This window comes from Melanerpes formicivorus, unplaced genomic scaffold, assembly GCF_026170545.1.
Source record: "Melanerpes formicivorus ecotype bairdi unplaced genomic scaffold, bMelFor1.0.p_v2 SCAF_19, whole genome shotgun sequence".
NCBI classification, from domain to species: Eukaryota; Metazoa; Chordata; class Aves; order Piciformes; family Picidae; genus Melanerpes; species Melanerpes formicivorus.
In genome coordinates this window covers 14,199,085-14,320,980 of record NW_027142371.1, presented here as the reverse complement: position 1 = coordinate 14,320,980, position 121,896 = coordinate 14,199,085, and the positions used below count along the sequence as shown (strand labels likewise).

Genomic DNA, 121,896 nt, shown 5'->3' with positions numbered 1-121,896 from the left:
TCAGGGAGGTGGAGGTGCCTCAGGAAGTCCTGGTGCTGGAAGAACCAAGCTGGAAGAGGGAGGTTTGCTCAGCTCTGTGCTGGGGGAGGAGGCTAGGGAGAGAGCTCAGGCTGCCAGGAGGCACCAGGCAATTAAACCCTCTGTGCACAGGAGTAGCCTTGGTGCACAGCACCTTCCCCTGGCCCCAGGCCAGGGCACCCCCTGAGGATCTCATTCTCACTGCTGGGCAGCTGCAGAGTGGAGCTGAGGCTGCTCCATGGGGTTTGGCTGAAAGCCTACCAAGGATCCAGGCTGGCTCTGGCTGTGCAGGGAAGAGCTGCTCCCTGGAGCCCAGCACACAAACTGCATTGATCTGCTCAGCCCCTGGGCTGCTCTTTGGGGGCAGCTGTTTGGTTGCTTCGAGATTCTTAAGCCACCCACCCCTTGGCATCTTTCTCCAGAGCAAGGCCTCACTGGGAAGCCTGGAACCCATCCATTCCTCAGGGCAAGAGAAGGGACAGGCTTGGAAGCCAGCAGTGACTCTCCAAGGTGAGAACTCTCCTTGCCTGCCTCCCTTGTCCTCTCTGTTGAATTCTGACAGGATTCAAAAGGATTCTTTGCCTTTTTTTCCCTTCCCCCCTCCCCCCCAAAACATCAAATTCTGATAGAAATGGAGCAGGGTGGGGATGGGTTTATTTCTCTGCTCTTTTCACACCAATATCCACACATTGCTGACCAGATGCTCCCAGAAGGAGAGATATACCAGAAACACAAACCAACAAATGAAAAAACCAAAGGGGAAGAGGGGAGAGAGAAGAGGGAGGAAGGGAAGGGGAAGAGGGGAGAGAGAAGAGGGAGGAAGGGAAGGGGAAGAGGGGAGAGAGAAGAGGGAGGAAGGGAAGGGGAAGAGGGGAGAGAGAAGAGGGAGGAAGGGAAGGGGAAGAGGGGAGAGAGAAGAGGGAGGAAGGGAAGGGGAAGAGGGGAGAGAGAAGAGGGAGGAAGGGAAGGGGAAGAGGGGAGAGAGAAGAGGGAGGAAGGGAAGGGGAAGAGGGGAGAGAGAAGAGGGAGGAAGGGAAGGGGAAGAGGGGAGAGAGAAGAGGGAGGAAGGGAAGGGGAAGAGGGGAGAGAGAAGAGGGAGGAAGGGAAGGGGAAGAGGGGAGAGAGAAGAGGGAGGAAGGGAAGGGGAAGAGGGGAGAGAGAAGAGGGAGGAAGGGAAGGGGAAGAGGGGAGAGAGAAGAGGGAGGAAGGGAAGGGGAAGAGGGGAGAGAGAAGAGGGAGGAAGGGAAGGGGAAGAGGGGAGAGAGAAGAGGGAGGAAGGGAAGGGGAAGAGGGGAGAGAGAAGAGGGAGGAAGGGAAGGGGAAGAGGGGAGAGAGAAGAGGGAGGAAGGGAAGGGGAAGAGGGGAGAGAGAAGAGGGAGGAAGGGAAGGGGAAGAGGGGAGAGAGAAGAGGGAGGAAGGGAAGGGGAAGAGGGGAGAGAGAAGAGGGAGGAAGGGAAGGGGAAGAGGGGAGAGAGAAGAGGGAGGAAGGGAAGGGGAAGAGGGGAGAGAGAAGAGGGAGGAAGGGAAGGGGAAGAGGATTTGGAGCTGCTTCCAAGCCCTTGCTGAAGTTTCAGGCTCTGAAGGCTTGCTGGGCCAGGACCCCCCCGCTCATTGCTCAGCCTTGCCCTACTGCCCCTGTCAGGAGCAGCTCTGCAGGGCCAGGGGAGAAACCAAACATCCTGCAGAGACCTGAGGTCAGGCCCAGGCAGTCTCAGCTGAAGCTTTCCAGGCTGGCTTTGACCCTCTCCATCTCATGCAGGAAGCTGTAGAACTGGGGCAAAGTTAACTCTGCAGGGCAAGAGAGGCAGCAAAGGTTGGAGGCTACACTTCCAACGCTGGAAAAGCTGCCCCAGAGCAGCCTGAGCTGGGCAGGAGCAGGCAGCTCTGGGCAACTGATTCTCCACACTGGCTGGGGCTGGGCTGGGGTTCTGCCTCCTGACAGCTACCAGCACTTGGGAGTTGTTTCCTTTCCCTCAGCCCTTGCTGCTCTGCTGCTTTTCACAGCTCCATGGCAGCTCTGTGTTTGCTTAGGGAAGGCTGTGAAGGCTGCCCAGCATTCCTGCCTCCTTCCAGAGCAACTGCAGCAGGCAGAGCCCAGGGCAGGAGCAGCTCCAGCACCCACCAGCACTGCCCTGGCAGCGACTGCCCCCTCCCTGGGTCTGCAGCCAGAGCCTCCCCCACCTGTGGCAGAGCCTGGGGGCTGCCCCCTGGGCACCCTCCCACCTGTGGCAGAGCCTGGGGGCTGCCCCCTGGGCACCCTCCCACCTGTGGCACAGCCTGGGGGCTGCCCCCTGGGCACCCTCCCACCTGTGGCACAGCCTGGGGGCTGCCCCCTGGGCACCCTCCCACCTGTGGCAGAGCCTTGGGGCTGCCCCCCCCAGGCACCCTCCCACCTGTGGCACAGCCTGGGGGCTGCCCCCCTGGGCACCCTCCCACCTCTGGCACAGCCTTGGGGCTGCCCCCTGGGCACCCTCCCACCTCTGGCACAGCCTTGGGGCTGCCCCCTGCTCCTTTCCCAGGCCCAGTCACTCACCTATGTAAAGGTTTTCTGTTTGGTTCCCTTTTTTAATCACCAGCTTCAGCTTAAGGGGAGGCAAAAGCAGAGGAGATTTAGTTCAGAGGGACCTGAGGTGCAGGAGTTTCAGCCAGCAGGGTGCTGCAAGCACACACATCTCTGCCAGGCTTTTGGGGGGGGTCCCTGGCCTTAGGCAGTGGGAGGATCCTCACCAATGATCACCTTTCCCCTCCCTCCCCAGCACAGTCTGGCTTTTGCTAAGCTGAGCTTTGTGAGCAGCTTTGCAGAGTGGGCTGTGCTCTGTGATGCATGAGCAGAGGGCTGGAGCACCTCTGCTGTGAGGCCAGGCTCAGAGCTGGGCTTGTGCAGCCTGCAGAGGCCTCAGAGCAGCCTCCCAGGATTTGGAAGAGGCTCCAGGGGAGCTGGAGAGGGACTTCATACACAGGCAGGGAGTGACAGGACAAGGGCTGATGGCTTCAGACTGCAAGAAGCTGGCTGTAGATGAGGCAGGAGGAAGAAATCCATCCCCATGCAGGGCTGCAGAGCTCCTGCCAGCTCTCCCTTCCCTTCCCTTGCCCTCCTGCCAGCTCTCCCTGCCCTTCCCTTCCCCTTGCCCTCCTGCCAGCTCTCCCTGCCCTTCCCCTTGCCCTCCTGCCAGCTCTCCCTTCCCTTCCCCTTGCCCTCCTGCCAGCTCTCCCTTCCCTTCCCCTTGCCCTCCTGCCAGCTCTCCCTTCCCTTCCCCTTGCCCTCCTGCCAGCTCTCCCTTCCCTTCCCCTTGCCCTCCTGCCAGCTCTCCCTTCCCTTCCCTTGCCCTCCTGCCAGCTCTCCCTGCCCTTCCCTTCCCCTTGCCCTCCTGCCAGCTCTCCCTTCCCTTCCCCTTGCCCTCCTGCCAGCTCTCCCTGCCCTTCCCCTTGCCCTCCTGCCAGCTCTCCCTGCCCTTCCCCTTGCCCTCCTGCCAGCTCTCCCTTCCCTTCCCCTTGCCCTCCTGCCAGCTCTCCCTTCCCTTCCCTTGCCCTCCTGCCAGCTCTCCCTGCCCTTCCCTTCCCCTTGCCCTCCTGCCAGCTCTCCCTGCCCTTCCCCTTGCCCTCCTGCCAGCTCTCCCTTCCCTTCCCTTGCCCTCCTGCCAGCTCTCCCTGCCCTTCCCTTGCCCTCCTGCCAGCTCTCCCTGCCCTTCCCCTTGCCCTCCTGCCAGCTCTCCCTGCCCTTCCCCTTGCCCTCCTGCCAGCTCTCCCTGCCCTTCCCCTTGCCCTCCTGCCAGCTCTCCCTGCCCTTCCCCTTGCCCTCCTGCCAGCTCTCCCTTCCCTTCCCTTGCCCTCCTGCCAGCTCTCCCTGCCCTTCCCTTGCCCTCCTGCCAGCTCTCCCTGCCCTTCCCTTGCCCTCCTGCCAGCTTTCCCTGCCCTTCCCCTTGCCCTCCTGCCAGCTCTCCCTGCCCTTCCCCTTGCCCTCCTGCCAGCTCTCCCTGCCCTTCCCCTTGCCCTCCTGCCAGCTCTCCCTGCCCTTCCCCTTGCCCTCCTGCCAGCTCTCCCTGCCCTTCCCCTTGCCCTCCTGCCAGCTCTCCCTGCCCTTCCCCTTGCCCTCCTGCCAGCTCTCCCTGCCCTTCCCCTTGCCCTCCTGCCAGCTCTCCCTGCCCTTCCCCTTGCCCTCCTGCCAGCTCTCCCTGCCCTTCCCCTTGCCCTCCTGCCAGCTCTCCCTGCCCTTCCCCTTGCCCTCCTGCCAGCTCTCCCTGCCCTTCCCCTTGCCCTCCTGCCAGCTCTCCCTGCCCTTCCCCTTGCCCTCCTGCCAGCTCTCCCTGCCCTTCCCCTTGCCCTCCTGCCAGCTCTCCCTGCCCTTCCCCTTGCCCTCCTGCCAGCTCTCCCTGCCCTTCCCCTTGCCCTCCTGCCAGCTCTCCCTGCCCTTCCCCTTGCCCTCCTGCCAGCTCTCCCTGCCCTTCCCCTTGCCCTCCTGCCAGCTCTCCCTGCCCTTCCCCTTGCCCTCCTGCCAGCTCTCCCTGCCCTTCCCCTTGCCCTCCTGCCAGCTCTCCCTGCCCTTCCCCTTGCCCTCCTGCCAGCTCTCCCTGCCCTTCCCCTTGCCCTCCTGCCAGCTCTCCCTGCCCTTCCCCTTGCCCTCCTGCCAGCTCTCCCTGCCCTTCCCCTTGCCCTCCTGCCAGCTCTCCCTGCCCTTCCCCTTGCCCTCCTGCCAGCTCTCCCTGCCCTTCCCCTTGCCCTCCTGCCAGCTCTCCCTGCCCTTCCCCTTGCCCTCCTGCCAGCTCTCCCTGCCCTTCCCCTTGCCCTCCTGCCAGCTCTCCCTGCCCTTCCCCTTGCCCTCCTGCCAGCTCTCCCTGCCCTTCCCCTTGCCCTCCTGCCAGCTCTCCCTGCCCTTCCCCTTGCCCTCCTGCCAGCTCTCCCTGCCCTTCCCCTTGCCCTCCTGCCAGCTCTCCCTGCCCTTCCCTTGCCCTCCTGCCAGCTCTCCCTGCCCTTCCCTTCCCTTGCCCTCCTGCCAGCTCTCCCTGCCCTTCCCTTCCCTTGCCCTCCTGCCAGCTCTCCCTTCCCTTCCCTTCCCTTGCCCTCCTGCCAGCTCTCCCTTCCCTTCCCTTCCCTTGCCCTCCTGCCAGCTCTCCCTGCCCTTCCCCTTGCCCTCCTGCCAGCTCTCCCTGCCCTTCCCCTTGCCCTCCTGCCAGCTCTCCCTTCCCTTCCCCTTGCCCTCCTGCCAGCTCTCCCTGCCCTTCCCCTTGCCCTCCTGCCAGCTCTCCCTGCCCTTCCCCTTGCCCTCCTGCCAGCTCTCCCTGCCCTTCCCTTGCCCTCCTGCCAGCTCTCCCTGCCCTTCCCTTGCCCTCCTGCCAGCTCTCCCTTCCCTTCCCTTCCCTTCCCTTGCCCTCCTGCCAGCTCTCCCTTCCCTTCCCTTCCCTTGCCCTCCTGCCAGCTCTCCCTTCCCTTCCCTTCCCTTGCCCTCCTGCCAGCTCTCCCTTCCCTTCCCTTCCCTTGCCCTCCTGCCAGCTCTCCCTTCCCTTCCCTTGCCCTCCTGCCAGCTCTCCCTGCCCTTCCCCTTGCCCTCCTGCCAGCTCTCCCTGCCCTTCCCCTTGCCCTCCTGCCAGCTCTCCCTGCCCTTCCCCTTGCCCTCCTGCCAGCTCTCCCTGCCCTTCCCCTTGCCCCCCTGCCCTTCCCCTTGCCCTCCTGCTCCTCTCCCTTCCAGCACTGCCCACTTGCAGCCTGCAGCCTCTCCTGCAGGAGATTTTTACCTGTAAGAAGATGCTTCCCACTTTTTCCAGCTCACTGCTGCCAGCAGTCACTGGGAGGCAGAGAGAAGAGGAGGGGAGAGAATCTCTTTGGTTACACCACCCAAGACCAAGTGGCTGAGCTGAGCTCAGAGCCCTCCCAGCCTGCTGGGTGTGTGGCTGGGCTCTCTTACCTCCAAACTTCCACTCCATGTCTATCAGCTGGTTGATCATCAGTGTCTGACCCACAGCCAGGCGTGTCAGGGTGGGGGAATTCACCTTCCACTGCAAGGGACACAGCAGCACTCGGTGCTGGGAGGCCTCTCAGGGAGGCAGAGCCACAGTGTGGCAGCAGCCCAAAGCAGAGCAAAACCTGATGTGCCTGGCAGGGCTCTCAAAGCCCTGCTAAGGTTTCCAGCTGCCTTCTCACTCCTGTAAGTGAAACTCACTGTTTTGGCTGCAGCACAGGCTGGCTGTAACAGTAGCTGCCCCCAACAGGCCTTGTGGGGGTGTAGCTGCATGGCCCCAGGGCTCAGGGGCAGGAAAACAGGGGCCAAGGAGGCCAAGGGCATCCTGGCCTGCAGCAGGAGCAGGGAGCTCATCCTGCCCTGTGCTCAGCACTGCTCAGCCCACACCTGCAGTCCTGTGGCCAGCTCTGGGCTCCTCAGGTTAGGAAAGAGGTTGAGCTGCTGGAAGGTGTCCAGAGAAGGGCAACAAAGCTGGGGAGGGGTCTGGGGCACAGCCCTGGGAGGAGAGGCTGAGGGAGCTGGGGTTGCTTAGCCTGGAGAAGAGGAGGCTCAGGGGAGACCTCATTGCTCTCTGCAACTCCCTGCAGGGAGGTTGGAGCCAGGTGGGGGTTGGTCTCTTCTCCCAGGCACCCAGCACCAGAACAAGAGGACACAGTCTCAAGCTGTGCCAGGGGAGGTTCAGGCTGGAGGTCAGGAAAAATTCTTCCCAGCAAGAGAGATTGGCCCTGGGGATGTGCTGCCCAGGGAGGTGGTGGAGTCCCCAGCCCTGGAGGTGTTTAGGAAGAGCCTGGCTGAGGCCCTTGGGGCCATGGCTGAGCTGATCAGAGGGTGCTGGGGGAGAGGTTGGACTTGGTGGTCTCTGAGGTCTTTCCCAACCTGGTTCATCCTATTCCACTCCACTCTGTCAGGCAGGGGAAAGGCAGCCAGGGCTGCAGGAATGCCTAAGCCCAGGAGGCAGAGGCCAGGGCAGGCTGGGGGCAGCACTGAACTCCTCCTGGGATGGTTGGGGATCTGCAGGTTGGAAGCCCTGAGCTGGTTGGCAAAGCAAGGCCCAAAGTGGGGGGGGGCAGCAGGGGGGCAGCAGCTCCCACCCCCCAGAGTCACTCTCTGAGCTTGGCCAGGAGGGGGAGGAAGGAAGGAGAGCTCCTACCTGCTGGGCAAAGGCAGAGGCTTTCTCCTCGCTGAGGCCTGGGGGAGACAGCAGAGGTCACTGCCTGTGCTGGGGAGTGAGGAGCTCTGCTCCCAGCAGCGCAGGTGACCTACCCAGGGCAATAAAATCTGCTCTGACTTGCTCAGGAGACAAATTCCTCTTCAGGGCACCTGGATAAACAAGGGAGGGAGGGGAGGGGAGAGAGGAGAGGGTAGGGGAGAAGGGGGGGAGGGGATGAGGAGGAGAGAAGGAAGGGGGGGAGAGAGGGAGGGAAAGGAGGGAAGGAAGGGGGAGGGAGAGGGGAAGGGTTGGAGGGGAAGGGTTGGGGGGGAGGGAGGGAGAGGGGAAGGGATCGGGGGGAAGGGAGGGAGAGGGGAAGGGATCGGGGGGAGGGAGGGAGAGGGGAAGGGAGGGAGAGGGGAAGGGACGGGGGGAGGGAGGGAGAGGGGAAGGGAGGGAGAGGGGAAGGGACGGGGGGGAGGGAGAGGGGAAGGGAGGGAGAGGGGAAGGGACGGGAGGGAGGGAGAGGGGAAGGGACGGGGGGGAGGGAGAGGGGAAGGGACGGGGGGGAGGGAGAGGGGAAGGGACGGGGGGGAGGGAGAGGGGAAGGGACGGGGGGGAGGGAGAGGGGAAGGGACGGGGGGGGAGGGAGAGGGGAAGGGACGGGGGGGGAGGGAGAGGGGAAGGGACGGGGGGGGAGGGAGAGGGGAAGGGACGGGGGGGGAGGGAGAGGGGAAGGGACGGGGGGGGAGGGAGAGGGGAAGGGACGGGGGGGAGGGAGAGGGGAAGGGACGGGGGGGGAGGGAGAGGGGAAGGGACGGGGGGGGAGGGAGAGGGGAAGGGGGGGGAAGGGAGGGAGAGGGGAAGGGGGGGGGAAGGGAGGGAGAGGGGAAGGGGGGGGAAGGGAGGGAGAGGGGAAGGGGGGGGAAGGGAGGGAGAGGGGAAGGGGGGGGGAAGGGAGGGAGAGGGGAAGGGGGGGGAAGGGAGGGAGAGGGGAAGGGGGGGGAAGGGAGGGAGAGGGGAAGGGGGGGGAAGGGAGGGAGAGGGGAAGGGGGGGGAAGGGAGGGAGAGGGGAAGGGGGGGGAAGGGAGGGAGAGGGGAAGGGGGGGGAAGGGAGGGAGAGGGGAAGGGGGGGGGAAGGGAGGGAGAGGGGAAGGGGGGGGGAAGGGAGGGAGAGGGGAAGGGGGGGGAAGGGAGGGAGAGGGGAAGGGACGGAGGGAGAGGGGAAGGGACGGGGGGAAGGGAGGGAGAGGGGAAGGGGGGGGAGGGGAGGGAGAGGGGAAGGGACGGGGGGGAGGGGAGGGAGAGGGGAAGGGACGGGGGGGGGAGAGGGGAAGGGAGGGGGGGAAGGGAGGGAGAGGGGAAGGGAGGGGGGGAAGGGAGGGAGAGGGGAAGGGAGGGGGGGAAGGGAGGGAGAGGGGAAGGGAGGGGGGGAAGGGAGGGAGAGGGGAAGGGAGGGGGGGGAAGGGAGGGAGAGGGGAAGGGAGGGGGGGGAAGGGAGGGAGAGGGGAAGGGAGGGGGGGGAAGGGAGGGAGAGGGGAAGGGAGGGGGGGGAAGGGAGGGAGAGGGGAAGGGGGGGGAAGGGAGGGAGAGGGGAAGGGACGGAGGGAGAGGGGAAGGGACGGGGGGAAGGGAGGGAGAGGGGAAGGGGGGGGAGGGGAGGGAGAGGGGAAGGGACGGGGGGGAGGGGAGGGAGAGGGGAAGGGAGGGAGAGGGGAAGGGAGGGGGGGAAGGGAGGGAGAGGGGAAGGGAGGGGGGGAAGGGAGGGAGAGGGGAAGGGAGGGGGGGGAAGGGAGGGAGAGGGGAAGGGAGGGGGGGGAAGGGAGGGAGAGGGGAAGGGAGGGAGAGGGGAAGGGAGGGAGAGGGGAAGGGAGGGAGAGGGGAAGGGATCGGGGGAAGGGAGGGAGAGGGGAAGGGATCGGGGGAAGGGAGGGAGAGGGGAAGGGAGGGAGAGGGGAAGGGAGGGGGGGAGGGGAGGGAGAGGGGAAGGGAGGGGGGGAGGGGAGGGAGAGGGGAAGGGAGGGGGGGAAGGGAGGGGGGGAAGGGAGGGAGAGGGGAAGGGAGGGGGGGGGAAGGGAGGGGGGGGGAAGGGAGGGAGAGGGGAAGGGAGGGAGAGGGGAAGGGAGGGAGAGGGGAAGGGGGGGGAAGGGAGGGAGAGGGGAAGGGACGGAGGGAGAGGGGAAGGGACGGGGGGAAGGGAGGGAGAGGGGAAGGGAGGGAGAGGGGAAGGGAGGGAGAGGGGAAGGGAGGGAGAGGGGAAGGGATCGGGGGAAGGGAGGGAGAGGGGAAGGGATCGGGGGAAGGGGAAGGGACGGGGGGAAGGGAGGGAGAGGGGAAGGGACGGGGGGGAGGGAGAGGGGAAGGGAGGGGGGGAGGGGAGGGAGAGGGGAAGGGAGGGGGGGAGGGGAGGGAGAGGGGAAGGGAGGGGGGGAGGGGAGGGAGAGGGGAAGGGAGGGGGGGAAGGGAGGGAGAGGGGAAGGGAGGGGGGGAAGGGAGGGAGAGGGGAAGGGAGGGGGGGGGAAAGGGGGGGGGGAAGGGAGGGAGAGGGGAAGGGAGGGGGGGGAAGGGAGGGGGAGGGGAAGGGAGGGGGGGGGGAAGGGAGGGAGAGGGGAAGGGACGGGGGGGAGGGAGAGGGGAAGGGACGGGGGGAAGGGAGGGAGAGGGGAAGGGACGGGGGGAAGGGACGGGGGAAATGGAGGGAGAGGGGAAGGGACAGGGGGGGAGGGAGAGGGGAAGGGACAGGGGGGGAGGGAGAGGGGAAGGGAGGGGGGGGGAGGGAGAGGGGAAGGGGGGGGAGGGAGAGGGGAAGGGGGGGGAGGGAGAGGGGAAGGGGGGGGAGGGAGAGGGGAAGGGGGGGGGAAGGGAGGGAGAGGGGAAGGGGGGGGAAGGGAGGGAGGGGGGAAGGGAGGGAGGGGGGAAGGGAGGGAGAGGGGAAGGGAGGGGGGGGGAAGGGAGGGAGAGGGGAAGGGACGGGGGGGAAGGGAGGGAGAGGGGAAGGGAGGGAGGGGGGAAGGGAGGGAGGGGGGAAGGGAGGGAGAGGGGAAGGGAGGGAGAGGGGAAGGGAGGGAGAGGGGAAGGGAGGGAGAGGGGGGAGGGGAGAGTTGAGCAGAGCAGAGACAAAATAATCACTTCCCCCCCGAGTGGCAGGGATCTCTGGCAGGGATCTCTGGCAGGGATCTCTCCCTGGGTCAGATACAGCAGGGCTGAGCCAGGCTCTGCTCCTGGCCTGGGGCTGGGGACCAGCCGCAGCTCCTGGGGCCGGGGAGCGGCAGCGCTGCCTCCTGCCTGCTGCTGCCTGCCGAGCCGGGGCCGGGGCGCGGGGGGCAGCAGCGATCCCCTCGCAGTAGCCATGGGAACGGCAGCCGCGGCGCTGGTCTGGAGTGGCTGCAGCCCCTCCTCGGGCAGCCTCGGCTCGTTAAAGGAGAACTGCTGAGGCTCCTCCTTTGCCCTACCTGCTGCGGGTGGGATTGGGGCTGTGAACCTCTGCCCCTGCCGGGCCCTGCCGCCTTTGTCCTGCGGCTCAGGCAGCTTTACAAGGGCTCTGCTCCCCGGGCCTGGAATCCCAGACCTCCAAAGGCACTGCCAGGCCCACCACGTGGCTGCCAGGCTGGGCAGCACAGAGGGGAAGGGATCTGCTCCATCCCCTCCCCAGGCATCCCAGGAGTCAGCAAGGGGTTGGAGCCAGGACAGAAGCAGGCATGAGGCAAAAGGATCTGCTGGGATCTGCTCCATCCCCTCCCCAGGCATCCCAGAAGTCAGCAAGGGGTTGGAGCCAGGACTTGAGCAGGCATGAGGTGAAAGGATCTGCTGGGATCTGCTCCATCCCCTCCCTAGCATCCCAGGAGTCAGCAAGGGGTTTGAGCCAGGCCATCAGCAGGCATGAGGCAAAAGGATCTGCTGGGATCTGCTCCATTCCCTCCCTAGCGTCCCAGAAGTCACCAAAGGGCTGGAGCCAGGCCATGGGCAGGCAGAAGGGGACTGAGTGCACCCAGGGAGGAATCAGGAAGGGAGGGAATGCTGATTCCATGGGGAGTAGCCCCAGGACAGTTGCAGGAAAGGAAATTATTGAGAGAAGACAAAAAGCACTGAAGGAGGTCAATGAAACTGTGGCCTGAGAGCGGGAAAGGGCCTGCCCAGTGCTGTGAGGAGAGCCACAGGCAGCCCAGGCCTGAGGGGTGGTCACAGAGGGGCACTGCAGGAGCATCACTGGAGGTGGCTGATGCTGCATCATCATCATCATCATCATCATGATGCCAAACAGCAGCTGAGGCATCTCACGAACTGCTGGAGTCTGGGGGATTCAAGGGGGATCCCCCTGCCCCTCTTGGCCAGTGATGAAGGAGGAGCTGCTGCTGGACACCAAAGTGCAAGCCCAAAGGTCTGCTGCTGCTCCTGGCCTAGAGCCACAGCCCTGCCAGCCCACCCCTGAGGGGTGTGCACTGCCTCCCCTGCCTCAGACACTGCTTGCCCTGGCTGGGGTTGCACCAGCAGGTCCCTGGGAGGGAAGTTCCCAGGCTCAGTGCCACCACAGGGCCGTGCTGGTCTGGCTTGGACTCAGATTATCTCTGGAGGTCCCTTCCAGCCCCCAGCACTCTGTGGCTCTCACAAGTGAACCCCAGCCCTGCCCCAGAGTCCTGCTTGTGTTTGATGCAGGCTGAAGTGAAATCACTGTGTGTGTGCAGGCAGGGGTGTCGAGAACACCAAACCCCAGCCACCAACACAGGGAGGGGTTCAACGGGAGAGGTTTTGCTTCTGAAGTGCTGAAGCCAGCAGTTAGCTCCCACCAGCACTCAGAGTGCCCCCCCCCCCCCCCCCGAGCACTGCAGCGCTGGAGAGGGCCTCCAGCAGCAGGCAGGAGAGGAGGAACGCTCTGGCCTCGGGGCAGCACATGCAAATGGCTCACTTACCGCTGGGTACCAGCAGAATGCTCTTGACGATGCTCTTCAGGGGGCCCAGGCTGATTTTATTCACGGTGGCAAAGTCTGAGAGCTGAGTCAGGAACCTTTCCACCTGTGGGAGGGAAAGAGCAGCCTCAGGATCCTCCCTCTGCAGGCCTCCCTCCCGGGAAGCTGCACTCCCAGCCTCCTTGCTGGGGCTCTGCACAGCTCTTACCTCCTTGGGCTCCGTGAGGAAGCGGAAGAGCACTTCAGTCAGGTCTGAGAATTGCTGTGGAGAGAGACAGGACAGCTGTGGGCTCCAGCAGCAGCACTCTGCATCCCTCAGCACCTCACCACCCCCCTCCTGAGGCAGCTCTCCCCTCCTGCTCCCACCTTGTAGCTGTGGGCTCCAGCAGCAGCACTCTGCATCCCTCAGCACCTCACCACCCCCCTCCTGAGGCAGCTCTCCCCTCCTGATCCCACCTTGTAGCTGTGGGCTCCAGCAGCAGCACTCTGCACTGCTCAGCACCTCACCACCACCCTCCTGAGGCAGCTCTCCCCTCCTGGTCCCACCTTGTGCATTGTCCTCGGCACTGTGAGGTGCTCATGGACAGGATTTGGCCATGGATGCTTTTCAGAGACCCTCCAAGGGGTCTGTGCAACTGGGAGCTGGCACTGCAGAGAGCTTTTGTGACTTGTGGCTAATGGGAAGCTGCTGTTCTCTCCCCTGCCATCCCAAAGCTGGGAGTGGGACGAGATGGGAAACATCCACTGCCGTGTTTCACAACCCCCAGGAGCTAACCAGGCCAGCTCAGAGAAGGCAAACAACCAGTTAAAGGCTGCTTGCTGCCTTCAGCTCCTGAGCATGCAGCTGGCAGGGCTGGAGACCTGCAGGGCAGAGCATCACCGCTCTCCCTGGCACCAGCACTGGCTGTGACCTTCTGGGTACAGCTGGCACCTCTGCTGCTGCAGGGGCTCAGCCCTTCCTACCCTTGGCATCAGCTGTGTGATGGTGATGGCACTGGGATACCACCCTCCATGGCACTGGGTTGTCACCCTCCATGGCACTGGGCTGTCACCCACCATGGCACTGGGTCGTCACCCTCCATGGCACTGGGCTGTCACCCATGGTTCTGGCAAGCTGAACTGAAAATGCCTCAGCTCTTTCACTACCCTCATCCCGAGGTGGACCAGCCTCTGACGTGCTGCCAGCCTGGAGGCTGCTGCGTGCTGCCCAGCAGGGTGCTTGGGTGGCAATCCCAACCCACACATCATGCAGACCCCCTGGGCAAGACCGAAGCTCAACAGACCCCTACAGTCCACACCAGCCCCTCCATCACCCCCAGTGCCTTGCAGCCTGAAAGCCAGGCTCCTACCTGGCCAGGCGTGGGGCTGTGCCACGGAGCATGGGGCAGCGCTCTGCCACCCTCCTGGAGCGGGCTGAGACCGGGCAAGGACCCTGGCACCGGGGCCTGGGGGCCCAATGGAGTCTTGCCCTGGGGCTGCGGGGACTGGAAGCCACACCGGTCCCGGTTCCGAGGCTGTTCCGGGTGCATAGGGACTGGAGGCCACACCGGTCCCGGAACTGCGTTCCCAGCACCCCGGGTGTCGGCTGGCCCCGGAGCCGTCGGTGCCGCGGGCTGCCGGTGCGGGGCTGCCCCCCGCCGCCGTGCCCCGTCCTGCCCTCCCCCCGGTGCCCACCTGGGCGCTGAGCTGGTTGAGGTTGTGCATGTCGCCGCTCACCGCCTCCGGCACCGGGTCTCGGGTGAAGTTGAGCAGCCCCATGGCGGCTCCGGCGGCTCCGGCTCCGGCTCCGGCTCCGCCCGCCCGGGCTGGCCCCGGCGCCTCCGCCCTGCCTCAGCCTCAGCCTGAGCATTGGCCGCAGCACTTTCCGCACCGCTGCGGGCTCCCGGAGAGCGCCCGGGGGGGGCTCCAGCGCCCCCCCACCCTGCCTGCCCTGCTCCGTCCAGGGACAGCCTGGCCCATGGCGGCTCCTGAGGCGGTTCCCTGCACCACAGCCCTGCCGTGGTGGTGCCCCAGCCCCTCCTTGGCACCGGGAGGGAGGCTGGTGGGCAGCAGGGTGGGTGGGCAGCAAGATAGGTGGCCAGTGGGATGAGTGGGCAGGACGATAGGTGAGCAGGGTGGGTGGGCAACAGGATAGGTGGCCAGGAGGATAGGTGGGCAGCAGGATGGGTAGCCAGGAGGATAGGTGGGCAGTGGGATGGGTGGCCAGGAGGATAGGTGGGCAGTGGGATGGGTGGCCAGGAGGATAGGTGGGCAGCGGGATGGGTAGTCAGGAGGATAGGTGGGCAGTGGGATGGGTGGCCAGGAGGATAGGTGGGCAGTGGGATGGGTGGGCAGCGGGATGGGTAGCCAGGGGGATAGGTGGGCAGTGGGATGGGTGGGCAGCGGGATGGGTAGCCAGGAGGATAGGTGGGCAGCGGGTTGGGTGGGCAGGAGGATAGGTGGGCAGCAGGGTAGGTGGGCAGCGGGATGGGTAGCCAGGAGGATAGGTGGGCAGTGGGATGCGTGGCCTGCTTGGTTGCCCACCCCAGCGCTCACGGTGGTGCCCCAAGCCCATGCAGTCCATGAGCTGCACCTCCACGGGCGGGGGGGCGGGGGGGATCGTGTCTGGTTCACCTCCCAGCAGCACTTTGTGCACCATTAATGAGTTGCTTTCGAGAACAATCGCTTTTGGTGGGAAGATTTAGGGCCAGCCTTTAGCTTTCCTACCCCCAACATCCGAGCTACACCGCACGTGTATGGCTGGGTGTTTGCTCTTCCCTCCCCCACGCTCCCCATCCTAGGGATATTAAGCTGTAATTAGTGCTTAATTTCAGGCACCTGATCACCTCTGTGGAAAGGCAAACAACTGATGGCTGCTGAGTGTGGCTCCTCATCCACAGGCAGGAAGGGGCAGAGCTGTGTGGATCTCAAACATCCATCGTGGGGTGGAGGCCTGGCTGGGAGCTGAATGCTGTAAGTTGGGGTTTTTTCTTGTACAGAAGCCTCAAGTAAATTGTTTTAAAGCCATGGTTATAGGGCTAATGTGTTTCCCCCCCTTCCCCCCGCTGAAAATTCCCCTTGGGACCCAACATTCGGTGCAGTTTTCTCTCTCCAGCTGGCACTCCCAGCGCTGCCTACTGAGGAGCCTGGCACAGGCTCATGGGGATGGGTGGCCTGGGGCAGAGCTTTCCAGAGCAGAGCAGCCGACGTCCCACGGCTGGGCTCCCAGGGGTGGAGGGATGCCCTGTAAGGAGGGCGAAGAGGCAGCTCAGCCTGGACAGGAAGCGTTTGGATGCTAGAGTCGGGGCCTCTCACAGGGACGCTTCAAGCTGGTTCTTGGGCAGGAGGTCTGCTTGGTTCAGGGAGGTGTAAGGAGGGGCAGGTGAGTTGGAAAATCGCCTTCTGCCCCCCCTCCTGTGCGTCTCCTTTCTGTTTGTGCTCGGGAGAAAAGCCTCGATCCAGGGAAGTGTTCAAACTGGCTGTGTTCCCGGAGAGGACAATGGAGCTCATCCCATCCCCAGAGCCTCCCTTGCCTTAAGCTGCTCTTTCACAGCTTTCCAAGAGCTTTCCAATAACTTCTCCAGCAGTTCGGTTGGGTCATTTCCGCCCCCATCAGTGTCCCTGCCTCTGATCCGTTTTAGCTGGGAAGGTGCTCGCTGGCTGCCGGGGCGGCCAGGGGGATGAAAAGCCTTTGTGGAAGGTAAAACTCCGCAGCAGCCCACGAGGCTTCTGCTTTCTTCCTGACACTTTGAGTTGCAAATGAGAGCGCAGGACGTTTTCTGGCGCCTGCCATTGTGAGGGTATCCCCGCAGTGGTTTATGAACTGGGAGTTAAGCGGCGAAGTACCGCTAATGACGAGGAGTTAAGGGATATTTACTGGTGGTCTGGCTGGAAACTGCATTCCAGCTGCTTTCTCTGCTCGCTCTGCCTCCTAAGCCCAGCTGGGAGATTTGTCTCTTTCGCGGTCCCGGGGTGGAAGTCGTAGCCCGGCCGAACGGGGTCGTCGAGGTGAAACGTTGAAACGTTAGGAGACCTGAAAACAAAGGGCAGGTTTCCCACCTTGGAAGCTTCTCAGCTTCGGGGGTGGAATGGCCACGTCGGGGTGTTGGAAGCCGCAAGGACATTGCTGGGCTCTGCAAACCACTTAATCTTCTCTAAAGCCCCCTCGGGGAGATGGATAACACCCTGGGCGGGGGGGGGGGGGTTGCCACGGTGGTGTGCGAGCACCTCGTTCCTCTCTGGCTTTCAAACGTTGTGTGCAGCCTCGTGTAAACGTTGCTAAGTGTAGATTGCTAATTGCAGTTAATTGCTGCTCGTTGCCATCCCCACCACAGCTCATTCACCTGTTCTGCCGCGGCTGGAAAACCTGAGCCGAGGCAAGAGGCAATTTTCTGCCTGGTTTGTGTGCTGGGATTAGCCCTGCAGGAGCAGCCCCTGCCTGATCCTCTCTTCCCTGTGTCTTTTCTAGGGTGATGCTTTTGGGAGCTGATGGAGGCTGGGCTCGGGGCACACACATCTGGCTTGTGTGAGCACGCAGGAGCTTCAGCAGGAGGGAGAAGCCAAGGTGGTGAAACAATTTCCCAGGCAGCAAACCACATTCTTGGGGCAAGTTGAGTGACAGGATCCAAGGAGAAGAGTTTCCAGCTGAGGAACCTGCTCCTAACAGCCTGGCCAAGCAACCTCCAGGAAATTCAGCAGTGCCATCATCTCCTGCTGGGGCTGCAGTGTGGCATCCAGTGGCACAAGCCCTGCTCTGGGCAGGCTGCCTTCTGCCAGGACCCAGCTTGGCAAAGGATTTACTCAAATAAAAGAGCAAGTTGCAGGGTGATGATCCTGGGTGAGGTACTGGAATGCCAGGCACAGGATGGTCCCCAGCACCCTGGGCAGAGCCCCCAGGGCTGGTACCTTGTGTCCCTTCCAGCCATCATCCCCTGTGGGTGCCTCTACCAGGCCATTCTCATGCAGAACGTGTCTGATGGACTCATCAGAGCTGAGGACAGCAGTTCCTGGTGGCAGCTGTGTGCACCAAGCCTGGAGGGAAGAGCAGCAGCAAGGCAGGGTGGGGGGTGTCACACGGAGGGAAAGAGGGTGTTCCAAATGGTGCACTCCAAAGTGAGCCAGAGGAGCCATGTGCCCTGCTTCAGATGTGGTGTTCAGCTTCCTTCCACCTATCAAACATGCACAAGGGCAGTGCCACCTGGGGAAGGGTCCTTACTGCACCAGATCCTGGCGGGAGGAGTGTCACTGCTCTGCTCTCTGATGCCATTTGCCACCCAAAGCTCTGCATTGCTCTGAAGGCAGCCTTGCAGCACCTTCCTGAGGTGGGGGAGCTTTGCCTGCTCCTGTTGGCCTGAGAGAGGCCTGGGGAAGGTAGGAGTGGGTGAAGGAGCTGGGGGGCAAAGGTCTCTCACCCTGGCTGGTGCTGAACCCTCCTGGGCTTGGCTGGACTCTGGAGAACATTCCTCTGCACTGAGGGATCTGCAGCTCCTCCTGGCTTGCTGCTGTCCAGATGAAACCTGTGAAGGGTTCATTCTGTTCCTGAGGGTGGCTGCTAGAAATGAGACCTTTGAGACCAGGATTTCAGTTTCTCCTGCAGTTTAATGTCCCTTCCTTCCCCCCACCGTGCTCTGCACCGTTCACTCCTGGGCAAACCACAAGGGTTGTGTGCACAGGGGTGGTGGCAGAGGTGGCAGCAGCACTGCTGGGCTCTGCTCCTGCTTTGTGGCTGCAGACAGAGCCCTTCCCTTGCCCAGGAGCAGGGCTGATAATCCCTTCCCTGCAAGGCAAGGAGCAGCTCTGGCCCTTGGAGGGGCTCTGCTGGCAGCAGCCCCCAGGGAGCATCAGGACTCTCCTGATGAAAGTCCCTGTGCTGAGGAGGAAGCTGAGGTTGGGGGGGAGGCTGGGGTTTGAGGTGGGGACTCATCACTTCAGCTTAGGCTGTAGCAGGCATATCCTGTTTTCTAGGGAAAAAAGAGGGGTTTGTGGGCAGCTTTGTTGCAGAGGCATTGAAGAGCTCTCTTTGTGTGCCTGGGTGTTTGAAGTTCACAGGCTGGTGGCTGTGGAGCTTCTCCATGTCCTGGTGGCACGGCTGACACTTGCTTGTGACCTTATTGTCATTAGAGGTTTGTAGCATCTGGGCCTGGCCAGCCCACAGGAAGGGCTCCAAACCTCCCAACCACCCTGTAAAGGGCGAGCCCTCCAGATGGGGAAAGCCAGCTCAGCTGCAGGGGAGGCTGGAGCCTGTGTTCCCACATGTGGCAGCAGGATGAGGCCTTCTGACCTTGCTGTCAGCAGTCAGAGGCTTGCTCCTGTGCTGCTGGCGGTCCTGGCGCTGCCCTGGCTGTCTCAGCCCTGCCCTAGGCTCGGGAGAGATGCCAGGAACAGGAGAGCTTCTCCAGGGAGCAGTGGTGAGGAGCTGCCATGGAGCTGGTGGAGAGGCAGGATCCAGGCCAGGAAGCTGCTTGTGGAAGAGGAGGAGATGCTCCAATGGGATCCAGCAAGGAAGAATGGCAGGCAGTGGAAGTGGTGGCTGCTGAGGGAAGGAGCTGCTGTGCTGTGTGTGTTCACCAACACAGGCAAGCCAGAGCCTGACTGTGGCAGGAGCATTGTCACCAGCCTGGGCAGAAGGAAAAGTTCCTCCTGCTTCCTGCCCCAGGGGGGCTGGAGGAGCTTGTCCAGGGTGAGGTAATGGTCCTGGTGCTTCTCCTTAACCTGCTGGGAGACTGAACAAGCACTTAGCTGCTACTGAGGTCTGGGGATCTGGGACCTGCAGATCCAGGGGTGAGAAGGCTGCAGGCAGTGAGACATCTTGGCTCAGCTGCTTTATCTGGCCAGGATCTCCTGCTGCTTGTGGAACTGGGAGCAGGGCCTGACTCAAACACTTGGGTTGCAAAGCAAGAGGCAGGAAGTGATGGGAGCCTCAGGGGAGGGAACAGGGCTGGCTTACCTGGCCAGGGTGCAAAAGGAGGGTTTGGAGAAGAAATCTGAAGTGGGAGAATAGGGTGGACAGAGGAGCTGGATCTGGTGTTGTGACCCTGCAGAGAAGGCAGCAGTTGAGCAGCCTCTGGTGAGGGGGAATCAGGGCTGGGAGTGATGGGCTGTGCATGGAGGGAGCACTGGGGAGCATTCACAGTGCAAGGTGAGGATGAGCTGATGGGAATGGATGCCGCCAGTGCTGACTGCCCCGGTGGTGACAAAGAGTGGCTCCCTCAGCTGGGAGCTCACCATCTCCATGGGCTTGAAAGGCTGGCTGAAGGGGACCAGCCAGGGTGAAAATGGTTCTTGCTGAGAGGATTTTGGGGCAGTTCAGCTGTGCTGCTGGTGGGAGTCACCGTCATGGGGAGGGACATGGGCATGGCACAGTGTGCAGAGAACGTGCAGAGGTTCCCCCAGCCTCTGCTCCCTGCCCTGGCCACACTTCTCAGCTGCTCACAGCATCTCCAGTGATGGTGCAGAGGAACTTTGCCTCCAGGGCCACTTTCCACGCTGGAGAAAGCCTCAGGTCTGGAGGGGAGAGGTGAGTGGTTGGCTTTGGTCCCTGCCTAGTGGGAAGTGCTGAGAGCCTGGCAGTGGGTGCCAGCAATGGCTGGCAGGAGCCTCAATCCCAAATCCTCTTCAGGGGCACCGTTTGCCCCCTGAGGTGCCACATGAACTCTGCTGCCCGTGAAGGGCCAATCCTGCAGCATCTCTCTGGCTGTGTGCAGCAGGGAGGGGGGGATGGGGGGTGTCAGGGCTGGCTCAGGGTCTGCCCAGAGCCGCTTTGTTGGGTGCCAGGCCCCTTCCCGAGCGCCGCTAACGAGCAGGGGAGGGCCGGGCCGGGCAGGGGGCGTTGCGGCGGGCGGGAGATTGATGGCAGGGTCAGCGGGGCCAGCAGCGGCAGGAAGGTTTCTGTAGAAAGAAAGAGGAGCCCACAGATGCTTGAAGCCAGGGCTAATCCCACCCCACCAGTGCCCCGGGAGCCCTCCTGAACGCAGCCCGCCAAAGCCTCTCTGCTTCCCCCAAACTTCAAAAGCAGAGAGGGGAGGAAAATGTGCCGGGCCGGGGTTTAATCCACGGGGGGATTTGTGTGCTGGGTGTTTGTCTGAGCACCACTCTCCCTTGTTTTTCCCCCAAGGCTTATCCAGCTCCAAGCGTCTCAGCTCCTCTTGTTCACTCTCACACGTGCAGCTGCATTTTTCATGCCTGCAGGGCTTGGAGGGGTGGCCCTGGGGGGCTTGCTGGGGACGAGCCTTGGGCTGCTCCAAGCCTTTCCCCTGGCGCTGGGATGCCTTGGAGAACTCATTTGTCCTCCTGGCCTTGAAAGTTCATTTGTGTGAGCCCAGGGTAATCCTGTTCCTCCTTCTCACCGTTACAGACTTTTCTCCTGAATCTAAGAAGTAACAGGGAGGGAGCAGAGAAGATTTTTTGCCCCCACGTGGGCCCTGGATGCTTTGTCTGGGGCAGGAGGTGCAGACTCTTTGCCTCCACCCTGGCACTCTCCTCACAAGGGTTTGGCCTTTGTATGGGAATGAGGAGGAGGGGAACAACCAAAACTGACTATAAAACTTGGGAGGCTTTGTGTGCCCTTGCTGCTCTGGGCTGGAGGGGCACAGCACGGGTGGGGGGCAGAGGGACAGGGGCTCTGCCTGGCCCCAGGGTGCCCCTTCTCCCCCAGGGGTGCCCCGTTTCGCCTATGAGGCTCTAATGCTGTGGGTGCTGAGCTGTGGAGGGGGTCGCTGAGGACCAGGCCCCAGAAGGAATCTGAGCCCCTGGGGGGATGCTGGGCGCTGGGGTAGCACCGGGGTGCTGGCAGGTACCAGGGGCTGTGGAGCCCCAGGAGACCCCCGGGGAGGGCTGTGGGGTGCAGGGTGGGGGACGCAGGGTACCGGGGAGGGCTGTGGGGTACCGAGGGCGATGCGGGACACCAGGCGGTGTGGACGCCCGGCCATGTGGAGCAGGCAGGGAATTCCGAGGCTCCGGGCTCTGTGGGAATGTGTGTGTGGGATACCGAGAGTGCGGGGGAATGCAACACCCCGTGGGCTGTGGGTGCGGGGGGGGGGGCGGGCGAGTGCGGTGCAGCCTCCTGTTTGTCCCCCTCCCTCGGCGTGCGGCGAGGCAGGGGTGGCGGCAGAGGAGGAGGAGGAGGAGGAGGGGCTGCCCAGCACGGGCAGGGTTAAAGCGCCATGTAACCGGAGCGCGGGGTTGTCGGGGGCCGGCCAGGGCGCGGGAGGAGGCGGCGGCGAGCGGCGCGGCCCCGCTGGACGGCGCGTCCCGGCGCAGCACAGGTGAGCGCGGAACGGGAGCACCGTGGGGGAGCGGCGCCGCGGGGGGGACGGGGACGGAACCGCGGCACATCCTCGTGGGCGGCTTTGTTGTGAGCGGTGGCGGGGGGGACAATGGGGCGCGGAAGGACGCGGTACCGGGCGCACCGGGGCGCGGTGGGAGCTCCCCGGCCCATCGGGCGGCTGCGAGATCGGTCGCCGGGAACTCTCGGTGCTCGGCCGCGGGGGCTCGGGGCAGCCACTTGTTGCCGCCGGTTGGTCCTCTGGAGAGAGGTTTGGAGGCACGGTGTGCCCACAGCCCCGGGCCGGGCTCCCTCCGGTCCCGCCCCTCCCGTTGCAACTTTCAGAGTTCCCGCGGAGGTGCCGCGGCCGCGGATCCCAGGGGCACGTCCCGGGGCTGTCACGGCGGAGTCGGGCCGGCTGCCGGGAGCCTCCTCAAGTGCCGGTGGTGCCGGGGCGGGCACGGGAAACGGGGTAGAGGCAGTCCGGGGCCGCGGCGGGAGCACGGCAAACCCGCGGGGTCCCGTCGGTGGAACGGCGTGTGACGGCCCCGGGACGGGGAGGGTCCGAGGAAAGTTCCGGGAGGGTTTGCGGGGGGTTTGGGGTTCTCCTGCCCCTGGGTCGGCGGGCCCCGGCCAGCGCCGCCCCCCGGCAGGGGGGCCCGGAGGGGCTTCCGGGAGCCCGGGATGCGGCGGCAGCGCTGCCGGGGCCGAGCACCTTTGTGTGTGGGGGGCCGGCGGCTCCCGGAGCTGTCAGCGCATCTTGGCTCTTCCTCCCTTCGCAAGCCAACGGCTCCTGGCCGGCGCCTCGGGCGGGCGGTGTTCCCGGGGCTGGGACGGGACAGTGGTAGGTATCGCCCCGGGGTGGGGACTTCGCCGGCATCCCCCTCCTCATCCCGAGCCCGGGGAGAAGTTCCCATGGAGCAGAGGAGAGAGAACAACAGAGGCAGAGAAATGAACTCCGGGGTGGCGCCGGTTTAGAACACAAGTCCGGGGGGCTCGGAGCCACGGGTGGTCACCCGGGTCCAGTGGTGCTGGCAGCTGCTCAGGAAGGGGACAGAGGGAGCAAGGGGGTGAAGCCTGCAGCCCCTGCAGCAGGACTTGGATTTTCTGCCTCTGCCTCCAGTTTCCTAATTATTTTTAATGAAGTGAGGGGGAACTGGAGAGTGGTTTGAGTTGGAAAGGACTGGAAAGACCTAGTTCAACCTCGCTGTCGTGGCAGGGACATCTCTGCTGGATCAGGTTGCTCAAAGCCTCGTCCAAACCTGGCCATGAACACCTCCGGGGATGGGGTGCCCCTGCCTCCAGCTCTGGGGAGGCTTGAGCCGCACCGTATGGGGGTAGATGGGGACAGGGAGGTGTCACTGTCATCATTTTGTGTCCTCTTGTGCAGGAGGAAGATGAAGCAGTAACGGCTCCGGACGGAGGACCTGCCACGGCTGAGCGAGACCCGGCGGTGTGACAGCGGAGCCCCTGCAGCCTCCAGCCCTGCCCGGGGTGCCCGTCCCTGGGTGGGGGGGCTCAGGAGAGCCAGGGTGGCTCATCCCAGTGGGACGAGCTGATGGAGATGAGCATGGTAAAGAGCCTAGGGCCGCTGGGGCAGCAGCTGGCTCCGATGGTGGCTGCCCAGGAGAGCTCTCAGGCCCGGTCTTCCCCGGGAGAGGAGGGGCCGGTTTGCTGTTTTGTTTCTTTTCTTTCAAGCCAGCTTTGCTGAAAGGCAGCGGGGTGGCCACCGAGGGCTGCTGCGGGCTGGCGGGGAGCGGAGCTGGGGCAGGAGAGGAAACAGGGGGAAAATGGAGGGAAGTGCCGGAGCGCAGAGAGGGGCCAGGGACAGGAAACGGGCAGGGGAGGGGAGAGCAGAGCCTGCCCTTCTTAATGAGCATATCTGCCAAACCCGGCTCCCTTTCTTACCGGACTGCCAGCCCAGCAACTCTTTTCTTCCCAGGATTAGAGGGAGCTGTTCGGTTTGGGGAGAGTTAAAGGCCATTTGTGTGCTGAGGATAGCCCAGGGCCAGCCTGGGGCGAGGCGGGGGGAGCAAGCCCCGGCCATTGGGGTCCTTTATGTCTTTTTGTTATTCAAACAGGGCTTGGGTGATGGCTGCCATCCCAGCCATCCCGTAAAACTTCCCTGCAGCCTTTTGATATGCATGCCCCCTGTCTGGAGGCAAAGTCCGGCTGTCTCCCCTGCGATCTCTCCACCTACTGGGGAACCGCACCTGATAAGGGCCAGCCTGTTTCCTCAAGAAGGAAAACCCAACCCAGCCCCAGCCAGGAGCTGCGGAGAGCAGCTCTGGTGCCGGGGAGTGGGCAGCGGGGCTGGAGGGACCCAGCCCTGCCCGGAGCCCTGGCAGGTGAGGCTCTGCCCGGAGAGCTTGGCCGCCCAGGGACTGGGAGGCTCTGGACGCAGCGAACGTCTGTCGTGGTCTTGGACCAGTTTGGCAAAGCTCAGAGGAAGTGGTGTTGCGAAACTCGGGGGGCTTCAGTGTCTGCTCTCATGGGGGTGTCGCTGCCGGGCGCGTCCTGGTCACCAGGCAGTGGCAGGGCTGCCGCCGGTGCCAGCCTCTTGGGGCATCGGGGCAGGAGTCGGCACCGGTTGTGCTCTGGGAGGGAGCTGTCTGGTGGCCAGCTCAGGGCCGTGGCATGGGGCTGGGTGTCTGTAGTGTTTTGGGCCAGGCAGAGCCCATGGTGGTGCTGCTCCTCCTCCCCTGGCACAGGATGGGTGAGGGCAGCCCTCTGCTGCTTACTCTTTCTGCAGTGCTGTGTGCAGGGGTGAGCTGCTGCCGGGGCAGGAGAGGACAGAGGGCTGAGCCTGCCTCCTGAGCAGGAGGTTGGGAGGGTGGTGAGGATGGTGACTCCTTGGGGAGATCCTCAGAGGGATGGTAGGACAGAGGCATGTCCTCAGCAGGCAGGATGGCCTGGGGTGGCTTCCAAAGGGAGGAGGAGGGATGGGAGTTGCCATCCTGCTGCCTCAAGGGAGGCTTTGGGGAGAGTGAGGATTCAGCTCTGCAGTTTGGGTGGTGGTGGGATGGTCCCTGTCCCACTTGCATGGCAGGGGATGCTGCTGGGATGTCCTTGAATGATCTCAGGCTGTGTGTGCACTGCTTGCTCCTGTGTGTGCGTGGCAGGCCCTGCCTGGTGGGATGGGAATGCCCATGAAATGCCCATGCTCACCCCAGTGCCTGCTGCTGGGTCCCATGGACTGGCAGAGCTGTGGTGGGGTCTCCAGCTCTGCCAGGGGCAGTTCAGCTCCTTCCCAGTGAGAACTCTTTTGTTCTGCTTTCAGTGGAACAAAGACCATGTTGGAGCTCCCCGAGTATGTGGCACGGCTGAGCTTGGCACATGGGGCGCTCAATCCTGGCTGTGGGTGCCAGAGAGACCTGGCTGATGTGTCACCCTCCCCTCCACCCCCCCAGCAGGGGCTGGCAGGGACATGCTCACTCTTCACAGTCTCCATCTGCCCCAGCTCCCTGTCCTCATCCTCCTGGCTCACCCTCATGCTCAGAGAGCACTCTGTCCCCTCACACCTTGCTGTGTGGGTTCCCAAGTGATAGGCACAGGGTTTTGGGGGTGAGATTTGCTATTTCCTTTGTGGCAGCATCCCTGCTGGTTCTGCAGCAGGGCAGGAAGGGAGCTGGGGCAGAGCTGACCTGGCTGTGCTGCTCCAGGAGCATGTTGCTGCTTCTGAGAGCACCCAGAGCTGGCATGTGGGACCCTCCTTCTGAGGCAGGGGTGGCCAGGGGCAGCCTGGCATGCCTGGGCAGCTCCCAGGAATTGTTTGCTGGGTCTGGGAGCAGATGTGCTGCAGTGGTGGGATTTCTGCTCACAGCTGTAGGGCTTTACTCAGCTTCAGCCTCCCTCTAGTGCCATTCCTCTCCCATCTTCTCCCATTCCTCTCCTTTTCTCCCCATTCTTTCCCATTCCTTTCCTTTGTACTTCACATTGTTCCCCATTTTCTTCCATTTCCTCCCAGCTTCTTCCATTTTCTCCCTCTTCCTCCCCATTCCCCCCCCATTTCTCTCCATTTTCTCACATTCCTCCCCATTCTTCCCATTCCTCCCTTTTCCTCAGCGGTGTTGTCTGCATGGGGAGGCAGATCCTGCACCCCGAGGGCTCTCCTTGCAGAGGTGAGCACCCAGCACCTGTTTTGCTCCGTGTTTGGGTGTTACCAGGGTTTTAACGCTGCCCTTGGCACCCAAACCATCAACCCCCAGCTGGCCTTTGTCTGTGGAGGTGCTGACAGATGATCCCCGAGCAGGAATCCCAATTGCTGGGGAAGCAGTCGGAGGCGATGCCGAGCGAGAGTGGCAGAGAGGGGGTGCAGGGGGCGTGGGGCTGGAGCCTGGGGGCTCTTTGGGGCTCTGGGGAGGGGGGGGTAGCATTGCTTTGGCTTCCCAGCAGGATCCTGGGTGGGTTAAAGCCCTGCTGCTTGCTGCTTCAGCTGAGTTAGGTGCTCCTGAAATGGCTGTGCTGGCAAGGGGCAAGTTCCAGCACAGATCCCGAGCCCAGCAGCGAGGCAGCTCCACGAGCGGCGTCCCGTCCCGGCTGCCTGTGGGGCAGCCCCGAGCTTCCTCCTCCCAAAACAGGATCCAGGCAGGGAGGGCAGAGGCACCTGGGCACAGGCCAGGCTCGCTCCACCTCTCCTGGGGCAGAGGGGGTGCTGGGTGCAGACCCCTGCCCTGCCCCTTTGCCCTGGAGCTGAGGCCGGGGAGGGGGCAGGAGGAGCTTTCCTCACTGCAGGCGCCAGGACTTTGCCCCCCCACGGCGAGCTGTCTGCTGTGTCCTGCTGCTGCCACAGCCCACCCACCGCTGGGCGTGCTGGCTCTGCTGGGAAGCCTGAGCACACTGAGGCTGGTGCCTGGGGCTGGGGGGGCTGGGAAGTGCAGCTCTCCTCCGGAGCAGGCTCTCCAGCCGTGCCCGGCGCTGCCCCGTCGGAGCCAGCCTGGGCTGGGCAGCGCCCAGGACGGGGGCAGCACCCAGGATGGGGGCAGCACCCAGGACGGGGGCACCAGCCTGGCACAGCCCTGGAGAAAAGCCCCAGAGCTTGCCTAAGAACAAGCAGGTTGTGCCTGGGTCCTCTGTTTGCTGGAGCTGGTGGATCTTCAGGGCCACCACATTCGTGGGGGGGCTTAGTTCAGATGCCTGTTGGTATTCCCAGCACCGCTTCTGACTTGCCTCCAGCCAGACCCCTCTGCTCAGGGCATGAGAAGCTGTGGCAGGCATGCAGAGCTTGCCCTGTGCCCTCTGCCTTCCCAGGGCCTTCCTGCTGGGCTCAATTCCCTTTCCACTCTGGCTTCCACAGGCAGCCATGAAGAACAAGAACCACGGTGGGGAGAAGGCAGAGTGCAGGGCAGAGCTCATCCTTCTCAACGGGGACTGCACCACCACTGCCTCACCTGCTGCCCTGGGCTTGGGGGATGAGAATGGGAAGCCCAATGCTGCAGGTGAGTCTCACCACGCTGTGCCCAGCGTGTGCCATGCTTGGGGGGCATGGAGCCATGGATCTCCACCCCCCTCCCATCCTGTGGGCTTGCTGGGGGCTGCAGCATCGCTCACATCCCTCTGTGACTCCGCTGGGTTGCTGCTTTCTGATGGTATTTCCAGGCCAGGGTGACCCAGAGGGGGGCTGTGGAACCACACTGGGATGCTGGCTCTGCCCCCTCGATGGTTTCACCCCTGAGGAGCTCAGGAGGCAGGGAGCCCTCAGCTTGAGGTGCTGCATCCCAGTTCCTGGCATGCTCTGGTCCTGGTCCCCATGTCCCAGCTCTTGGCTGCATGAGGTCCTGCTGCAGCTGAGCTGCTGACAAGCCCTGATGAGCAAGCCTGTGGTGTCCTTGTGTCTCTGAGCTTCCAGGTGCCCACAGTTGCAGTCAGGTGCCAGCTTTGGGGGGCAGGTGGGTGATGGTGGCTGCCAGTGTTGGCTGTGTGGTGATGGGGAGCCCTTGGGGATGCTGCTTGTGGCCACATTTCTCCCAGGAGGAGGGTTTGGGTCTCACCAAATCACACTGTGCCCCTCGGAGAGCAGTTGCAGGCAGAGCTGTGTGGAGGCTTCTGGAGCCTGACTCTGCCCTGGCCTTGTCCCTGCCCAGAGACTGGAGACCTGGGGCTGCCACCCCTGAAGAACAACAAGAGGCTGAGCAAGGGAGCCCTGCCCAAGGAGGACCTGTCCTGGCCACTCACTCTCACAGGCTCACAGGAGGTAAGTGCTCAGCTGCCTGCTCTCAGAGCTGGCTGCTGGGGACTTGGGGCTGCCTGGGGGTGCCCCAGACTCTTACCCCTTCCCCTCCAGGGCAGCTCAGTGCTGGGGCAGCAGCCTGGTGGCAGCTGCAAGCTTCATCTACTACAGGCAGCCTTTCAATTAGACTCACAGAGCTGTAAGGGCTGGAAGGGAGCTCAAGGCTCAGCCAGTCCCAACCCCCTGCCATGGGCAGGGACACCTCACACCACAGCAGGTTGCTCACAGCCACCTCCAGCCTGGCTGCAAACACCTCCAGGCAGGAGGCTTCCACCACCTCCCTGGGCAGCCTGTGCCAGGCTCTCACCACCCTCATGGGGAACAACTTCTTCCTCTTCAATCTCAATCTCCCCACTTCTAGTTCTGCTCCATCCTCCCAGTCCTATCCCTCCCTGACAACCTCAAAAGTCCTTCCCCAGCTTTCCTGCAGCCCCCTGCAGATCCTGGAAGGCCACAATGAGGTCTCCTCAGAGCCTTCTCCTCTCCAGCCTGCACAACCCCAGCTCCCTCAGTCTGTGCTCACAGCAGAGCAGCTCCAGCCCTCTGCTCCTCCTCCTGGCCCTGCTCTGGGCACCTTCCAGCACCTCCAGATCTTTCCTGTCTTAGGGGCTGCAGAACTGGATGCAGCAATTCCTGCTTTCCATGATGCCAGGAGCAGCAGGGGTGGGGGTGGGTGTTGCAGCAGGGGTGGGGGTGGGTGTTGCAGCAGGGGTGGGGGTGGGTGTTGCAGCAGGGGTGGGGGGGTGTGTTGCAGCAGGGGTGGGGGTGTGTGATGCAGCAGGGGTGTGTGATGCAGCCACACTCCCAACATCTTGCAGCACTCCATCATCTTCCCTGTGCTGAGGTTTTCCTCCCAAGGGCTTGGCCTTGCTGCTGGCCTGAAGCATTTCCCTTCTCCCACTCTCCCAGGGTGGCTGCATCCCATTTTCCCTCTCCCTCCCTGTCCCTCCCTCCCCATCCTTTGTTAGCTAACTCTGACCCAGCTCCAGGAGGATCTGCACAGTTTTCTTGCTTTTCTTTTTCTTCTTCTTTTGCCTTCTGCCTTTTTATTGTTCTGCCTTTGAAATCCCCTCCTCCCCCCTCCCTCCCCAAGGTTGGAGCTCTGCCTGTGAGCAGGCAGCTCCCAAAGGGCAGAGCCACCAACCCAGCTGGGCTGAGCAGGCAGCTCCCAAAGGGCAGAGCCACCAACCCAGCTGGGCTGAGCAGGCAGCTCCCAAAGGGCAGAGCCACCAACCCAGCTGGGCTGAGCAGGCAGCTCCCAAAGGGCAGAGCCACCAACTCAGCTGGGCTGAGCAGGCAGCTCCCAAAGGGCAGAGCCACCAACCCAGCTGGGCTGAGCAGGCAGCTCCCAAAGGGCAGAGCCACCAACCCAGCTGGGCTGAGCAGGCAGCTCCCAAAGGGCAGAGCCACCAACCCAGCTGGGCTGAGCAGGCAGCTCCCAAAGGGCAGAGCCACCAACCCAGCTGGGCTGAGCAGGCAGCTCCCAAAGGGCAGAGCCACCAACCCAGCTGGGCTGAGCAGGCAGCTCCCAAAGGGCAGAGCCACCAACCCAGCTGGGCTGAGCAGGCAGCTCCCAAAGGGCAGAGCCACCAACCCAGCTGGGCTGAGCAGGCAGCTCCCCAAGGGCAGAGCCACCAACCCAGCTGGGCTGAGCAGGCAGCTCCCAAAGGCAGAGCCACCAACCCAGCTGGGCTGAGCAGGCAGCTTCCCCTCACGAGTTTGGGGGTTCAGGGAGGGAGGTTTCACTTGCCAGCATCTCAGCTCCTTTGGCAGCTGCAGGGCTGGCTGCAGGGAGCAGGCCTGGGGCAGGTGGTTGGGAAACTGGGAGGGGGGCTGAAAGAGCAGGGGAGGGGCTGCAGGGACTGGGCTGGGGGAGGTGGAGCAGCCATGGGATGTCTGTGTGAGCACCCAGGGATGTCTGTGTAAGTGCCCATGGAGGTGTGTGAGCACCCATCGTGGGGGGGTGAGCGCCCATGGGGGTGTGTGTGAGCACCCAGGGCTGCAGGAGAGCGCCCATGGGGGTGTGTGTGAGCACCCAGGGCTGCAGGAGAGCGCCCATGGGGGTGTGTGTGAGCAGGGTGCCACCCTCATGGCTCTCCCAGTGTCTGGCTCTTGCACTGGCTGTAGCCATAAGGAGGGGGAGGGTGTTAAGAGGGCCTAGCCCCCGGGGGGTTGTGGCAGCTGCTGGTGGGCTGCAGGGGGCCGCAGTGGTGGTGCCAGGGATGCCTTCCCCGTGCCCAGGGCTCTGGTGCCCAGCTGAAGAAGCAGGAGCTGCCCCTGGCAGGGGGGGTGGTGCCCCTGGCAGGGGGATGGTGCCCCTGCCACGGCCCCACTCTTGTGGTTGCAGGGCCGGCCCCGGGGCAGCGCGGGCTGGGAGAGCAGCCTGCGGCAGAAGCCCCCTGCCCGCCACCTCTTCCAGGCGGGCCAGAGCCAGCCCGAGGGGAAGCTCAAGGAGGATAGCAGCAGCCAGGAGCCTCTCCGGGACCTGCCGACTCCTCTGCGGGTGAGGCTCTGCCTGGGGCTTCCCCAGGGGTCTGGGGACCTGCCCTGCTGCTGTGCCCTGCAGCACGCTGCAGCTTCTCCCTGCCTCAGTGTCCCCTGGGGGGCACAGGGGGCTGTGTGCTGCTGGTTGCCTCTGCTCTGGCTGCTCTGAGCGCCCTGGGGTGAACTGGGGAGAGGAGAAGGGAGGAGAGCAAGTGGGGCACCGTCCCCCAGGGCTCTTGGAAGGCGAAGCAGAGCAGTTCTCCCTCCAGCACCCCAGGCCTGGGCTTGGAGTTCCATTGCCAGCTGAGGCTGTGGCTTCCCCTCTCTGATCCCTGGCTGAGGGGCTGGGGGGTGACGAGGGGCTGGGGGTGATGAGCCCAGGGGTGAGGAGGGGCTGGGGGTGACAAGGGGCTGAAGGGGATGAGCCCAGGTGGGGTGAGGGGCTGGAGGTGATGAGGGGCTGAAGGGGATGACCCAGGGGTGATGAGGGGCTGGGGGTGATAAGGGGCTAAAGGGGATGAGCCCAGGGGTGATAAGGGACTTGGGGTGGCAAGGGGCTGAAGGGGATGAGCCCAGGGGGGGTGAGGGGCTGGGGGTGACAAAGAGCTGGGGGTGGTGAGGAGCTGGGAGTGATGAGGGGCTGAGGGTGATGAGCCAGGGGTGAGGAAGGGCTGAGGGTGACGAGGGGCTGGGGGTCCCTGCCCTGCCCTCCTGCCACGCTCAGGCTCTGCTCTGCGCCCTGCAGGTCTCCCGGCGCCGCTCGGCCGCGCCCACGCCGGCGCCCATCGACCTGACCGAGGAGGACTCTCGGGACTCCTCCCGCAGCAGCAGCACCCTGTCGGGCTCCAGCTCCCAAGAGGGGCACAACGGCGCCCCCGAGCTGGGCACCGAGGAGCAGGAGAGCAGGGATGCGGGCACGGCGCTGGAGTACCAGGTAGAGAGGGGCCGAACTCTCACCCCCGAGCCCCCAGCGAGGAGAGCCTCTGGAGGCAGCTTCTCCTGCTGCCCCTTCCTCCCTGCCTGCCTTCCCCTGCCTGCCCAGGGAGGTCCCCATCCCTCGGGCAGCGGGGTTGGTGCTGCTGTGCCAGGGAGCAGCCCCACCAGCCCCAGGGGAGGCTGCAGGAGCCTCCGGGGGCTCCCCGCGTGCGTGGCACACGCCAGGCTGGTGGCTGCCCGTGCCCGGCCGGGGCAGGCAGTGGCATGTGCAGGAAATGCTTCTGTCTGGGGCTGCTGGAGCTGCTGGGGCTGCTGGGGCTGCCGTGATTCAGTGCCTGCAGGCACCAAGGCAGGGCCTGAGACGTGCAGGAGTTGGGCAACTGGCATCTCGCTGCTCAGTCGGTGCCTGGGCAGGAGGGCTGTGCGGGCAGCGGGGAGGGCTCCTGCCCGGAGGGCCTTGCGGGGCACAGCTCTGTGCTGGCACAGCTCTGTGCTGGCACAGCCCCCTCAGCCTGCCTGCTGGCCCTTGGCATGGTCACACCGACCTTCCCAGCTCTTTTTGCCCTCTTGTTTTTGCTCTGCCCCCTTCCCCACTCTCCCCTGTGCTGGGGGTTGTCCTGGGTAGGTGCCCTCTCCCTGGGGCACGGCCAGGCAAGTTGGGAGCTCCATGAAGGCTGTGCCCAAGGAGCAAGCTCTGCCCAGGGACTGCAGCAGGCAGGACATGCAGTGTCCCCTGCCTTGCTTCGCCTGCCTGGGCCATGCCTCCTGCCACTGAACCAAGTTTTGGGCTCCTCACTCCAAGAAGGACTCTGAGGGGCTGGAGCAGGTTCAGAGGAGGGCAACCAAGCTGGGGAAGGGTCTGGGGAGGAGCAGCTGAGGGAGCTGGGGGTGCTCAGCCTGGAGAAGAGGAGGCTGAGGGGAGACCTTGTGGCTCTCTACAGCTCCCTGAGAGGAGGCTGGAGCCAGGGGGAGCTTGGGCTCTTCTGCCCAGTCTCAGGTGAGAGAATGAGAGGAACTGGCCTGGAATTGCCCCAGGGAGGCTGAGGTTGGAGATGAGGAAAGATTTCTTTGCTGCAAGAGTGGTCAGGGGCTGGCCCAGGCTGCCCAGGCAGGTGGTGGAGTCCCCAGCCCTGGAGGGGTTCAGGAAAGCTGTGGCCATGGCTCCTGGGGCCAGGGTTTGGTGGCTATGGTGGTGCTGAGCTGCTGGCTGGGCTGGATGCTCTCAGAGGCCTTTGCCAGGCCAACAGCTCCCTGCAGAAGTTCTTCCTGACAGATGTGGGTGAGGGCATCAGAAGAGTCCCTGAAACTGCTGCCCACCTGTGCCTTGCCCATTCCCATCACTGGTGGGACTACTGCAGAGCCTCCTGGCTGTCTGTGTGGGCAGGAAAAGGCTCCCCAGTGTCTGCTGGGACCCTAGGAGGGCAGGCAGGAGTGGGCATGCAGAGGGCACCGGTGCCAGGAGGGCTGTGCAGGATGGAGCACGCACCAGGCTCAGAGTGGGGCTGGCAGCATGGAGCAGGGCTGGGAGCCAGCTGCGTTCTGCTGAGGGCAGGGAGCTTGCAGCTTCTGCAGCTGCCTGAGCAGAGGTCCATGGAGGTGGCTGTGCCCCATGGCACAGGCAGGGGGCAGGGACCCCCCCCCCTGCCCCAGGCTCTCCTGGGTGGCTGCTGGGAGGAGGAGGAGGGCTCGGTGCTTTTGGCTGATCTGTGCTGTCCTCTTGCTTGCAGGATGGGAAGGAGTTTGGCATCGGGGAGCTGGTGTGGGGGAAGATCAAAGGCTTCTCCTGGTGGCCTGCGATCGTCGTGTCCCACCGCGCCACCGCCAAGCGCCAGGCGGGCACGGGCATGCGCTGGGTGCAGTGGTTTGGAGATGGCAAGTTCTCTGAGGTGAGCTGCTGCCTGTGCCCCCTGCCCTCCCCGGCTGCCCCCTGCCCTCCCCGGCTGCCACTGCCTGCCCCGGCTGCCCCCCGCCCGCCCCCGCCGCCTGTGCCCTCTGCCCGCCCCTGCTGCCTGCCCCTGCCCGCCCCTGCTGCCCCTGCCCATTGCCCACCCCTGCTGCCTCTGTGCCCCTGCCCTCCCCTGCTGCTTGTGCCCTCTGCATTTCTTGCATCTGAGGCTTGTCCAGGCCTGGCCCAGGCTGCCCAGGGCAGTGGTGGAGTCTCCATCCCTGGAGGGGTTCCCAAGCCCTGGAGCTGTGGTGCTGAGGGCCATGGGCTGGTGGTGCCCTGGCAGTGCTGGGCTGGGGCTTGGACTCCATGCCCTTCAAGGTCCCTTCCAGCCCAAACCATTGGGGTTCCAGGAGGGCAGTGTTGTCACTCCTGCCCTTCTCCCCCTGCCACTTCTCGCTTGCAAAGCTGCCTCTGGGCTTCCTCACCTGGCTGCATGATCCAGACCAAGCCCTGGCAGCGTGGCACAGCCTCGGCCCAGCGCCCCGGGCAGGGCTGGGGGCTGCGGCAGGGACCGCGGTGCCAGGGTGAGCTGTGCCCCCTGCCTGCTGCCAAGCTTCTGCTGCTCTGCCAGGTGTCTGCAGACAAGCTGGTGGGACTGGTGGCCTTCAGGCAGCATTTCAACTCCTCCACCTTTAACAAGCTGGTCTCCTACCGCCGAGCCATCTACCATGCCCTGGAGGTACCCTGGGCAGCGCTGGGGGCGGAGGGAGGAGGTGCCAGGCTCCAGATGGGCAGTGGGGTGCAGAGGAGGGGGCACAGGCTGTGCTCAGAGGGGCTGGTGAAGCTTGAGAGGGGGAAGGAAATGTTTTGCTGGGGCAGGAGGAGGTGCCCCAGCTGGGACACTGGGCACCTGCTCAGCCCTGGAGGCTGTGGAGCTGGGGCAGAGCGTGGGCAGGCGGTGGGGGCTCTGCCCCCCCCAGCACTGCTCTGCTCTGCTCAGGGTGGTTCTGGCCCATGCCAGGGAGTCACCTTGAGAGCCATCAGTGAGGGCCTCCTGCCATGGAATTAATCATTGCCCATCTGCTGGGGCACTGTGGGCAGATGTCTGCAGGAACCCCTCCTTTGCTGGGACTGCTGCCAGCTGCAGCCATGGGGCCAGATTCTGCTGCTGGAGTAACTGCTGCTGCTTCAGGGCCTCACTGCTCCAGAACCCCCTGGGCCCCTCTCCCTCTGGAGGCTCTGACGTGTGGCAGCACCGCAGGGCAGCGTCAGGCTGGCAGGAGGTGTCCTGGGAGGGCGCTGGATGCCCTCTGCCATCTGGGCTGGCACTGAGCACCCCGTGGGGCTGATGCCTCACACTCTGGCTTAGGGAGCTGCAGACTCAGGGGCACATTCTCTGCCTCCTCTCTGCTCCCTCTTTCTTGCCTGGAAGCAGAGTCTGGGGGCACACCCAGTGCAGGAATCCAGCAGCTGCCGCTGTGCTGGGGGTGTTCGGTGGGGAGGGGACCTGGGAGCTGGGGGTGTATGGTGGGGAGGGGACTTGGCAGGCATGTGGGGCACCACAGGCTGCAGCCAGGCTGCTTCTCTGCCCAGGGGCCAGCCCTGAGCCCCCTGGCCCACGCTGCCCCTCCTCTCTCTCGGCAGGTTGCCCGCAGCCGCTCGGGGAAGACCTTTTCAGCCGGCCCTGGGGAGTCCCTGGAGGAGCAGCTGAGGCCCATGGTGGATTGGGCACTCACTGGCTTCAAACCCACGGGAGTCAAGGGGCTGCGGCCCCCCAAAGCCTCAGGTGAGCTGGGGGCCAGCAGCCGGGCACGGGGCTGGCGTGGGCACCCCTGCTGCCCAGCTGCTCTGGTCAGTCCCAGCTGAGCCATGGCTGTGCTGGCCTGGTGCTGAGGTGGCCTTGGGGGGGCTCCTCTCTGGTGCCCCATGCCCCAGCAGAGGAAGGCATCCTCAGGGCCACTGCTCCTGTGACCTGGCTTAGCCTCCAGCCACCTGTGGGGAAGTTGGTTGCCAGGGAGGGCTCTGCTTTTGGCTGGGGTGAGACCTGTCAGGGCTTGGCAGGGGATGACCCCCAGCGCTTCAGGGGGGCTGCTGGGGCTTGGAAGCTTGTCCCCAAGGAGCCACCTTTCCCTTGCAGAGAATGGAGCCCTGAGGAATGGGACAGAGGAGGTGCAGTCCCTGGAGCAGTACCCCCCCACCAAGAGGCTGAAGACCAACCTGTGCAACAACAGCAAGGAGCAGCGGGTGGAGGAGGACCAGACCAGGGGTAAGCGGCAGCAGGAGCTGGGGAGCAGCGTGGCCTGGGCCCTGCATCCTGAACAGCACCTGGAAATCTTCTGGGGAAGGGCTCAGCTCTTCCTGGGGGCCATGAGCTTGGTTTCTGAAGACAAAAAATGCTTCTGTGGTCCTCACTTGTGCCTTGCTCCAGCGACCCCCAACTGCAAGCCCTGGCACCACAAGCTGGGCTCTGTGGAGGGCTCAGCTTGGAGGTGCTCCTCGTGGTGCTGCTTTGAGCTGGAGCCTCCCAACCTCTCCAGCAGTGCAAGGGCAAAGTGTCCAAGGTGTGCCCACGGCTGCTGCCTCGGGGCAGTGCCCAGCAGGGCTGCAGCAGCTTGGTGTCTGGGAGGTGTCTGGGAGGATCCAGCTGATGCTGAACCTCTTGTGCTTTTGTTTTCCAAAGAGCAAATGGTGTCTGAAGTTACCAACAGCAGTGGGAGTCTGGAAGGTAACCATGCTCCTGTCTTCTCTCTCTTGGGTGAAGGTGTGGGCTCCTGGCTCCTTCCTAACCTCATCCCCTGGGGGTGGGGAAAGCAGAGGGTGCAGAGCCCTGGGGCAGGCTGCCCTGAGAGGTTGTGGAGTTTCCTTCTCTGGAGGGATTCCAACCCCACCTGGCTGCTGTGCTGCTGGGCAAGCTGCTGTGGGTGCCCTGCTTTAGCAGGGGGGGTTGGACTGGGTGATCTCCAGGGGTCCTTTCCCACTCCCACCAAGCTGGGATTTGGTGCAGGTGCTGTGGCAGCAGAGTCCTGAGCCTCCCTCTGTGCTGAAGGCTGCTGAGGGATCTGCTGGGCAGCTCCTCCTTGGGGGTCTGCAGCTGCCCACGGAGCTGCCCCAGTTCAGACTGGGCTCCAGGCTGGGTGGTGGTCGTGGTGGGAGGGGCTGCAGGGGGTCTGCTGCCCTGGGTGGGACTGAGCAGAGCTCTCTGTGTCACACAGACAGCTGCTTGTCCTGCGGGAGGAGGAACCCAGCCACCTTCCACCCCCTCTTCGAGGGGGGCCTCTGCCAGACCTGCAGGGTGAGTGCTGGGCTGGGCTGAGTGGGAGCTGGGGCTGGAGGGCAGCAGGAGTGGGACCCATCCCTGCTGCAACCAGCACTGGTGGGACAGGAGGTGACAAGTGCCAGTTCCTGGCTGTGTTCCATCCACCTTGGTGTGTTTCCTGTGCTTGGAGCACTGAGGATGGGCATCCCTGAGCTCTCAGCCTGCACCAGACACTCCAAAGCTGTCTTTGTTCTCTCTTCACCTCTGGGCACCGACCCTGAGCCCTCTGTCCCTCTCCCCACCAGGACAGGTTCCTGGAGCTCTTCTACATGTATGATGAAGATGGCTACCAGTCCTACTGCACTGTCTGCTGTGAGGGCAAGGAGCTGCTGCTCTGCAGCAATGCCAGCTGCTGCAGGTGGGTCCCAGCCTGGCTCCTCCAGCATCACCCCTGGGGAGCCACAGGGGAGCCAGGGTCCTGGGTGAGCCCAGGCAGGTTGCTGTGCCACAGCACTCCCAGTCCAGCCACTCCAAGCCCTGCTCAGCCAGGCTGCAGCTGGATAAGCCCCAGGGAGCTTGGCAGGAGCTTCACCTGCAGCCCTAAAACCCAGGCAGGGGAAAGTGCTGCCAAAGGGGCTGGGGGCTGCGGCGCCTGGCAGGGGGAGGCTCTGGGGTCACGAGGTGGTTGTGGCTTGGGCAGGTGCTTCTGTGTGGAGTGTTTGGAGGTGCTGGTGGGACGAGGGACATCTGCCAAGGCCAAGGAGCAGGAGCCCTGGAACTGCTACATGTGCCAGCCCCAGGGCAGCTACGGCGTGCTGCAGCGGCGGCAGGACTGGAGCGTGCGCCTGCAGGACTTCTTCACCAGCGACAAGGGGCAGGAATATGTAAGGGCTCTGGTGGGCAGGGGGGGCCCAGGGCTCAGAGGTCCTCAGGCCCTCCCCTTGCCCTGACCTCGCTCAGCCACCCTCTGCAGGCTTGTGGCCCCGCTGGCAGCGCTTGGCCAGAGCTGGAACTTCACTGATGTTCTCTCCTTGCAGGCTGCACCCAAAATCTACCCAACGGTTCCACCAGCAAAGAGGAGACCGATTCGAGTGCTCTCCTTGTTTGATGGCATAGCCACAGGTGAGGCACTGGGAGGGCACTGGGAGGGCACCATCCTGCTGGGTTGCAGTGCTGGGTGTTGGGGTTTGATGGCTTCAGAGCTGTCTCTGAAAGCTTGGTGGGGAGAAGGAGATGAAGGGCAGGGGCATCACCCTCAGAAGGGGATGAGAAGCAGAGGGATGGATGCCCATCAGAAGGGCATGAGGGCAGGGTTCCCTTTCCTGCTGGACAGGGCTGTGGAGGAGGGAGGGCTGGAGAAGAGTGGTGGGCTGAAGAGGGGGGATGGTGAGATGGAGAGGGGGATGGTGAGATGGAGAGGGGGATGGTGAGATGGAGAGAGGGATGGTGAGCTGGGGGGGTATGGTGGACTGGAGAGGAGTGGTGGGCTGGAGCGGGATGGTGAGATGGAGAGGGATGGTGGGCTGGAGTGGGATGGTGAGATGGAGAGGGGGATGGTGGGCTGGGGGGCATGAGAACTGCTCACAGAGGTCCCTGCTGTGCTGAGTGCTGTCTCAGGTGGCTGGTCTCACTGAGAAGCAAGAGCCCTGGCAGTGCTGGTAACCTGGCCTCTGCTGAAGAAGTGCCTGAGGGCAAGTGCCTTGGCTCAGTTCATTGAGGTCTGGGTGAGTCCCAGCTGCCTGGGAGCAGACCTGCCCGGAGGGCCAGGCCCAGGAGCCGGCTCACCCGGAGGCCGCCTGTGTGACTGTCCCCACCCAGGAGCCGGGCGAGCGGCCACCGCCGGCGGCGCCGAGGAAGGAGAGCGGGAGGCGAAGGAGCGCGGCGGAAGCTCAGAGCTCTGTCCCTTGGCAGGGTACCTGGTGCTGAAGGACCTGGGCATCCAGGTGGAGAAGTACATTGCCTCGGAGATCTGCGAGGAGCGGCTGGCCGGGGGCTCCGTGCGGCAGGAGGACAACATCACCTTCGTGCGCGACGTCAGGAACATCACCAAGAGAAACGTGAGCTGCCTGCCCCCTGCAGCGCCTGCCCCCTGCCGCGCCTGCTCCCTGCCCCCTGCCCCCCTGCAGCGCCTGCCCCCTGCCCCCCTGCAGCGCCTGCCCCCTGCCCCCCTGCAGCTCCTGCCCCCTGCCCCCCTGCAGCGCCTGCCCCCCTGCAGCGCCTGCCCCCTGCCCCCCTGCAGCGCCTGCCCCCTGCAGCTCCTGCCCCCTGCCCCCCTGCAGTCCCTGCCCCCTGCCCCCCTGCAGCTCCTGCCCCCTGCCCCCCTGCAGCTCCTGCCCCCTGCCCCCCTGCAGCTCCCCCCACCACCAGGGCTGCCCCCTGCCCCCCTGCAGCTCCCCCCACCACCAGGGCTGCCCCCTGCCCACCTGCAGCTCCCCCCACCAGGGCTTCTCCCATGGCCTGAGAGGCATAGAATCAATCACAGAACTGTCAGGGTTGGAAGATACTTCCAAGGCTCATTCAGCTCCAGCCCCCCTGCCATGGGCAGGGACACCTCACACCACAGCAGGTTGCTCACAGCCACCTCCAGCCTGGCTGCAAACACCTCCAGGGCTGAGGCTTCCACCACCTCCCTGGGCAGCCTGTGCCAGGCTCTCACCACCCTCCTGGGGAACAACTTCTTCCTCACATCCAATCCCAATCTCTCCATTTCTAGTTTTGCTCCATCCCCCACCTAGTCCTATCCCTCCCTGACACCCTCAAAAGTCCCTCCCCAGCTTTCTTGTGGCCCCCTTTATATCCTGGAGGGCCCCAAGAAGGTCTTCATCAGAGAGGCTCTGGAGTGGCATCTCCTCACTGGCTCTGTCTGCTGCAGATCGAGGAGTGGGGTCCCTTTGACCTGGTCATCGGTGGAAGCCTCTGTGATGACCTCTCCCTTGTCAATGCAGCCAGGAAGGGGATCTGTGGTAAGGCTCCTGCAGGGCTGGGCTGCTCCGGGCAGGGGCTGGGCTGCTCCGGGCAGGGGCTGGGCTGCTCCAGGCAGGGGCTGGGCTGCTCCAGGCAGGGGCTGGGCTGCTCCAGGCAGGGGCTGGGCTGCTCCAGGCAGGGGCTGGGCTGCTCCAGGCAGGGGCTGGGCTGCTCCAGGCAGGGGCTGGGCTGCTCCAGGCAGGGGCTGGGCTGTGGAGCCACCTTCTAAGTGCAGAGCAGTGGTTCAAGCCTTGCTCAGCACTGGTTGGTGGTGGCTCCCCTCCGAGCTGGCAAAGCCACGGCCGGCGCTGGCAGAGCTCAGGCTCTCTCCATGCCAGTAGTGGTGGGGAGGGCAGCCAGGCCCCCAGACCCATGCCCCCCCTGGGCCACTGCTGGTCCCAAGCCATGGCTCTGGTTTGTGCCTTGCAGAGGGGACTGGGAGGCTCTTCTTTGAGTTCTATCACCTGCTCAACTACGCTCGCCCCAAGGCGGGGGAGGAGCGCCCCTTCTTCTGGATGTTTGAGAACATGGTGGCCATGAGGGTCAACGACAAGAGGGACATCTCCCGCTTCCTGGAGGTAAGGATTGCCCCTGGCAAAGGTCTCAGGGCAGCAGGCACTTGCTCTGGGCTGTGCCAGCCGTGCCAGGGTGCCGCAGCAGGAGCCCCCCGGGTCTCATGGGAGGCTGATGCTCCTGCTCCTGGCTCCCAAGACACCCACGCTGAAGTGTGCTGTGAGTCCCATCAGCTCTGGCCATGGCTGTGGCCTGGAGCCCCACATGGCTGGCTGGCCCATGCTCTGCTGTGGAACAGGGGCTTGTGGGGCTGCATCCTTGGGGGAGGATCAAAAGCAGTGTGGCCAGCAGATGGAGAGAGGGGATCCTGCCCTTCTGCTGAGAGCTCGCCTGCAGTGCTGAGTCCAGCTCGGGAGCCCTCAGCACAGGAAGGACCTGGAGCTGAGGGAGGGAGAGGGTCCAGAGGAGGCCACAAAAATGCTCAGGGTCTGGAGCACCTCTGCTGTGAGGACAGGCTGAGAGAACTGGGGTTGTCCAGCCTGGAGAAGAGAAGGCTCCAGGCAGACCTTAGAGCAGCTTCCCAGTAGCTGAAGGGAGCTATGAGAAGGCTGCAGAGGGACTTCTGACAAGGGCTTGGGGTGACAGGACAAGGAGCAATGCTTTGAAATGAGAGCAGGGTAGATTTAGGGTGGACATTAGGAAGAAGCTCTTAGGGTGCTGGAAGACTGCAACAGGTTGCCCAGGGTGGGGAGCTGAGGTCCCATCCCTGGAGATATTCGAGGTGAAGCTCTGAGCAACCTGCCCTAGTTGGGGATGTCCCTGCTGCGTGCGGTGGGGCTGGACTAAGATGACCTTTGGAGGTCTCTTCCAACCCAGCCCATTCTAGGATTCTATGACTTTCTGAAGGCTTTAGGTCCCAGCAGGGGGAGGCTGAGCCCTCCCTTCCTCTAACTTTGGTTTTGCCCCCTCTGGTGCCCCTCAGTGTAACCCTGTGATGATCGATGCCATCAAGATCTCTGCTGCCCACCGGGCACGCTACTTCTGGGGCAACCTTCCAGGGATGGACAGGTAAGGAGTGCTGCTCTGGGACCCTCTTGCTGTAGCTCTGGTTTGTTTGTGGTGCTCCTGTGGCTCTTTCTTTCCTCCTTTTGGCCCTAAGCCCAGCTCCTGTGTGGTGCTGTAGCTCCTGCATGGTGCTGTCTCCCCTGCAGTGATGTGCAGATGGTAATGAGCTTGTTAATGAGCAATGAGGAGGCTGAAGGAATGGAATGGTGGTGGGGGGAGTGGGTGTAGCAGTGTCCTCTAGCATGGACCTGGAGCCTGTGGAGGGAAGAGTGATGAGGCTTGGGCAGGATGCTGCAGGCTGGGTCTGTCTTGGGCTGCAGCAGGCGCTGGCCTTTGCCCAAGAGCCAGGCTGACGCTGGGGTGCTGCCTGGCAGCCCTGAGCCCCCTGCCAGCGCCAGGAGGAGGTGAACCTGAGCCTTGGCTGGGACACTCAGCCTGGTGTGGCGGCACTGGGAAGCTCACACTGTGGCAGGTGGCTTCTGCTGCCGCAGGGCAAAGCCTGCTCTGAACTTTGACCAACGCTTCCCAGCTCCCTCAACTCTGCAAAACACAGCAGAGGGACCTGGGGTAAAAATCCAGTTTCTAGCAGCCCCCAAGGCCCTCTGGCAGGAGTTTTGGCACAGCTTCACCCACGTGCTCCTCTGCCTCTCCTCCAGGATCTTCGGCTTCCCCCTCCACTACCCCGAGGTCTCCAGCATCGGCCGCGGGGCTCGCCAGAAGCTGCTGGAGAGGTCGTGGAGCGTCCCTGTCATCCGGCACCTCTTCTCCCCACTCAAGGATTACTTTGCCTGTGAATAGCCAGCTGGGTGCCCCTCAGCTCTCTGGTAACCTCCCAGCTCCCACCCAGCTCCTCTGCCCCGGGGGAGAGGGCCGGGCACGGCCGCCGGACTCTGCCACCGCCCCTTTCCTCCCCGGGCACCTGCTGCAGGCGGGCAAGCCTGGCCCCGGGGCAGGGCTGGGGAGGTGTCTTAACCAAAGAACCTGGCAGGGTGGCTTTGATTTCAAGGGACTGAAGGGCAGCCACAGGTAGAAAATGATGGACAGAAAGAGCTTTGATGGCCCAGAGCAGGAGGCTCTGCACAAGTGCCGAGGTGGGGCAGCTCCTCGGAGCATTCCCTGCTCCGTTCTCACCTGGAATCTGCTGGAGCTGGAGCCCCAGCCCTGAGCTGTGGGGTGTGGAGGCAGCTGCCAGCGTGCTGCAGGCAGGCAGAACCCCCCACTCTCCCCCCCCAGATGCTGCTTCTCTCAACCAACCAACCAACCTCTTGAAGCAACTGCCCCCCAGATACAACCCCCCATCCCTAGGCTGCCAGCAGCACAGGTGTCAGGGCCCCTGCTCGGGTTCCTTGCTCTGAGCAGGCAGGGCAGAGAACCCAAATCTGCTTTCTTTTTGTAGGTTTTTAAGAGTCTCTTTGGTTTTGGATAAGCTTTTACTGATGATGTTGTTGTTGTTGTTGCTGCTTTTTAAGGCATTGCATAAGAATGTGGAGATTCCTAGACCTGAATGTAGCTTGAAACTGAACTGTGAGGTGATAGATGTATGTTTTACTTTCCTAGCTAGAACTACAGAAATTATTGGGGGGTTGCTCTTTCTGGCTGTAGTTTACAGATCCTCATGGCTTCCCCCTCCACCCCCCACCCCTCCCCTTTTTTTTTGCTTGGGTTTTTGGTGTTTTTTGTTGTTAACAGCATCTTAAACCTTTTCCCTCGCATTTTAAACCCCCCCTGCTGAGTGCTTGGATATGGGAGCAGGGGGAGGGATTTGAGCTCCAGAAGGGAAAGAGGTCTGGGGAGTGTTCCCCCTCTCCTCCAAGGTGCCTTGGCAGGGCTAGCACAGTGTGGGTCAGTGGTGGTGCCCTCAAACCAGCCCCCAGGCTTCAGGTGCTGTGCCAGGGGCCCCAGGGGTGCTGGCTGCTGTCAGGCAGGGTGGGGGCTCCTGGCAGGGACAAGCTCACCTGACCCTGGCTGTGGGGTCCAGGAGAACAGCTCTGAGCTCACCTAGAACCAATCCTGCTCAGGACTGGGGAGCTGATCCCTCCTTCCCTGCGTGCCCAGCTTCTGGGCATGGCTGTGCCCCCATGCCGGTGCTTGTGTGCCCAGCCCTGGCCCCACAGCAGCCTGAGGGGTTCCTGGGGGCTGTACCCCCAGCCAGGAGCTCCTGTGGGCACAGCTGTGCTTGCTCACCTTTGGCTGCCCTTCTCTGCTCCCTCCCTTTGCTGCAGGGACTCTCTTGCTGTCCATGGAGTCCTGGTCCTTGGCTGGTGCCCCAGGAGCTGTGGGCACAGCCCAGCCCGACCCTCTCTGCAGGTTTCAGTACCCCGTGGCCGTTGTCCCAGGGGGCAGCTCCTGGGGCCTCTTAACTCCAATGCACATTTCAATGCACTGAAGGACTCGTGACCTGCCCCCCTCTGGCCTCCTCCCCTACCTCTGCTCTTCACTGCAGACCTCCTGCTCTGGCAGAGTCCTCGGGTGCCTTCTCCACATGAGTCAGGTCAAGCCCTGTGCCAGCCCTGTGCCAGGCTGGCTCACAGCAGCGGTGGGAAATGAGCTGCTCCCCTGGCTCCTTCTACCTCTTACACATGGGGACCCTCCCCCCTGTACCCCCATCCTGGGCAGCCTCCCCAGAGGAGGGAGCTTCCCAGTTTCCACTCTTTAAGTGTGCAGCTTCCCCCCCCACCCCCTGTGCCCCTCCCCAGACCATCTTCTGGTCTCCAACCCAAGGCTGTGCTTGGGAAGGGGCAGGAACAGGAAGCCCACATGAAACACAGAGGCTTTTGTACCTTGGTGTCCTACCCTGGAGGTTACCTTTAGAGTCTTCCCATGCTCACTTGTGCCCAGTGGGACTTGTACAAGCCACATGCCTTAGAACTCTGGAGAAAGCCAAGTGGCCTCCACATGGCTGCTGCCATCTGAGGGTGGAACCCTCTCACCCACCTTGGCCACCATCCCCTGAGTGGGCAGAGGACAGGGTGGGTTCTGTGGGTGCTGGAGGTGTAGGGGAAGCCTGGCATGGCCCTTGCTGGGTTTGGACCCCTCACCAAGCTCCCATCCTCATCCTCTAGCCCAGCTGTGAGCTTGGCCTTGGGGGGTGTGTGTGAGAGCCTCCTTCTGCTGTGGCACCCTCTGGGTGGTTACCTTTGGCTGCCTTTCCTTTCCCCAATCTGGGCTAACATGTAACTTCCACTCCCAATTTCCTACTCCAGATCTCCCTCATCCTTTCCTATCTGATCAAAAGGAAAAAGAGAAAATAGACAAGGGGAGGAAAAAAAAAAGGCAAAAAGACTGGGGGAAAGTAAACAAAGATAAAAGAGGAAGGAGAATTGTCTTGGCATTAAGCTTCCTTGATAAGAATTGTAGTAGACAAGTCTTCCTTGAACTGTTTTTTCCCCCCACCTCCTGCAAGAGCTGCCTTTCATTCTGTGATTGTGAGGGAGAGAGAGGGAGCTGCCTCTGGAAAAAGCTTTGTGGAAGTCTGGCCTCTCCCTGGTGCTATTTTGGTCATTTATATATATATATGAGGTTAAGGATTTGTGCTGTCCAAGGTCTTGGGGGGATTTTATACAATCTTTTTATACAAAAAATAAAAGCAAAGCAAAGCAAAGGAGTGCTTCACTGGAGGGCTTCTCCCAGGCTTTTGATAGCCCAAGGGTCAAAGCCCTGGGCCTTGGCCTCATGGTGTCTTTACTGGGTTGTGGTGGGGGGAAGGGAAAGGGGAGATCCACATCACCCAGTTACCATCTATCAGTATTTCTGCATGACCAGACTGGCTTGATTTGGTAAATTAGTGTGAAAAGAGGGGAAGTTTTGCAGCCTGAGGAGTTTGGTGACACCAGAGCTGGGCCTGGCTGCCACGGTCCCAGGGAGAGACCAGCACAGAGCCTCGTGGCAGCTGGGGCTGGCCTGGCTGCGCCATGGGCTGGGGCAGGGATGGGTTGGGGCTGGGACAGAGATGGAGCAGGGATGTGACGAGCCTGAGCCAGGCCCGGTGTGGCCTGGTGGCACCTAACTGGGCCAAGGCTGGACTGGGCTGGGGTAGGGACAGGGTCGGGATGGGGCCAGGTCGGGATGGGGCCGTTCAGCCTGATGACAGCGCCAGGCCGGGGCCAGCTATGGGCTTGATTGGATTGGTTGGAGCTAAGGAAGGGCCTGAACAGGTCTGGAAATGGGCGGGGGCCAGAACCAGGCTGGGAACAGAGCAAGGCCAGCCCAGAACCGGGCTCGGAATGGGCCAGGGCTAGGGCCAGAACTGGGCTGGGCGTAAGCCGCAGCCGGGCCAGGTCCACGTGGGTCCTCGAGCCGGAGCCATGACAGGCACGCGGGGCACGTGGGATTCCAGTGATGTGGGCGTGGCCAGCGGCTCTGCCAATCGGAGGCGGCCCCTCGGACGCGATGGGCGGAGACTGTCGCCACAGCAACGCGAAGGGTTAACCGGCCACCCCCGGTAACCGCCCCCTCCCGCCGGCAACCGGCGCGCGGCGCTCGCGGCCGCCGCCGTGACGTCAGCGTGACGCAAGCGCGTAGCGTGCGAGTGACGTGGTCCCGGGCAGGCGGGCGGGGCCGGTTTGAACGCGGAGCAGACGGGGCGAGAGCGGGGCAGGTAACGGGCCGGGCCGGGCCCTGGCGGCGGGGTCGCGGGCGGCGGGCGGGGAGGAGGGCCTGGGCTCGGGGAGCGGCAGGGTGGGGCCGGTCGGGGCCCGGTGGGCTGTGAGGGGACCGGTGTGAGGCCTGCAGGGCCGGGCCGCGCCTGCCCGGGGCGCGGGGGACCGCGGGGCCTTGGCTGAGCGGTGCAAAGTGCTCCCCGGGGTGGGTGGCGGCGGCGGAAAACGCGGCGGCGGCGGCGAAGAAGAAGAAGGAAGGGGAGGGAGGGGGGCGCGGGCCGTGCCCCACCCGCGGCGGGGGCGTGCGGCGCGGCCGGCTCTGCCCGGCGCCGGCGGCGGCAGCTGCACCGGGGCTCTGCGGCCGGGCAGCGAGCGCGGCGGCTCCGCTTTGTGCCGGCGGAGCTGGGCGGGGACCGGCCGCTCGGTATTTCCCCCTGGAGAGATCCCGGGGTGGACCAGGAAGTGCCGGCGCGGTGCGGGGCGGCGGGGGGACGGACGAGGTGCCCGCGGCGATGCCCTCCGCCGCGCCCTCCACGCGGGGCCCTTGCTGTCCGTTGTGCTTCCCGGGGCACCCGAGAGGTGCCCTGTCCAGGGGGGTGCCCGCCGGGGGCAGCGGGCAGCTCGGCCGCGTTTCCCCCGCAGCAGGCTGGGCTCGGCCGTGCTGCGGAGGCCGGGAGGAAGCCGCCGCCGAGCGAGCCAGCGGCTGAGACCGGCGGCAGCGGCCGCGGCGCTCACGGCCCCGGCGCTCACGGCCCCGCTTCTCTCTTGCAGAAAATGGCAGTGAATGTGTACTCGACTTCAGTGACCAGCGACAACCTGAGCCGACATGACATGCTGGCCTGGATCAACGAGTCCCTGCAGCTGACCCTCACCAAGATCGAACAGCTCTGCTCGGGTGAGGGCGCTGGGGGAGCAAGGCAGCTCCCGGTTTGGGGGTGCAGCCCGGCCCTGCCGAGGTGCAGCTGCACCCTGTGACCTGCCTGAGCTGGCCGCCGTGGCTCTGCGGGTGTGAGCAGACCCGAGGGCAGCCTTGTAACCCGGCTAGGGTTGGGGTTGCATTGAAGTGGTTGTTAATGATGTCAGCAGGATGGAGAAGCACCTCCTGACTCATGGCAGCAAGAGGGAAGAGGAGATAATGTGTCAAAAAAGACTCTGGGAGGGAAGCCTTTGGTCTTGGTGAATAGGATGAGTCTTACCAGTGCAGGAACAGCACAGGCAGGGGTGAATTCCTCTGGAAGAGAGGCCCTGGGAGCTGTGGGAGGCTGGGCAGGAGGTGGGAGGGAGGTACCCTGGTGACTCTTGGGCTCCCCCTCAGGGTTTGCAGCCTGTGGGGCTGTGCCACCCCAGCTGAGGCAGGCTGGGGCTGAGCTCAGCACGGCTGGGGCGGAGCTGGAGGCAGAAAAGGGGAAGTGGTCCCCAGATGGAGTCAAGTGTCAGCAGAGGGCTCCCAGGGTGTGTGGGAGGAGGCCTGCAGAGACGAATTGCTGGCAAATAGTCTGTGAAGGGAGAGCTAAAACCCAACCCAAGGCTAGCAGTGCAGCCTGGGGTAGAGGTGGTGATTTGGCTGACTGCAGCAGGCAGGGGAAGGAAGGGGACTTGAAGAGGGGAAGTGCAGCTCATGCAGTGAGCTTAGGGTGAGGGGCAGCTCACAGGTGAGAGATGTGGCAGCTGGAGGTGGAAGAAAGAGAGGGAAGAAGTCTGCAGTGAGTTTGGGGCTGGCAGTGCAACCTGTGGAGGAAACCTTCCTGAAGAGCACTGCAGGGCAGGGGGCTTGCAGCAGACAGCTGGCAGCTGTTTGTGGTGGCTTTTGTCTGCTGAGGTGGTGGAGAGAAGCTGAGGGTGAAGGATTTGAGGCTCTGCAAGCAGAGGAGCAAGGCTGAGGGCTGGCTGCTGGGAGGGAAATGGGTTAGGCAGGCTGTCCTGTGCAGCACTGCTTCACCCTGGGAAGCTGTGCTGGGAGCTGGTGTGTCTGGAATGCTGGCAGAGCCCTGCCTGCAGCCGGCAGGGTAATGAGTGCTGGCTCTGCAGAACTGCAGCTCACCTGTTTGCAGGAGCAGGCTGGGAGCTGTCACTGTGCTATGTGCTGAGTAATGTCCTCCCCTCTGCCTGCAGAGAGGCCCCCACGCCTCTGGGCTCCTGCTGTCACAACTGCCTGCCACCAGGAGCTTCCAAGCCTGCCCTGCCCGCTCTGGGGCTGGCAGTGGTGCCAGCAGCAGGCTGGCGCTCTGTGAATGCACAAAGGCTGACCTGGTTAATCTCTCTTCTTCTTCTCATTCCTCTCTCTCTTCTTCTCCTCCTCCTCCTTCCTCTCTCCTCTTCTTCTCCTCCTCCTCCTTCCTCTCTCCTCTTCTTCTCCTCCTCCTCCTTCCTCTCTCCTCTTCTTCTCCTCCTCCTCCTTCCTCTCTCCTCTTCTTCTTCTTCTCCTCCTTCCTCCCTCCTCTTCTTCTCCTCTTCCTCCTCCTTCCTCTCTCTGGAATCTCTTTAGATCAGGTTCATCACTCTCTGTCCCCCAGGGTTAGCAAACCTGGTCTCTGGCAAGAGGTTTTTTCCTCCCCCTGAGGTGGGCACAGGAGCTGTTCAGGCAGTGATCTGAAAGAGCCATGATTGATTGATTGATTGATTTTTCTTTGCACCAGTGGATGAGCAGCAGCTTTCCCAGCAGGGAGGGGCAGTGGGAGCCCCAAAAGACCTGCAGGGTTACCTTGGCAGGGGATGATCAGGGCAGGCCTTCCTTGCCTGGGGTTGAAACGAATCCACTCAGCACCAGGATCTCTCAGCTCCTGGCCTTCAGGCAGCTGCCAAGGGCCTGTCCTGGAGCTGTGCTGTTTCAGGCTGAGCTTCCCATCTCCCTCTCTGTGTCTAATGAATTGCTGCAGGTGGGGGAGCAGCACTCAGGGCATTGCTCTCCTCTGGGCAGTGGCACATGGCTGCCATCAGCACTGCAGAGGTTAAAACCCTCTGGGTTTGGGGTGGAACCCTCTGGGTTTGGGTGAAACCCCTCTGGTTTTATTGCTGCAGAAGCTGATCTAATGCATTTCTGTATTCTTCTGTCATTGCTTGTCCTCCATGGCTGAGCTGCATCCTTCTGCTCCTCCCTGAGAGCTGACTTGAGGGAGCTGAAGGATGCAGAATTAACCAGGAACTGTTTCACTTCAGGCCTTGACTTTAAATAGACTCCAACCTCATTTGGCCCTCCTGCCTCTGAGGGCACCTTGAGCTGTATGTGTAGGCTGTGTGTGGTGAGTAAATGTGTCACTCTCTTCCTAGTGGGTAAATGTACCTGGGAGTGATGACTGGAGCTGAGTGGAGATAAGAGGTGATTGCCCTCCCCTTGGACCTCAGCTCTGCCCTCCCAGCCAGCAGAAGGCAAAGTCAAATTACTCCTTGGCTCTTTCTTTTTGGAATAGAATGGAATGAACCAGGTTGGGAAAGGCCTTTGAGGTCACCAAGTCCAACCTCTCCCCCAGCACCCTCTGATCAGCTCAGCCATGGCACCAAGGGCCTCAGCCAGGCTCCTCCTAAACACCTCCAGGGCTGGGGACTCCACCACCTCCCTGGGCAGCACATCCCCAGGGCCAATCTCTCTTGCTGGGAAGAATTTCTTCCTAACAGCCAGCCTGAACCTCCCCTGGCACAGCTTGAGACTGTGTCCTATTGTTCTGGTGCTGCTTGCCTGGCAGAAGAGCCCAACCCCCACCTGGCTTCAACCTCCCTTCAGGGAGTTGGAGGGAGCAAGAAGGTCTCCCCTGAGCCTCAGGGAGCTGGAGGGAGCAAGAAGGTCTCCCCTGAGCCTCAGGGAGCTGGAGGGAGCAAGAAGGTCTCCCCTGAGCCTCAGGGAGCTGGAGAGAGCAAGAAGGTCTCCCCTGAGCCTCAGGGAGCTGGAGAGAGCAAGAAGGTCTCCCCTGAGCCTCCTCTCCTCCAGGCTAAGCAACCCCAGCTCCCTCAGCCTCTCCTCCCGGGGCTGTGCCCCAGACCCCTCCCCAGCCTCCTTGCTCTTCTCTGGACAGGTTCTCTTGGCCTGAAGGAGTTAGGGTTGCTCTTGATCATCAAAGTTCAAGCCATGAGACCCCCAAGTGTGGCTCTGCAGCTCCCTTGAGCTCACTGCCAGCTGAGCTGCACCCAGAGAGGAGTCTGAAGGTTTCCTGCTCTGCCGGCGCAGCCCGGAGGGGGTTGGGTAGCTGGGGATGGCCTCAGGTCAGCTTGCTGCCTGAGCAGGGCTGGACTGATCCTGGCATCTGTGTTCTTCTGCTGTTGGCAGGTGCTGCCTACTGCCAGTTTATGGACATGCTCTTCCCAGGCTCTGTGGCCCTCAAGAAGGTGAAGTTCCAGGCCAAGCTGGAGCACGAGTACATCCAGAACTTCAAGGTCCTGCAGGCGGGTTTCAAACGCATGGGTGTCGACAAAGTAAGCTGCCCCCTGAGTGCTGCTGCTCTCTGCTGCTCCTGCTGGAGTGGCTGGAATGTGCTGGGAATGGGGCTGGGACACAGCTGGCAGCAGAGCTTGCTTTTGCCTGGGGGCCTCAAAGCCTTGGGGGCTGGCTTGGGGCCGGGGGTCCTCACTGCGGCCTCAGGCAGCTGAGGTTCAGCTCAACAACCAGCTGAGGGTTTCCATTTCCCCCCTGTGCTGCAACTGCTGAGCTAAACCTCGCCTGAGCCTCCTGCCTGAGCCACCTTTGTCCCACCTGCCTTCCCATTCCCCTCTGGTGGGGTAGTCCTGAGGGTTCCAGTGCAGACTGGCTTAGGTTGGAAGAGAGCTTTAAGCTCGTGGAGTCCAACCTTTGTCCCAGCACTGCCAGGGCACCACTGACCCTCAGCACCACATCTCCAGGGCTTTGCAGCTCCTCCTGGGATCCACTGTGTCATCTGAAGGTGGTGCAAGTGAGATCCATGAGCAGCCTGCCCTGGTGGGAGCAGGTGGCAGCTGTGCTGGTGGCAGGGGGATTGGCTAGGTCTACTGACAGCACCTTGGCTCTGGTGCAGAGCAGTTCTGTGCTGCCTGTGAGGTCTCTCCTCACCCTGGGGGCCAGCAGCCTCAAGCCACCCTGGTTCTGCTTGGGGCAAGCAGCTCCTGTGGTGTCCAGCCCTGGAGAACCACTCTCACATGCTGGTTGACCCCACAATGGTGATGGCTGCTGGCCCCTGCCAGCTCCTGGGCTCTCAGCTCGTGGTCTGCAGACTTCACAGCTCACTGCATCTGTTTGACAACCTTTGGGCTGCAGCTGGAACCTCAAATGGGTTGGGTTGGAAGGGACCTTAAAGCTCAGCCAGCTCCAACCCCCTGCCCTGGGCAGGGACCCCTCCCCCCAGCCCAGGCTGCTCAGGGCCTCATCCAGCCTGGCCTTGAGCACCTCCAGGCAGGTGAAATCCACAGCCTCCCTGGGCAGCCTGTGCCAGGCTCTCCCCACCCTCCCTGCAGAGAATTCCCTCCTCACCTCCAGCCTGTCTCCCCTCTCCCAGCTCCAAGCCATTGCCCCTTGCCCTGGCACTCCCAGCCCTTGTCAGGAGTCCCTCCCCAGCTCTCCTGGAGCCCCTTTCAGCTACTGGGACCCTCCAAGGGTGATGCCCAGCTCTGTGTTCTCCCTCTGTGGGCCTGTCCAGTGGCTCTGGCTCATGAGAGCTGCTGCTGGCTGTGCCAGCTTCAGCTGCCCAGAGAGGTTCTGTGCTGAGCTGGGTGCAGCAGCAGCTTTGCTGCAGAGTTCTCTTTGCAGCTGCAGGTCTGAGTGCCACTCCTGAGCCCAAATCCCACAGTCCAACCCAGAGCTGTGCTCCAGGAGGGTTTGCCTCCACCCTGGCCAAAGAGTTTTTGCACTTCTGAGGTTTAAACCTTGTTATCAAACTGGGAATTAACCTTCCCCCCACTCTGCCCCACCCCTGCTTGTTCTGCCCTTCTTTTCCCCTTGGCTTTCCTCCTGCTCCAGATAATTCCTGTGGACAAGTTAGTGAAAGGGAAGTTTCAGGACAACTTTGAGTTTGTTCAGTGGTTCAAAAAGTTCTTTGATGCCAACTATGATGGGAAGGAGTATGACCCTGTTGCTGCCAGGCAAGGCCAGGAGACAGTGGCACCCAACCTGGTTGCTCCAGTGATGAACAAACCCAAGAAGTCTCTCAGCTCAAACACTGCAGGTAAGAGGGAATGGGGCTGAAGGGTTCTCTGGGGGTGGGGGGAAAGCAGAGAGAGTTGTTAAGGACAGCTGGGCTGCCACACAGTGTTAGAGGTTGGAAGGGACCTCCAGAGAGCACTGAGTCCAGCCCCACCCTGCCCAAGCCTGGAGGATGGAGTTGGAGCACTCTGCTGCTTGTTTTGGAGATGCTGGCCTTCAAAAGCTGAGCCCTGGAAGGCTGGAATGGGTTGGGATGGAAGGGAGCTCCCAAAGGCCACCCAGCCCAACCCCCTGCCCTCAGCAGGGACATCCTCCCCTGCAGCAGCTTGCTCACAGCCTTCTCCAGCCTCACCTTGCACAGCTCCAGCCCTGGGGCCTCAGCTCCCTCCCTGGGCAACCTGCTGCAGGGTTCCAGCAGCCTCCTGGGGCACAACTTGCTCCTCACCTCCAATCTCAATCTGCTCTGCTCTCATTTCAAACCACTGCCCCTGGTGCTGTCCCTGCAGGCCTTTGGGAGCAGTCCCTCTGCAGCCTTCCTGCAGCCCCCTGCAGGTGCTGGGAGGCTGCTCTGAGGTCTGCCTGGAGCCTTCTCTCCTCCAGGCTGAACACCCCCAGCTCCCTCAGCCTGGCCTTGCAGCAGAGCTGCTGCAGCATTTTCATGGCCTCCTTTGGAGCCTCTCCATCAGCTCCAGGTCCTTCCTGTGCTGAGGGCTCCAGAGCTGGCCCCAGCCCTGCAGGTGAGGCCTGAGCAGAGCAGAGGGGCAGGATCCCTCTCTCCACCTCTGGCCACACTGCTTTGGGTGCAGCCCAGGCTGCCCTTGGCCTCCTGAGCTGCAGGCTCCCACTGCTGGCTCCTGCCCAGCCTCTCACCCAGCAGTCAGGTTTAGCTGAGAGGTTCCAGCCCCAGCCTGTGCTCTACAGCAGCTGCTCAGGGGGGAAGTGGAATCCTTCAGCTGATTGCTAGGCTGAGCCTTAGCTGCGTGAGGCTGAGCCTCCCCGAGGCCTTCTCTGCAGGGCTGCTCTCAAGCTCCTCATCCCCCAGCCTGGATTGCTGGCACCCAGTTGTCTGTGAGCTAGAGGGAGGAAAGTCTCTGAGGGTGAAGGTGGCAGAGGTGGGTGGGTGCTGCCCAGCCCAGGAGCCATGGCCATGCCCTGTGCAGGCAGGGAGCCGCTCGGGGGGAGCTCAGCTCTGCGCCGCTCTGGTCGCAGGTGGGCAGCGACCCTCCAGGAGGAGCTTCCTGCAGGGCAGGGGCTGGGAGGTGTGGGGAGAGGAGCTGGGAGGTGTGGGGAGAGGAGCTGGGAGGTGTGGGGAGAGGAGCTAACCCCGAGGTGACCTTGCAGCCCCCCAGAGGCCCATGGTGACGCAGAGGACCGCAGCCACCCCCAAAGCCGGCGTGGTGAAAAAGGCAGCAGGAGACGAGGAGTCAGCAGGGCTGATCGAGCAGGTGGGTCCCAGGCAGCCCCCAGCTGCTCAGCTGTGCCCCACAGGGCTGTCTGCTGAGCTGCTTTTGGGCAGGAGTGCAGCAGGCAGGTGGAAGGAAAGAATCATCATAGGATCAGCAAGGCTGGGAAAGGCCTCAGAGATCATCAAGTCCAAGCTGCCACCCAGCCCCTCCTGACAGCCAGACCATGGCTGCAAGGGCCACATCCAGGCCCCTCTTGAACACCTCCAGGGCTGGGGACTCCACCACCTCCCTGGGCAGCACATCCCCAGGGCCAATCTCTCTTGCTGGGGAGAACTTTCTCCTCACCTCCAGCCTCAACCTCCCCTGGCACAGCTTGAGACTGTGGCCTCTTGTTCTGGTGCTGGGTGCCTGGCAGAAGAGCCCAACCCCCACCTGGCTCCAACCTCCCTGCAGGGAGTTGCAGAGAGCAAGAAGGTCTCCCCTGAGCCTCCTCTTCTCCAGGCTAAGCAACCCCAGCTCCCTCAGCCTCTCCTCCCAGGGCTGTGCCCCAGACCCCTCCCCAGCTTTGTTGCCCTTCCCTGGACACCTTCCAGCAGCTCAATGTCCTCCTTGAGCTGAGGAGCCCAGAGCTGGCCACAGGACTGCAGGTGTGGCCTGAGCAGTGCTGAGCACAGGGCAGGATGAGCTCCCTGCTCCTGCTGGCCACACTGCTCCTGCTGCAGGCCAGGCTGCCCTTGGCCCCCTGGGCACACTGCTGGCTCAGAGGAGGAGCCTGAGTGCAGTAAAGCTCATCAGGAGTCACTTCCTTCGAGGCCTGGCTGAGAAGGGCCTCACTGCTGTGCTGACAGCCACCCCCCCCTGCAGCACACAGAGCTGCAGGCATCCCAGCCCCTCCTGGGCCATGTCACACATAGCTTTGCCTTGAAAATATTCCCACAGCTGTGTGGCAGCTCTCAGCATTCCAAGCCAGCTATGAGCAGCTGCTGCTGCAGCAGAGACAGGGACATGACACAGCTCAGGGCACCACCAGCTTGGAATGTGGCAGCAGAGGGAGCTGCAGGCAGCCTCTGCTTTCCCTGCCCCAGGGAGCCAAGCCCTCAGCAGGCCCAAGTGGAAGTCTGGTGTCCAGACTTCCTTCCCCCTCTCCCAGCCCCCTCCCTTCCCCCATCTGAGCTGCTCCTGGGAGGGTTTGGCATCTCCCCCCTCCTCTGAGCAGCATGTGGGGGCTCTGCTTGGTGGGTCAACTCTTGGTGGTGCCCCTTTGGCAGATCAATGTCTTGAAACTTACTGTTGAAGATCTGGAGAAGGAGAGAGACTTCTACTTTGGCAAGCTGAGGAACATTGAGCTGATCTGCCAGGAGAATGAAGGGGAGAACGACCCAGTGCTGCAGAGGATTGTGGAAATCCTTTATGCCACAGATGTAAGTGAGCTGCTGCCAGGGGGCACGGCCTGCCTGCCCCCTCCCTCTCTAGCTGGAAGCTGCCTGGGCTTTCCAGCCCTCCTCCTGTTTCTGCTTGCTTGGGCTTTCCCCCTTTTGGCTTCATGGCCTTGAGGTTTTTCCATGCTCAGATAATTAAGTTGGAAAAGGTTTCCAAGTCCAACCAGCAGCTCAGCACCCCCCATGGCCACTCAACCCTGCCCCCAGGTGCCATGGCCACAGGTTTCCTGAACACCCCCAGGGATGGGGACTCCACCACCTCCCTGGGCAGCCTGGGCCAGGCCCTCAGCACTCCCTCAGGACAGAAATCTTTCCTAGTGTCCAACCTAAACCTCCCCTGGCACAGCTTCAACCCATTCCTCCTTTCCTCCTTGTCCACTTGGCAGAAGAGACCAACACCAGCCCCTCCCCCCTGCCCCCAGCCTCCTTTCAGGGGGGTGCAGAGAGCAAGGAGGTTCCCTCAGCCTTCTCTGTTCTGCTCAGGCAGCAGGCAAGGCTCAGCCTCTCCTGGGGAGTGAACAGATCAAAGGTGAGGGGAAGAACTCTGCTGGCCAGTGAAGCTGAATGGTCACTTGGGGGAGAGTTCATGGAACCCCTGAGGGGCTCAGGTTGGAAGGGAGCTCAGAGCTCATCTCCTCCAACCCCCCCACCATGGGCAGGAACAACTCATCTGGACTTAGCTGCTCAAGGCCTCATCCAGCCTGGCCTTGAGCACCCTCAGGCAGGAGGCAGCTGCAGCCTGTTCCCCTCTCTCACCACCCTCCTACTGAGTAACTTCCTCAGCTCCAGTCCAGCCCTTCTCTCCCTCAGCTTCAACCCATTCCCCTGTCTCTGGACACCCTCCTGCAAGATCCCTCTGCAGCCTTCCTGCAGGATCCCTTCAGGTCCTGGCAGCAGCTCTGAGCTCCCCCTGGCTCAAACCAACCCCAACTCCCTCAGCCTGTGCTCGAGGCAGAGCTGCTCCAGCCCTGGGTTCAAAGAATAGAACAAACCAGGTTGGGAGAGACCTTTGAGACCATCCAATCCAACCTCTCCCCCAGCACCCTCTGATCAGCTCAGCCATGGCACCAAGGGCCTCAGCCAGGCTCTCCCTAAACACCTCCAGGGCTGGGGACTCCACCACCTCCCTGGGCAGCACATCCCCAGGGCCAATCTCTCTTGCTGGGAAGGATTTCTTCCTCCCCTCCAGCCTGAACCTCCCCTGGCACAGATTGAGGCTGTGTCCTCTTGTTCTGGTGCTGGGTGCCTGAGAGAAGAGCCCAACCCCCACCTGGCTCCAACCTCCCTGCAGGGAGTTGCAGAGAGCAAGAAGGTCTCCCCTGAGCCTCCTCTCCTCCAGGCTAAGCAACCCCAGCTCCCTCAGCCTCTCCTCCCAGGGCTGTGCCCCAGACCCCTCCCCAGCTTTGTTGCCCTTCTCTGGACACCTTCCAGCAGCAGCTCCCAAGCACAGAGAGGGAGAGAGAGCAGCCCCAGGCCCCTGCCTTTGTGCCCTCAGCTTCTCACGCTGGTTTGTTTCGTTTCCTCTCTGCCCTTTCAGGAAGGCTTTGTGATACCTGACGAGGGAGCCCCACAGGAAGAGCAAGAAGAGTATTAACAGACCACCTACTGTCCCAGCAGAGCAGCAGCAGCAACCACCACCTCCACCTCCTCCACCACCACCACCATCAGCGAGAATTCTTTGCCCCCAGATCATGTGCTTAACTGTCAAGTACTCCACTTTTGTTCTTAGAGGACTCCACCGGTTTCTTTTCATGAGCAAACCACCAACCAACACCACGCAGAGGACAGAAAGGAAGACAACAAAGAGAGAAAGCAAAGCCAACACCAAGTACCTCTTCTTAAAGTGCACTTTGCAGAAGCTTCACTTGTGTTTGAGGCAGGAGCTCCTCCTGCTCCCTCTGCAGCAGGGCAGTGCCCACACCTGGGTGGGGAGGGCAAAGGGGGGGTTGGTTAGGTGAGGGAGCAAGCAGGAGGCTGCAGCTTTGCTCGGCTTGGGTTGGGGTTTGGTTTCCTTTGCACCTAACCTTGCTGGTACAACACTTGAGGGGAGGAGGGGGGAAAGAGAGAGAGAGGTTGAGAGCCTTGGGTGGGTTGTGTGTGAGGGGGGAGGAGGAGAGGCTCTGCCTGCCAGGATGGGTTGGTTGCTCCTCTGGAGCTCAGTGGGAAGGTTGGCAGCACAGAGGTGATGCTCAGATGCCTTAAGACACAAAACAAGAGTTCTGTAAACAGACCCCAGGCTGCCCCAGGGCCAAACTGAAGGGCTGTGGTGGGGGGGGGTGTGCTTCACCTTGGGTGGGGGTAGAGGTTTGACTTCACTTCACTGCTGGCTCTCCCTCTCTCTCTCTCTCTCTCTCTTTCTCTCTCTCTGGCTCCCCAAAGGGAGGGGAGGAGGGCAGGGGGGGTGGTGGTGGTGCTGGGGAGGGGGCAAACCCAACTCCACCCCTCTGGAAAGCTGCTGACAAAGTGATGTAGTTCCCCATGGGCTGGGCCTCCGTGGGGCCTGTCAGGAGATGGGAGGGAGCACCCACAGCTGAGACACAAACTCCCTTGGGGGGTGCTGAGAAGCCTTTCCCCTCCCTCCCCTCCTCCTGTGGCGCTGGGGCTGAAGACTTTGCCAAACTGGTACTGTGTTTCCTGAGAGAGAAGCAGCAGCAGCCAAGGGCAGGCAGGTCCCACTGCTGCAGCAGGCTCTCTGCCTTCCTGCCTCCTCTTCCCCTTCTCCTGCTTCTCTTCCCATGCCTTTTCCCTCTTGGCCTCACTTCTTCCCTCTCTCCCATCCCCAGGAGTGCTGCTCAGAGCCAGCAGTTGCAACAGGACTTGTGAGCAGCTGCCTGAGAGTGAAAGTGAGCTGAGCACAGGAGGATGAGCACTGGGCTCTCTTTCCTCTCTCTTTCCTCTCTCTTTCCTCTCTCTTTCCTCTCTCTTTCCTCTCTCTTTCCTCTCTCTTTCCTCTCTCTTTCCTCTCTCTTTCCTCTCTCTTTCCTCTCTCTTTCCTCTCTCTTTCCTCTCTCTTTCCTCTCTCTTTCCTCTCTCTTTCCTCTCTCTTTCCTCTCTCTTTCCTCTCTCTTTCCTCTCTCTTTCCTCTCTCTTTCCTCTCTCTTTCCTCTCTCTTTCCTCTCTCTTTCCTCTCTCTTTCCTCTCTCTTTCCTCTCTCTTTCCTCTCTCTTTCCTCTCTCTTTCCTCTCTCTTTCCTCTCTCTTTCCTCTCTCTTTCCTCTCTCTTTCCTCTCTCTTTCCTCTCTCTTTCCTCTCTCTTTCCTCTCTCTTTCCTCTCTCTTTCCTCTCTCTTTCCTCTCTCTTTCCTCTCTCTTTCCTCTCTCTTTCCTCTCTCTTTCCTCTCTCTTTCCTCTCTCTTTCCTCTCTCTTTCCTCTCTCTTTCCCCCATCTCCCCATCCTCCTCTTGCCAGTTCAGCAGCCTGCTGGGGTTTAAGAGCAGCTCCCAGGCTGCTGGCTCCCAGAGCTGATGGTGTTGCAGCAAACACAGTCCTGAGACTAACTTAAATATTAATATTTAAATACTTTTCCTTCCCTGTCCTTTTTTTTAATTATGATTTTTTTGCTCTCATGCTCCTCCCCCCCTCCCCCCAACCCCTTCCTTACCTCCTCCCTCCTCATCCCTGTTGTGTTTGGCAAGATCCTGCAAGACTCCTGCTTCCCCCCCCTCCTTTTCTCCCTCCCGAGGTTGGAGCAGTCCCTGTTGTGCTTTGTAGCCCATTTGTTCCTGGTGGTAGCTTTGTCCTGGAACCTTCCCCCTCCCCTCTTCCTCTTCCTCCTCCTCCCCCCCCTCCCCCGTGTGTAGGGAGAGCATTTTATGGTGAACTGTTGTGTAGTGCATGAAACCTTTGTGAGAAGTCCCAGGAAAAAAACAAACCAAGCCCCCAAACCCCAGTGAATGCCAAAAAGCAAAGAGCAAGTTGTTCACAGCCATTGTTCCCAGACTGCAGTGGTGCTAATTTCTCTGTGGCCTTTTGTGTTTGGTTTTATTTTTGGGGGGGTGGGGGTGGGGGTTTGGGTTGGTTTTTAAAGACTTTGGTTGCCCTGACAAACCCCAACCCAGCCCCCAAGCCCCTTCCCTGTCACTCAGCCTCCCTTCCCCCCCTCTCCCCCTTGGACTTTTGGACTCCTTTTGGTTTGGTTTTGGTTTTGGTTTTGTTCTCGACAGGGTTTTTCTATTTTAAGCCGTTTCTAAAATAAAAGTTCTGGATTTCAAGGGTGTGTCCTGCCTGCTGCACTCTCTTCTGCCTCCCCCATCCCCTCCCCCCCAGGCCAGGACCTGGGGCTGGGCTGCAGGGCATCAGCCTTCTGAGGCACAGGGAATAGCCCCCTGAGAGTTCTGCCTGGTGGAGGCTTGCAGGACCTTGCCAATCCCAGGGGTAAAGCCTTCCTCTCCCCCTCTCCCCCCAAGGCTGGGTGCAGTGGGGATTGGACTGGATAGGATAGGGATAGGATAAACCAGGTTGAGAAGAGACCTTCAAGATCATGGAGCCCAACCTCTCACCCAACACCACTTAATCAACCAACCCATGGCACCAAGCACCCCAGCAAGTCTCCTCCTGAACACCTCCAGGGATGGAGACTCCACCTCCCCAGGCAGCCCATTCCAATGGGCAATCACTCTGTGTAGAATTTCTTCCTCACCTCCAGCCTAAACCTCCCCTGGCACAGCTTGAGACTGTGGCCTCTTGTTCTGGTGCTGCTTGCCTGGCAGAAGAGCCCAGCCCCCTCCTGGCTCCAACCTCCCTGCAGGGAGTTGCAGAGAGCAAGAAGGTCTCCCCTGAGCCTCCTCTTCTCCAGGCTAAGCAGCCCCAGCTCCCTCAGCCTCTCTTCTCAGGGCTGTGCTCCAGACCCCTCCCCAGCTCTGTTGCCCTTCTCTGGACACCTTCCAGCAGCTCAACCTCCTTCCTGACCTGAGGAGCCCAGAGCTGGCCACAGGACTGCAGGTGTGGGCTGAGCAGTGCTGAGCACAGGGCAGGATGAGCTCCCTGCTCCTGCTGGCCACACTGCTCCTGCTGCAGGCCAGGATGCCCTTGGCCCTCCTGGTTGCCTGGGCACACTGCAGGCTCATGTTCAGCCTACCATCGACCACAGTTGTTCCCCTCCTCACCCCCCCGAAGGTGTGGAGGTTGGTTGGTGAGCAGCTGCCCCAGGAGCTGGCAGTGCCCTCATGCACAGCTCAGGAAGGCAGCAGGCAAAGCAGGGTGGGCAGCAGAGGGCATTCTGCCCCCTTGGCTCTGCCCTGCTCAGACCTCACCTCCAATCCTGCCTCCAGCTCTGGGGTCCCCAGCAGGAGAAGGGCACAAAGGTGATGCAAGGGCTGGAGCAGCTCTGCTGTGAGGATAAGGAGAGGGAGCTGGGGCTGTGCAGCCTGGAGGTGAGAGAACTGCAGAGGGACCTCAGAGCTGCCTGCCAGGACCTGAATAACCCCAAGGAGAGTCCACTGGAAGGAGCCACTTGGCACCAAAAGCTATCACTGCAGAGCCTCTGAGGTGATGGTGTCCAACCTTCAGCCCAGCACCACCGTGGCTGTGCTCCCTCTGAGGGACTGGGGCCAGCAGCCAGCTCCATCAAGGTGCTCATGAGAGCTGCTGACACAGTGAGCACTGAAGCAGCAGAGGAGAAGCACTTAGGGGGAGGACAAAGCCCCCCAGCAGCTCTCAGCACAGGGCTGTGCCTCCACACCACCTTCCAGTCAGCTCCTTCCCCCTGGGCCGTCCTGGGGAGCAGCTGTGTGCTGCTGCTGCTGCAGCTTCCCAGCCTGGCAGCCTTGCCCAGGGGCTGGGGTAGCAGAGGGCCCAGCTCCTCCTGCTGCAGGGCAGGGAGGGATTTCATTTGCACAGCATCAGAGGCAGAGAGGAATTAATTGTCTGAGGTTCTGCAGTGTTGAGAGAGCAACAATTACAGGAGAGGGCTCTGCAGATCAACAGGGCCCCACCAGCAGCACCCAGCCAGCCTCTGCTGCTTGCTGCTGCTTGCTGCTGCTTCTCCTTCTTCTCTTAAATACAGCAGGAAATTGCTTCTGCAGCTGCTGCTCCCCCAGCCCTCATCTTTCACTGCAGAGGGACAGAATCATTACCCAGGCTATGAAGCATCCCAGTCAATGTCATAACATCTCATCAGTGTCTTTATTGTCACTTGGAGCTGGAATTTCTCTCATTGCCATGCAGGGCTCATTCAGACCTGCCAAAAGAAATGCAGCCCTGGCCTCCCCCAGGTGATTCAGGGCTGAGTAAACAGCCCCTTGGAGCTGCTCTCTGCTAACAGCCCTGGAGCAAAGGTGAGCCCCAAAGGAGCCCCTGCAGCAAAGATGAGCCCCAAAGGAGCCCCTGCAGCAAAGCTGAGCCCCAAAGGAGCCCTGCAGCAAAGCTGAGCCCCAAAGGAGCCCTGCAGCAAAGCTCAGCCCCCAAGGAGCCCTGCAGCAAAGCTGAGCCCCAAAGGAGCCCTGCAGCAAAGCTCAGCCCCCAAGGAGCCCTGCAGCAAAGCTCAGCCCCAAAGGAGCCCTGCAGCAAAGCTGAGCCCCAAAGGAGCCCTGCAGCAAAGGTGAGTCCCAAAGGAGCCCTGCAGCAAAGCTGAGCCCCAAAGGAGCCCCTGCAGCAAAGCTGAGCCCCAAAGGAGCCCCTGCAGCAAAGCTGAGCCCCAAAGGAGCCCCTGCAGCAAAGCTGAGCCCTCAAGGAGCCCTGCAGCAAAGGTGAGTCCCAAAGGAGCCCCTGCAGCAAAGGTGAGCCCCAAAGGAGCCCTGCAGCAAAGCTGAGCCCCAAAGGAGCCCTGCAGCAAAGCTCAGCCCCAAAGGAGCCCTGCAGCAAAGCTCAGCCCCCAAGGAGCCCCTGCAGCAAAGCTGAGCCCCAAAGGAGCCCTGCAGCAAAGGTGAGTCCCAAAGGAGCCCCTGCAGCAAAGGTGAGCCCCAAAGGAGCCCTGCAGCTCATCTCCCCCAGCTCCCAAACCAGCAATTGTGTTTAGTGGGAACCTAAATCATAGAATCACAGAGCCAAGAAGGTTGGAAAAGGCCTCAGAGATCCCTAAGTCCAACCTCTCACCCAGCACCTCCTGACAACCAAACCATGGCTCCCAGTGCCACATCCAGTCCCCTCTTGAACACCTCCAGGGTTGGGGACTCCACCACCTCCCTGGGCAGCACAGCCCCAGGGCCAATTAACTCCTTCAGGGAAGAACTTTCTCCTCACCTCCAGCCTGAACCTCCCCTGGCACAGCTTGAGACTGTGGCCTCTTGTTCTGGTGCTGCTTGCCTGGGAGAAGAGACCAACCCCCACCTGGCTCCAACCTCCCTGCAGGGAGCTGGAGAGAGCAAGAAGGTCTCCCCTGAGCCTCCTCTTCTGCAGGCTAAGCAACCCCAGCTCCCTCAGCCTCTCCTCCCAGGGCTGTGCCCCAGACCCCTCCCCAGCTTTGTTGCCCTTCTCTGGACACCTTCCAGCACCTCAACCTCTTTCCTGACCTGAGGAGCCCAGAACTGGCCACAGGACTGCAGGTGTGGCCTGAGGCTCAGGATGACTTTGGGCATTGCTCCACCACCCTCCTACTGAGGAACTTCTGCCTCAGCTCCAGTCCAACTCTGCTTTCCCTCAGCCACAAACCATCCTCCCTTGGCCTGTCTCTAGCCACCCTCATGAGAAGTCCTTCTGCAGCCTTCCTGTAGCCCTTTCAGGTCCTGGCAGGCAGCTCTGAGGTCCCCCTGGAGCCTTCTCCTCTCCAGGCTGAACACCCCCAGCTCCCTCCGCCTGTGCTCACAGCAGAGCTGCTCCAGCCCTGGGAGCATCCTTGTGGCCTCCTCTGTGCTCTCTGCAGCAGCTCTGTGTCCTTCTCCTGCTGGGGACACCCGAGCTGGAGGCAGGGTTGGAGGTGAGGTCTGAGCAGAGCAGAGTCCAGGGGCAGAATCCCCTCTGCTGCCCTGCTGCCCACACTGCTCTGGCTGCAGCCCAGCACCCAGCTGTCTGCCTGAGATGGAAGGGACCCTTGAGGGCCATCCTGTCCAACCCCCCTGCAGGAGCACAGCCTCACAGAACCCTACAATGGTTTGGGATGGAAGGGACCCCCAAAGGGCATCCAGTCCAACCCCCCTGCAGTGAGCAGAGACACAGTATCATAGGATCATAGAATGGTTTGGGATGGAAGGGACCTCCAAAGGTCATCTTGTCCAACCCCCCTGCAGGAGCACAGCATCACAGAACCCTACAATGGTTTGGGATGGAAGGGACCCCCAAAGGTCATCCAGTCCAACCCCCCTGCAGTCAGCAGGAGCATCCTCCCCTAGGTCAGGCTGCCCATCATTAACCAGCACAGGCTGCTCAGGACCCTATCAAGCCTGACCTTGAATGTCCCCAGGGAGAGGCTTTCCACCACCTCTCCCTGGGCAGCTCTGTGCTGGCAAACTTGAGGCTGCCACAGCAGTGGCTTCTGGTGGCCCCTCTGGGGGCGCGGGAGGGGGGATGCAAAGGTCTGACCCCCTCCTGTCCGGCTCCTTTCGGCGTGCTGAGGGACTGAAAGGCTTTTCCTGCTGGTGTTCGATGCCGGTGTGGTTTGGTTTGGTTTGGTTTCCCCTGCCTCTGGCTGCAGCAGGAGGGGTGACCACCGGGTGGTACTGTTGGGCTGCGGGATGAGCTGGGAGCAGCCCGGCTGCTGTGCAGGGAATTCGGGGAGGGATGGAGGGATCGGGTGCGATCAGCCTGGGTCATCTCCGCGGATCTCTTTGCGGTTTGCCTTCTCATCTAGATGCACATCGGCTTCGGAGCTGCCGCCGCTGGGCAGCTGGCAGAGGCTCAGCTGCTGCCTGGCCCTCCCCAGGCGTTGCCGTCCCGAGGTGGTCGCCGGTGGCTCTTTAAAGCCTTTCCCTGGGCTCCGCGGCCGCTGCCGAGCCGCAGCTCTGCCTCCTCCCAGCCTCGGTGGTGCCAGCCCCCGAGCAGCGCTGCCAGGGTGGTGCTGCAGGGCCACGGCAGCTCCCCAGGCTCGTCCCTAGCTGGCAGGGGGGTGGAGAAGGCACAGCCCCGCAGGGGCTCTTCCCACAGGTGCCTTCTGTGTTGGCAAAAGCTTTTCTCTCCCCCCAGCAGATGCCAGTCCCCAGGGGTATGGTGCATGGCCTCGGGGGGAGCTGCTGCTTTGGGCCCCTTTTCAAAGCCCAGATTTGAGCTTGGTTCAGGAGGAGTTGGCTCTGTGCCTCCTCCTTGCCTGCTCTCAGTGCTCCTCTCCTTTCCTGCCACTCTCCTCCTCTGCAGCAGGACCTGTTCCATCCCCTGCAGCACCACAGTGCTGCTCATCTGGAAGGTGCCTGTTGGGTGCCCAAGCCTCCTCCTCCTCCCCCTCCTCCTGCTGCTCAGGGGCATGCTCCAGGGCTTGTAGAGCAGAGGAACCAAGCACCCCATCCCCACAGCAGAGCAGGAGCCTCCTTGGCCCTCCCTTCCCACAGCAGAGCCCAAGGCCCAGGCTGCTCACTGCTTCTCCTTGACAGGGCTGCCCTGGGAGGCTGGAGCCCTCTGCAAGCACCATCCATCACTCCTCTGGCAGGCTGTTATGTTTCTGGTAGGACTCTGGGGTTTGGGGGGGGCTGTAAATCACTGCCTGCACTGCTTGCCAGGGCCCAGGGCTGGCTCTTGTGCTTGCACTTGGCTTCTGCTCTCTCCTTGTTTCTTGCTTGCAGGGAAAAGCCCAAACCTGGAGCTCTGGGTCCAGTTCTGGAGCCTCTGTGCCAGGAAGGATCTGGAGGTGCTGGGAGGTGCCCAGAGAAGGGCCAGGAGGAGGAGCAGAGGGCTGGAGCTGCTCTGCTGTGAGCATAGACTGAGAGAGTTGGGGTTGTGCAGGCTGGAGAGGAGGAGGCTCTGAGGAGACCTCATTGTGGCCTTCCAGGATCTGCAGGGGGCTGCAGGAAAGCTGGGGAGGGACTTCTGAGGGTGTCAGGGAGGGATAGGGCTGGGGGGGATGGAGCAGAACTAGAAATGGGGAGATTGAGATTGGCTGTGAGGAAGAAGCTGTTCCCCATGAGGGTGGTGAGAGCCTGGCACAGGCTGCCCAGGGAGGTGGTGGAAGCCTCCTGCCTGGAGGTGTTTGCAGCCAGGCAGAGAGGCTGCAGAGTGCTTGGAAGGGACCTGCCTCTCATTCCCATGCAGGGCTGTGCCTCTCCTCTGCTTGGGGGCCATCAGTGACTGCTTTAGAGAGCAGCAAGCAGCCTCCCCTTTGGATGGGTCCCCAGAGATGGATTTATTGGCCAGATACCATAAAAGCTCTTTTTCCACCCCCACCCCCTCTCCACAAACGATCACAAATGTGCTGTTAGTGCTGCCACTGGCTGCTTGATTAGCAGCCTGGAGCTTTGTGTCTGAATCAGCCCCTTGGTGCAGGGCAGCTCTGTGGCTGAGGGCAAGGAGGCTGGGGAGGGGTCTGGGGCACAGCCCTGGGAGGAGAGGCTGAGGGAGCTGGGGTTGCTTAGCCTTAGGAGGCTCAGGGGAGACCTCATTGCTCTCTACAGCTCCCTGAAGGGAGGTTGTAGCCAGGAAGGGGTTGGTCTCTTCTCCCAGGCACCCAGCACCAGAACAAGAGGCCACAGTCTCAAGCTGTGCCAGGGGAGGTTCAGGCTGGAGATGAGGAAGAAATTCTTCCCAGCAAGAGAGATTGGCCCTGGGGATGTGCTGCCCAGGGAGGTGGTGGAGTCCCCAGCCCTGGAGGTGTTCAAGAGGGGACTGGATGTGGCACTTGGAGCCATGGTTTGGTTAGCCAGGAGGTGTTGGGTGACAGCTTGGGCTTGATGATCTCTGAGCTCTTTTCCACCCTTATTGATGCCCTGATTCTATGTCTGGGAGGAGTTGTTTGGCAGAACTTCTTCCTCCCACCCACAGCCAGTTCTGGGGAGTGCTATGTTTGCTTCCCCCAGGCCCTGCAGCAGCCCCTGCCCCAGCTCCCCCCAGGCAGCCCCTCACCCCAGCTCCCCCCCAGGCACACTTCCAGGCTGGAGGAGTTGGTCTTGGCTGTTAAATTGGTTTCTCATCAGTGCTAAGGAGGAGCAGGTGGAGGGGGGGTGGGGCTTGGTCCTCACCTGGTGGCTTTTAGCCCCTCCTGGGCTGGGTCTGGGGTTGAGGCTTTGTTGCTGTTGGCCTCTGGCAGCACCTCCTAGGCTGCAAAGCAGCCTGGCTGAAGAAGGGGCAGCTCTGGAGCACTTCTGGCCAACAGAACCTTGTGGTGATGTCCTGCAGGATGGGAGCAAGAGCTGCAGGCCAGCAAACCCTGGGAGGCTCTCCCATGGGGGCTGCTTCTGTCACACCACCTCCAGCTGCGAGGAGGAAGCCTCCCTGAAGGGCTTTGCCCTCCAAGGTAAGCAGGCAGACAGCTTCTGCCAGCAAAGGCTCCAGGCAGACCTTGGAGCAGCCTCTCCTGGTGGCTTTTAGCCCTTCCTGGGCTGGCTCTGTGGCTGAGGAGTTGTAGGAGGCTTTGATGGCTTTGCAGAAGTGCCCTCAGGAAGCTGGAGGGAAAGTGGTGGAGGAAGGGTTCCAAATAGCTGCAGCAGTGGAAACCAAGGAGGGTGAAGTGAACCTCCCTCAGAGCAGCCTCCCAGCACCTGCAGGAGGCTGCAGGAAGGCTGCAGAGGGACTGCTCCCAAAGGCCTGCAGGGACAGCACCAGGGGCAGTGGTTTGAAATGAGAGCAGAGCAGATTGAGCTTGGAGGTGAGAAGCAAGTTGTGCCCCAGGAGGCTGCTGGAACCCTGCAGCAGGTTGCCCAGGGAGGGAGCTGAGGCCCCAGGGCTGGAGCTGTGCAAGGTGAGGCTGGAGAAGGCTGTGAGCAAGCTGCTGCAGGGCAGGATGTCCCTGCTGAGGGCAGGGGGTTGGGCTGGGTGGCCTTTGGGAGCTCCCTTCCCACCCAGCCTGTTCCAGGACTGATAACCATGGCTTCTAAGCAGCATCTTGGCTCCTGAGGCAGGAGTGGAAGCTTCTCCTGCAGCAGAACATCAGCAGCTTGATGTGGAACAAATCTCCTGCCACAGCAGTGGAAGCAGTGCAGATGAGAGCTCTGATTTCCCTCCCTGCTGGTGCTCAGAACCTCTCCCAGGAGGCACTGCCAGCTCCTGGGTGGGATTCTTGTGTGCTTTGCTAATCCACCACCTCCTTTGCTGTAGGTTTTCCCTCCCTGCAAGCAGCTGATTGTGAGGGAAGCAGGGGGTGGCTTCCTCTTGCTGCTTCTCCTGGCTGGGTGTGGAGCTTGTCTGGTGCTGAGCTGCTGGCTCTGCCCAGTGCTGAGTGGAGCCACTGCAGGCTGAGGCTCAGGGAAGCTCTCTAGGCTGGGGAAGAGCAGCCTGAGGGGGAGCTCATCAAGGGTGGGTGGCAGGAGGGTGGCACCAAGCTGCCTTCAGTGGTGCCCAGGGACAGGCCAAGGGGTGAGCAGCACAAACCTGAACATCTCAACATGATCAGGCTGCCCAGGGAGGTGGTGGAGCCTCCATCTCTGGAGAGCTTCCACCCCCAGCTGGCTGTGTTCCTGTGTGCCCTCCTCTGGGTGACCCTGCCCTGGCAGGGGGGAGGTTGGACTCAGGGATCTCCAGAAGTCCCTTCCACCTCCCACCCTTCTGTGAGCTCCTTGTGCCTCCAGGCTGCTGTGGCCACCCTGCCAGGCCTGCCTCTGAGCAAGAGGTTTGGCTCTTCCAGCTGCTCCCAGCAGTGGAGGTTGTTCTGTCCTTGGTGCTCTTGGAGCCAGGGAAGTGGATCCAGTGCAGCATGATGAGAGCCAGAGAGGGGGAAAGCATCACCAGAGGCTGTTTGGGGTGAAAGAGGACTCTGGGTGATGGCTCTGAGTGGGCTTCCCCCTGGCCATGGCTGAATGTTGAGCTCCCTGTGCCCTCCTCAGGGGTGTCCTGCACCTCCAGCCTGTCCAAGCTCCCTGCAGCAGCCCTGCTGGGGAGGAGCTGACCTCCCTTTGGGGTTTTGTTTCCCCAACCAAACCAAGCACTTTTCGACTCCAAATCTCTCTCCTGTGTCCCTCAGCCTCCTGCTGAGGCTAATTCAGGTGGTGTGAGGCAGTTCAGCAGCAGCTCCAGAGCCTGCTCTTCCCTCTGCCCTCAGCTATTGATCTCCTGGTGCTTTGTCCATAAATCTTTTCATGTCTCTGAGCAGCTTTAATTGTGCTGGGGGAGGGGAAAAGCAAAATCAGTGGGGCTGGGGCTCCCCTGGTGCCTGCTTGCTCCACTGCAGCACCTCCAGGGCTGAGGGGCACCTGAGGCTGAGGCTTGGGGGCAGTTTTCTGCCCAAGGCTGTCTGCAGGCAGCTGATGGAGCAGTGGGGAGCAGCCCTGCAGCAGGCTGGGGACAGGAGCAGGGAGCAACCTTCTGCCATGGGATGCCACAGCAGCTCCTGTGGCCAGTTCTGGGCTCCTCAGGTTAGGAGAGAGGTTGAGCTGCTGGAAGGTGTCCAGAGAAGGGCAACAAAGCTGGGGAGGGGTCTGGGGCACAGCCCTGTGAGGAGAGGCTGAGGGAGCTGGGGTTGCTTAGCCTGGAGCAGAGGAGGCTCAGGGGAGACCTCATTGCTCTCTGCAACTCCCTGCAGGGAGGTTGGAGCCAGGTGGGGGTTGGGCTCTTCTGTCAGGCAAGCAGCACCAGAACAAGAGGCCACAGTCTCAAGCTGTGCCAGGGGAGGTTCAGGCTGGATGCTAGGAAGAAATTCTTCCCAGCAAGAGAGATTGGCCCTGGGGATGTGCTGCCCAGGGAGGTGGTGGAGTCCCCAGCCCTGGAGGTGTTTAGGAAGAGCCTGGCTGAGGCCCTTGGTGCCATGGCTGAGCTGATCAGAGGGTGCTGGGGGAGAGGTTGGACTTGGTGATCTCTGAGGTCTTTCCCAAGCTGGTTTATCTTATCCTATCCTCCCCCAGCAGCTCCTGCCAGCCTGGCCATGCTGTGCAAAGCCTTCCCAGCAGGAGCTCCACCTCCTGCCAGGGTGATGTGGGGGTGGGAAGTCAGCAGTGCTGCTCCTGGCTCTCTTCTCTTGGTGTTCAGCTCAGGCTTCTTGAGGAGCCCTTGGGAGCTCTTCTGGAAACCATCTCTAGGTGCCCAGGGAGGACTCTTCCCTGATTCCTTCTTAGTCAAGACCCAAATGAGAGAAGCCAGGAGGGGAGTTGGCTGCTTGGCCTCTTGTGCTTGCTGCCAGCAGGGGCTGGGGCAGGCTGGCACTGTCCTTGGGGATGTGACCTCTCCCTGCTGCCACCCCCACTGCTCCCTGCTCTCACTGTGTTTGCTTCACCTGGAATTCTGCCCCTTGGGCAGGGGTGGACTGGGCAGAGCTATGCCCTGCAGGAGTGGAAGGGATGTTCTGGCAGTGCTGGTGTCCTCAGCATGCCTTGGCAGGTCCAGGTCATCCCCTGGTGCCTGGGAGGGCCCAGGAGCCAGCTGGGCATCTCCAAAGTGGCTACCTGCATTCTCCTGGCTCTCCAAAGGCCTCTTGAAATTGTCTGAAGCTCTTGCAGCAGCAAATGGATTTCTTTCCCCCCCCCTCCTGCCCACCCAGGCAGCCTGCAGTGATTAATGCAGCAAAGCCAAAGCAACAGCAACAAATTCTGGTTCCAGCTCCGTGAAAAATGCCTTCCCCACACAACTGGAGAGGGTTTGTCAGCCTCCTCCTGGTCCTCCCTCAGCAAATCTCCTCTCTGTGTAAAAATCCTCTTCTCTGCACAGCTGCATTGGGATGCTAATGGCATTCAGAGCTTCAGAGCTCTTTTGTCTCCCTCCTTGCACTGGTACAAGGCTAACCTCGAGCAGAAGAGAGGAGCCACTCTCTGGGTGTGAAATGAGCTCAGCTCCTGGGCTGCTGCAGCTTCCTGGTCTCCTGGAGCCATTCTCTGTGCAGAAGAAAGGGAATCCTGAAGGCCTCCAGGAGGAGCTGCTCTGAGGTGCCTGCCACTGGACCCAGAGGGAGACCAGCAGGAGCTGAAAGACCTCAACCCCTCTGAAGCTTCAGTCTAAAACCTGGCAGCATTTTAATGGTGTGGGGAAAAAGCTTTTGGGTTCCAGCTAAAGAGGCCCAGAGCATCCAACCTCCCCACTCTCCTGGTCAGAAGGAAGTTCTGCTGCTTCCCAGGGCAGTGCCACACTGAGCTGTGTGCTCCCATTGGGACAGGGACTCCTGCTCCTGCTTCCCAGGGCAGTGCCACACTGAGCTGTGTGCTCCCAGAGGTGCTCTGGGACAGGGACTCTTGCTTCTGCTTCCCAGGGCAGTGCCACACTGAGCTGTGTGCCCCCAGAGGTGCTTTGGGACAGGGACTCTTGCTTCTGCTTCCCAGGGCAGTGCCACACTGAGCTGTGTGCTCCCAGAGGTGCCCTGGGACAGGGACTCCTGCTCCTGCTTCCCAGGGCAGTGCCACACTGAGCTGTGTGCTCCCATTGGGACAGGGACTCCTGCTCCTGCTTCCCAGGAAGGGACCTCTGGAGCTCGCCCAGCCCAGCCCCTGCCCCAGCAGGGCACCCACAGCAGCCTGCCCAGGGGCACAGTGCCCAGGGGGGGTTGGAAGCTCTGCACACCAGGAGACTCCACAACCTCTCTGGGCAGCCTGCTCCAGGGCTCTGCTCCCTCACACCAAACAACTTTCTCCTCATGGAACCTCCTGGCTGCCACTCTGTGCCCATTGCTCCTTGTGCTGTCCCTGGGCACCACTGAGCAGAGCCTGGCCCCAGCCTCTTGTCCCCCACAGCTCCTTTAGCTCCTGCTGAGCATTGCTCAGCTCCCCTCTGGGGCTGCTCTGCTGCGGGCTCTCAGCCTTTGCTCCTCAGCCCCTTCAGCATCTCTGTAGCCTCTGCTGGGCTCTCTCCAGCAGCTCCCTGTCCAGCTTGCACTGGGGAGCCCAGCACTGGCCCCAGCACTCCAGCTGTGGCCTCTCTGGGGCAGAGTAGAGAGGGAGGAGAACCTCTTGCCCCCAACCCTGTAGCTCTTGGGACCTTATCCCTTGCCCACTGGGCTGGCTGACAGGCAAGCTGTGTGTCCCTTGGAAGGAGGGATGTGAGAGAGGGGCTCAGCTGCTGAGTGCAGCTCTGCTGCTCAGCAATCCAGGCACACCAGCAGGCAGGATGCTCCTCCTGCTCCTCAGGCTCTCCACAAATTGCAGCCAGGGATGATATGCCTTGAATCCTGCACTATTTATGATGTGTGTTCAGTCACCTAAATCATGCTGGCAGTGTTTGAGCTGTGCCTGGATAATTGATTCAGATGTAAATTGGATGAATAAATCCTCTGCAGCTCAAATGGGTTCCTCCTTTTATCTTGATTCCTTCCCCCCCTTCTTCTTCTTCCTCCTCCCCCTCCCCTCTGTGTGGAATGGCACAGAACAGGAGAGCTCAGAATCTCCTCACCAGATATTTGACTCCCATTTGTTGGAGGCCAGGCAAAAGGTCTTGGTGTGGGCAAGGTGCTGTGGGTGACCCTGCTTCAGCACAGGCTGAGGGGGAAGTCAGGGCTCCCCCAGCTCTAAGGGAGGCAGGGAGCTGCTGGAGAGAGACCAGCAGAGGCTACAGAGATGCTGAAGGGGCTGAGGAGCAAAGGCTGAGAGCCTGCAGCAGAGCAGCCCCAGAAGGGAGCTGAAGGAGCTGTGGGGGGCAAGAGGCTGGGGCCAGGCTCTGCTCAGTGGTGCCCAGGGACAGGCCAAGGAGCAATGGGCACAGAGTGGCAGCCAGGAGGTTCCCTGAGGAGAAAGTTGTTTGGTGTGAGGGAGCAGAGCCCTGGGGCAGGCTGCCCAGAGAGGTTGTGGAGTCTCCTGGTGTGCAGAGCTTCCAACCCCCCCTGGGCACTGTGCTGCTGGGCAGGCTGCTGGGGGAGCCCTGCTGGGGCAGGGGTTGGGGTGGGTGAGCCCCAGAGGTCTCTTCCAACCTCACCAAGCTGGGGTTCAGTTCCAGAGAGTTGGAGACAGCCTCTCAGGAGCAGCTCTGCTGTGCTTGGACCAAGTGGACCTCATTTACTTTCTGGAGGAGGGGAGGGAGGTTTTGCTGCCATTTCCTTTTGCTGGAGAAGGAAAAGAGGAGTGGAGGCCACCAGCAGCTCTGCCACAACCTCCTGCTGCCCAGGCAGCCCTCCCCACTTCCCTCCTTCCTCCACTGAGTCACCACCCAGGTCAGACCTTGGCTGCTGCCCTTCTGCTCCATCCCCTGCCCGGGGAGGGGTCTGTGCCAGGCCCAGGTGGGGGTTTTGCTGCTTCCAGTCACAGCATCCCAGGGCAGAGAGTCAAAGGAATCCTCTGTGCGGTTTGCATGGCCAGGGAGCTGAGGTGTGGTGGGGAAGCTGTGCCCTGCTGCCAGCACAGCTGCTTTGCCTCGGGGGTCTGCAAGGAGGAGCCCAGGCTGGCCCCAGGAGGAGCTCTGGGGAGCACTTTGGAGGTTTTAAGCTGCTGGCTGCTTTGGCTTTGGGGTTTTTTGCTCCCTCCTCTGCTGCCTCACCAGAGGCAGGGGGGGAGAGCCTGGGGAAGTTTAATCAGCACCTCCCCAGCTGCTGCTTCCTGGAGCTGGGGTCTCTCCAGCACAGCCCAGCAGGTCCCTTGCTGCCTTATCCCTGCAGTCCAGGCACAGAGTCTCTGCTCCCAGAGCAAACATCCAGGCAGGGCCTGGAGCCAGGCTCTTGGCATTCCTTGGGCTATAAATACTGGAGCCCTTCTCATGGCTGGGGGTGGGGGTCCCAGCCCTGTGCTGGCCACCTGCTGCCCTGCCAGGGCTTCCCTCAGCATCTTCTCCCTTTGCTTAGCCATGAGAGTGATTGAAACACCCCAAAGGGGTCACCTCTGTCCTTGGGGGCTCTCACCTCTTGCTGACAGCCTCTGCCCTCATGGCCCTCACAGGGAGGTGCCAGCACTTTGCAGGCATCTCAGTCTGCCTCCTGCCCTGGTTTGGGTCTTGGGGCCTCTGAACTGGAGCCCCTGAGAGCTAACACCCTTGAAATGTGCTGCTGGTCACTGGGACACTTCCCTGTGTGCTCTGTGCCTGTGTGAACCTCCAGACCTCTGGTGAATCTAATTAACTTCTTGGCTTGGGAGCTGTCTCCTGGCAGCTCTCCTGTGTTTGGCCACTGTGAAAATCCCTCTCCTCCTGCCAGGTCTGCAGGGCCCCAAAGCCCAGCCTGAGCTGCTCACTCCACAGAGCTCTTGGCTGGAGCTCTTGGTGTGCTGTGGGATTCTTTTGCCTCTGTTTTACTTCTGCCTCTGCTTCTCTCTCTGCAGTGCCAGGGGCTGGCTCTGCTGGGGCAGCAGTGCAGTGTGCTGGGAGCCTGCTGGAAGCAGCCCCCAGTGTGACTGGTGCTGCCTGGACTGCTCCTGGAGGTGTGTAGGGGTTCTGCAAGGAAGGACAGACCTTCAATCCTAGCAGGGAGGGGCTGGAAGAGACCTCTGGAGCTCACCCAGCCCAACCCCTGCTCCAGCAGGGCACCCACAGCAGCTTGCTGAGGAGCACAATGCCCAGAGGGGGTTGGAAGCTCTCCACACCAGGAGACTCCACAACCTCTCTGGGCAGCCTGCTCCAGGGCTCTGCTCCCTCATACCAAACAACTTTCTCCTCAGGGAGCCTCCTGGCTGCCACTCTGTGCCCATTGCTCCTTGTGCTGTCCCTGGGCACCACTGAGCAGAGCCTGGCCCCAGCCTCTTGCCCCCCACAGCTCCTTTAGCTCCTGCTGAGCATTGCTCAGCTCCCCTCTGGGGCTGCTCTGCTGCAGGCTCTCAGCCTTTGCTCCTCAGCCCCTTCAGCATCTCTGTAGCCTCTGCTGGACTCTCTCCAGCAGCTCCCTGCCTCCCTCTTGACCTGGGGGAGCCCAGAGCTGGACTCAGGTTTCCCGGAGGCACTCTCTGTGCCTCCAACCCCTCAGCGCTCCCTTGGCTCCTTGCTGGGCAGGAGAGGGCTGCCCTGCTGCTGCCTTTCTGTGCCCAGAGCTGCTGGTGCCCCACGTTGCTGCTGCCAGCTGCTCAGCATCAATATTTATGGCTGCTGCTGCTGCTCAGCTCCTTGCACGCAGGGAAGCCAAACGAAAAGCTTCGTGCTCGAGTTTGCCACTCTCCAGGAGCTGAAGTTCTCTCTCCTTGGGAGGAGGAGGAGGAGGAGATTTGGTGGCTGGTTTCAGGGGCTGGCTTTTAGGCTCTTTAGGACCCATCCCTGCAGTAAATCACCGGGGGGGGGGGAGGGGAGCAGCTGCCTCTCGCCGCCCAGCCGAGGCAGAGCAGATAAAATATTGCTCATTTGCTTGGCTGGGTGGAAATGAAGTTGCTGTAGTGGAACATCATTACAGGCTGTTCCTCATTCACCTCAGGGCTGTGCCTAAGAGCGGCCCACAACTCTCCAGCTGACAGCTGGAGTGAATGGGATGGGTGTTTGGATGTCAAGCTGAATGGAGGCAAAGGGTTCGGGAATCAAAGGCTTTGCCAGAGCCAATCGCTGCCGCTCGGGCTGAGCGGCTGGGAGAGGTCTCTGCTTTGTTAGGAGCACCACAAGCGCTGGTACTTGCTCCTGGGGGGGATCTGAAGCAGTCCAAGCCGTGAAATACTGTCTCAGCTCAGCCTTTTACGAGTTCCCTGCGTGGTGGGGAGGCTGAAGGTGGCCTTGAGAGCTGGCACAGGCAGCCGGGGCTGGCACAGGCAGCCGGGGCTGGCACTGCCCTCACAGCACTGCTTTGATTTCTGTCAGCTGGGTGGCAACTGAGAAACCTGCTGCTGGCCAGCTCTTGGCTGCAGAGCTGCCCTTGCCCTGGCAGAGGGGTTGGGAGAAGGTGTCCAAAGCATTTGGGTTTAGCCCCAGTGCCAGCAGTGGGGCTGTGGCTTCTAGGGGGTGATGCCTGCAGCTCCAGGAAGGTGCCAGGGCTCAGCAGTGGGGCTGTGGATTCTAGGGGGTGATGCCTGCAGCTCCAGGAAGGTGCCAGGGCTCAGCAGTGGGGCTGTGGCACCTAGGGGTGATGCCTGCAGCTCCAGGAAGGTGCCAGGGCTCAGCAGTGGGGCTGTGGATTCTAGGGGGTGATGCCTGCAGCTCCAGGAAGGTGCCAGGGCTCAGCAGTGGGGCTGTGGCATCTAGGGGTGATGCCTGCAGCTCCATGAAGGTGCCAGGGCTCAGCAGTGGGGCTGTGGCACCTAGGGAGTGATGCCTGCAGCTCCAGGAAGGTGCCAGGGCTCAGCAGTGGGGCTGTGGCACCTAGGGGTGATGCCTGCAGCTCCAGGAAGGTGCCAGGGGCTGAAAGAGAAACTCAAGGTGAAGGGAGAGGAAGGCAGAGTGGTGCAGGGCAAGGCTGGGCTGGGAGCTGTTTGCTTGGCCAGGGAAGATCTCTCCTCAGGATCCTGCTTTTCTCCTGGGATGATTGTCTCCAAAGTCTGATCTCCTCGTGTCACAGCTTGGTGGAAACAAGGGAGAGCATTGTCTGGAGCTGAAGCTGTTGCCACATCACAGGCTGCCCAGCTCAGAGAGCCAGGGAGCTGCTGGAGAGGGCCCAAGGCAGGCTCCAAAGGGGTCTGGAGCAGCTCTGTGAGGAGCAAAGGCTGAGAGCCCTGGGGCTGAGAGCCTGCAGAAGAGCAGCCCCAGAGGGGAGCTGAAGGAGCTGTGGGGGGCAGGAGGCTGGGGCCAGGCTCTGCTCAGTGGTGCCCAGGGACAGGCCAAGGAGCAATGGGCACAGAGTGGCAGCCAGGAGGTTCCCTGAGGAGAAAGTTGTTTGGTGTGAGGGAGCAGAGCCCTGGGGCAGGCTGCCCAGAGAGGTTGTGGAGTCTCCTGGTGTGCAGAGCTTCCAACCCCCCCTGGGCACTGTGCCCCTGGGCAGGCTGCTGTGGGTGCCCTGCTGGAGCAGGAGCTTGGCCTGGGTGAGCTCCAGAGCTCCCTTCCAACCTCACCACACTGGGGCTCTGTGAACCACTTCACTCTTTTGTTCAACTGAGTCCCTGACCAGGTCAGACCTTGGCTCCTGTCCTCCTGCTCCATCCCCTGCCCAGGGAAGTGTCTGTGCCAGGCCCCTGCTTGGCAACAGCTCCTGCTGAAAGGAAGAGGGGGGGGAAAAAACACAACAAATCCAACAGAAGCCAAACCAACCCTAACTGTGTGCTGCAGCAGCAAAGAGCAGGGAGTGGAGCTGGCTTGCTGAGCGCTGGAGATGACCTTGGGTGGCTGTGAGAGGGCTGCAAAGCTCATCAGTCATCCCTGGGAGCTGCCTGCATGGCACCGGCCCAGGGAAGCTCAAGGCTGTGCTTCCATCTGAGTCATGTTCAGCGGCTCAGAGGCGAGTCAGGCTTGGGTTTTTCTGGTGGTGGTTGTTGTTGTGCAGGGCTCTCTGCTCCAAGGAAGCCTCCAGAGTGCTGGGCTCCTGCACACAAAGAGTTCCTCCAAGCGCTGCCGGGGAAGCTGTTGAGCTCAGCTCTCGCTGCTGAGCCGTCGGCGACTCTGTGAAGCAGCAGCTCCCTGCAGCCAGCTCTCCCTTTGATGCTAGCTGCTGCCACGGCACATTAAAAGGCCTTAACTTGGCCTTCCAAAGCCTCACTAAAAGCCCTCCTGGGACTTTGATGTCGAGAAGCTTCCACTCAAAGTGCCCAAACGCTCTGAAGCTCGCCCGGCCCTAGCTGGGAGGCAGCCCAGGCAGCGGCTGCCTCAGGCAGTGCAATACCAGCAGCGGCAGCAGGGAAAACGTGCGGGGGTGATTTCTGGTCTGAGCGTCTGCAGGCACAGGAGAGGCTGCTGGAAGCCCCCAGAGCCTGGCCGTGCCTTGAAGGCTCCAGGTCTGCACCTCACAGACAGCACCAGGGGAGCTGTGCCGTGGTTCAGCTCAAACTCCCCCGTGGAGCTCTCAGCAGTTCCACACACACAGAGCCCAGGGGGCAGCCTCTGTGCCCCCTCCCCGAATGTGTCTGCAGGAGGATCTCTGGCTGAACCCTTGGAGCCTGAAAGCAACCCTGGAGCCTGATTTAGGGTTTTCATGAGTGGTGGAGTCACCATCCCTGGAGGTGCTTAGGAAGAGCCTGGCTGAGGCACTTGGTGCCGTGGTTGAGTTGATCAGATGACCTTGAGTCCTGTGTCCAGCTCTGGGCTCCTCAGGTTAGGAAGGAGGTTGAGCTGCTGGAAGGTGTCCAGAGAAGGGCAACAAAGCTGGGGAGGGGTCTGGGGCACAGCCCTGGGAGGAGAGGCTGAGGGAGCTGGGGTTGCTTAGTCTGGAGAAGAGGAGGCTCAGGGGAGACCTTCTTGCTCTCTCCAACTCCCTGAAGGGAGGTTGGAGCCAGGTGGGGGTTGGGCTCTTCTGCCAGGCAAGCAGCAGCGGAACAAGAAGCCACAGTCTCAAGCTGCGCCAGGGGAGGTTCAGGCTGGCTGTTAGGAAGAAATTCTTCCCAGCAAGAGAGATTGGCCACAGGAATGTGCTGCCCAGGGAGGTGGTGGAGTCCCCAGCCCTGGAGGTGTTAGGAAGAGCCTGGCTGAGGCCCTTGGGGGCCATGGTTGAGTTGATCAGAGGGGGCTGGGGGAGAGGTTGGACTTGGTGACCTCAAAGGCCTTTTCCAACCTGGGGAATTCTGTGTTCTGTCCTGCTGCCCTGCCCAGGCCTTGAACAGCAGAGGGGTTGTAGCAAGCAGCTGAGATTGCCTTGTGAGGGGCCGGGTGGGGAAGGCAAACCCTGGGCAAAGCTTGAATGTGGCAGGAGCTGAGGCAGTCAAGGTGCCAGATGTCCACCCAGAAGGCTGCTCAGGGCAGCTGAGGGACTCCAAGTGGGTGTCTGCAGGCTGCTGATGGACAGAGACTGCTGAAACTGGGGGACAACAACATCTGCCTGGAGCAGGGAAGGGTTTCCAGGGCTTCCCAGGTGTTGCTGCCTGGTGTGGCTGCAAAAGGGCTCTCTGGCTGAACCCTTGGAGGCTGCAAGCAGCCCTGGAGCCTGACTTATGTTTTTCATGAGGTGGAAGGAAGTTTCCAACCTTCCTTTTAACCTCTCTCTCTCTACTGCTGCGTTGTTCTGCAGTTGGCTTGGGGGCTGGGGGGCACCCTTGGGTGTGCCCAGGGAGGTGAGGGTGCCACCCTGGTGCAGGTCACTCAACCAGAGACTTGGCAGCGTTAGCTAATGGCTGATGATCTTTAAAGGGTGTTGTTTTTTCCCCAGCCAAACCAATTCTCTGCTCCTGTGTGAGGAGCTCTGGCTGTGCAGCTCGTTAGTGGCTGTGGTTAATGGATCAGTTTGTGCTCTTCCACCACCAACCAAGTCTTGGTTTTAACTCTGTGAGGGAGTGAAATTAGCCTTGAAGCAATTTCTCCTCCTACCACTCCACTCTGCCAGCTCCTGGTGCCTGATTCCTGTCTCTTTCTGGGTCGATGCTTCTCTGCAGCCTGCCACAGATGCCTCAAACCGGTGTTCAGAGTTAAAGGAGGATGAAATGATCTCTCTTTCCCGTGGCTGTACTGCGGGGTTTGGTGGGTTTTGTGTGTGTGTGCACAGGAATCAATCTGCCCCTGCCGGGGAGCTGCTTCGGGAGGTGTTATCCCAGCGTGTCCTTGGAATCGTTTTCCACTCGGCGCTGCCCAAGCGCTGCCAGCTCTAATGGGGCGAACACGGCGCCGCAGCCAGGCGTTAAACAAACGGCAGCGAGCCGCAGCAGAGCCCTTCTGCCGCTGCCTGGCAGCGAGCCCCGGCAGCCCTTCCGAGCCGCGCTGCTCGCAGGCTGGCCGTGGAGCTGGGCTGCGGCTCCCTCTGCCCGAGCTGGGCAGGTCCCGGGGGCGCGGTTGCGATGTCCCTTCCCCGGGCGGCTGCTGCTGCTCCGCGGAGCCGCCAGCAGGGGGCGGCACAACACAAGCTGCGCCGCGCCCCGCAGCGCCCTGGGCCGAAGGCTCCCGGAGCCTGCAGTGCTCGGGTTCGAGTCTAGCCCCCGCTCCGGCACCGCCCGCCTCAGGGCTTCCCCGGGGTCTCCATCGGGCGTTTTCCTGCCCTGTGTCCCCGGAGGCTTGTCCCTTGTGCTCCTGCTCGCTGCAAGGGAGGATGGGCTTGCCTCCTACCTGGAGGGAAGGTGCAGTGAGGTGGGGGTTGGCCTCTGCCCCCCAGGCAGAGGCAAATAGCCTCAAGTTGCAGCAGGGGAGGTTGAGGTTGGATATTGGGGGAGATTTCTTTCCTGCAGGAGCGGTGAGGCATTGGCACAGGCTGCCCAGGGGGGTGCTGGGGTCCCCATCCCCAGATGTGGCCATGGCAGCTGGGGACACGGTTCAGGGGGCGTGGTGGTGGTGGGTGGGACTGGAGGATCTCAGAGAGCTTTTCCAGTCTTAAGGCTTCTGTGATTCTGTGTATTCCATCAGCCTCGGGGAGACCTCTGTGGGGAGAGGGTGGCTCATTTCCATGGGGGTCTGGATGGTGCTGGCTGAGCTCCAGGCTCCCAGCACTGCCCCAGCATCACAAGATGGGGAAATGTGACTCCTCCTCTCTCCTGATCCCTTCTTTCCCCTCTCTGAGAGGGTTCTCACCCATTGTTTTTTTGCATCAAAGATGCAGTTTGGGGGCAAGGGAACCGAGGGAAGATGTGTGTGAGATCTTGGTGCGCAGGAGCTGGGCAGGGCAGGGCCACCCCAAGCTATCCAGGCAGCTGTAGGCATGAATTGGGATGCTGGAGCCACGCAGTGGCCCAGGCAGGGCAGCTGTGCCCTGGCAGCATCACTACGATCTTCACCCTCCCCAGCCTGCTCCAGGTCTTATCTCCTCTGGTGCCTCTTTGTCTCCTCCTTTCCACCTCCCCCTGGTGCTCTGAGGTTTGTGCCCTCAGGCAGGATCCACGGGAAGGAGATAACTGGTGGGTGAGTTTGACCCCAGCCCTGCTCCTCGGAGTAATTAACTCATTAGCAGGCTGCTCCTTTCAGCTGCAGCCTCTCCAGGGCAGTTGATGTCTTCCTAAACAGCAGCTTTTGTTTGCATAGTGCTGACTCCAGCCCCTGGAGGGCTCTAATCTATCCCCTGAGGGATGTCTGGACAAAGCCTAGCGCTAATTCTGCCGCTGCTGTGCCGGGGGGGACCACCTCACCTCGCTGTTACAGGCTGGGGATAAGACAAAGAGCTGAAACCCTTCACTGGCAGAAGATGTATGTGCGCAATATCGGCCTGCTCATTCTTCCCAGGGATTAATGGAGGCCATCAGGGCCAATTTCACTCAGTGCTGCTTTGCTTTTCCTCTGGCAGAGCTGCCCCAGACCTGGGGCCAGGCGGGGAGCCGGGCTGGGGGGCGAGGCAGGGAGCCGGGCTGGGGGGCCGGGAGGCGAGGCGGGGAGCCGGGCTGCGGGGCCGGGAGGCGAGGCGGGGAGCCGGGCTGCGGGGCCAGGCAGGGAGCCGGGCTGCGGGGCCAGGCAGGAGCTGGGCTGCGGGGCTGGGAGGCGAGGCGGGGAGCCGGGCTGCGGGGCCAGGCAGGGAGCCGGGCTGCGGGGCCGGGAGGCGAGGCAGGGAGCCGGGCTGCGGGGCCAGGCAGGAGCTGGGCTGCGGGGCCGAGAGGCGAGGCAGGGAGCCGGGCTGCGGGGCCGGGAGGCGAGGCAGGGAGCCGGGCTGCGGGGCCGAGAGGCGAGGCAGGGAGCCGGGCTGCGGGGCCGGGAGGCGAGGCAGGGAGCCGGGCTGCGGGGGCCGAGAGGCGAGGCAGGGAGCCGGGCTGCGGGGCCGAGAGGCGAGGCAGGGAGCCGGGCTGCGGGGCCGGGAGGCGAGGCGGGGAGCCGGGCTGCGGGGCCAGACAGGAGCTGGGAGGCGAGGCAGGGAGCTGGGCTCTGAGCCTGTGCTGCTCTCTTGCAGCCAAAGCAGAATCGCTGCCTTTAGTTAAGAAGCCTCTGCCGGCACCCTGCTGCTGACTCTTTCCCAGACAATGAAACGCACAGGAATCCATTTTTCCAGGCTGGAAGGGAAGGCAGAAAACCCAAAATAGATTGGAAGGAGGAAGAGCGAGGAGAGGAAGGGAGGAGAGGAAGGGAGGCGCTGGCGATTGGAGGCGATGGGAAGGAGGCAGGAGAGGGATTCGTTGTTGGAGACACGGGAGCAGATTTGACTCCAAGCAGCACCCTGCATGGCCAGGCGGAGGAGCCGACCCTGCTGGGCCAGGTGCCAGGCAGGCAGGGGCAGAGCTGCCGGTGAGCAGCTTGCCTGCAGGCACGGGGGGGAGGTGGCAGCGAACCTGTGTCTGCCCCCTGGGGCCATTCACTGCTCCTGGCAGACCCAAGGGAGGGTCACACACATTGGCCACAACACCCCCAGGCAGTGCTGCAGGCTGGGGACAGGCTGAGAGCAGCCAGGCAGAGAGGGACCTGGGGGGAGTGGTGGACAGCAGCTGAACAGGAGCCAGCAGTGTGCCTAGGTGGCCAAGGGCATCCTGGCCTGCAGCAGGAACAGTGTGGCCAGCAGGAGCAGGGAGCTCATCCTGCCCTGTGCTCAGCACTGCTCAGGCCACACCTGGAGTCCTGTGGCCAGTTCTGGGCTCCTCAGTTTAAGAAGGACATTGAGCTGCTGGAAGGTGTCCAGAGAAGGGCAACAAAGCTGGGGAGGGGTCTGGGGCACAGCCCTGGGAGGAGAGGCTGAGGGAGCTGGGGTTGCTTAGCCTGCAGAAGAGGAGGCTCAGGGGAGACCTCATTGCTCTCTCCAACTCCCTGAAAGGTGATTGTAGCCAGGAAGGGGTTGGTCTCTTCTCCCAGGCAAGCAGCAGCAGAACAAGAGGACACAGTCTCAAGCTGTGCCAGGGGAGGTTCAGGCTGGATGCTAGGAAGAAATTCTTCCCAGCAAGAGAGATTGGCCCTGGGGATGTGCTGCCCAGGGAGGTGGTGGAGTCCCCATCCCTGGAGGTGTTAGGAAGAGCCTGGCTGAGGCCCTTGGTGCCATGGTTGAGCTGATCAGAGGGGGCTGGGGGAGAGGTTGGACTTGGTGACCTCAAAGGCCTTCTTCAACCTGGGGAATTCTGTGTTCTGTCCTGCTGCCCTGCCCAGGCCTTGAACAGCAGAGGGGTTGTAGCAAGCAGCTGAGATTGCCTTGTGAGGGGCCAGGTGGGGAAGGCAAAGCCTGGGCAAAGCTTGAATGTGGCAGGAGCTGAGGCAGTCAAGGTGCCAGATGTCCACCCAGAAGGCTGCTCAGGGCAGCTGAGGGACTCCAAGTCGGTGTCTGCAGGCTGCTGATGGACAGAGACTGCTGAAACTGGGGGACAACAACATCTGCCTGGGGCAGGGAAGGGTTTCCAGGGCTTCCCAGGTGTTGCTGCCTGGTGTGGCTTGGTCCTGCTGGGAGGGCTGCTTTCAGCAAGCCTTGGGGGAGCTCTGGTGCCTTGGGGGAGCCTGAAGAGACCTCTCCAAACCCACCTCTGCTCTCCCCCTGCAGCTCCTCACTTTGTGCCTGGCAGATGAAGTTTGTGCCTCTGCTGTGGCTGCTGACTCTGGGCTCATCCTGCTCCACTTCAGAGCCCAGGAGCAGCAGGTTCCCTGCCTGTACAGCTCCTGCAGACATTGATTTGCTGTTATCTCATGGCAGAGATTTTGCTCTGCCCTTGCTCCTTGTGCTCAGCATTGCAGGTGCCTCCAGAAATCAATGCTGCTCCTCTCCCTCCTCCTGACAGGAGCCTCCTGGTCTTCTCCTCCTGGTTTTCCCTGCCTGTGCATGGCCCTTCCCAGTCATGATGTGCCTGCTCCTTCAGCAGGAGGCTGGTGGCACTCTGGAACAGGGAGCTTGGGGCTGCCTCCTCCCTGGGGGGTGTTCAAAGCCAGGCTGGGAGAAGCCTTGAGCAGCTGAGCCTAGCTGAGAGGTGCCCCTGCCCGTGGCAGGAGGTTGGAGTGGATGCTCTCTGAGGTCCCTTCCAACCCGAGGCAGGTTGCTGGTGCAGGGAGGTGCCCTGGTGAGCAGTCAGCCCCCGGCAGCCCTGGCAGGGACACCTCTGACGTCTGGCCCCACGCAGGAGGTGCTGGGAGCCCCTGGTGCTGAGCAGGAGCCCTGGGTCAGGCTGAGCTGGGATGGCTTTGGCCAGGCTGCCTGCTCCTGCAGCCTGATTGCTTTAATTGAGCTGCTCTGCCCCTGTGGGCTGCTGACAAGAGGAGCTGCTAAACCAAGTGTGAACCTGGCTGGGGGTTGCTGACAGCCCTGGGCTGAAGCCCAGAGCCAGGAGCTGAGGAGGGTTTGATGCCTGCAGGGCTGACTGAAACCTCCCAGCTCCTTTCTAGGAGGTTTTACCCAGTTCAGGTTGTGGCAGCTCCTGTTGCTGGAGGTCGGTTTTGCCTTCCTGAGCCCAGGCTGCCAGAGGCTGGCCCCAGGGTGTTTGTCCTCTTGGCTGTTGGCCTTTCCTCAAACCCCTTCCCGGCCTTTGGAATGAGCTCTGCCAGCATTCCCTGCCCTGTTCCCTTCAAACGGCCCTCCTCTTGTCGCTGCAGGGCTGCAATCAGCCTCCTGCTGAGCCCTCCCCGAATCGCTGCTGCGAGGAGCACCTGAGAGAGTGCTGTGAAGGGGAGGCAGAGGGGGGGAGCCAGCGCAGGGCACTCACACAGCCAGAAGAGCTGCAGATGGCACCAGCTGGGGTGGCAGTGGTGATCTGCTCCGAGGTGAGAAGGCTCTGCAGAGGCATCTGGCCAGGCTGGATTGATGGGCTGAGGCTCAGCAAAGCCAAGGACACAACAGCCCCAGGGAGGCTCCAGGATATGGGGGGGGGAAGTGGCTGGAAAGTGCCCCCTGGAAGAGGAGCTGGGGGTGGTGGAGCCAGCCTGCTGGAGCTGAGCCAGGCTCTGCCCAGGTGCCTGGGAAGGTCCTGTCTTGGCTCAGCAGTGGTGGGGCCAGAAGGACCAGGAGCCCTGTGCTCAGCACTGGTGAGGCCACACCTGGAATCCTGGGGTCAGTTTTGGACCTCCCCCACTCCAAGAAGGACACTGAGGAGCTGGAGCAGCTCCAGGGAAGGGTCTGGAGAGCAGGGCTGGGGAGGAGCAGCTGAGGGAGCTGGGGGTGTTCAGCCTGGAGAGAAGGAGGCTGGGGGGAGAGCTTCTGGCTCTCTGCAGCTCCCTGAGAGGAGGCTGGGGCCAGGGAGGGGCTGGGCTCTGCTCCCAAGGGACAGGATGAGAGGAAATGGCCTCAAGCTGCCCCAGGGGAGGTTTAGGTTGGAGATGAGCAAATATTTCTTTGCTGCAAGAGGGTCAGGCACTGGAAGCAGCTGCCCAGGGAGGTGGTGCAGTCCCCATCCCTGGACTATTTTCCCTTGGCTTCTGTATTCCCAGGGGGAGGCTGCCCCAGAACTCAGCACAGCAGTGGCAGCTCTCTGCTAACCTCAGCCTGCTGGCTTCTGTCTGTTCCTCTGCCAGCACTGCCCCTGAGCCCAAGCAGCTCTGCTCCCCTCCCCTCCCCTCCCCAGTCTCTCCCCCTCTCCGTGTTTGTGGAGCATGATCCTATCTCTGCTGGGCTTTGTTCACAGTCCAAGCCACACCGAGGCCCTCCCCAGTCCCTCAGCAGCCCTTTGCTGCCCAGCTGCCCTCCAGGTCCATCCCTGCCCCACATGGCTGAGCAGACCTGAACAAAGTCCCAGATAAGATCTCCCCAGGGCCCTGCACAATGGAAACTTCCATGGAGCTCAGCACAGACATCTGCTGAGGGCTGCTGAGGCTTCCATCCCTGTGGGAGGAGATTTTCTTTCCTTTGAGATCCTCACCCCTGCTGCCCTGCCCTGGCCTTGCTCCAGCCTGGCTTCTGCAGGCTGATGCTGGCTTGGAAGAGCTTCACCTTCATGGCACACCACAGGCAGCTGAAGCCCTTCTGAAGCTGGTTCTTGACAGAGCCAACAGCCCTCAGGCTGCTGCAACCTCTCCCTTCTGAAGCTGGTTCCTGACAGAGCCAACAGCCCTCAGGCTGCTGCAACCTCTCCCTCCTGAAGCTGGTTCCTGACAGAGCCAACAGCCCTCAGGCTGCTGCAACCTCTCCCTTCTGAAGCTGGTTCCTGACAGCCAACAGCCCTCAGGTTGCTGCAACCTCTCCCTTCTGAAGCTGGTTCCTAGCAGGGCCAACAGCCCTCAGGCTGCTGCAACCTCTCCTTTCTGAAGCTGGTTCCTGACAGAGCCAACAGCCCTCAGGTTGCTGCAACCTCTCCCTTCTGAAGCTGGTTCCTAGCAGGGCCAACAGCCCTCAGGCTGCTGCAACCTCTCCCTTCTGAAGCTGGTTCCTAGCAGGGCCAACAGCCCTCAGGCTGCTGCAACCTCTCCTTTCTGAAGCTGGTTCCTGACAGAGCCAACAGCCCTCAGGCTGCTGCAACCTCTCCTTTCTGAAGCTGGTTCCTGACAGAGCCAACAGCCCTCAGGTTGCTGCAACCTCTCCCTTCTGAAGCTGGTTCCTAGCAGGGCCAACAGCCCTCAGGCTGCTGCAACCTCTCCTTTCTGAAGCTGGTTCCTGACAGAGCCAACAGCCCTCAGGCTGCTGCAACCTCTCCTCCTTGCTTTGTGTCAAGCAAATCTTTTTTGTCCCCCCCCCCCCCCCCCCCCCCCGAGCTGCATTCAGCACAGGAATGAGCACTCTGAGCTCCTCAGGGCCTGGGAAGAGCAAGTCATTGGATGATGGTTTCCCCCACTCCAAGCCTCCCTGAGTCCATGCCCCCTGTGCTCCAGGTGCCACCTTCCCTCCCAGGCAGCTCCAGCAGCCCCTGACTCGTTGAGATGCTTCTCCTCATTCCCTCACCTCTGCTTTCCTCAAGGCCTGGGGGTCCCCCCCCTCCCAGGGCCACTCTTCCAGGGCAATCCTTTGAGAGATGGACTTCAAAGGGGAGGGAAAAAGCAGCATCAGAGTGATCCACCGAGGGAAAGGGCAAGCAGCCCAGGCAGGGGTGACGTTGCCTCCCATCGATCAAGAGGGGTGGTGGCAGCTGGGTGTTGCTTGGGAAGGGCAGGAGCACAGAGGGATGGCTGCTCAGGGCTGGGGAGGCTGGGAGGGGAAGGTGTGCCTGCTAGGGGCAGCTTTATATAAGGGACAGCTCCTTCCACCTCAGCTGCAAGGTGCAGGGGGGGACAGAAAGGAGAGGACAAGAGAAAGAGAGAGAGGACAACTTCCAGAAGAGCCTGAGGGGAGCTGAGAGCCCTGAGAGCTCACTGCAGGTAGGGACAGCAGCTCTGCTTCAGAGCCTGGGCAAGGCTGGGGGGGTGGCAGGGGGATGTGCATGGTGGCAGGGGGATGTGCATGGTGGCAGGGGGATGTGCATGGTGGCAGGAGGGCATCATGGGGGGTGGCAGGGGGATGTGCATGGTGGCAGGAGGGCATCATGGGGGGTGGCAGGGGGATGTGCATGGTGGCAGGGGGATGTGCATGGTGGCAGGAGGGCATCATGGGGGGTGGCAGGGGGATGTGCATGGTGGCAGGAGGGCATCATGGGGGGTGGCAGGGGGATGTGCATGGTGGCAGGGGGATGTGCATGGTGGCAGGAGGGCATCATGGGGGGTGGCAGGGGGATGTGCATGGTGGCAGGGGGATGTGCATGGTGGCAGGAGGGCATCATGGGGGGTGGCAGGGGGATGTGCATGGTGGCAGGAGGATGTGCATGGTGGCAGGAGGGCATCATGAGGGGTGGCAGGGGGATGTGCATGGTGGCAGGGGGATGTGCATGGTGGCAGGGGGATGTGCATGGTGGCAGGAGGGCATCATGGGGGGTGGCAGGGGATGTGCATGGTGGCAGGAGGGCATCATGGGGGGGTGGCAGGGGGATGTGCATGGTGGCAGGGGATGTGCATGGTGGCAGGAGGGCATCATGGGGGGTGGCAGGGGGATGTGCATGGTGGCAGGGGGATGTGCATGGTGGCAGGAGGGCATCATGAGGGGTGGCAGGGGGATGTGCATGGTGGCAGGGGGATGTGCATGGTGGCAGGAGGGCATCATGGGGGGTGGCAGGGGGATGTGCATGGTGGCAGGAGGGCATCATGGGGGGTGGCAGGGGGATGTGCATGGTGGCAGGAGGATGTGCATGGTGGCAGGAGGGCATCATGAGGGGTGGCAGGGGGATGTGCATGGTGGCAGGGGGATGTGCATGGTGGCAGGAGGGCATCATGGGGGGTGGCAGGGGATGTGCATGGTGGCAGGAGGGCATCATGGGGGGTGGCAGGGGGATGTGCATGGTGGCAGGGGATGTGCATGGTGGCAGGAGGGCATCATGGGGGGTGGCAGGGGGATGTGCATGGTGGCAGGGGGATGTGCATGGTGGCAGGAGGGCATCATGGGGGGTGGCAGGGGGATGTGCATGGTGGCAGGGGGATGTGCATGGTGGCAGGAGGGCATCATGAGGGGTGGCAGGGGGATGTGCATGGTGGCAGGGGGATGTGCATGGTGGCAGGAGGGCATCATGGGGGGTGGCAGGGGGATGTGCATGGTGGCAGGAGGGCATCATGGGGGGTGGCAGGGGATGTGCATGGTGGCAGGAGGGCATCATGGGGGGTGGCAGGGGGATGTGCATGGTGGCAGGAGGGCATCATGGGGGGTGGCAGGGGATGTGCATGGTGGCAGGGGGATGTGCATGGTGGCAGGAGGGCATCATGGGGGGTGGCAGGGGGATGTGCATGGTGGCAGGAGGGCATCATGGGGGGTGGCAGGGGGATGTGCATGGTGGCAGGAGGGCATCATGGGTGGGAATGAGGGAAGAGTGTGAGCAGGGAGCCTCTTGCTGAGCTGAGGCTTTGCTGTGCACCAAGCTCCCAACCATCAGCACTGAGTTTCTGTCAATATTTATTACTTAGGAGCTTCTCCTTGGCTTATTTCTGTGCCTTGAGCTCATTCTGTCACTGCCTTGGGGAGGAGAAGAATCACCCTCAGCTCAGACCCTCAGGCAAAGACCTGGCCCCAAGTGGGGCTCAGTCTGCCTGAGGGATGCAGGAGCTGGAAGCTCAGGGGAGGAGCAGGAGCTGGTGCAGGATGCAGGAGCTGGAAGCTCAGGGGAGGAGCAGGAGCTAGTGCAGGATACAGGAGCTGGAAGCTCAGGGCAGGGGAGGAGCTGATGCAGCATGCAGGAGCTGGAAGCCCAGGGAGGAGCTGGTGCAGGATACAGGAGCTGGAAGCTCAGGGGAGGAGCAGGAACTGGTGCAGGATACAGGAGCTGGAGGCTCAGGGGAGGGGAGGAGCTGGTGCAGGATGCAGGAGCTGGAAGCTCAGGGCAGGGGAGGAGCTGATGCAGGATGCAGGAGCTGGAAGCTCAGGGCAGGAGCTGGTGCAGGATGCAGGAGCTGGGGGCTCAGGGTAGGGGAGGAGCTGGTGCAGGATGCAGGAGCTGGAAGCTCAGGGGAGGAGCTGGTGCAGGATACAGGAGCTGGAAGCTCAGGGGAGGAGCTGGTGCAGGATACAGGAGCTGGAAGCTCAGGGGAGGAGCTGGTGCAGGATACAGGAGCTGGAAGCTCAGGGGAGGAGCTGGTGCAGGATGCAGGAGCTGGAAGCTCAGGGGAGGAGCTGGTGCAGGATGCAGGAGCTGGAAGCTCAGGGGAGGAGCAGGAACTGGTGCAGGATGCAGGAGCTGGAAGCTCAGGAGAGGAGCTGGTGCAGGATACAGGAGCTGGAAGCCCAGGGAGGAGCTGATGCAGGCTGCAGGAGCTGGAGGCTCAGGGCAGGGGAGGAGGAGCAGGGCTGCTTTCCTGTGTGGGAACATCTGGGGGCTTTGGGGCAAGTCAGAAAGGGCTTGGAAAGGGCTTTCATTGTCCCCCATTTGAAGCCTGCCCACGTGTGGGCATGAGCAAGGTCCTCCTGCAGAGTCTCCCTCGAGCTGGGTGAAGGCCAAAGGGAGCATCTCTTGCTCCACCTCTTCCCTTGTGAAGAAGACCTTCTTGGAAGCTTTTCCTCCACTTTCCCTCCTCTGCTGTCTCCTTGCCTGCAGGGCAGTCTGCTGGAGGTGACCATGCTGAAGCTCCTTGGACTCCTCTTCTTCTGTGGCCTCCTCTCCCCCTCTCAGGAGGTCCTGTCCGGTCTGTCCTGCGCCCTCAGCCCCATGGCCATGCAGAATGGTAACCAGCAGCCGAGGGCCTGATGGCTCTGACAGCTCTTGGGGGGGAGGAAACCCTCCTGAGGGGGGCTGCATCTGCAACCCTCCTGAGGGGGGCTGCATCTTCATCTCACAGCTCCCCAGGGCTGCAGGCTTTGCTCAGGGCTGGGTTCAGGGACCGAGCTCTGCTCCAGGCCCTGGGATGCATTGCACAGCACTGCCCTGAGAGGAGAGGCTGAGCCCTGGAGCTTTTTAGTCTGGAGAAGAGAAGGCTGAGAGGAGATTGAATAGATGCTTATAAATGTCTGAGGGCTGGGGGGTCAGGAGGGAGGGGTCAGGCTCTGCTCTCCTGCACCCTGTGACAGGACAAGGGGCAATGGATGGAAACTCCAGCACAGGAGGTTCCACCTCAGCATGAGGAGGAACTTCTGCACTGTGAGGCTCACAGAGCCCTGGAGCAGGCTGCCCAGAGAGGCTGTGGAGTCTCCTTCTCTGGGAGCCCTGTCTGGATGTGTCCCTGTGTGACCTGAGCTGGATTCTCTGCTCCTGCTCTGGCAGTGGGGGTTGGAATTGATGATCTCCAGAGGTCCTTTTCAACTCCTAACATCCTGTGGGGCTGTGATCTCCACACCAAGCAGCCACACAGCATTTTGGAGCTAGATCTGGGGGGTTTCCTCCCTTTTATTTTTGTCTTGGTCTTCATTTCCACTCTGGAGCAGCAGAAGCTTGGCCAACAGCTGCTGTCAAGCTGAGCAGCCCTGGTCCTGTCTGCAATGCTCCAGCAGGGAAAACCCAACCAACCAACCCAGCCAGAACCAGCAAAACCCAACAGAGAGAGGCTCAGTTCCAGCTGCTTCTGTTGGAACCCCCCAAAATCAGAATCAAGAAGGTTGGAAAAGACCTCAGAGCTCATCCAGTCCAACCTCTCCCCCAGCACCCTCTGATCAACCCAACCATGGCACCAAGGGCCTCAGCCAGGCTCTTCCTAAACACCTCCAGGGCTGGGGACTCCACCACCTCCCTGGGCAGCACATCCCCAGGGCCAATCTCTCTTGCTGGGAAGAATTTCTTCCTAACAGCCAGCCTGAACTTCCCCTTGAGCTTGAGACTGTGGCCTCTTGTTCTGCTGCTGGCTGCCTGGGAGAAGAGACCAACCCCCACCTGGCTCCAACCTCCCTTCAGGGAGTTGCAGAGAGCAAGAAGGTCTCCCCTGAGCCTCCTCTTCTCCAGGCTAAGCAACCCCAGCTCCCTCAGCCTCTCCTCCCCAGCCTCCCCACCTCCTCCCTTTGCAGATGGGAAGCAGGCTGTGAGTTGAAGCACGACCACGGGAGGGGGCTCCCTGTCCTCCCCAGCAGTGCACAACCACCCTGGAGCCTTGGGGTGGGAGCTGTGGGGTGCTCTCCACTCCAGTCCCTTCCCTCTGCTCCCTGAGGGCAGCTTTGCTTTGGTGCAGCTGGAGAACCTCAGCCCCTGGGGGATGTGACTGCAATGGGACAGCCACAGCTGATGGCTTCAGGAGGAGGTCTGGGGGTGGTGGTGGAACTTTGTGGGGTGCCTCTGCCAGGCCAGAGCTGAGCAAGGAGAGGGAGGTCAGTGCTGCTGGTTCTCACCCAGAGGTCTTTCTTGCAGTCCTCTCAGAAGCCATCCTGCAGAATGGGCTCCTCCAGCAGCACCTGCAGGGCCTGGTGCTCCCCAACATCCTGAGTGAAGGGGGTCTGCTGAACTCCCCCACCAGCATCACTGGGTGAGTGGGAGGGCAGCAAAAGGCTTCCTGAGCAGCCCTCCAGCAGCTGAAGCAGCAGGAGAGGAGCCCTGGTCTGGCTGCTGCTGAAGCTCTGAGCCAGTGAAACCTTTCTGTGTGCTGACATCCTGGGTGCTGAGCAGCACTGCAGGCTCTGGCTGCAGGGGGAGTGCAGGCTCGGGCTGCAGGGGGAGTGCAGGCTCTGGCTGCAGGGTGCAGGCTCTGCTGCTGCTGTTGAGGTGCTTGGCACATTTGGGGCTGCATGAAGAAGAGTGTGGCCAGCAGGGCAAGGGAGGTTCTCCTCCTCCTCCTCTACTCTGCCCCAGTGAGGCTACAGCTGGGGCACTGGGGCCGGGGCTGGGCTCCCCAGCTCAAGCTGGACAGGGAGCTGCTGGAGAGAGTCCAGGGAAGGGGCCTGGAGCAGCTCTGGGAGGAGCAGAGGCTGAGAGCCCTGGGGCTGAGAGCCTGCAGCAGAGCAGCCCCAGAGGGGAGCTGAAGGAGCTGTGGGGGGCAAGAGGCTGGGGCCAGGCTCTGCTCAGTGGTGCCCAGGGACAGGCCAAGGAGCAATGGGCACAGAGTGGCAGCCAGGAGGTTCCATAAGGAGAAAGTTGTTTGGTGTGAGGGAGCAGAGCCCTGGGGCAGGCTGCCCAGAGAGGTTGTGGAGTCTCCTGGTGTGCAGAGCTTCCAACCCCCCCGGGCACTGTGCTGCTGGGCAGGCTGCTGTGGGAGCCCTGCTGGGGCAGGGATTGGACTGGGGGTGAGCCCCAGAGCTCCCTTCCAACCCCAGCTAGCTGGAACTCTGTGGCAGCACTGAGAGGGCAAAGAAGAGGCCCCAGAGGGGAAACATTGACTGCTCTCTAGGGCTGGCTTCCACCCCAGGCTGATTCCAGGCTCCTGCTTTGGGCTCTCAGCTGCAGCCTCTGCCTCCCCTCCCGCAGCAGGCTTCCCTCGCTCCTAACCCTGGTGCCACCAGCTGGAGCTGGCTGCTGTGGGTTCCTCACCTGGGCATGGCTGCTCAGCGCCCAGGGGATGCTTTTGAGCTGCTGCCAGCTGCTGCTGTTGCTGTTGCTTGCAGCCTGCACCTGGTCAAGGTCCGGAGGCCCAAGCTGTCGGTGGCGCTGCTGTCAGGCATCGGCGTCCAGCTGACCATCGCCGCCAAGCTGGAGCTCAGCGGTGACTGGTGAGTCCTGCTGGGCCCTGGGGGCTCTCCTGGGGCAACCCCTGCCCCCCAGGAGCCCTGTCCTGCAGGGGCTGCTGGATTGCAGGGGCTTCTTGCTTGCCTGGAGCAGCACGGAAGATGCCTCAGGGCGTTTTGTGCCCAGCTGGAGCAGCTCTTGGCTGAGGCTCTTTGGCTTGGCTGAGGCTCTCTCTGAGAGGTGGAATCTGTTGCCTTTTTTCTCTTCCCCCCCTCTCTCCCAGCCTGGTTGGCCTCCTCTCTGAGCTCATTGACATCCTGGTGGATGTGAGGATCACTGCCAACATCAAATGCACCAACTACGAGGCGGGCAGCGTCCAGGTGGTCTTCGAGGACTGCCTCTGCATCCTGGGGGCGGTGAAGATCAAGCTCCTCTCTCGGTGAGTGCCTCTGGGTCGGTGTTTGCCACCCTCTGCCATCCCCCTCCTTCACCCAGGGAGGCAGGCAGGCTGCCAGGCCATGGGGTGCTGCTGGTGCTGAGCTGGTGCAGGGCCAGGCCTCGGGGAAGGGATCCCTGCCCCTTGCCCAAGCGGCTGCCGCGGAGCTGGCCAAGGATGTGGGGGCTGGGAGAGGAGAGCTCCTCTGCCCTGGCTGGGCTGAAGGGTGAGCCTTGGCACCTTCTGCAGGGTGCTCTCTGCAGGCTTGGCTGGTGAGCAGGCATCCAAAGGGTGGGGGTGAGAGGGAGAGAGAGCTCTGGGAAGGCAGCCCCTCCGCTGGCCCTGGCCCCGGGCTCCACTGGCCTTTGCCTTGGGCTCTGCTGGCTGAGGAAGCTGCTGGACACTTGGTGTGACCCCCGTGGGTGTGGGCAGTTGTCCCACCCCCCTGGCCTGTCCCCTGCCAATGTCCCATCTCCTCCTCAGCCTTATCCAACCCTTTGGCAGGAGGAGTTTGCTGCCCTGGTGGCTGTGGCAGCAGCTCCCTCAGGGGCACTGTCCCCTCTCAGTGCTTCCCAGGGAGGCATTCCTGAGGCTCGTTGCATTCCTCCTGCTTCATTCCTGCATCCCTCCTCCTGCCTGGCCCAGTGCAGCAGCTGCTCCAGGACAGAGCCTGCCAGGGAGCAGAGGCACCCAGCTCACCCAGCCTGGATGCCATGGCTTGGGTCTCAGGAGGGAGGGGGTGGTGTGGCAGGGCCATGGTTTCATGGCCATGGTTTCATGGTGTTGGGTCTGTGGTTGGACTGGATGATCCTAGAGGGCTTTTCCCAGCCCAGACAAGTCTGTGGCTCCATGATTCTGCCCACCCCAAGCCCTCCCTGCCCAGAAGCCAGCCCCCTCCTCCCCTTGCTGAGCACTGCAGCTCCTTGGCCTCCTGCCTGCAGCAGAGCCCCTGCTCTGCCCTTGGCTGGAGCCTTGTCCCTGAAGGGGTGGCCAAGGACTGCCAGTGAGTCAGGTGAGGGCTGGGCTCCCTCTGGTCTCCTCTCCTGGAGCTGTGACTGGAGCTTTCCTCTCTGCTCCCCAGCTTGCTGACCCTGTCAGTGAACGAGATGGTGCTGCGCCAGCTGACAGCAGCTCTGCCTGCTCTGGTGAGCCTGGGGCCCTCCCTCTGGGCTGGAGAGGAGGAGGCTGAGAGGGACCTGATCAATGCCTATCAATAGCTGAGGGCTGGGGGCCAGGAAGGAAGGGCCAGGGCTAGGCTGTGCTCAGTTGCACAAGGAGCAATGGATGGGAACTGCAGCACAGGAGGTTGCAGCTCAGCAGGAGGAGGAACTGCTGCCCTGGGAGGCTCCCAGAGCCCTGGAGCAGGCTGCCCAAAGGGGTTGGGGAGTCTCCTGCCCTGGAGCCTTTCCTGCCCCATCTGGATGTGCTCCTGTGTGACCTGAGCTGGATTCTCTGCTCCTGCTCTGGCAGGAAGAGCTCCAGAGGTCCCTTCCAACCCCTCCCACCCTGCTGAGCCTCTTCTCCTGGCAGGAATAGCAGGAGCCAGCACCATGCCCTGTGCTGCTTCCCCGTGGCACTGCTGCCCCCTGCTCCTGGGGGTGCCCAGGGCCAGCCTGGCTGCTCCCAGCAGTGCCCTTGGTGTGGCACCACAGCTCCAGGGCTGCCCTGCTGCCCCCCCCAGGCCCTCCACAGCTTGTGCCCTGAGGTGCTTTGCCCTGGGGGGGCAGGGGGGTGCAGAGGGGGCTGGGTGCTCACCTCTCTGCTTTGTGTTGCAGCTGTGCCCAGTGCTGGAGATCGTGGTGAACCTGGTGAACATCCAGCTCCTGGGCACCCTCAACGGTGTGTTGCTTGCTTCCCCCCACCCCCCCCTGCAGCCCCACAGCAGGGAGGACCCTTCCCCACCCCTAGCCCAGAGGGAGAAGGTTCCAAGTGACCTGCTCACACCCTGCTCCAGTCCCCTCTGCCCCCCCTGGCTCTGGCTGACTCCCCTGGGTGCTCCCTTCGGGCTGTATCCCCACGGGGCTGAATCTGGGGGTGGGGGTTTGGCCTCTTTTGAGCAGCAGCAGCAGGAGAGGAGGCTGGGGGGGGGCTGGGGGTGAGGGCCTGGCTTGGGGAGCTGCAGGGCCAAGGGGGGCCCTTGGTGCTGCTGTGTTTGAGGCTGGTTTGTGGCTCTCTGCCCTGCGAGCAGCGGTGATCCCGGTCGGGACGGCAGGAACCATCCACTACCAGCTGGCCAGCCTGCCCTTCACCTCTGGCTTGGTCCTGGGCATGGACTTGGATGTGAGTTGGCACCAGAATCGCAGACTCATGGACTCAGTGAGGTTGGAAGTGACCTCAGAGATCATCAAGCCCAACCTGCCACCCAGCACCTCCTGACTGACCAAACCATGGCCCCCAGTGCCACCTCCAGGCCCCTCCTGAGCACCTCCAGGGCTGGGGACTCCACCACCTCCCCGGGCAGCACATCCCAGAGGCCAATCAGCTGGGTGGCAGGAGCCTGGCACTGTGCCCACACCTCAGAGGGCTCAGGGGGAGCTGGGAGCAGGCTCTGCCTCGGGGAGCGCCATGGTGGGAGGGGAGCTGGCGGTTCTGGGCTGAAAGAGAGGAGCTTTGGGTCAGCTGGAAGGCAGAATTCCCTGCAGGGAGGGTGGGGAGGCACTGGAACAGGCTGCCCAGGGAGCTGGCAGGGGCTCCATGCCTGGGAACGCTTCATCCTGCTCACCTCATCCCCGGGCAGCAGTTCCCTTCAGCCGGGATCAGGGCAGGGAGCAGCCAGGCTGATGGCTTCTGGGGGTGCTGCCTGCTTGTGCAGGCCCCCAGCCCGGCCCCCCCGTGGGCATTGCTCCTCAAAGCCTCTGCTGCTCTCTTTGCAAACTCCCCCTGGCACTGCCCAGGGCTGCCCAGCTCTGTTTGGGGCTGCTGGGAGCAGTGCTTTGCAGCCTGCCCTCGCCCTGCATCCAGCCTGGCTGCTCCTGGAGGCTGCCTTCCCTCCCCACGCTGGGTGGGTGCTGGACCCTGCTGAGGGAGGAGTTTTCTACCTCTCTGCTGCGAGGCCAGGCTGAGAGAGCTGGGTTTGTTCAGCCTGGAGAGGAGAAGGCTCCAGGGAGACCTCCTGGTGGCCTTGCAGTGCTCAAAGGGACCAAAAAGAAAGCTCTGGGCAGACCTTTTGAGCAGGGCTGCTTGTGGCAGGCCAAGGGGGGATGGTTTGGGCTCAAAGAGAGAGATTGAGGCTGGAGAGAAGAGAGAAATGTTTGGTGCTGAGGGTGGGGAGAGCCTGGCCCAGGCTGCCCAGGGAGCTGGGAGCTGCCCCATGCCTGGCACCACTGCAGCTGAGGCTGCTTGGGGCTGGGAGCAGCCTGCTGGGCTTGGGGCTGTCCCTGGGGGCTGCAGGGGCTTGGGCTGGGTGAGCTTTGGAGGTTCTCTTCCCTTTGGGATTGTATGAGCTGGAGCAGTGGGCAGGACCCAGGCTGGCAGCAGCTGGGCAGGACCCAGGGCAGGGCTCACTTGCAGCCTGCTCTGAGGCTCCTCTCATCTCTGCTCCATCTCTGCACCTTCCCTTGGCTGCTCCTCCAGCTGGCACAGGCCCTGCAGCCTTCCTTCCCGAGGCTGTGGGCAGCCTGCCGGCTCTGGGGGGCCAAGGTGGCTGTGCCCTGTCTTTGCAGGGCGCAGTGAAGCAGGTGGGGGGCACCATCATCCCCCACGAGGCCTCCCCCTCTGCCCTGCCCCCGCTGCTGGACAAGCTGCTGGTGCTGGGCCTGCGCCAGAGCTTCCTCAACGCCGTCCTGGCCCTCCTCATCCAGCCCCCCCCCCCAGACCTTCCCCTGCACCCCAGACGTGGTGAGTGCAGCCCCAGCGCCTCCTCTGATGCCAGGGCACACAGCAGCTGCGCCACAGCTCAGCCTGGGGAGCTGCTGGGCACTGCAGCCTGCCCCCTGCAGCCTCCCCTTGCAGCCTCCCCTGCCCCCTGCAGCCTCCCCCTGCCGCCTCCCCTGCCCCCTGCCGCCTCCCCTGCCCCCTGCCACCTCCCCTGCCCCCTTGCAGCCTTCCCTCCTCCCCTCGCCCCCTTGCAGCCTCCCCTCCCCTGCCCCCTGCCGCCTCCCCTCCCCTCCCCTCCTTGCCCCCTGCAGCCTCCCCTCCCCTCCTCCCCTTGCCCCCTGCAGCCTCCCCCTGCCGCCTCCCCTGCCCCCTGCCACCTCCCCTGCCCCCTGCCACCTCCCCTGCCCCCTTGCAGCCTTCCCTCCTCCCCTCGCCCCCTTGCAGCCTCCCCTCCCCTGCCCCCTGCAGCCTCCCCTCCCCTCCCCTCCTTGTCCCCTGCAGCCTCCCCTTCCCTCCTCCCCTCGCCCCCTGCAGCCTTCCCTCCTCCCCTCGCCCCCTGCAGCCTCCCCTCCCCTCCTTGCCCCCTGCAGCCTCCCCTCCCCTCCTGCCCCTTCGGTGGGGGCAGTGCCAGGGGCTCAGGGCCGGCCCCAGCAGCGTGCCCGAGCTGGCTGGCAGCAGGGTGCCACGGGGGGCAGGCTGTGTGCTGCTGGAGAGCTCACTGGGGCTGGCTCTGCTTCTGTGCCAACAGTTCTCCAGTGCCACCCCGCTGCAGGAAGCCATCATGACCCTGGTGCCTGCTGGGGTGAGTAGCTTCTCCTGGCCCCAGGCTTTGTGCTGCTGCCACAGGCCTCCTGCTCCCCTTCCCTTGGCCCCCCCGGCTGTGCCAGCCTGTGCCAGCAGGGCTGGAGGCTGCTCTGCTGCCCAGCAGCTGCTGTGGGAGCGTTGGAGGGACCCAAGGTTTGTGCCCAGCCCTTGGCAGCCTCTGCAGGGTGCCCACTGCCCTGTGCTGCACTGCCTGCAGCCAACCCCTCTGCTCCTCGGTCATGGAACCATCGAGGCTGGGAGAGGGCTCCGAGGTCCTCAGGTCCAAGCTTGCAGCCAGCACCTCCATCACCACCTGTGCCCCAGTGCCACGTCTGCAGCTCCTTGGTGGCTCCAGGGGCTCCCCGGGCAGCCCCCTCTGCTCCCCCAGCCCCTGGCAGGAGGAGCTGATGAGTGCCTGGCACCTCCCGTTTCCTGGGCACCCTCCCGGGAGCCTTCCCACCCCCCCGGGCTGCCCCCACCCCAGCAAGGAGAGCTGAGCTGTGCCGCCAGAGCCCCTCGGCGCTGCACCTTTGGGCTCTGAGACCTGCGGGGTGGCCCCCCAGAGTTATTGGGAAGGGGGTGGGGGGGTGAGAGTCCCCCCAGAGGGCTCCTGATCCCCTGCCCGGCCAAGGCCTGGGGGTGCAGGCAGCCACCTCCCCCTGTCCCCCACCGCCACAGTGCCCTGCCTGCCGCGGGGGCAGCCCCCTGAGCATCAGGCTGACGCTGGGGGGGAGCCCACTGCTCCTCCTGGAAGAGGGCAAAGCCACCGTGGAGCTGCTGGTCCTCATCCAGGTCTCCGCGAAGCGTCCGGACGGAGCTGTCCTCAACCTCCTGCTGCTGAAGGCTGTAAGTGCGGCTGCCCCCAGCCCGCCCCGGGGGCAGAGAGGCTGCCAGCTGGGCTGGGGGCACCCCCGCGCCTGGGGGCACCCCCGCGGGCTGAGCCTCTCCTCCTTTGCTGTGCAGGACCTCAGCCTGGATGTCCACTTGTCCATCGGGGGGGGCAGGCTGGTGCTGGGCTTGTCCCTGGGCAGGTAGGGGGTCCCCAGGCCGGGGTGGGGGCGGGTGGGGCTGGGGGTGTTTGAAGCAAAGCCTTCTGCAACCAGGTCTTGAGGTTCAACCACGCTGGGAAGCCTCAGCTGCCCTGGGCCTTGGGCTGCTGCAGGCTCAGTCCCCTGGGAAGCAGCAGCCAGGAGGGAGCAGGAGAGCACGGAGGGGGGGCAGCCCCTCAGGGATGCTCCCGGGGCTAGGGCAGCAAGTCCCTGGGTGGCACAGAGCTGCTGGAGGTGCTTGGACCATGGTAGGAGGAACAGGAGGGTGGCACAGAGCTGCTGGAGGTGCTTGGACCATGGCAGGAGGGGCAGAAGGGAGGCACAGAGCTGCTGGAGGTGCTTGGACCATGGTAGGAGGGACAGGAGGGTGGCATAGAGCTGCTGGAGGTGCTTGGACCATGGCAGGAGGGACAGGAGAGTGGCACAGAGCTGCTGAAGGTGCTTGGACCATGGCAGGAGGGTGGCACAGAGCTGCTGGAGGTGCTTGGACCATGGCAAGAGGGTGGCACAGAGCTGCTGGAGGTGCTTGGACCATGGCAGGAGGGACAGGAGGGTGGCACAGAGCTGCTGGAGGTGCTTGGACCATGGCAGGAGGGGCAGGAGGGTGGCACAGAGCTGCTGGAGGTGCTTGGACCATGGCAAGAGGGTGGCACAGAGCTGCTGGAGGGGGAGCCAGGAGCTGCTGGGTGCCCTGTGCCAGGGCTGCTTCCTTGGCAAGCCAATGGAGATGAGAAGCAGCTCCTGTGCTCCTCTTGCCTCCCTGAGAGGCTGGCAGTGCCCAGCTCTTCCTGATGACCCCCTGGGGATGCCCCAGTGGTGCCTCACGGGGGGGTCTTGGCCCTGGGCTGAGCGATGCTGCCCTGGGAGGTGGTGGGAGCTGATCCTGGGCACCTCCTGGGCACCTCCTGGCACCTGATGCCTTTGCTTTTGCTCTGCTGCAGCACTGCCCTCTCCTTGGAGTCTTCTGACGTTGGCATCAGCAGTGTGAGTCCCTGGCAGCAGCGGGGGGCACAGGCAGAGCAGCTGAGGGGAGGGGGATGGGGGTGGGGAAGGTGTCCTGGCTGGGGTGCAGGGCAGCTGCTGGGGGCAGGGGGGGTTAGCTTCTGGCTGGGGTGCAGGGCAGCTGCTGGGGGCAGGGGGGGGTTAGCTCCTGGCTGGGGTGCAGGGCAGCTGCTGGGGGCAGGGGGGGTTAGCTCCTGGCTGCTCTGCTTTCTGGCCCCTCCTGATGCCTTTGCTGCTCCCTGTTTGCCTGCTGCCTTCTCTGGGCCTGTGGCTGCAGAGCCTGGGGGCTGTGTCCATCCCTGCTCCGGCAGAGCTCTCCCTCGGCTCCGGCAGAGCTCTCCCTCGGCTCCGGCAGAGCTCTCCCTCGGCTCCGGCAGAGCTCTCCCTCGGCTCCGGCAGAGCTCTCCCTCGGCTCCGGCAGAGCTTGGCCTGCTTGAAGCTTTCCCAGAGGGAGCTCCGAGCCCACACCCGGGGGGAAGCAGATTGGCTTTGAAGCAAAGAGAGACCTGGCTGGGCTGTCCCTGGCTGTCCCCCGGGCTGGGCTGTCCCTGTCCCCTGGCTGGGTTGTCGCTGTCCCAGTCTCTGCTGTCCCCTGGCTGTTCCCGGGCTGGGTTGTCGCTGTCCCCTGGCTGTCCCAAGCTCCGCTGTCCCCCTGGCTCTGCTGTCCCCCGGCGGTCCCAGGCTCTGCTCTCCCCTGCGTGTGTCCCCTGGCTGTGCTGTCCCCTGGCTGGGTTGTCGCTGTCCCAGGCTCTGATGTCCCCTGGCTGTCCCCTGGCTGGGTTGTCGCTGTCCCCCTGGCTCTGCTGTCCCCTGCCTATGTCCCCCGGAGGTGCTGTCCAGCCCTGAGGGCCGCTCTGCCCTGCCCTGCAGCCCCAGCCCGGGGCCGTGCTGGCTGCTCACCTCCTGCCTCTTCTCTGCTTCAGATCTCCATCCTGAAGCCACACTGCAGCACTTTGCTGTCGGAGACCTTGGTGCCTCTCATCAATGGTAAGGGACAAAGGGACAGAGGGTGCAGGGGGGACCTGTGTGTGATGGAGAGCTGGAGCTGAGGGGCTGAGCTGCTGGGGAGCAGCTCCGTGGGGAGGGTCCTGGGAGAGCTGGTTGGAGCTGCCCCCGAGCCAGCCATGTGCCCTGGTGGCCAAGAAGGCCAATGGGCTCCTGTGGTGTCTGGGGAAGAGCCCTGGAGCAGGCTGCCCAGAGAGGTTGTGGGGTCTGCAGAGCTTCCAACCCCCCCTGGGCACTGTGCCCCTGGGCAAGCTGCTGTGGGTGCTGGGCTGGAGCAGGGCTTGGGCTGGGTGAGCTCCTGAGCTCCCTTCCAACCCCTCCCTGCTGGGATCCTGGGTGAGTCAGAGAGATTCCAGGTCTGCAGTCCCCATGTGAGGCTGGACTTGAAAGTCCCAACCTCATCCTCACCCTGCCCACCCCAGCTCCTGCCCTGGGGCTCCTGGCAGCAGGGGCAGAGGATGAGGGGAGGTCAATGGTTGGACCCCAAAGCTCTCTTCCCAGCCCATTCTGTGCTGCCAGGGGAGCTGAGGGCCTGCTGGTGCTGAGCCTGTGCCTGCTGGTGCTGAGCCTGTGCCTGCTGAGCCAGGGCTGGCTCTGGGCTGGGAGTGGGGCTCAGCCCTGCAGCGCTGGGTGAGGATTCACTGTGTGCCCACAGGTGCCCTGCATGGGGGGATCCCCCTGCCCAACATCCTGGGCATCCCCCTCCTCAAGGTGGAAATCCAGATCCAAGTGGTGAGTGGGCACTGGGGGTGGGCACTGGGAGAGGGCATTGGAGTGGGCACTGGGGGAGGGCATTGGCAGAGTGCACAGGAAGAGGGCACTGGGAGAGGTCTTTGAGGAGGGCACTGGGAGAGGTCATTGGGGAGGTCTTTGAGCAGGGCACTGGGAGAGGGCACTGGGACAGGGCCCTGGGGGAGGTCAATGGGTGGGGCACTGGGGCAGGGCCCTGGGGCTAGCAGCTGGGCCCTGGGGCTAGCAGCTGGCCCCTGTGGCTGCTCCCCAGCAGTGGTGCTTCAGGGGGCAGGAGCTGCAGGCTTTCACCCTTGCAAGGCCACAAGGGCTCGTCCTGCCTGGCCTCCTGCAGGTCAGAAGGTGCCTCCCCAGCACCCCTTGCCCATGAGCATCCTCACACCAGCACAGGGAGCAACGGTCAGGGCCCCCCTGGGCAGCTTCTGCCTCCCCCTCCAGCGACCTTCCCTTCCTGGAGAGCTCTGGGTGGGTGCAGGGGCTTCAGCCTCTCTGAGGGGCAGCACTCAGAAGTGCCTGGAGTTGCCCTGGAGCTGTGCCAGAGGGGCTGGGATGCTCTCCCAACGCTTCCCAGGGGGCAGCTCTGCCTCTCTCCTGCCACCCTGGACGGGGGGGGTTCAGCAGGAGGGGTTTGTGCTGCCCGTGGGGAGCAGCAGCAGCCCTGGCTGTGAGCTGGCTGTGACCTTGGGCTGTGCTCTGCTGCTCCTTGTACCCCTCCAGGGCCTGCTGCTGATCTTCATGTGAGCTGAGGAGGAGGAGGAGGAGCGAGGATGGAGCCTCCAGCCCAGCCTGATCTCCTCTCCAGCCCTGGCTCACAGCCCTGGTGGCACTGCAGACACTCCAGAGCCAGCTGGCTCCCCTGGGTGCTGAGGCTCACATCAGCCAGCAGGCAGCTGGGGAGGGGGCAGCATTCCTCCTGGGTTGGGTCACAGAGCAGGGGGGGGCTGGGCCCTGCTACCTTTGCCCTGAGGGGGAGACCTTGCCCATGGCTCTCCAGTGTCCCCAGCCAGGCTGGGCAGGGGGAGGCAGGGCTGGGCAGAGGGAGTGCTGGGCAGAGGGAGTGCTGGGCAGGGGGAGGCAGGGCTGGGCAGGGGGAAGGAGTGCTGGGCAGGGGGAGGCAGGGCTGGGCAGGGGGAGGCAGTGCTGGGCAGGGGGAGGGCTGGGCAGGGGGAGGCAGTGCTGGGCAGGAGCTCAGGACCCCTTTGTAACTCCTTTAATAAACAATTCCTGGTGCTTGGAATGAGGCTCTGGCTCTCTGCTGCTTCTCAGGGAGGGCTCTGCCCTGCCTGGGGGGGGGGTTGGGGTGACCTTGGCACCCCGTGGGCAGGGTGAGCAGCACTGGCAGCTGCTTTGTGCCACCCCCAGGGCGGGTGGGGGGGAAGGGGTTGGGTGCTGAGCTGCTCAGGGCTTGGCTTCTCCATCCACCCTTCCTGCCCACAGCCTGGCCCTGTTTGAGCAGGGTTTTGCTCTGCTCCCTGAGCAAGCTCCTCCTGTGCCTCAGCAAAGCTGGGCAGTGGTTCCCCACCCCTCTGGGCAGCCCCTTCTGTGCTTTCTGCCCTGCTGCAGGGGATTCCTCCTGCTGCCACCACCCTGAGCCACCTGGGACCTGCCACTGGCCCAGGGGCTGCCAGGCTGGGGGAGCAGAAGGCTGGGGGGGGGGGGGGTGGTGGTGGTATGGGACAGGGGGAGCCTCACAGGGCCAGGGGCTGTGGGAGCCTGGGACCCCAGGAAAGTGGGGAAAGCCTCCTGAGCACCTGGAGAAGGCTTTCTCCTCCCTGGGTCTGGCCTCTGTCATGGAGCTGAGCAGGGAGGAGCAGAGCAACCTGCTCCAAGGGCAGGGCAGCATCTCCCCCTGACCCCTGGGGCTTGTTCCTTCTGCAGCTCCTCAGCCTGGAGCTCTGGTGGCTCCAGGAGCAAATCCAGAGGGAATGCAAGATGGGACTCATAGGAACTGGGACAATCCTCTCCACAGCGGGGGGGAACCCACTGGGCAGCCTCCTCCCAGCCCCCCAACAGCCTGGGAGACCTCCCTGGGGGAGCAGCTGGGGCTGGGCTGGCTGCTGGGGCTTTGGGCTCTCCAGCCCTGGCTCCAGGGGTGTCCTGGTGAGGCTCCAGCCCTCTGCTGCTCCGGGGGGGCTGCTGGGGGCTCCTCTCCAGCATTTGAACCATGGAATTGTCAGGGCTGCAGTTCCAGCCCCCCTCCCACGGGCTCACACTAGAGCAGGTTGCTCAGGGCCACACAGGCACCCAGGAGCCTGAGGCTTCTCTCTGCACCTCCTGGGAGAGCTGTGAGGAGGAGAAAAGAGGCCTCAGAGCTCCAGCCTCACTGAACCACCCCTGGGACCCTGCAGCACGAAGCAGCTTGGACTTCTTGAAGAGCCACCAGGGGCTCCAGGGCCCCAAACCTATGGAAGGGCAAAGAGGAGGTCAGGAAGGGAACAAACCAAGGGTGAGCTCCTTCAGCTGGGAGCTGGCTGGGAGAGCAGAGCTGCACCAGCAGCATGGAAGTGTTAGCTGGTGAGGAGCTCCTGGAGTCAGAGAGCTGGCAGGGCTGGGAGGGAGCTCAAGGCTCAGCCAGCTCCAAGCCCCTGCCATGGGCAGGGACACCTCACACCACAGCAGGTTGCTCACAGCCACCTCCAGCCTGGCTGCAAACACCTCCAGGGCTGAGGCTTCCACCACCTCCCTGGGCACCCAACAGCTGTCCCAAGCTGCTCCCTGTGCCTCCAGCAAGGGAAGCTCTGCAGCAGCTCTCCCAGGGGAAGGATGGATGTCTTTGCATGCCAGAGACACTTCCTCCCCCTCCAGCATCATTTCTTCCCCCTCTCTCCAGCATCACTTCTTTTCCCTCCCCCTCCAGCATTTCTTTTCCCAGGTGGACCCAAAGTGCCTGCTGGGGACAGCACTGACCCTGGCCTGGAGAGAGAGCCCCTGGGGGGGGGCTCAGTGCTTGGGGTGATGGAAGGGAGCAGCAGCAAACTCCTCACTCTCCACTTAAACCAGCGCTGTGCTGAGCCTGGGGCTGCTCCAGGTAGGATTTGGGATGGGCAGCTCCCATCACTGCAAGCCCCAGGTAGGACACGGTGGGATTGGGATTTGGGCAATTCCCATCACTCCAGCCCCCAGCTAGGATTTGGGGTGGGATTGGGATTTGGGGTGGGCAGCTCCCAGCACTCCAGCCCCCAGGTAGGACATGGAGGGGGCTGGGATTTGGGATGGGACTGGGACTGGGATTTGGGGTGGGATTGGGATTTGGGCAACTCCTATCACTCCAGCCCCCAGGTAGGATGTGGAGGGGGCTGGGATTTGGGGTGGGCAGCTCCCAGCACTCCAGCCCCCAGGTAGGATATGGTGGGACGGGGATGTGGGGTGGGACTGGGATGTGGGGTGGGATTGGGATGTGGGGTGGGCAGCTCCCAGCACTCCAGCCCCCAGGTAGGATATGGTGGGACGGGGATGTGGGGTGGGACTGGGATGTGGGGTGGGATTGGGATGTGGGGTGGGCAGCTCCCAGCACTCCAGCCCCCAGGTAGGATAGGGTGGGACAGGGATGTGGGGTGGGACTGGGATGTGGGATGGGATTGGGATGTGGGGTGGGCAGCTCCCCTCACTCCAGGCCCTGTGGTGGGGCTGCAGAGCTGTGCCCTGAAGGCAGAGGCTTCCCCTTGCTGCTGGGGAGCTGCTTTCAGCTGCAGTCACCCAAGAATGATGGCTGCAGCTCCTCCAGGAAACGTTTATGAGGAGCAGTTGCTGCTCTTGCCAGCTCCAGGCACTGAAGCCATTAGTCAGGTCCCCAGGCTGGGCATGGGAAGGCTCGGGGGGGGCTCCCTCCTCACAGTCAATCAGCTGGGCTCGCTGTGTTTGCCCTCCCCTTGCCGAGGCTCTGGAATGAGGAGGCTCTGGAAGGCTCAGCAGCAGCTCCAGAGGCTGGGAGCAGCTCCTGCAGCTGCTGCAAGTGGAGGCAGATCTGCCAGGAGCTGCCCTGGGGGTGGGCACAGCTCTGCTGGGCACTGCCCAGGCTGCTCCCAGCCCCATCCACCAGCACAGCCTGCACCCAGCACTCCCTGCAGCAGCTCAGGTGGGTTTGGGAGCTCTGTTATCATCCCACCCTTCCCTTTTGGGTGCTCAGATGTGTTGTGGGGTTCCTCCCTCCTCCCCTTTTAGTTTCCTGAACACCCTCTGGGGCATGGAGGTGTTTGGGCTGTAGGACAGCCCAGCCCAGGCTGCTGGCACCAGCCCAGCCCAGGTTCCTTCAGCATCTGGGCTGTGAAGAGCTCTGCCAGCAGCACAGCCTGGGGCAAGGCTCCTGCCTTGGAGTCTGAAATCAGAGCCCTTCTTGCAGCCTGATTCTCTCCTCCTCTGGTTGGGTTTTGGTCCTTTTTGTGCTCCTCTTTTGCCTGATCCAGGGCAAGCCAGCAGCTGGAATGTTCCCATAGTAACCCAGGGAGGGAGGAGAAGCAGAGGGAAGTCCTGGTGCTGGCCAGGAGCTGTCTGGTTGTGCAGCACAGGGCTGCTTTGCACCCCTGGGGACTGGTGGCATTGCCATGCTCTGGGCATCTGGACTGGCAGCAGCTCTGAGCAAGAGAAAACTCAGGTAAGCCCAGCCCCAAACCCGGCTGAGCCCAGCACCCAATTCAGCTGAGCTCAGCCCCAAACTCAGCTGAGCCCAGCCCCAAGTCCTTGAGGAGGGGAGCCCCCCAAAAGTCAGCAGGCAGAAAGTGGAGCTTGAGAGGGAAGTGTTTAATGAAGGCACAGAAGGAGGTTGGGCTCCATCCTCTTTGTGCCCCCACAGCCCCAGCAGCAGGCCTGGGGCAGGAACCTGCTGCTGGCCTAGACCTGAGGAGCCTTTCAGTGGGGCAGGGAGGAAGCTTTCTCCGCACCTCGAAGCAGGGTTTCAGAGGCAGCTCAGCAGCTTTGCTGCCCCCTCTCGCTCCGGGCTCCGGAGCTCAGCGCTGCCCTCGGATCCTCTCCTGCAGCTGCAGGTTGCAGGGCAGCAGGACGTAGTCCTAAGCACGGGGGAGGGGAAGGGGAGGGTTAGCAGCAGGCTTGAGGAGCAGGCTCCGCTTCGTTGTGGAGCCAGGAGGGGGCCACCGGGCGCCTGCAGCCGGGGAGCAGCCCAAGCGCCCTGCTCCTTACCCTGTGGATGGCCACGGCCACGTCCGTGTAGGTGAAGCCCGAGACGTGGGGCAGGAAGATGCCTTCGCTCAGCACCTCTGGGGGCAGAAAGGAGGAGGAGGAGAAGTTGCCAGCTGGGCGCTGCCTGGGTGCTCTCCGGGGGGCAGCGCGCCGTGAAACTCACCGCTCAGCTGAGCTGGCACCTCCCGCTGGACGGTGGGCAGCAGCAGCTCCTGCAGCACAGCATCCTGCCAGGGGCAAAGCCCTGCCCTCAGCGCAGCAGGGGGAGAGGGGCAGGGTCCAGCCAAGGGGCGGGGAGGGGGTCCTGGTGCTCACTGCTGCCCTCCCCCATCCCTCTCTGCCCTGCCTCTCCCTTCTGCAGGGTGCAGCACCCGAGGGCTTTCCCCTTTCTCTGCTGCCCAGGCTGGCATGGGGCAGTCAGAGCTGGCTGGGGGTGCTGAGGGTGCCCAGGCTGCCAGAGGGTGGCACTGAGCCACTCACAGCAGCGCAGGGCAAGGAGGGGACCCGGCTGTGCTTGGTCCCTTGGGAGGGGCATGGCGGGGGGCACCTACCGGCACGGAGCCCACGTCAGAGGCAGCCAGGCTGAGCTCAGCACCCCTGCAAGAGAGCAGAAGAGGAACTGCTTGGGGCCAGCAGCCACCTCGGGGCTCCCCCAGACACCACAGGCAGGCCCAGGGCTGAGCCAGCAGGGACCTTGGTGTCTGGGCACATAAGGGTGGGCAGCTGGAGCCCGACCTTGCCCCAGGGCATGGCAGCAAGGGCTTGGGGGGTTCTGAGCCTGGGCACATCAGGGTGGGCAGCTGGAGCCCGACCTTGCCCCAGGGCACAGCAGCAAGGGCTTGGGGGGTTCTGAGCCTGGGCACCCAGACTGCAGACCTGCTGTGGGTCCTTGCTGAAGCAGGCAAGGCTGTGCTGGGTGTGGGGGTGCTGGATGCTGGGTGCTGGGTAAGGGGTGCTGGGTGCTCAATGTGGGGTGCTAGATGCAGGGTGCTGGGTGCTGAGTGCTGAATGTGAGGTGCTGGATTTGGGGGTGCTGGGTGTAGGGGTGCTGGATGCTGGGTCCTGGGTATGGGGTGCTGGATGCGGGGTGCTGGGTGCTGGATGTGGGGTGCTGGGTGCTGAATGTGAGGTGCTGGATGTGGGGTGCTGGGTGCTGGATGTGGGGTGCTGGGTGCTGAGTGCTGAATGTGAGGTGCTGGATGCGGGGTGCTGGGTGCTGGATGTGGGGTGCAGGGTGCTGAGTGCTGAATGTGAGGTGCTGGATGCGGGGTGCTGGGTGCTGGATGTGGGGTGCAGGGTGCTGAGTGCTGAATGTGAGGTGCTGGATGCGGGGTGCTGGGTGCTGGATGTGGGGTGCAGGGTGCTGAGTGCTGAATGTGAGGTGCTGGATGCGGGGTGCTGGGTGCTGGATGTGGGGTGCAGGGTGCTGAGTGCTGAATGTGAGGTGCTGGATGCGGGGTGCTGGGTGCTGGATGTGGGGTGTGGGGTGCTGGCTGCGGGGTGCTGGGTGCTGGCTGCGGGGTGCTGGGTGCTGGATGTGGGGTGCTGGGTGCTGAGTGCTGGGTAAAGGGGTGCTGGGTGCTCGATTTGGGGTGCTGGATGTGGGGTGCTGAGTGCTGGATGTGAGGTCCTGGGTTTGGGGGTGCTGGATGCTGGGTGCTGGGTAAAGGGGTGCTGGGTGCTCGATTTGGGGTGCTGGATGTGGGGTGCTGGGTGCTGGATGCGGGGTGCTGGGTGCTGAGTGCTGAATGTGAGGTGCTGGATGCAGGATGCTGGGTGCTGGCTGCGGGGTGCTGGGTGCTGGATGGGGGGTGCGGGGTGCTGGCTGCGGGGTGCTGGGTGCTGTGGGGCAGTGGCTGCAGGGACCACCGTGGCCAGGCCCCGGGAGGCCCCCAGCAGCTGCAGGTGGTGCCTGGGGCAGCCGAGAGCTGTTCCCTGTCCTCCCCGAGCAGGTCGCTGGATTCTGGCTGCTGCCCTCAGCCCAGAGCCACCTTGGCAGTGCCCAGCCCGTGCCAGGTAAGCAATGCCCCGGGCCGCTTGCCCCGCTCTGGCTGGCACCCCTGCTCTGGCTGCCCCCTGCTCAGGGCTTCCTTACTCTGTTGCTGCTGCAGAGATCTTCATCTTGGTGCCCACAACGCTGAGGAGCAGCTCTGCAGACATGTCCTGCGTGGGCAGAAGCGATGCCAGGCTCAGGGAGAGCCGAGGCCCCTGCCTGGGCTGGCAGGGGTGGGAGGTGAGGATCCCCTGCCTGTGCTGCCAGCTGCTGCCTGCGGGCGAAGTGCTCAGCACCGAGGGGGAGGTGAGGGGGAGCCCAGCCCCGGCGGGGGCTGCAGCCGGGCTGGCACTTGGAGCAGAGGGCAGTGCCCCTGTGCCAGCCTTGGGCACGCTCCTTGTGCTTGCAGAATGTGCTTGGCACTCGTGCAGGGCACACTCCCCGAGCTCCTCACGCTCCTAGGGCATGCTTGGCACACTCCCCGGGCACACTTGGCATGCTCTCAGGGCACATCCTCCATGCTCTCAGGGCACACTTGGCACGCTCCTAGGGCATGCTTGGCTCACTCCCAGGGCACACTCACCACACTCTGAGGGCACACTCCCAGGGCACACTCACCACGCTCCCAGGGCACGCTCCCAGGGCACACTCACCACGCTCCCAGGGCACACCTGGCATGCTCCCAGGGCACACTCACCACGCTCCCAGGGCACACCTGGCACGCTCCCAGGGCACACTCCCAGGGCACACCTGGCACACTCCCAGGGCACACTCCCAGGGCACACTCACCACGCTCCCAGGGCACACTCACCACACTCCCAGGGCACACTCCCAGGGCACACCTGGCACGCTCCCAGGGCACACCTGGCACGCTCCCAGGGCACACTCCCAGGGCACACCTGGCACACTCCCAGGGCACACTCACCACGCTCCCAGGGCACGCTCCCAGGGCACACTCACCACGCTCCCAGGGCACACCTGGCATGCTCCCAGGGCACACTCACCACGCTCCCAGGGCACACCTGGCACGCTCCCAGGGCACACTCCCAGGGCACACCTGGCACACTCCCAGGGCACACTCCCAGGGCACACTCACCACGCTGACGCTCAGGAAGCTCTGGAACCCTGCGGCTCCTGCCCCCACGTGAACGGTGAGGAAGAGCTTGAGGGCTGCTTTGCCTTCCTCCAGCTGCACACGAGGTGAGCTCCGGAACACGGCTTGCAGGACCACCGGCACGTCCTCCTGGAAGAGGGAGCCCATCTGCCCAGAGAGGAGGGGGTGGGGTGGGTACTGCTGGGCACGGCAGCCCCCCGCGGGGGTGGGCAGGTGGCTGGGGGGCGCTGCCCCAGCCGGGGTTGTGCCTCCCGGAGCCACGGCAACGAACCTGAGGGATTCTCTGAGCCATGGTGCTGGTGGTCAGGGGGCTCTGCAAGGCAAGGCACAGGCTGTGAGCCGGCGGAGGGGCTGCCGGGGCTGCCTCCCCCTCCCCCCCGCTCTGCTCTCTGCTCCTCCCGTGCTCTGCTCACCAGCAAGGTCATGTTGAAGGCTCCAGCGATTTCCAGGGCAAAGAAGAGGCTGGTGTAGAAGTGCTCAGAGAAAGCCAGGGTGAGGTGGGAAGAGCTGGGGCTGGCTGGCTCGGGCATGCTGAAGGGCACAGGGCTGACCGGCAGGGGGATGGGGATTCCTGCCACCTGGAAAGTGGTCTGCAGGGACAGGGTCAAGGAGAAAAGGAGCTTGAGGTGTCTCAGGGCGTGGGGAGCCTGGGGGGGAGGGGAGGGGAAGTGGCTCTGCCAAGGGCTGGAGCTGGGCTGTGAGCCCTGGGGGGCTGGGACTTACTTGCAAGGATATGATGATGCCCTGCTCGGAGAACATGGGCACGGCCAGGGGCACGTACTGGACCTCGCAGCTGGCTGTGACCGGGAACTGGGCTGCAAGGCGGCAGGGGCAGCCTCAGGAGGGCTGCTGGGCGTGGGGAAGGGTCTGGGGCTCCCCAGCAGCGAGACAGGGAAGGAGCTGGGCACAGGGAGCAGGTCCCCGGGGAGAGGGCAGCAGAGGGACAGGAGCAGGTCCCTGGGGAGAGGGCAGCAGAGGGTCAGGAGCAGGTCCCCGGGGAGAGGAGAGCAGAGGGACAGGAGCAGGTCCCCGGGGAGAGGAGAGCAGAGGGACAGGAGCAGGTCCCCGGGGAGAGGGCAGCAGAGGGACAGGAGCAGGTCCCCGGGGAGAGGAGAGCAGAGGGACAGGAGCAGGTCCCCGGGGAGAGGAGAGCAGAGGGTCAGGAGCAGGTCCCCGGGGAGAGGAGAGCAGAGGGTCAGGAGCAGGTCCCCGGGGAGAGGAGAGCAGAGGGACAGGAGCAGGTCCCCGGGGAGAGGAGAGCAGAGGGACAGGAGCAGGTCCCCGGGGAGAGGGCAGCAGAGAGTCAGGAGCAGGTCCCCGGGGAGAGGAGAGCAGAGGGACAGGAGCAGGTCCCCGGGGAGAGGGCAGCAGAGGGACAGGAGCAGGTCCCCGGGGAGAGGGCAGCAGAGGGACAGGAGCAGGTCCCCGGGGAGAGGAGAGCAGAGGGACAGGAGCAGGTCCCCGGGGAGAGGGCAGCAGAGGGACAGGAGCAGGTCCCCGGGGAGAGGGCAGCAGAGGGTCAGGAGCAGGTCCCCGGGGAGAGGGCAGCAGAGGGACAGGAGCAGGTCCCTGGGGAGAGGGCAGCAGAGGGACAGGAGCAGGTCCCCGGGGAGAGGAGAGCAGAGGGACAGGAGCAGGTCCCCGGGGAGAGGGCAGCAGAGGGACAGGAGCAGGTCCCCGGGGAGAGGAGAGCAGAGGGTCAGGAGCAGGTCCCCGGGGAGAGGACAGCAGAGGGACAGGAGCAGGTCCCCGGGGAGAGGGCAGCAGAGAGTCAGGAGCAGGTCCCCGGGGAGAGGAGAGCAGAGGGACAGGAGCAGGTCCCCGGGGAGAGGGCAGCAGAGGGACAGGAGCAGGTCCCCGGGGAGAGGAGAGCAGAGGGTCAGGAGCAGGTCCCCGGGGAGAGGAGAGCAGAGGGTCAGGAGCAGGTCCCCGGGGAGAGGCCAGCAGCAGAGCTGCAGGGCTGGGAGCTTGTCCCATCCTCAGACCTGCTCCAGGATTGAGCCCTGGAGCCCTGGGGCCACCTGAGGCCAGCCAAAGGCAGGTGCTCACTTGTCAGGGAAATGAGCCTCTCATTGGGGGAGAGCAGCAGCTTGGAGACTTCCAGGCAGACCTGTGGGATGAAGGGGAAAGAGAGGGGGCAGGGGGGCCTGAGGGGGCTCCCCTCAACCCCTCTGCTGGGCTGTGCCCATCCTCTGGCCGTGTGGCAGCCAGGAGAGGGAGCAGGGCAGTGTCTGGTGAGGGAGACCTGGCAGAGAAGCAGCAGCTTGGCTGGAGGTGCTCTGATGCTCGCTGGCCAGCCTGGGCCTCTCCTGCCCCACACCTCCTGCCCCACACCTCCCCAGGCTCTGCCTTACCTTGTCCACACTGATCTTGTCCAGCTCTGAACTAGAGGACTTGCTGGATGGAAAGAAGAGGATGGGAGACATTAGGCAAGACCCAGGTGTGCCCAGGGGAGGTGAGGGACTTCCATCTACCCAAAGGTACCCAGAGCCCTAATCTCTGCTGGTTGCTGTCCCCTCTGAAGCTACAACCACCATCAGAACCCAGGCTGCTGCTGGACTGGCATGAGGAACCTTCCTGCCCTCTGCTTAAGAAGGTCTTCTGGCTTTGGAGGGAGTGAAACCCGGGGAGGAAACCACCCTGGAGAGGAGCAAAGGTCCTCCCATGAAGGTGAAGTTGTCCTGCTACCCTCTGAGCTTCCCACAGCCCTTCCTGCCCAGAGACCCTCCTGCCTTGGGGGTCTTTTTTTCCCTCCTCCCTTTCCCCAGCCCCTACAGCAAGGAAAATCTTCAGGCTGCACCTTTCCACCTCCTCAGAGCTGCTCTGGGTGCCCTCCAGGGTGGGTTTGCAGGAGGAGGTCACCAGCTCCATGTTGCCTTCGGGGTTCATCTCCACGTGGAGGTCAGCCAGGATGGACAACCTCTTCACCCTGGTGGCTGAGCTGTGCCAGGGGAGCAGAGGATGAGGCTGGGGCGTGGGGGCTGCCCCTGGCCTTGCTCCTGGAGCCCTCAGGCTGCCCCCAGCACTCACGGGGCAGAGGAGATGCCCAGGTCTGCATCGATGCTCAGCCGCAGCCCAGTGTGGGGGACGAGGGACAGGGACAGCTCAGAGACGTTGACTGAGGTGATTGAGTTCCTGCTGGAGCAGAAGGGAAGGGGTCAGGAGAGCAGCCCGGGGTCAGGAGAGCAGCCCAGGCTGGTGTGCAGCCCCTGGGGGCTCTCCCCATGGAGCAAACCCCACCAGTGCAGGGCACCGGCCCCCAGGGTGGCACCGGGGCTGCTGCCCCTGGAGCTCAAAGGGGGAGCCAGGAGCTTGCTCCCAGACCTCTCTGCAAGCCTCCCTGCTGGCCTGCAGGAGGATTTGTGCTGCCAAAAGGCCTTCTGTGGCAATGGGCAGAGTGCTGCAGCGTGGAGCAGAGGCAGGGTGCCCAGGCCTGGGCAAGGCAGAGCTCTGGACTCACCTGCTGGGCTTTGAGGAGCTCTGGGACAGGTCAGAGTCTGCCACCAGCTGCCGCCTGAGGGCTGCCTCCGTGTGTGGCTTCGAGACCTCAGCAACTGTGGGGCAGGGCAGGAGCTCTGAGAGAGCCTCTGGAGCCAGCAGGAGCAGGGAGCTCATCCTGCCCTGTGCTCAGCACTGCTCAGCCCACACCTGCAGTCCTGTGTCCAGCTCTGGGCTCCTCAGGTTAGGAAGGAGGTTGAGCTGCTGGAAGGTGTCCAGAGAAGGGCAACAAAGCTGGGGAGGGGTCTGGAGCACAGCCCTGGGAGGAGAGGCTGAGGGAGCTGGGGTTGCTTAGCCTGCAGAAGAGGAGGCTCAGGGGAGACCTTCTTGCTCTCTGCAACTCCCTGCAGGGAGGTTGTAGCCAGGAGGGGCTTGGTCTCTGCTCCCAGGCAAGCAGCACCAGAACAAGAGGCCACAGTCTCCAGCTGTGCCAGGGGAGGTTCAGGCTGGAGGTGAGGAGAAAGTTCTTTCCAGAGGGAGTTAATTTGCCCTGGGGATGTGCTGCCCAGGGAGGTGGTGGAGTCCCCAGCCCTGGAGGTGTTTAGGGAGAGCCTGGCTGAGGCCCTTGGGGCCATGGCTGAGCTGATCAGAGGGTGCTGGGGGAGAGGTTGGACTTGGTGATCTCAAAGGTCTTTCCCAACCTGGTTCATCCCATCCCATCCCATCCCATCCCATCCCATCCCTGGTGTGATGCACAGAGCTGCCACCTGCCCAGGGGCCACCCCTCACCCCCACCCCCCCTGCAGCTGCCTGAGGGAAGCTCCTGCTGCCAGCCCTCGGTGGTCGATCCCCAAGGCTGGGAGGAATTGGTGCTTCCCCTGCCCCCCCTGCTGCTGCTGGAGGAGGGGCTGGGGGCTCCCCACTTACAGTAGCTCAGCCCTGCCGGGGTGAGGATGCCCCCACAGTCGGGTGACCTGCTGGGCTGAGCAGGGAGCAGCAGGCTCAGGAGGATGCTGAGGGCGCAGAGCTTCGCCGCCTCGGCTCCTGGAGGAGGAGGAAAGCGCCGGAGCAGGACGGCCCTGAGCCGGCCCCCAGGGGGCCACAGACCCGCTCCCGCCTTGGGTTTGGGGTCCTGAGCTGGTCAGACTTGTGCAACACCGGCACGGGGCTCCTGGGGGGCGCTGGGAGAGCCAGCAGGAGGCTCAGCACCAGCAGGGAGGCTCAGCACCAGCAGGAGGTTCAGCACCAGCAGAAGGCTCAGCACCAGCAGGGAGGCTCAGCACCAGCAGGAGGTTCAGCACCAGCAGGGAGGCTCAGCACCAGCAGGAGGTTCAGCACCAGCAGAAGGCTCAGCACCAGCAGGGAGGCTCAGCACCAGCAGAAGACTCAGCACCAGCAGGAGGCTCAGTGCAAGCAGGAGGCTCAGCACCAGCAGGGAGGCTCAGCACCAGCAGGGAGGCTCAGGACCTGCAGAAGGCTCAGCACCAGCAGGGATGCTCAGCACCAGCAGAAGGCTCAGCACCAGCAGGAGGCTCAAGCTTGCAGCCCCCTGTGGGTCAGCCCTGGGGTGCTGCTGAGGAAGGTCAGGAGCAGGATCCCCCTGCAGCTGGTGTGGAACTGGGAGCTGAAGTGGGCTGAGGAACAAAAGGAAGCTGTGGAGGAGGCTCCAAGCAGCTGAGGGGAGGTGGAAGAGTCCTCTGCCTCCCTGAGGAGCCTGTGGAGCTGCTCTGCTGCTCTCCCAAGAGGCTGAGGCAGGGCTGGTGGGAGACTCCTGCCAGGCTCTGCTGGGAGCCAGCCTGGCAGGGCCAGCCAGGAGCCAGCCCAGCTCAAGCTGCCCAGCTGGCAAGCACAGCTTTACCTCTCCAGCTCGCTCTGTCCATCCTGCAGCTCCTTCCCTGGGGCCTGCCCTGGCCACCCCCGGGCCCTCAGCTGCTTTTTATACCCTGAGCAGCAGGGCTGCTGGGGCAGAAGCTGGCAGGGGGCTGGAAGCAGGGGGCACTGGCTGGGCCCTTTGTTTTTGGTCACCCATTTCTTATTGTTCCCCTGGCCACTGACCCAGGCAGGTGAAATATGGGAGCCCAGGTGCTGGGGCAGCTTGCCTCCATCCTGGGCTGGCAGGAGGAGAACAAAGAACCTTCTTGGGCTGCAAGGTGCCAAGCAGCCAGACACTGCCAGAGAGGGAACCTTGGCTTCTGTGCTCTGCAGCCCTGCTCTCTGCTGGGGGACAGCCCCAGCCCCAGCCCCAGCAGGAGCAGCTCATCAGTGGTGGCCTCTGCCTCCATCAGGCCTGGGGAGGGCTCTTGAAGGCAGCAGGAGTGCTTCTGGGGGGTTCAGTGAGCCTGAGGAGCTCAGGGCTTTATGGAAGGCATCTCCTCTAACCTCTGGAGTGATCCAGGTGCAACAATTCCTTCCCCTCCTGAACCCATCCCACCCCCAAAGCCACTGCCAATGCTCCTCCCAGCTGGCATCAGTGCCTGTGGCTGATGCCCACTCCCTTTGCTGACCTCTCTGCAAGCAGTGAAAGCCTCCTGGAAGGGACTCACAGCTCCCTCCCTCCTGTGCTTGGGCCCCACCACCTTCTCCTGGCCTCCTTTTGGTCTGGAGGGCAGAGCTGGCACCACCATGGCAGTGCTTCCTCCATGGTCTCCTCCAGCTCTCCTTCATGCCCCATGCCCTGGCTTCCCCTCCTCCCCACCCCCTCATACCCTGTGCTCTCCCCTGGGGCTGTGCCCTGGCCTGCAGAGAGGGTTGAGTTGCCCATGTTGGTCTGCAGCCCTTGGCAGTGGCAGGAGGTGTTCAGGGCTTGTTGAAACACCTGCAGCCTGGGCTGGCAGCCATTGTCCTCTGTGCCTGGCTGGGGTGAGTTATGGGGCCAGGGCTGGGGCCAGGTCCATCCTGACACGTTCAGAGCTCCCCCAGCAGCCTGTTCCTTCCCTTGCCAGCAGGAGCAGAGCTCCAGCCGCGCTGTGTGCTCCCATTGGAGGCAGCCAGGGAGCAGAGGCAAGAGGCAGTAGGGAGGTCTGTGCCCAGCAGCAGCCTCACTGCCCTGCTGGGGGGGGCAGCCCAGGCAGAGGAGGGCAGGGAGGGAGCCTGGAACCTGCAAATGAATCCCCCCTGGGCTCCCAGGAAGGGTTTTGTGTCCCCTGGCTTTGGCAGGGACCTGGGGAGTCCCCTGAGGAGCCTTTGGTGTGCTGCAGGAGCTGGGGAGCTGCCTCTGCTGTGCCTCTGGGGAGGGTTCTGCTGGCTCCAGCAGCACAAGGGGCTGGGGATAAGCTGCTGGGGTGAGGTGGCTCCATGGGGCTCAGAGGGAGACTCACTCCTCCTGAAGAGCTGTTCTGAGCCTGCTGATCCCTGCAGAGGCTTAATTAGATGTCAGCTTAAAGCTTAATGACTGCTCAGGCTGCTGGCACCCAAGTGCCTGCCTGTCCTGGTGTGTTCCATGCCACATTCATCCAGGGACCTCCCCTCCTGGAGATAAGGAGAGGCAAAGCTCCTTGGCTGGGCTCAGAGAGGGCCAGGAGAGCAGCCCTGGGAGGGAGGGAGCTGCAGACTGAACCTTGTGCCATGCTCCACACAGGGAGGGAGGGAAGAAAGCCAGGGCTTGGTGCAGCAGGATCCCACCAGGGTGACCTCCCTGAGCTGGGTCCTGCAGGCTGGGGAGCCCAGGAGGGGCTGGGTGAGGACCATGGCTCAAGGAGGCCATGGAGGTGGCAGCAGTGGGGGCAGCCTGGGTGGGACACATGGCTCTGCTGGGCTGGGGCAGGGCTGGGGGGCAGAGCCTTGGCCTCTGGGTGGGTGAGGGTCCCTCTCAGCCTGGAGGTGGTTCCTCTCAGCCTAGGGATGGTTCTGCTCAGCACAGAGGTGGTTAATCTCAGCCTGGGGAGGGTTAATCTCAGGCTAGAGATGGTTCTGCTCAGCCTGGAGATGGTTAATCTCAGCCTGGGAAGGGTTCTTCTCAGCCTAGAGATGATCTTCTCAGCCTGGGGATGGTTAGTATCAGCCTGGGGAGGGTTAATCTCAGTCTAGACATGGTTCTTCTCAGCCTAGAGATGGTCTTTTCAGCCTAGAGATGGTTAATATTTGCCTGGGGAGGGCTCTCCTCAGCCTGGAGATGATCTCCTCAGCCCGGGGAGGGCTGCCACTGAGCCCAGCCTGGCTCCACAGTGGATCCCCTCTCCTCCCTTGGTGCTCCAGGAGCGAGCAAGAGCCTCCCCTGCCAAGAGCCACAGCTCCCTGGGTGTCTCCCCAGAGCAGCTCTTGGGTTTCTCCTGGCCCCCCTGCAGCCTGCACCATGTCATTAAGCAGATCAGCTTTGAATTTCAGCCCAGCCCTGCCAGTCTCTGGTAGGTGTTGAGCAAGAGGCTCCAAAGCTCCTGGGAGCCCCTGCCCGGGGCCCAAGGGCTGAGGGCTTCCAGGCTCAGCAGAGAACCTCTCTGTGCTGGCTGCTGGCAGGAGGTGACAGCACAGCAGGTCCCCAGCCCTCTGCTGCTGCTGCTCTGCCTCCTCCTGGGCTGGCTTTGCACACAGGCTGCTCCCTGCCTCTCTCCAGGAGCTCAGCACAAAGCTTGGACAACCTCTGGGGTCTCTCCAGGCTGGAGATGTGGCTCTGGCTGCAGGAGGGGAAAGCTGAGCCGAGAAGGAGGCTCCCTGGCAGGGCTGGAAGCTCTCTGCTGTGAGGCCAGGCTGAGAGAGCTGAGGCTGTGCAGCCTGGAGGAGAGAAGGCTCCAGGGAGAGCTCCTGGTGGCCTTGCAGGGCTGGAAGGGGCTGGTCAGAAAGCTGAGGACAGAGACCCAAGCCTTGGAGCCTCCTCTGCCCTCAGCAGCAGAGCTTCCCTCCGTGCCAAGGCACAGAGCCAGCATTTCTCACCCCTCCATCCCCCTGCCCAGCATCCCCCAGCTCCTCTGCAGGCCTGCTGCAGCTGGGGGCAGGCACCACAGACCCCCAGAGGCACCCCTGCCAGCCTCTGTCTCATTGCAGGGCTGCTGCAGGGAGGGCTTCCCCCTGCCCAACCCTCTGGGCACCCCCTGCCAGTGGGAGAACAGCAGTGGGTGCCAGGTAGGCACCGAGGGGCTGCAGGAGTGGGGCTGCAGGAGTGGGGCTGCTGGTGTGGGGCTGCAGGAGTGGGGCTGCTGGTGTGGGGCTGCAGGAGTGGGGCTGCTGGTGTGGGGCTGCAGGAGTGGAGCTCCTGGTGTGGGGCTGCAGGAGTGGGGCTCCTGGTGTGGAGCTCCTGGTGTGGGGCTGCAGGAGTGGGGCTGCAGGAGTGGGGCTGCTGGAGTGGAACTCCTGGTGTGGGGCTGCAGGAGTGGGGCTGCTGGTGTGGGGCTGCTGGAGTGGAGCTCCTGGTGTGGGGCTGCAGGAGTGGGGCTGCAGGAGTGGGGCTGCAGGAGTGGGGCTGCAGGTGTGGGGCTGCTGGTGTGGGGCTCCTGGTGTGGGGCTCGAGTGGGGCTGCAGGAGTGGGGCTGCAGGTGTGGGGCTGCAGGAGTGGGGCTCGAGTGGGGCTGCAGGAGTGGGGCTCCTGGTGTGGGGCTGCAGGAGTGGGGCTGCAGGAGTGGGGCTGCAGGAGTGGGGCTCCTGGTGTGGGGCTGCAGGTGTGGGGCTGCAGGAGTGGGGCTGCAGGAGTGGGGCTGCAGGAGTGGGGCTGCAGGTGTGGGGCTGCAGGAGTGGAGCTCCTGGTGTGGGGCTGCAGGAGTGGGGCTCCTGGTGTGGGGCTCCTGGTGTGGGGCTCCTGGTGTGGGGCTGCAGGTGTGGGGCTGCAGGAGTGGGGCTGCAGGTGTGGGGCTGCAGGTGTGGGGCTGCAGGAGTGGGGCTGCAGGTGTGGGGCTGCAGGTGTGGGACTCGAGTGGGGCTGCAGGAGTGGGGCTGCAGGAGTGGGGCTGCAGGAGTGGGGCTCCTGGTGTGGGGCTGCAGGTGTGGGGCTGCAGGAGGGGAGCTCCTGGTGTGGGGCTGCAGGAGTGGGGCTGCAGGAGTGGGGCTGCAGGAGTGGGGCTCGAGTGGGGCTGCAGGAGTGGGGCTCCTGGTGTGGGGCTGCAGGAGTGGGGCTGCAGGAGTGGGGCTGCAGGAGTGGGGCTCCTGGTGTGGGGCTGCAGGTGTGGGGCTGCAGGTGTGGGGCTGCAGGAGTGGGGCTGCAGGAGTGGGGCTCCTGGTGTGGGGCTGCAGGTGTGGGGCTGCAGGAGTGGGGCTCCTGGTGTGGGGCTGCAGGAGTGGGGCTGCAGGAGTGGGGCTGCAGGAGTGGAGCTCCTGGTGTGGGGCTGCAGGAGTGGGGCTGCAGGAGTGGGGCTGCAGGAGTGGGGCTCCTGGTGTGGGGCTGCAGGTGTGGGGCTGCAGGAGTGGGGCTGCAGGTGTGGGGCTGCAGGTGTGGGGCTGCAGGAGTGGGGCTCCTGGTGTGGGGCTGCAGGTGTGGGGCTGCAGGAGTGGGGCTCCTGGTGTGGGGCTGCAGGAGTGGGGCTGCAGGTGTGGGGCTCCTGGTGTGGGGCTGCAGGAGTGGGGCTGCAGGAGTGGGGCTGCAGGAGTGGAGCTCCTGGTGTGGGGCTGCAGGAGTGGGGCTGCAGGAGTGGGGCTGCAGGAGTGGAGCTCCTGGTGTGGGGCTGCAGGAGTGGGGCTGCAGGAGTGGGGCTGCAGGAGTGGAGCTCCTGGTGTGGGGCTGCAGGAGTGGGGCTGCAGGAGTGGGGCTGCAGGTGTGGGGCTCCTGGTGTGGGGCTGCAGGTGTGGGGCTGCAGGAGTGGGGCTGCAGGAGTGGGGCTGCAGGTGTGGGGCTGCAGGTGTGGGACTCGAGTGGGGCTGCAGGAGTGGGGCTGCAGGAGTGGGGCTGCAGGAGTGGGGCTCCTGGTGTGGGGCTGCAGGTGTGGGGCTGCAGGAGTGGGGCTGCAGGAGTGGGGCTCGAGTGGGGCTGCAGGAGTGGGGCTCCTGGTGTGGGGCTGCAGGAGTGGGGCTGCAGGAGTGGGGCTGCAGGTGTGGGGCTGCAGGTGTGGGGCTGCAGGAGTGGGGCTGCAGGTGTGGGGCTGCAGGAGTGGGGCTCGAGTGGGGCTGCAGGAGTGGGGCTCCTGGTGTGGGGCTGCAGGAGTGGGGCTGCAGGAGTGGGGCTGCAGGAGTGGGGCTCCTGGTGTGGGGCTGCAGGTGTGGGGCTGCAGGAGTGGGGCTGCAGGAGTGGGGCTGCAGGTGTGGGGCTGCAGGAGTGGGGCTCGAGTGGGGCTGCAGGAGTGGGGCTCCTGGTGTGGGGCTGCAGGAGTGGGGCTGCAGGAGTGGGGCTGCAGGAGTGGGGCTCCTGGTGTGGGGCTGCAGGAGTGGGGCTGCAGGAGTGGGGCTGCAGGTGTGGGGCTGCAGGAGTGGGGCTGCAGGAGTGGAGCTCCTGGTGTGGGGCTGCAGGTGTGGGGCTGCAGGAGTGGGGCTGCAGGAGTGGGGCTGCAGGTGTGGGGCTGCAGGAGTGGGGCTCCTGGTGTGGGGCTGCAGGAGTGGGGCTCCTGGTGTGGGGCTGCAGGAGTGGGGCTGCCCATGGCACCCAGTGCCACGTCCAATCTCCTCTTGCAGTGTCAGCTCCTCCCCAGCAGCTGAGGGAAGGCTTTGCCCTGGCTCAGAGCTCCCCCAGAGAAGGTTCCCTGGGGCAGAAGGGCCCCAGCTGGGTGATGCCCCCCGAGGGAGGGCAAAGCAGAGCAGAACTTCCTTGGTTCCCAGCTGCTGCTGCCCACAGCTCAGCCCCCCTGCTGCTGCCCAGCTCACCAAAGCTGCCCAGGGCTCTCTGCCTTTGTGTCTTGGTCTCCAGGGCATCCAGGCAGCTGCTGACACCAGTCCCATCCTGCTCCAGTTGGCCTCCTCTGCTTCTGCCTCCATGCAGGGATTTGGTTTCATGTCCCTGGGGCCCTGCAAGCTGCCTTGGCCAGCCCTGGGCATTGCCCTGGCCTCTGCTTCCTGGCACTCTGCTGTGCCTCCCCCCAGGCAGTGAACTGCTGGGGAGCTCTGGGGGCTGGGGAGGCCAAGCTGCTGGCACTGCTGGCACTGCTGGCACTGCTGGCACTGCTCAGGAGCTGCTCCCTGGGCTGCCAAGGGGGCTGCCAAGGTGCCCCTCTGCTGGGTGCTGCCCATTACCAGGCCTGGCTGGGGCCAGTGCTTGCCCAAAGTATCAGGTGAGCCCAGGGGGGTGGTGAGAAGCTGCCAGCATCCTGCTCCTGCTGCCCCTCCTTATCGCTGCCAGGATCTGGCGGTGACAGCAGGGCTTTGTGCTCCTGGGCTGCCTGCCTGCTCGGGTTGCAAGGAGAGTGACAGCTCTGGCACCTCTGCTGCCCCTTCCTTGGCCTGTGGCTAAGATATTCTTGAAGCTGGAAGGGAGGTGTGACCAAAGCTGGCTCCTGGGCTGGAAAAGCTGAGCTCCCAGTTTGCAGAAGGTATTAATCCAAGCAAGAGCTTTCCTGGGCTATTAGCTTTCAGAGGTGGGGAGCAGCCCATCCCCCCCCCCCCCCGATGAACACAGCAGGGGCAGTGAAGAGTTCAACCTGTCCCCTTGGCCAGCACAAGGTCCCCATGGCCAGCACAGGGTCCCCTTGCCCAGCACAGGGTCCCCATGGCCAGCACAGAATTCCTTTGCCCATCACAGGGTGCCCTTGCCCAGCACAGGGTGCCCTTGGCCAGCACTGTGTCCCCTTGGCCAGCACAGGGTGCCCATGCCCAGCACAGGGTCCCCATGGCCAGCACAGGGTCCCCATGGCCAGCACAGGGTCCTCTCCACCACGGACAGCCTCTGGGGCACCCTGGGATGTGTTCCACACACACAGGGCCCCTGGCTTGGGCTGGGGCTGGCAGAGCTGTGGGCAGCAGCTGCCTGCTCCTGTGTGCTGCCCCTGATGGGACCCAGGACAGGGCCAGGGAGCAGTGTCCCCCCCAGGGGCAGGGGCCAAAGGCAGGAAGCCAGCAGGGCTCTGGGTGCCTGTGAGCTGCTGGCTCAGCAGAGAGCTTTCTGCTCCTCTCCTGCCTCTGGCAATGAGTTATCTGGCAGGGGGGAAAGGGCCCTGGTGGAGCAGGCTGGGACAGGGCTCTCCAGCATGGGACAATCCTGACCACAAAGCTGAGAGGCTGAGGGCCTGCATGGAGCTGGCCCCTGGCCCTTGTGTGGCTGGGGAGGTCTCCTCTCTTGCTGTGCCCCCACTGGGACCAGCAGCCCCTCCCAGACTTCAAAGGGGTCCAGAGCTGCCAGCCTGGGAGCTCCCTGGCCACTGGCATCCCCCTCCCAGCAGTGTCCCACCTCCCCCCCAGGCCCTGCTGGGGTGCAGAGGTGATGGAGCTGAGCAGCAGTGAAGCAGTCCTGAACCAGAGGGTCTGGCAGCCCAGGCAGCCCTGGGGCTGTGACCCTGCAGCACCACAGCTCCTCCTGGGGCCATTGCCCTTCCCAGCTCAGCAGCTGCTTCCCAAAGGGGTCCTGAGCCCCTTCCCCCCTGTCCCTGGTGGCTTTGCTAAGGTCCCAGCCTGGGCACAGCTCAGGGTGGGGATGCTGGCCATGCCCTGCTGGCCTGGCTGCTGAACACCCAGCCCTGCTGCTGCCCCCATGGCCTCCCCAGAGCCTGGGGTCACCCAGAGCCTGTGGCAGCTCCCCAGGAGGGGAAGTGCTCAGAGCCAGGAGCTGCAGCCGGCCCTGACAGCGAGGGGATGGTCAAGATTCTGCCATCCTTCAGCCAAAGCCTCCCTTCTGCTGGCAGGAAAAGCCCCCAGAGGGTCTCAGCAGGCTCTGGCCAGCCAGCCAGCCCCACTCTGAGCCCAGCAGAAGCCCCTGGGGCCAGGCTGGCACCCTGGGCAGCTTGGCAGCTGGGGCTGGCCCAGCCCAGGGGGTGTTGCTCAATCATTTACCCAAAGCTGCTGCATCTCCAGGGAAATATTTGCAGTGGAAGTCACCAGAGACCTGCATCATTTGTTTGGTTTGCTCCCCCCAGGACTGCTCTGGGTGCCCCCTCTGACATCACCTTCCTGCTGCCCAGCTCTATATATGAGGATGCTGAGGGCAGGGCAGCTTCAGAAGCCATCAGCTGGAGGCAGCCTCTCCCTCCAGAGCTTGGGCAGGTAAGAGCAAAGAGCTTGCCTCCAGCTGCTGCTGCTGCTCCCCTGCAGGGCAGGAGAAGCCTTTGAGGTCCAGCTGGGACTCCTGGCTGTCCAACCCCAACCCCTCCTGCTGCCTGCTGGGGCAGGCAAGGTGGTGGCCGTCAGGATGAGCTCCTCGAGAGCAGCCAAGCCTGCTCAGGGGCCCTGCAGCCCCCCGAGGAGAAAGAAGCCTTCCATGGGCTTCTGCCCCTCTGCTGAGAGCCCTCCTGGAGCTCTGGGGCCAGTCCTGCAGCCCCTATGACAGGAAGGGACTGGAGGTGCTGGAAGGTGCCCAGAGAAGGGCCAGGAGGAGGAGCAGAGGGCTGGAGCTGCTCTGCTGTGAGCACAGCCTGAGGGAGTTGGGGTCTGGAGAGGAGAAGGCTCCCAGGAGACCTCCTTGTGACCTTCCAGGATCTGCAGGGGGCTGCAGGAAAGCTGGGGAGGGACTTCT

The 121,896-nt window shown here is 63.0% G+C and overlaps 5 protein-coding genes across 9 annotated transcripts; 3 read left to right on the top strand and 2 right to left on the bottom strand.

The window, feature by feature from the left end:
- Window positions 1-652: 652 nt before the first annotated feature.
- On the bottom strand, window positions 653-13,815 carry COMMD7 (COMM domain containing 7). Of its 4 annotated transcripts, none has more exons than XM_068150196.1 (9): window positions 13,700-13,815; window positions 12,234-12,287; window positions 12,029-12,131; window positions 7,235-7,291; window positions 7,122-7,159; window positions 5,918-6,008; window positions 5,748-5,797; window positions 2,552-2,600; window positions 653-1,806 (listed from the first exon to the last, which is right to left on the bottom strand). In XM_068150196.1, the coding sequence occupies exons 1-9, from the start codon at window positions 13,781-13,783 to the stop codon at window positions 1,730-1,732; spliced, it is 603 nt and encodes a 200-aa protein (XP_068006297.1). In that variant the 5' UTR covers window positions 13,784-13,815; the 3' UTR covers window positions 653-1,729. The 4 variants fall into 4 exon arrangements, with proteins under 4 accessions (XP_068006297.1, XP_068006294.1, XP_068006295.1 ...); XM_068150193.1 differs by lacking the exon at window positions 13,700-13,815 and adding an exon at window positions 13,375-13,569; XM_068150194.1 differs by lacking the exons at window positions 2,552-2,600; window positions 13,700-13,815 and adding an exon at window positions 13,375-13,569 and having other exon boundaries at window positions 653-1,789.
- An 8,847-nt stretch (window positions 13,816-22,662) lies between these two features.
- On the top strand, window positions 22,663-42,479 carry DNMT3B (DNA methyltransferase 3 beta). The gene is made up of 20 exons (XM_068150187.1): window positions 22,663-22,839; window positions 26,563-26,704; window positions 27,350-27,459; window positions 29,843-29,998; window positions 30,725-30,913; window positions 32,643-32,801; window positions 33,435-33,542; window positions 34,448-34,589; window positions 34,941-35,069; window positions 35,484-35,528; window positions 36,016-36,095; window positions 36,365-36,477; window positions 36,760-36,943; window positions 37,097-37,181; window positions 37,878-38,116; window positions 38,932-39,022; window positions 39,453-39,601; window positions 40,519-40,604; window positions 41,258-41,425; window positions 42,071-42,479. The coding sequence occupies exons 1-19, from the start codon at window positions 22,825-22,827 to the stop codon at window positions 41,397-41,399; spliced, it is 2,364 nt and encodes a 787-aa protein (XP_068006288.1). The 5' UTR covers window positions 22,663-22,824; the 3' UTR covers window positions 41,400-41,425; window positions 42,071-42,479.
- A 2,614-nt stretch (window positions 42,480-45,093) lies between these two features.
- Window positions 45,094-58,353, top strand: MAPRE1 (microtubule associated protein RP/EB family member 1). Of its 2 annotated transcripts, none has more exons than XM_068150191.1 (7): window positions 45,094-45,198; window positions 45,971-46,094; window positions 49,458-49,603; window positions 51,117-51,321; window positions 52,641-52,744; window positions 53,974-54,126; window positions 55,682-58,353. In XM_068150191.1, exons 2-7 carry the CDS (start codon window positions 45,974-45,976, stop codon window positions 55,736-55,738), a joined length of 786 nt encoding a protein of 261 aa, XP_068006292.1. In that variant the 5' UTR covers window positions 45,094-45,198; window positions 45,971-45,973; the 3' UTR covers window positions 55,739-58,353. The 2 variants fall into 2 exon arrangements, with proteins under 2 accessions (XP_068006292.1, XP_068006293.1); XM_068150192.1 differs by having other exon boundaries at window positions 45,136-45,194.
- Window positions 58,354-82,464: 24,111 nt separating this feature from the next.
- LOC137447022 (BPI fold-containing family B member 4-like) lies at window positions 82,465-100,670 on the top strand. The gene is given in 17 exon segments (XM_068150190.1): window positions 82,465-82,597; window positions 87,868-87,994; window positions 89,602-89,716; window positions 90,789-90,893; window positions 91,133-91,288; window positions 92,367-92,430; window positions 93,061-93,124; window positions 93,474-93,565; window positions 94,948-95,085; window positions 95,087-95,122; window positions 95,850-95,903; window positions 96,584-96,751; window positions 96,869-96,936; window positions 97,896-97,938; window positions 98,880-98,943; window positions 99,617-99,693; window positions 100,429-100,670. Coding segments are annotated over 17 exon segments (1,434 nt in total). The 5' UTR covers window positions 82,465-82,558; the 3' UTR covers window positions 100,453-100,670.
- A 3,984-nt stretch (window positions 100,671-104,654) lies between these two features.
- Window positions 104,655-119,465, bottom strand: BPIFB2 (BPI fold containing family B member 2). The gene is made up of 16 exons (XM_068150431.1): window positions 119,424-119,465; window positions 112,317-112,416; window positions 111,412-111,505; window positions 110,982-111,086; window positions 110,752-110,892; window positions 110,306-110,348; window positions 110,001-110,061; window positions 108,675-108,766; window positions 108,365-108,541; window positions 108,223-108,264; window positions 107,934-108,098; window positions 106,940-107,007; window positions 105,396-105,441; window positions 105,008-105,071; window positions 104,845-104,921; window positions 104,655-104,714 (listed from the first exon to the last, which is right to left on the bottom strand). The coding sequence occupies exons 1-16, from the start codon at window positions 119,463-119,465 to the stop codon at window positions 104,655-104,657; spliced, it is 1,377 nt and encodes a 458-aa protein (XP_068006532.1).
- Between the last annotated feature and the right edge of the window lie 2,431 nt (window positions 119,466-121,896).

Excerpts from the sequence above, each read along its gene's own strand:
- COMMD7 (XM_068150193.1), bottom strand. The coding sequence starts at position 13,554 with ATGCACCCGGAACAGCCTCGGAACCGGGACCGGTGTGGCTTCCAGTCC. Across the intron at positions 7,160-7,234 it reads AGCAGATTTTATTGCCCTGG|GCCTCAGCGAGGAGAAAGCC; the intron begins GTAGGTCACCTG and ends TGTCTCCCCCAG. Across the intron at positions 1,807-2,551 it reads AACAGAAAACCTTTACATAG|AGTTAACTTTGCCCCAGTTC; the intron begins GTGAGTGACTGG and ends CTTGCCCTGCAG.
- DNMT3B (XM_068150187.1), top strand. Across the intron at positions 38,117-38,931 it reads GGAACATCACCAAGAGAAAC|ATCGAGGAGTGGGGTCCCTT; the intron begins GTGAGCTGCCTG and ends TGTCTGCTGCAG. Across the intron at positions 39,602-40,518 it reads ACATCTCCCGCTTCCTGGAG|TGTAACCCTGTGATGATCGA; the intron begins GTAAGGATTGCC and ends GGTGCCCCTCAG.
- MAPRE1 (XM_068150191.1), top strand. The coding sequence starts at position 45,974 with ATGGCAGTGAATGTGTACTCGACTTCAGTGACCAGCGACAACCTGAGC. Across the intron at positions 46,095-49,457 it reads GATCGAACAGCTCTGCTCGG|GTGCTGCCTACTGCCAGTTT; the intron begins GTGAGGGCGCTG and ends TGCTGTTGGCAG. Across the intron at positions 51,322-52,640 it reads TCTCAGCTCAAACACTGCAG|CCCCCCAGAGGCCCATGGTG; the intron begins GTAAGAGGGAAT and ends GTGACCTTGCAG.
- BPIFB2 (XM_068150431.1), bottom strand. The coding sequence starts at position 119,465 with ATGGGCAGCACCCAGCAGAGGGGCACCTTGGCAGCCCCCTTG. Across the intron at positions 111,506-112,316 it reads CCCGGCAGGGCTGAGCTACT|TTGCTGAGGTCTCGAAGCCA; the intron begins GTAAGTGGGGAG and ends CCTGCCCCACAG. Across the intron at positions 110,349-110,751 it reads AGCTCTGAGGAGGTGGAAAG|CAAGTCCTCTAGTTCAGAGC; the intron begins GTGCAGCCTGAA and ends CTTTCCATCCAG.